The sequence below is a fragment of the Amphiura filiformis genome, chromosome 4, assembly GCF_039555335.1.
Source record: "Amphiura filiformis chromosome 4, Afil_fr2py, whole genome shotgun sequence".
In the NCBI taxonomy this organism is placed as follows: domain Eukaryota; kingdom Metazoa; phylum Echinodermata; class Ophiuroidea; order Amphilepidida; family Amphiuridae; genus Amphiura; species Amphiura filiformis.
In genome coordinates, this window is record NC_092631.1 from 61026244 (window position 1) to 61170422 (window position 144179).

Here is a 144179-nt window from a genome sequence, read left to right on the forward strand (position 1 = left end):
TGGACTAATTGGTCGTAAGCATGAGTAGGGTTTATTCTTTTCCTAGAGATGTCCTTTTCTGAGGGCTGAGCTTTTGCATGGAGTGCTATCTTCAGGGTAACTAAAGAAAGAGATGACACACCTAATATACAATTATTAAAAGGGGCATCATCATTTCTCTAGTTGCTCTGAAGATAGCACTTGATAGAGTTCCAAAAGCTCAGTCCTCTCAAAATTACTTCTCTAGGGAAAGATTAGACCCTACTCATAATAAAGGGTTCAAAAGAAATAACCCCCCCCCCTAAAATTACAAAACATTTCTTTGCATAACTTGACATGCATTTAGTTGATTTGAAAAATTTAAAAACCTGTAAATAGAGGAATCTTTTTGCTACCCTCCCAATTTACTTTTTTGGAAAATCATTTTTGTTGGTTAAAATTATCACATTTTCCAAAAATGAGGCTTTCAGAAAAAGTTGCACTTTTCAACATCCTATACATGTAATGTACAAAAATGTTCTCGATATCAACGTTTTGATTGATTTAATTGTTAGTTAATTTTCTTAAATTTTGTGTATCCGATTACCCAGTCACCCACGCAATCATCTTTCAGTATAAAACAATGATTCATTGACATGGATTTTGACATGAATGGGGTTTTCAGTCGGTGCTTCACAAATGGTAAAATCACTATAGGAGTATTTAATAAGGTTTGTAGTGTGATGCTTATTTTTTTCGATGGCTAGAAGAGATGAAAAATTTACTTGCAAATGGTAGACTGAAACGCTTGCAAAGACCTATAGCAACGGCTCTTTTGAAGGCGTACATGACAATGAAGAAATGGCCAACAAAGATTGGAAGTTGGAAGTCAGCATCCAGCCAATTAACTGCATGCAGCCAATCTCTTGTGGCATCATGAGTGATACACCTTATCCAAGAAAGCCGTCATTTTAAATCAAAATGCAAGATGCTTCAACTGACCCAATACAGGTAAATGTTCACCCTTTTGGTCAAATTTATGCGTGGAGAGCTCATTTCTCCTTCCTAGTGATTTTATCATTTTGAAACAACTGCTGATTAAAAACATCAAAGAAAATCTCATTTTACGCAAAATTAAGTTCACAAATCTTTGTTTTGCACTGAATGGTGGTTGCATGGGTGCATGAAGGATCAGAGACAGAAAAGTGAAGGACAAAAACAAGAATTAAATCAACCTTAACATTAATATCGAGAACATTTTGTACAAAATGTGGTAAAGTGCAACTTTTTCTGAAAGCATCATTTTTGGGAAATGTGATTATTTTTGACCAAAAATATTACTTTTGCAACTTTGTGACGGTTGAAAAACGATTCCTCTATTTACCCCTTTTAAAATTTTTCAAATCAACAAAATAAATGTCAAGTTATGCAAAGAAATGTTTTGTAATTTTAGGGGGTGGGGGAGTTATTTCTTTTGAACCCTGTATTTTGATTGTGTGAATCTAAAGGCATGATTTTTTACATTACGCAGTGCATCATGGGAAAATGTTGACATCCAAAGCCTGCGTAATATGAATAAAACACAGGAACATGTTATTATGTGTTTGAATGTCAATATGATTATGTTACACACAAATGTACACTAAACAACAGTTAACAATAATTGTAGTAGATCCATTTTCGATCTATTGATCACACAGAATCTTTCGTGGAGCTGTTTTCAGTATCATTATTATCACATTCGAGTAAAAATCCAATGGTGGCTAGGATGGCGATGTTGACCCTGGAGGTCCAAAATTGGGACTAGCAAGATCAACCATTGCCTGCGCATTGTATTGTCAATCACAAGAATTATGCATGATTTTCAACTGGTACTCGACATTTTTAATACATCAAATTTATCTTATTCATGCCACATTTTATCATTTTTTTGTATTATATAAAATAACAAAATTAAATATTGACTGTAATTGCACATTAAAAGTGGTCATAAAATCAATCCATGTGAACTTTTATAGTGATAATGGATGAGATCCAGAAACTGAATTTTGAATCCGATTGGTCATCCAGTAATGTCTTCAAAATCAAATTTTTGAAAAAAGGCGAATGTTCATGGTTGCCATTTTTATTGGGTCACATGTAGAACTTGACAATATTTTACTTACCATGCGTAAGCCATAATGTATGATTTCTTATATTCTTAAACCATTATACTCTTGAACCATACATGCATTTTACTGAACCATACAAAGCCATGAGACACTTGTCTGGAAGAAATACAGGGTGTCCCAAAAATAGAGGCCCCTCATTGTGCCCTCTTTTTCTCCTATTTCTGACAATTTGATCAAATGCATTTTGGTATGTAAAGAAACCTTTCTTTATCTTTAATAAACCAAAACAATTATTTCAATCGGCCCACAATTTTTGAAGTTATGTCCTTTATAAGAAATGTACCCGTTTGTCAGCGGATGAGGTTTGGCTACATCAAAGATTTAAACGAAACACACGGTTAATGACATGGATAGATTAGGCTTGGGAAAGCATTCAATATAAGCGGGGATTACCAGCTAGCTTCAAACATCTTCGCAATCCCGTATTACTGCTGCATTCGCAAGTATCCGGCGCACAAGGATGGTATGCAATGCAATTGATGCAATGAGGACTAGGGCTGAAACCTGTATTCGTCAAGGAGGCAACCAGGTTGAGGGCAGAGCAGTACAGTAAACTCACTTCAAAAGAACCAAAGACAAACTAAACAGTCCTTTTCAGGGCCACCTTGTATTCCAAAAAGAGAAATGACTTGTCAATAAAAAGAAAGCAAGGAACAATAAAAAAAGGCATAAAATAACCAAGAAAAACATAAGTAATTGCAAGTATAGCAAAAGCAGTCCCATCCCACATCAATTTCGCCCAAATTAATGACATTTACCAAAATCCATAACCCATTAGACTTCTCCGTAGTCCACTTGCCCATTGTCATGACTGTGCATACTCTGGATATTGCATTTAAGCTTAAAACTCCGATTTAATTAATTTGTGCACAATTGATAGATTTTCACAACTGATCATCTTTTCAGTCACCGTACTCCCTCTGTATGTTAGCTTCCCAAGTGGACTACTGACTTTGGATTGCAGTTAACATTTTTAACATGGGACTCTATGGAGAGTTAGGCCAATTTCTGGCCTAACTAAAATTGGTCATGATGTAATGCATCTTTAAATGAATCTGGCTTGTGATTGGTCGCCCAGATCTCGTTATTGTTTAAATCCTCCCGACACGTACCATTACCATTAACTATAACTACCATTACCATTAACTATACAAACAAAATAAATATGCCGGTTTAATCGCTGATTTGCAAGAACAGGGTTATGACGCAAAGTTATTTTGTATTGAAATAGGCAGTAGAGGCCTCATCACAAGCTCCAACAAATGTAACCTGAGTTCCATTTCCCCTTAGTTTCAAAAAGCCAAAAACCAATGAAACTGGTCTTTGATAAATGTTCAAAATCACTCAGTCAACGTGCAATTCTATGTTCTTACTCAATTTTTTACTCAAAATATGACCATGACTGGTCGATTTAAATCAAAATGCCGTCTTTTAGACCATATTTTATCGTTTTGTGCAATTGTTTCGGGGCGGGTCCCTGTCAACTTTTTTATGCAATACTATTTCTAATTTCTAATATATTATTATTGTTGTATTCCTTTATAAACTGCATTTATATGTTGTATTGTCCTGTTGTTTAATATGCCTGCGTATGTTTGAGCCTCGTCATGTACCTTCTCAACCCTCCTGTCTGGCCTTAAATGTATTCTTTTCAATATATCTGTTTTATGTGTATTATGAATAAAATTGAAATGATGAAACTAAACTACACATCTATCTTTGGAATGCGGCGCTTTTGTGCTGGCGCGAAAGTTGGTGGATTAACGTACGCATCTAGCGCGTATTGTACCACCATGTTTAGTCTTGTGGTTAGATTTGATTGATAAACAAGTATGATTGACAGTGTGTTTTAGAGAACGAAGTCCCTGGGTAAAGTTCTGCTTAAAAGTGAAAGTCCATAGTCGATTTTTAACTCGTAATAAACTGGCAGATTCTAAAATTAGAATTGTTCAGTATTGAAGTGCCATTATAGTTATGCCATTTATGATATGTTGCATTCAATAATATAAGCCTACATATACTTTACTTTTACTGTCACAAATATAATTATATAAACTTTTTCATAACCATTTTATGCTAGTATTTTGATGTAATAAATATCAGTATAATTTCGAGTTCAACTGAATGCGTTCATCATGATTAATAACGTATTTTTATTTATCAAAAATCGACTATGGCATAGTCTAATAACCCATAAGCCCACCGGTAAAGCCCATTCCATAAAATAAAGTTGTTACTTTATAAAGTTATCATTGAGGAATGTTTTATATTCTTGCATGATATATGCACTCTTTGAAGTACCGTAGCCAAACCTCCTCCGTGGACAGAGTGAAAAATGGATACATTTCTTTAAAAGGACATATCTTCAAAAGTTATGAGCAAATTGAAATAATTGTTTTGGTTTATTAAAGCTTACGGGTAAAGGCTTCTTTACATACTAACATATACTTGATCAACTTTTCTTCAATAGGATAAAAAGAGGGCACAATGAGGGGCCTCTTCTTTTTGGGACACCCTGTAGTTAGAACTACATATATGCCCATATCACACTACACATGTCTGCTATCTATAGGCTCACTATAGGCTTAGTGATGCAGTTGTGTATTTCACTGGTCCAAGAATCCAATTGCAGAGCATATTAATTGCAGAGCATATTAAATAAACGGTTGTTTGATTTCAATGAGAGAAGACGTGTTTTCACGACTCTGCTAAAACATGTAGCGGATAATAGCAAATCGATGAGCTGATGGGGCTTGCCACTGCGGCTGTTTATCATTAATATTGCATACTACTACTGTACTACTGTCGTTGACTATTTATATTATCAATTATTGTACACTGTTCTTACTAATTTGAAGGAATTGACATTGGAATTTACTAAGTAACTTGACAGTAAGTAAAATGGAAACTAACGAACTTGCCAAGAGTGTTGTTGATGCACTTGTTGTAAGCGATCAATTTCGAACAATGTTGAAGTCACTGTTATCAGAATCCTTAGACGAGAAACTCAAAATCTTAAGTGACAAAATGGATGTAATAAAGGCTGAAACCAATGAAAAGATGGAAGCGATGAAAGCAGACTACAATGAGAAGATTGAGGAGTTGAAAGGAGAATTGCACGATGCGCGTGTAGAACACGAGAAGCTTGAAAAATCACATGAAAAGCTGCGAGAGAACTCTAATAAGAACTGTAGCACATCTATAAACAATACTCTACTCAACCACCAAGGTATGAACTATTTAGAACAACAGTCCTTTCTTAATTCCATTCGGATAACGGGCGTGCCCGAGTCACCTGTCAAGAAAGACCCAGAGACAGACAAGATCATACCAGAGGACGTGGTGGAAGTAGTCAAAAACATAGTCCAAAAAACGGGAGTAGAAGTACGTGAAGAAGATATAGACTATGCCAGGAGATTGCAAAAACCTAAACAACAGCAAAACACAGCAGCCCCGAGACCAATTGAGGTCAAGTTCACAAGAAATGTCATTAGGCAAAAGGTTATCTCATCACGAAAATCACTGAAGGGCACAGGAATTGGAATACATGAAATCCTCACAAAAACAAACCAAACAATATACAATGAGGCCAGAGACATGGCAAAACACGTTGAAAAAAGCTAAATCAGTGTGGACATGGAATGGGGTATGCACAATTCTGGTGGAAGACGGGGGCAAGAAAATCAAATACAAAGTTTCAACTGTCGAGGAGATCAGGAAGATAGCTGACAGGCACTTATAATTATGTCTGAATTAGAAATGAAACTTTAACAGAAAAATATCTTATGTATATAGATACTCTTGTTGATGTATATATTAAATTGTTCAGTAAAAAATCCATTCGTGATTTATGAGGTCTAATTGACTCATAGTATACGTACATACAGAGGTTTCATGTAAAAACTTAAACAAACTATGCTTATGTTAATGTATTTATAATGAGAGAGTGACTTAAAGTTGTACATAGTTCTTTTTTTTCAAATGAACTCTGTACATCATATTATTTTCAGATTGGAAAACTGGCAAGCACGCCATTTTGTTTTCATATTTGAAAAGCAATACAATCATCATGCATGTAGAACTGTATAATAAAATATGTCTCACAAATGTAATTGTTAACTTGATTATATATCGATACATGTTCGATTCGTTAATAATTTGTTGACAAGCTTTGCGCTTATTTCAATAAAAGTGATTTACAACTTCGTGAAGCAAAATCAATAGTAGAAGAAGCTCAAGTAACCCGTTAAAAACTTCATACAATTTACTACTTGAATATGTTTAATATAATGGCTGCGGTGGCAACGCCTCAAAATCGGCTTAACCTTATCCGCACACTAGCAATCCTCATTATTTCATTTTATATAAACCTTTGATTTTTTAATCTATTTATATTTGTGTATATTTATATATTTTTCTATGTCTGTTTCTAATTTAAATACTCGTGATGTCTGTGTTGTGTGCTCGAAAATAGTAAAAAATGCCACAAAGATATATCATGCCAAATGTGTACGGGATATGTGCACAAAAAATGTACAAAACTCAAGCCAAAACAACTAAAATGTCTAAATCCTAAGGAGTGGGTGTGCTCAAAGTGCTCAAACAACACTATTCCTGATTCTGATTTTGAAGAAGATGCAAATGACTTAAACGAGAATCCTCAATTTAATGTTACTGAGGTAGACCTAAAAAAATATGATAAAATGGTTTTAATCCTATACGATTTGATTGTAATTCAACGGAAAAAAGATATAACGATGTAGTAAATGATGATACGGAAAGGAGTCATGAATGCTCATATGTTACCCCTGAACATTTTTCCTCAGATTCTAATTCTAGTATTGGCAAATTTAGTTTCCTAAATGTTAATATTAGAAGCCTATCAAAAAATTTCGAAAAGCTCGAAGAATGCATTAATATATTGAAAAATGACTTTAGTGTAATTGGGATATCAGAAACTCACCTTAAAGACAAACCAAATGACTTTTATAACATATCTGGGTATAAAGTAGAATATACAAATAGAATTGCAAGAGAGAAAGGTGGCGTATGCATGTATGTATCTGACAAAATTAATTATAAACTACGAAAAGATCTTTGTATTGCAAACTGTAATTACGAATCCTGTTTTATTGAAATTGAATGTAATAATGCTAAGAACATTGTAGTCGGAGTTGTATATAGAGCACATACGTCTATTGATGACTTCATGACAGATATTGAGCCCGTCTTTAAGAAACTGAATACAGAGAAAAAATCAGTTTATATCATGGGAGATTTTAACATTGACCTTTTAAAGGTAGATACCCATAGACCTACTCATGATTATCTTGAACTCATTTATTCCTATTCCTTATTACCTACGATATACAAACCAACACGGATTACTGAAACTACTGCAACAATAATTGATAATATTTTAACCAATGATGAAAATATTATTAAATCCTCCATAATAGTTACCGATATAACTGATCATTTACCAACTGTGTTAACAACTCGTAATACCCAAACTAGTCCATCTAATAATTCTAAAAGAATTTCTTACAAAAGGAATCACACTGACGATAATATTGCAAAATTTAAAAAGAGGTTATCAGAAGTTAAGTTGCAGGAAGTTCTTGATAACAACAATGTAGATGATGATTACAATAAGTTCCTAGAAACTTTTGATAAGTTATATAACGAATGCGTACCACTTAAGAAATGCACTAATAATAGAAAGAAGGAACCAATGTCTCCCTGGATCACAAACGGCCTACTAAAAAGTATCAATAAGAAAAATAAATTATACAAACAATATCTTCACTCCCCAAGTCAAAATAGAATTCAAAATTTAAAACTTATAAAAATGTATTAAACATGCTTATACGTAAAGCTAAAAGAAAATATTATTTCTTGAAATTCGAACATAGCAAGAATAATATGAAGCAAACATGGAATACAATAAATAATATTCTTGGACGAGGAAAGCAGAAATCTTCCCAGAATAAATTTAAGGATGGTCATGGCAACATATATACAAACTCTGACGATATATCAAATCAATTTAATGATTTTTTTGTAAATGTAGGCCCGGAACTTGCATCCAGTATTGAAGATTCCGACAAAAAATATTATGATTACCTTCATGATCCAAGATTTAGTAGCATGTACATGAGCCCAATTGTGGAAATGGATATTATAAAAATTATTGATAAATTTAACCAAAATAAAAGTGCTGGTAATGATAACATAGGAAATTTCATTATAAAAAGAGTAGCTAAGGAAATCGTAAAACCTCTTACAAGCATATTTAATATGTCAATCTCAACAGGTATTGTTCCTGAAAAACTAAAATAGCTAAGGTTATACCAATATACAAAAAACAAGAAGCTGAAGTCTTCTCCAATTATAGACCAGTGTCACTTTTACCATGTTTTTCAAAGATTTTAGAAAGACTTGTATTTGATAAATGTGTTAACTACATAGATACTCACGAAATCCTTAATGACAAACAATTTGGATTTCGATCCAACCACTCTACCTATATGGCTATATTACAGCTGGTGGATAAAATTAATACAGCAGTGGACAAAAATAAAGCAACTATTGAATTTTCTTAGACTTATCAAAAGCGTTTGATACAATTGACCACAAAATACTTCTTCATAAATTAGAGCATTATGGATTTCGTGGTGTGGTATTGGAATGGTTTACAAATTATCTAAGTAATAGAAAGCAATATGTATCCTACAACACGTGTGACTCACAACTTAAAGATATTGTATGTGGTGTTCCGCAAGGATCAATATTAGGTCCACTATTTTTTATATTATATGTTAATGATATCACTAGTACCTCTAATATTCTGGATTTTATACTATTTGCTGATGATACCACTATCCTTTACTCGCATGAAAATATTGAGAATCAAACAAATGTCGTGAATGCTGAATTGAAAGAAGTAAGCAATTGGTTTAGAGCAAACAAGTTATCAGTAAATGCAAGCAAAACAAATTATATGTTATTAGGAACGCCTCATATGACATCAGTCAAAGTGCAGCAAGATTTAAACATCGTCCTAAACAACACACTATTGGACCGAGTGAAACATACCAAATTTTTAGGTGTCTTAATAGATGAAAACCTCACCTGGAAATGTCATATTGACTGCGTTTCCAAAACTTTGTCGAGAAATATTGGTATCATGAACAAATTAAAACACTTTATTCCTGATCGAATATTATATACCTTATATTGTACTTTTATTTTGCCGTACCTCAATTATGGAATTCTAATCTGGGGAATACATGTAAACTTTATTTAGATAAACTGACCAAACTCCAAAATGGGCAATAAGAACAATTTCTAATAGTCATTATAGAAGTCATACCAGACCTTTATTTGCCAAATACAACATTTTAAATATAGAAGATATGTATTCTCTTGAACTTGGTGTATTTATGTACAAGAATTCCATACATGAGTTACCCAATTCATTTAATGAGTATTTTACAAAACGTTCTGACATCCATGACTACCAGACAAGACGAAATAATGATCTCCAGTTAACAAAAAATAAAAGAGTTTTTTCCGACCATTCCATTCGAACGAGCGGGCCCATACTTTGGAACTCTCTAGATAAAAAATTAAAGACTCAAAGTCCATAAAACATTTCCGCAAACACCTTAAACAAAAACTTATCTCTAAGTACAATTAGGCCATTCTCGAGCACTGTAATTTGTCATGTCTGTTAGTCATTTTATTTATTTTTGTTGATTTCATAATCTTTGTTTTGTTTTTTCGTAAGGAAAGGCAATTCTCAGGCCTTATTGGCCTTCCTGCCTTTTCCGCCATATTGTGTTTCTTTATTTTTGATGTAGTTGTATATTTTTATATATGGAAATAAATGAATGAATGAATGAATGAATGAAAGCTAACCACTCAGAGCATACACTCATGTGTACACAGGTGGTTTGTCGGCATGCTTCACCAACACCCACGTAAAAGCATTGGTGGTATTACTTCTGAACATCAGGCGAACCAAAGTGTAGTTGATGAGAGATTATTTTCACCTTACTTCTGGCCACTTGATCATTGGCTGCTCTCTTCATTCTGGTCACTTCTAAAGATAAAAGAGTTAAATTAAGAGGTGTAAATTCAAAGCCAATGACACATACATGCATAGATTCCATTTTTGTTGACTTGTTTGGGAGAAGACAATTGACCACCAGCTGATAGCTGCATCTTTTAGCTGATTTAATTACATCACTCACTGAAATTGGTCCCAGGGGGGGGGGGGCACTCAAATATGACAGTGTACGCATGCATGACCAAATTTTTTTCAAACACCCCTAAACGAGTTTTACCCTACCAGCAAATTTAGCCAATAAGACAATTTAGTGTAGAATTTACCCCCTAATGAGTTTTTGGCTGGTGAAAATGCAACAAATGAACCTTTTTGGACTCATAATTTACCAAAAATTCAAAATGGTACCCTAAACAAGTTGTCCAGTTTCAGAAAACTACCCTTATTCTTGAAAATCACTGTTTTTAGACTCTAAACGCGTTACGCGCGTAACTTGCCTTGCCTAAAAAAACACCCCCTTTTACTTGTTTTTTTGGTCACGCATGCGTACAGACCATTTATGTGAGTGATCCCCCCGGGAATTGGTCAAGAAATAAATCAGTGATCCAAAATCCCAAGATTCAAAAGTTCACGATGGCTATTGAACTTGCAAAAAAAGGGTTCTTGAACAAGAGAATATATCATTTTCCCCCCTGATGTGGCAATGACGTCAGCGCACATTTCATTGGGCGCAGCTTCAAATCGTTCAAAGCATTCCCTCAAAGCGATGCCGTTCACATGCACATACCCTTAAAGACACACACAAAACAGCTAACTCACTTAAAGATGTACAACGCATTGACATCACTACCACATCAGGGCGACAAATGGTATAACAGCACCATGATTTACATTGATCAGAACATTAAAATGCAAATTCTGATTTCATTGCTTTGGGTATTTGATCACTGTAATAGCTGTATTGGTTTCTAACATATTTGTCTTTGTTTAAATACAAGCGTGAATATAAATAGCTGGTACTTTAATTCGTTTGCTAACTGTTTGCTCATTTATAAAAACAGTAATAAAAATTGTATTCATGCTAATTAATTTGCTTGTAAAAGCTCGCTGGATTTTTCTCATTTTAAAAGGTCCTTACTTGTTTTGTGCTGTTGAGCATTTTCAGTGTCCATGTCATCATCACTTTGCTCCTCATTTCCAGTGAGCAATGTCATCTCACTATCGGTCGCTTCATTGCTGGAGTTGGCTTCAGGGCTGGTTTGACGGTTGGAGGGTGCTCCAGTGCTGGAGGGGCTCTTCTGGAAGGTTTACTTGCATCCCTGTATATTATCAAATCAAAGACCATGATTAAGAATGAATATCATATAGAACTTCAACACATTAACATAAAAATTGTGCAATATTTTTTATTACAAATATGGCTTGTGCAAGTTGCTGAAAAATTAAGACCCATTTTCAAAAATATTTGTTTAAATCAAGCATACAAGGGTATCAAATAGTTCTAGCCTCACCTAGAAGGCATAGCAGTATCTCCAAATTTACATTGTAATTAAAAAGCATGTTGCCTTATAAGGTTATGCACCGATATTCATATATCTGCCATGTATTATTTTCAAGTGAGGTCCTTTGAAAGTCTTCAGATTCAGCAAAGATCCAAATGTGAATTAACAAGAAGCTTGTGCAGTGATTAAATACATTCATAAAAAGGGCATGACACCCAAGGCCATCCATGAAGACATGGTCAGCACACTTGGTGATACCTCTCCTAGCTATTCCACCATAAAGAAATGGGCTGCTGAATTCAAGCGAGGGAGAGAGAGTTTGGAGATGATCCAAGGTCCGGAAGCCCGAGATCTTCAACAACATCAGATCAAGTGGACGCCATTCACCTGACGGTGCTAAGGACAGACGCTTGACTATCCAACAAATAGCTGACAAGATGGGTATTAGTTATGATTCAGTGCAAAGTGTTTTGACTGACACCTTAGGCATAAGCAAGATGGGTGCCGAGAATGCCGACTCCAGATCAGAAACTAGCCAGGCATAATGTTTCGAAGGAAATTCTGGCGCCAGGTTTTTTTTAACGCACAAACCACAGTCCGAAAGTCCAACGCGTATAAAATCTTGAAAACATACGCGTTCCAATATTGCAAGATTTGAATAGAAAAACACCCGATATTATGCATTTATTCTCGGCTTTTTAGACCTAATCTCGATATGAAGGGCCCAGTACATTTTGTCAGCATCGATTGCGAGTCTCAAGACTTGTGATAGTGTCAGTTTGAAATTTTGCAAATTGAGTTCGGGTCTTTTTTTTTCGGTTTAAATGATGCACCAAATGGCTTCAATTGGACTTTAATTTTGCGCAAATTTTCCCTCTTGGGGGAAACATCCACCTCAGACACCCCCATGCGTAAACAAGTGGCCATTTTTGCTTCTGCTTTCGACATTTGTCAATTTAAGCCCTACAATTTATAGGCCTACAATAATAGGGAAAACGAAACCATGACAACGACTGGCTTTATGGACCATCATTTCACAAATTTTGGCTTTTTCAACTATTCAAACTTAAATTTTACACAGTAATAAATAGTGCCAAAATGGTCAACCAAATCGATTCTATTGGATCTTCATTTTGCAAAATTTCTGGGGGGGGGCCACTTTCACTTTTGCCAATTTATGTTTAACACAATTTATAAGCCTACCATAACAGGGAAAACTTGCTGTCCACGAACTGCTCATTTCACAAATTTTCGGCATTTTTAAACTAGGATTTTACACATTAATAGCGCCAAAATGGTCCACCAAATCACTTTAATTAGGTCTTCATTTTGCAAAAGTTTTTAACTTCTCAGGGGCATTTTTACAATTTATTATTTTCTTCTAAAATTGCCCCCCCCCCCACCTTCTGACTGCTCTAGATCCGCCACTGCTCCAAAAACACACACAGTGTAAAAATTGTCTTCAAAAATTAAATTATATAAATACCCTTGGACAATGGACCCCTTTAGAGGAAAAATTCACAATTGAAAGGGTCCAAAAAATTTGAAAATACCCCTTCATCTAAATGCTTTTAAGAAAACCCTGTCTGACGCGTTTTCAGACTGATCCGGATACTTTTTACTCCAGAATTGTCACCCAGGATGAAACATGGGTTTATCACATTGAACCAAAATAAAAAAATCAAAGCAAGCAGTGGAAGCATCATGGATCTCCACCTCCAAGGAAGTTCACCAAGTGGCTTCTGCTAGAAAGGTCATGGCCTCTGTTTTGGGGGATAGCAAGGGTGTCATTATGATTGACTACATTCTAAGAGGTTGTGATGTACCCTGTATAATTGTATTTCATGAAATAGGGAAGTTACCTGTATAATCATGCAATTATGACTTTTCTGAAATCCCTATAATGGAAATGACAACATCATTTATCAAGACTATTTATGTCAAGGGGAAAATCCCTGAGACTAAAGAAAGAATGACATCACGGGAAAATCCCACAGGAAGTGATGTAAGGTGAAATGTTAATGTCTAGTATTAGAACAGTGGGAAAATCCAAGATTAGCTACCAAACATCATGTTGGTAGTAATTCTTAACAGATCTGTATCAATATGAATGCGAATCACTGAATGGATGTAGCTATAGCTCTCAAAAAGAGAGTATTTAATGTTAACCAGTTATTCTGGATACTCAGAGAGTATTACAAAGTGTGGCAATGGAGGATTCCTATAAGTTCAGCCTGTGAGCGATGAAGATTATGTAGATGGATCTCGTCAAGTGTGGATACCGTTGTTTGCCCACACTGCAATTGTTTTGTCCTCAACGACATGCTGAAATTATGGTTATTATTATTTTGGAGCCAACAAATCAGGCTTCTTACCCTGATCGGAACTAACTGTACCAACTTCTTTTATCATGGGTAATTTTCCCTGCCTTTACCAGATGAGCCACAGGGTATGCAGCTTCTCATGCATATATGCATTTCTTCTTCGGCAAGTGCAGTCGATTCCACAGTTCCTCTTTCTCTGCAACATCTCCACCTGATGACAGAAAAAAATATATCAGTTCATAAGATTCCCTTCAGTACTATCAAATAATTAAAAGGTATCAGATTTGTGTGTGTGTGTGTGTTGACTATAATTTTATATTATACGCTTATCACATTCGAACTTCACATTGTAATCAATGACATGAAAATTGACAAATGATTGGACAGCCTCAGATAAGCCGTAACATTATTGCAAGGACACATGATATCAAATATTGTAAATCATGCTGAAACTACAACCCTGACGAAAAAGGTTGCCACACCAAAGCATTAATTGGACAACATCCTTCCCCGCTCCCCTATTGCAATGGTAATTTGGACAACATCGTCATCATTTCTACATTACAGTCTCGGAACGATGTTTAGCTACATTGAACAAGAGCACCAATGGTGCTGTAGCTCAATTGTTTCTGGATATATAGGCATGTCATTAGAACTAATATATAATTATGTTACTGGCATCATGGTATTGTACTAGGTGCATAATATCACAACTTATTGTTGGTTACCATATTCAGCATTATTATTATGGACTGAGCATTTACCTAAATAGAAACAATGAATAACAAGAATTTGTACTATAAACTTATTTTGTCACCAAAAGGTGCTGGATTCACTGGACTTCAAGAAATGTTCTCCAACCCCAATGTCAAAAAGAAATCTATGCCACTGTCAATGATGTATATTTTTGGTCTCTATATTAGGACATGAAGGGGGGATCAAAAAAATTTTAGACCATAAAAAGGGGGGATCAAAAAAAAATCCACCCTTTTTTAGGGGATCACAAATTTTTTGATGTCCGAGGTTCCAACTTTTCCAACCCCTCCCACCAAAGTATTTATGAACACTCCCTAAGCATGTGTGAATGTGTGTGTGTGTGAAGTTGGGTAAATTATGGTGTAAATTTACGCCAACTTACCCACATTTAAGCGTCTGAACATGCCTTTTAACATGTTTAATACCTTTATAGAATATAATTATGTTCATCAACTGTGACCATTTCCAATTAAAGGTGGTACAGGTGTTTAATAGAGACCCAGAAATCATCATTATATCAAAATGTGTTTTTTTATTATTAGTACATACATGTACTTTAGATAATACATTTAAGAAATTACAAATTATGTTTATGCAACTTTTAAAAAAGCTCTGAAAACAATGTGTTTTTATTATTTTCTTTGTTTTTCATTATTTTCAAACACATTTTGTAGACTATTTCCTAGAGCTTGGACCTACAATCAAATTGAACTGGGACATTGATCATGTTTATAGAAATATTTAGTCAAATTAATTTACACAATTTGGTACATAATACAGACGTGCAAAAATAGGAAATTTTGACCTTTGACCTCTGTTAACTTGGTGCGCCAACGAAATCCCAAAAATTTTTTGCTGAAAAATGAAACTTGCCATGGAGGTCTTTAATTTCAAACTTGTTCGGACTTGGGATCTTGATGGCGCAGCCCGTTATGATGCTTTGAAGTTTGCACGAGGGCGCTTTTCATCAAATCATTGGATTTGCTGATTTTGTGCGCCATCAAGATCCCAATTTTTTTTCTTGGTTTTTGTAATGTAACCATTTGGTACTTTAAAAAAATGCAAAATTCAGGTTGGGATGATGATGGCGCACGATGTTATGCACCTCCAAAGTTTACCATTTGCAAGTATGGCACAGAGAGGCTGAAATTTCAAGAATTTTTTTAAGCTGAACGAGGGCGCTGTGCACGCTCATATTTTACATGTGAGTTGTTGGTGCTAATATGTACCAAAATTATTTTTTAGAGACAATTCTATTTTTTTGTATCACAACCCCCCTTATTCATGTACATAAAGGGAGACTGCCTCTTAATGAAAGAAGCTCTGAAAGATTTCTTTTAATTTATAAATGAAGTATGTCTACTCCCCTTAAAATCACACATAAAAGAAATCACACAAATGCCTAAGTTTTTTCATTATATGGAGAAAAATTCATTTTTTTTGACATTTTGATGTTTCATCTTCAAAAAGCACATTTTGAAAGCTGTAATTTATATAGTAAAGGACTTCTAAATTTACTACTGGGTGACATTTCTAAATGTAGTTATATGCACCTAAATTTTTGAAATTAAAATCATTTGCATATATTTGAATTACAGAAAAATGCAACCCAAAGAAAGATTTGTCAAAAATCTCCAAAATAATGTCCCCTCCTTTACATTTGATTTTATAAAGCACAATAAATCAATTTAAAACCCTTCCAAATTGTGCAGAATGGGTGAAAAGTTTCATGTATCCTGTAATTCAAAGTACCGGTACCAAAAATCATGATTGTACATCAAGTTGCGGAGTGGGGACGAGTGTTACCAAGTGATGCCAAAAAAACCATGTCCCCTCCTTTACAGCATTATTCTCTCTGCAATATATTTTTGCAGTTAGATACCATGTTTTTAAATTACATTTTTAATAGCTCAAGGTGCAACCATTGTAGGGATAAGAACCAATTTTTGAAATTCACTATAGATTTTTTTCTTTTGCCACATCCAAAAAATTACGCTTGATAATACAAAATCATGACTTTGTCTAATTTTATATATTCCCACATTGATAGAGTGGTGAAAAGTAGTTAAATTTCATAATAGGAACTGCTGATGATAATTAAGTGTGATTTTTGGAGAAATAATTTGCAATTCCAATTTTAAGATTTCAGCCTGTCCAAAAAATGTGTACCCTCCTTTACGATCAATGGTTTTTGCATTTTATTCAAATAATAGGATTGTCTTTGTTTGAACTAAAGAAAAGTGAACCTAGGAAGATGGGTTGGATACAAGCAGACATAAAAATAGCAAAATCCACTTGGTCAATGTTATTATTTTGATTTTATGCTTCAAATAGTCAACAAAACTATGTAAAGGAGGGGACATTTTTTGGCACATTTTCCTTCATATCTCAAAAACGCTAAGTAGAATGACCGCCAAACTTGACATGAGACAAGATACTAACCCACTGCTTCATGCAAATGCATATTTGTGTAGATTTTACTTGTTTTGGTTAACTTGCATGTAACTTCTCTTAGTCAAATTTAATATTTGAACCATTTCCATCAGTTTTAACATGATTCTGCGAAAATTTGATGTTTACATAATATACAATCTGTATATCATTTGAAAGCTATGTTTGTCAGCAATGACATACCCGAGAAATGTTGGAGTTGCCTATTGCCAAACCCGCGATTTGGTAGCCCAATTGGGCGACTTTTGAAGATTTTCCCCGCGACTTTTGACAATTTCCTGTCCCATAAAAACCAATGGTTAAGAAAAATTTGAGCGACATTTCAACATTGGCTCCCGCGACTTCCGATAGTTTCCTGCCCCATAGAAACCAATGGTTTTGGTAAAGAGAAAAATTGGGCGAATTTTTGATTATTTGACCCGCGATTCGGGCTGAAATCTTTTGGCAACCCTGCCTATAACCTATATAATATGTTTAAAATTCAATATGGCTACCAACAACTCATGTGGTCCAATGAATTTAGCGTGCTGGACTTTTCAGGATGATCTTATTTCATGTTGATATAAGCAAATATAATGTTCCAGATAACGCTAGTTAATAAATACATTACGAAAAAGTACCTTAAAATTGCATTTTCTGTTAGTATCCCTTTTTGGACTTTTTAACACGTCCAGAACACGAAAAGTGTTCAGCTCTCACGTTTGCTCTCTCGGCTACGACAATGGGTAATCCATGTATTCCAGCTGTTCAAGGTATCTATCAATAATTAAGCAGATGACGTGTTTACAAACTTTGATGATGCGGATATGACCTGACATGAGCAGGGCCGGATTTACCATAGGGCCAGATTTTATGGGGCCCCAAAAATGGCCCTGTGCAGTGTGCATTTTCCATTTTAGCCGAAAACACTACGTTTTCGGCCAAAATAGGGTACAAAAATTACAAAATTATGCCCGCTTCGTGCGCACTGGCCTGTTATATAGCAAAATTCAGCTTAAATTTGGGCTAAAATAGTCTACATTTGAAATTTCTTCACGTGCGAAAGCACGCAAATGTCCAAAAAAAATATAAAAACATGGCCACTTGAGGGCACATGCCTTCCTCACAGTGCGTTGGGGAAAATCTTTGGATACCGGGGCAGAAAATGATGAATATTTGAATATCTTCCGTAAATGATTTCGTATAAAGAAACCAGATGTGGTTCCTTGCACTTGAATATATATATTTTGAACAGATATGATAGTCGTTAGCTTGCGTCTTGAGAAAGTAGCATGCGTCTTGAGTCAATTAGGGATTCAATCATGTTTCACCGTTGTTCATCACCGTTTAACAACGATGCGGCCGTGTCGTCTGCGTGGTTTGCTTCGCGAGGGCAGCTTTAGCTGCCCGAGCGAAGTAAACCACGCAGACGCGCCGGACGCGAGTTGTTAAACGGTGATGAACAACGGTGAAACATGATTGAATCCCTTTCAACAACGAAAAGAAGCTTAATATCGTATAATTCACGATTATTTTACGAGGAATGTCAGTTCATCATTGCCACTCAGCCTTACAAAAACTTCGATGATTTCTCTTTTGATATCAGCAATAAAACTACAGAATAAAACGGCAATGTTTAGCCGCTACCTGAAAAATACTGAATTCAACTTGTAAGCTGGCATACGCACAAAGGTTCCAGGCATTTGATCTCGTTTGTCTGGGCCAGGCATGACGAATTTTACGCGCTCTCGCGTAACGCGTAGTCTCGCTCGCATTCGCGTATACGCTACAGTAAAAGTGTGGGTTCATCACGGTTTAACAACGGTTGGCTCCTGTACAAAGGTATAGGAAGAGTTGTTGAAAAACTGACAATAATTCTGATTTATATGTGCCGAATTATATAGCGCAGTGTATAGGCCAATTGTGGAGGTATGTCTAAAACCATATGACCTATGGCGTACCATGCACGACTCACACACAGCGAGGTCAGTAACCAAGCTAATCAGGGCTATTGTCAGTAGCATTAGTCAGATGTCCTTCGGCCCATTATGCGACTCAAAACTATTAAACAGGTCGATACAAAATGGCCATGCATGGCGGTGGATTCAACCTACATGTACCATGGCGATTTCTACCATGAAGATATCAGGCAAAACAGACGTGTCATTTTAACGGTATGACATTTTCGTTATTGATGCTGCCCTATCCCAGAGCTAAGTAGGCCTACGGTATGGGTTCCTCGTACTATCTACGACTATGAAATGATCCCCGACCTGGTCACACCCGGACTGAAGCCGGTCCGGTCTGGGGAAATATGGGGTGACGGCCCACTGGGCTCACTCGAGAACTGAATATACTGGCAGCAGTGTGATATGCACGTTGTGTACCTTAATTACCGACTTAACCAAAAGAAGTTACCATGGTTCAGCAAATCATGCCAATGAGTGACTGACTCACTGTGGCACTGTACTGGCCACTGCATCTACATCATCTAAAGAAATACTGGACAGGACCAATTGGTATCGACGTCCAGACTGATCAAAATTCAAATTATAAATATAACAGGGCACTCACCACGGACAAAATATGAGTGGGAAAAGGGAGAGCAAATAATAGATGGAAATACAAGAATATTTGCTTACCGAATACCGATTCTTGAACTTGAAGGTCTTTGCATGTTGTTTCTCTGTGCCGTTCGTTTCTCCATTCACGACCCTTAATTAATTGTACGACGGGCTCTAAAAAAAAAATTTCTGCGGCTGCGCAGCAGCCGCAGAAATTTTTTTTTTAGAAGAAGACTGTTGATTGGCTTAAACGGATTGACAGGCGACCGCCCTCCATGGTCTGACCACTGACTTCTACACAGTGGGTCTGTCCATATACTATATCGATGGTCTGTCACACGTAAAGACTACAGTGCGTAAAGACCAGCATGACGCAGCGGGAAGCGAGCAAATTCTTGGACAACTACTGAGTATGTGTCTCGGCCAAGATTCTGCTTTGTGAGAAAATAAAAGGGAAATTAAAAAAAAGGGAAATTAAAAAAAGGGAAATTAAAAAAACAGGGAAATTAAAAAAAAAGTGGAAATTAAAAAAAGGGAAATTAAAAAAAAGTGGAAATTAAAAAAAAGTGGAAATTTAAAAAAAGGGAAATTAAAAAAAGGGAAATTAAAAAAAGGGGAAATTAAAAAAAAAGGAGAAATTAAAAAAAAAGGGGAAATTAAAAAAAAAGGGAATTAAAAAGGAAATTGGCGGAGATGGTACACCGTAATTTGGAGCCTTTGGTTTTTGCTAATACAAAAATGCTCAAGCCAGGCTGTAAGACTTTGGTCCCCTGGAGTTTTTACGAAGTTTGTACGTAAATGCGTGCACTTTATTTTGTTGTCGCATTTTTTTGTAATAGGAGCATGACATTTTCACTCATGAAGTACATGGTGCAAAGTGTATTTGAAGATGTAGAGGCGTTCCGATCTTGTTAAATGATACACCAAATTGTTCGTCTGAACATAAGGATTTCACAAATGTATAGTTTGTACTATATACGACCTATCGTTACAGTGGTATCCTACAAAAAAACCTAATTTTCAACCAGAATTGCACATTTTAGGTTGTACAAGAGTAAACTTTTAACTTTCTCCGATCTGGGTAAACTTGATGTCAAAAAGTTTGTTTAGCTGTAAGCAGTCAGAAATAGAACATTTTTGCACATCTACTGTGTTAACCTACTGAGATAGAGGTCATAGGGAATTTGACTACGTATTGTTTTGCTTGAAAACGGGATACACTAACAATATTGGTTATATCACGAAAGAAGGGTCCAAATATTGAATATTCAATATCAATATTCAATAAAAAGGAAGGTTTTTACACACTCACACACCCCCCACACCCCCCACACACCCCACACCCACCCCCACACAAAATAAAACTCGAAAAGGGGTGGTAAAATTCCTTTCCAATAGCATGTATATATCCAATTTGTAGAGTGATGGGATCTGGCCTAGAATCAGTTTACTGCTACATTTTGTATAACGAGCAGGTGTTCATGTATCAAGACAAACATGGGTATGCTGAATCTAGACCACGTGTGTAGTTCAATGCAATCTTACAAAATACACCTGATGACCAAATCAAGAACGTTATCACGCATGATAAACGACGACTAAGAATAACACTTGGGAGAATTTACCTTTTCAATATGGAACGTAATGAAATAACGCACTCTATGTTTGTTGTTGCATAGTCTGACTCAAACCAGTCTTTTCCGTACGTAGAATCAATCAACATTGAACACAAAATTGAAAATTCTATCACACATTAAACCCAAACTTGAGGACTCAAGCCCGGGACTCAAGTACAGTAAGTTGAAGTGTATTAGTTGTCTTGTGTTTTTATGTTTTTTTGATCACCAACCAGCGTTAGAAGCCTATTCAGAAATTTCATCTGGAGAAGGTAAAAATCAGCAAAATTCAGATTTACGACGTAAGCATCTTTCCCGGGCACCTTTGTTAGTGTTGATGTGCAAACATGTGGTAAAGGTCTGCGCCAGGTTCGGCTGCAACTGGCCTAGATGATGCGATCTGATTGTGATGATTCACCATGGCAGCGACATTACAGCGCTTTGAATCCTTCAAGATCTAGCTGGGAAAAAGCTCTATACAAATCCGAAATTTATTTATTATTACTAAAAGCCGTGTATTAAAGACAAATGAGATTTTTTCATGAATCTGCAATTTCTCTACTTAGAGAAATAAGCTACATCAGTGCATTTGAATTAGGCTTCTACCTTCTTAATAGCTGTCAATACTGCTGCTTTCCTTGATTCTTGCCAAAACGCCGGTTTTAAATCAGATACCCAGCAAACACAAAAACGTTTTGAAAACGTATTAAATAAGTTATATTTTGGCTTTTGGTTTAGGTAAAAACGTTTCAATAACATTAAAATGTCGGGTTATATAAAGGTCATGAAAACCTTTTAAAACGTTTTGTGTGAAAACACACTGCAACAATATATTTAAAATGGGTTCAAAATGTTATTGTAAACTATTTTTGCAAACATTTTTTGCCAAATATTTTGTCAACACTTAAATAACATTATGTTAAAATATTTGCACCCAGCAAACACAGAAATGTTCTTAAAATGTTTTTTACAAAACGTTTTAATAACATTTAAATGCCGGGTTATATAAAGGTCATGAAAACGTTTTTAAAACGTTATTGCAAATATTTTGGGCAAAATTTTTTCGCAAAATATTTTTTCAACCCCAAAATAACATTCTGTATAAAATGTTTTGTATCAAGTTTTCAAGAATGTTTTTGGAATGCTATTAAAACGTTTTGATACCCTTTATATATATAACCCGACATTTAAACGTTTTCTGTAAAACATTTTGTGTGTGCTGGGCAGTAGATTATCAGAAAATGTTTTTTAATGTTATGAAAACGTTTTATACCCTTAATATACCCTTTATATAACCCGACATTTAAACGTTTTCTGACAACCTTTTTATAACCATTTGCGAATGATGTCGAAAACGTTTTGTGTTTGCTGGGTACCTAATGACTAATGACTTATCCTTCACTTTTAGGCAATTTATACACAATTTAATTTTTTTTTTACTTTTTACACTTTCGCTGAGATCACTGAATAAACCTATAATTAAGACCCCCTTTCAGCATCGCTATCACCCAGAACACCCCCCCCCCACACACACACACACATTCGATATATCATTATCCTGAGTTAGATGCTTTTATTTTTTTCATTTACCGAATAGTATTTTGAAATGAGTAGGCCTACACAGCCGTAGATCTCATTGAAGTGCTTCCCCGGGTAGTTCTGTTACTCTATTGATTAGTATCTTTCTTACTCATTCCCATCCATTTATCTAATGTATAACAATGATACGCTTATTATACGCAAGAGTCAAGACCGAGTTCACCTGTTGGAAAATTGCTCAACTCTAGTTAGTAAAAGCATATAGATATACCCGACTTTAGCATTAGTTTATTCCACACACAACCAAGCTTGCACCCTACTAGGTAAGATTCAAAACTTCCGAACACAGTACATTAGGAGCAAGGGCGTTGGTTCGAATCAATTGTTTGAAATCAATCAATAATGAGAAAGAATTTGGATTCCAATGCGCTCAAGATATAGTGGCTTGTATTCTGTCAGAGTTGGAAACGCACGCTATGACATGTGCTGATGTATTTTAAAGTGACATTAAGCTCCACAATAGGCATCTACATTCCAAGCGGAAACGCTTTTCAGAAACATACCACTCTTTTTTCAGCAATCGCTGAAACCTAAATATGCAATTCCAGGCGATTTGTAAAAAACAGCGTGAGAGTATTTGACTATGAACTTGGGACACCGAAACAAATACTTGCATTGGTGCCAGACCTATTATAATGATACCATAATTAGGCCCCAAATAATGGCTTCCATTTTAACCGTTATTTGTTAAAGTGAGATTTTTTACTTTTTGAGAAATTAATGAATTTATCGAAAAACGTTTCGGAGAGTGCCTACTTAATTGCTTCTAGCCTTAATGGAATCAGCTTACTTGCCAATGTTTTGCTGAACGCTCAACTGGTACCCATGGCATATATCAAGTGGTATTCTTGGGTCACATTTTCAACATTTTGGCTCCTTTTCAATCCACATATTATAAAATACAGCTTTTGCTTCTGATTCACATGGTCTGTATTGTGATGTTAATAAAATCAACATACAATTTTAATAAAATATAATACATCTTAGTGATATGATATTTCACTCTGTAATGCTTATATATGATTTTTACTGAGAAAGGTTACCACGATGTATGCTGAAAATGCATATCAACGTAATGGATGAAGCGACATTTGTGACCGTACACTACGAATCAGCCGTAAAGTCGGCCCTGCCAATTTTCTTTTATTTCGTGTTTAGAAAATACATATCATAAGCTTTAAAATGGTATATTATTTGATTTCAAACGATATCCAGAAGCGGGGTTGATTTGTTGAACTCTGGTCCTTCATCAAAAGGTACCCTTTTCGGTTCTACATGTGTCTCTTTTTCCACATTGCTGGTAATAAATATCAAACAGTCATAATTGGCGGTCATTTCAAATCATCCCAAGTCAACAAGGCTCAGGAATGTCCTGCCATTGTTAATTGTTGGTTATACATACCTAGGTAAAATACAATGCTTTGTAACCCACCACTTGAACAGGATTTAGCCAAAGCAAACAAAGACTAGAGCTATTTTTAAATAGCTCTAGTCTTTGTTTGCTTAAAAGGATTCTATAGAAATAGGTAGAAGACTATTATCCTCTACAGCAATAGGATTATTGATTTGTTTAAACGGTGTTTGAATCGCGCTTTCAAATGAGAAACATATCGCACCAAATTGAGGTACCTATGAATACGACTTTCACGCACATTTTACACTTTGCCGACATTACGGCTCATTCGTAGTATACGGCAACATATGTTATTTTCCTTAAACTGTGAGAATGATGAAAACTCGTTTATATTTGTATTTATTTATTTACAGTTTTCCCAATTATTAAGACTTTCACAAGTTTGGAATACGTTGATAAGGGCTATATAATTTACTTGCAAGGTAAAATTGATTTGAATCCTGTTTATTTCAGGTACAAAAAAGTAAAAAGTGAAAAAGATTATACTCAACGCATTACCAAAAAGGAGTTTCATATTACCAAAAAAGGGTTTTGTACGTCGAACAGCTATTAAACTTTCAACAAACATAAACATTACAAATAACTCAACATCAAAGGTTGCACAGTCGTGATTCGTTGGTAAATGTGCGTTAGTGTGCTCTAATGTACGTTTCCCATATTATGCGTCTTCTTTAAACAATGCTATGGGTACTAGGTACTTCTAAACAATCTAATTTATACCGCGGACATTTTCAGTTAAGTGCTCAAGATAATGGCACATCATCGCAGTAGACATTAAAAGGAACATGATGATATAATATAGAAATAACATACATAAATTAAACATGTGCATAATTATACAGGTGACTCGAACACTCAACTGTAGCGGGATGTGTAGGCGGGCTCACAACGGCTGTGATCTACACATGCTCCGATGGTATGAACAGAAATAAGTGGCACTACAAGTATAATGCAAACAATCATTCACAAGTCAGATTTTGGGCGGAGAAGAAATGACAATTTCAAACGTGTGGTTATAGATGTTGAAATATTACATGTAAAGTGTGACAATCGTTGAATATTTTTACAGGATTTGCGTCGGTCAGCATTTTTATCTGTAAAGTAAAAGATATATATGGAACAGTTTGTGTAACACGTTATACTCTGTTACGCACCGTGTCAAACGGCGATACCTGTGGATTCACAACTTATTATTTAGTGAGGTCTAAACGCACGTAATTGTAGCACATCACACACCACAATGAATTACCAACGGGTTTGTGACGGAGACGCTATGCTGGCCAATTCCACTGAAGATGAACTATTTCCCGATAATTACACATCAGAATTCACGCAATATTTGAACAACAGCTATGACGATTATTACTCCTCTTATCCTGGAGGATACCTTTCAATGACGACTGATATGAAATGGTTACCTCATACCCTGTTTTCGATGGTATTCGTCATAGGCATCCCTGCCAATGCTCTCGTGATCTTTGTGCTTCTCCGTAACGGGGCTCTTCGCATTACCACCAACATGTATCTTTTCAATTTGGCAGTTACTGACTTCTTATTTCTAGTACTTGAGGTTCCCGCCAAAATCGGAGTTTATATGATTACCCCTGGTGATATGTCATGGAAACTTGGACTAGGAATGTGCAAGTTTAGCATATATGTGGTCTATGTTAATATGGCTGTTAGTATCATTACACTAACGACATTGGCGGTGAACAGGTACTGTGCTGTGATGTATCCAATTAGCACCAGAACACACGGGTAGGTTTGATAATCACACTGTTTAAATGATGTGCATGTGGGAGAACAGAGAGTGAGAGAGAGTGTGTGTGTGTGGGGGGGGGAGAGAGAGAGAGAGAGGGAGAGGGAGAGAGAGAGAGAGAGAGAGAGAGGGGGGGGAGAAGAGATGTGGAGGGAGGGGGAGAAAGAGAGAGAGAAAGAGCGAGAGAGACGAAGAGGAAATAGAAATAAATTGCATATTAATTTGTTAAGTGACATCATGTCTTGTTTAGTCATTTGATTGGATAATTAATATTGATTATTGTTTTTCGCGTCAAGATACTGTTGCATTTAGCGCATTTTCTTTTATTTTGTGCGTAAAAATGCTTGCATTCAACCAAACCGTGCGTATACTTTTACCACTACGCCGAAAATGTAGACACACTGCATGTTAAAGAGAGCAGACAAAGTATAGGACTTCAATTAAAAATTTGTAATACTTCTGGTCAGATGTCACAAGACAAAATATATTGATATTAATCTGCGATGTTAAAAGGCCCGAGATTACGAGCTGCGTATGTGTGAATAACCCTGAAAGCGGCATGTAAACGCGCACTGTCAAGTGATGCTTCTGTAACCTATCAACACTCGTGAATGGCACAAAGCACGTGGTATGCACCGTGCATTCTCTAAATTCAGTACATTTCCATCGTCAACCGTGTAATTGAATGGGATTATTTTGACATTTTAAAACGCTTGAAATATCACAAACAAATAGGCCCATGTTAATAAATAATATAAATACAAGCTAAAATTGTTTGGGTTCGATAATGAACCCCACCAAAACTAACCGAGTATATGGAAAATGCCATATGGCCGGGCGGTTTCACAAGTTGCCGGCTCTATCATGCCACTCGCCGCCTGGCACAAAGTTGACATTATGTATTCACGTACCGAGTTCACGTTCGTTCAATTCATGTTCACATCATTTTATTATGCACATTCTTATAACCGCAATCTTAATAAGGAGGAACCAATGTAGTACAAGGTGTCCCTTAAAAAGGTTCCCTGGAGAAAATGAACGGCATTTTGTGATGGCACAACAAAATAATGTCATTTTTTCAGATAATATATATTCATCCGTTTTAAAACAGTCTGCTAAGTTTCAACTCCATATCTTAAAAGCATCTTAATTTATAAGCGCAAGATTATAGAGGTGTCAAGAGTGGATTACCATTTAAATATCGCACAACGAAACTTGCACCCAAGGACACCTTTGTTATAAGATGTTTATTTTTCTCTTATTTTTTCATGGTTGAACTTTAATTGCACAAGAATTAAAAAATAAAAATTGTAAAATGAAATTTTTTTTGAGAACCTCTTGGGTCTTAGAGGTAACAAATAAATGAAGATGGTGATGGCGTTTCTCCACGCTGTATCGCCTGTCATCAAAATAGCGAAATTAATAACAATCTTTTGCATTTAGGTTTTGTTTGGGGTTTGTCGAGTTGAAATTACTGCTGTATTAAATATATATTGTAAGAATATTGTACTTTTCTATCTGAACTGGCCTACACAAATTGCCCGCCAAATGCAAGTTTTATTCTCTATTCATTAGAATAAAATACTGCATCTGTCATGCTATGACTGGGCCTACTCAAATGCCCCGCCAAATGCAAGGTGGCTGTAACGGTGTTAATGAACCTCGTGTTGCATTATGTCACGCAAACGGCTGGCTCAGAAATGCGTGGAATGCGGGCTAAGCACGCAAGTTGTGAACTTGACATTCTCAGGGATTTCTAGTAGAGGGTATATATACTGCGCCAAAAAGCACCCGTACACTTGGAAGAAAAATCCTAATCCATTTATGCATTAGGCACATTATTACACCCAATTGAATCGGTGACATCCCGCTATCTCTAAGGTCCGCTATCTCTAAGGTTCGCTATCTCTAAGGTTCGCTATCACTAACGTGTAAAGTCTATGGAGATCAGAATCCCGCTATCTCTAATAGAGAAAAGGGTTCGCTATACCTAAAAAAAGGTCCGCTACTTCTAAGGTTCGATATCACTAATTTAGAATAAGTTTCGCTAGTTCTAAGGTTCGATATCACTAATTATAAATAAGGTTCGCTATCACTAATTTAAAATAAGGTTCGCTATCACTAATTTTGAATAAGATCCGCTATCACTAATTTATTGAAGGTTCGCTATATCTAAGGTTCGTTATCACTAATTCCAATAAAGGTCCGCTATACCGAAGGTTCGCTATCACTAATTTTGTTTCAGGTTCGCTATCCCTAATTAATTAAGGTTCGCTATCTCTAAGGTTTGTTATCACTAATTTCGATTAAGGTTCGCTATACCTAAGGTTCGTTATCACTAATCTTAAATAAGGTCCACTATCTCTAATTTTAAATAAGGTCCGCTATCTCTAATTTCAAATAAGGTCCGCTATCTCTAATTTTAAATAAGGACCGCTATAGCGAACCTTATTTGAAATTAGAGATAGCGAACCTTATTTAAAATTAGAGATAGCGAACCTTATTTAAAATTAGAGATAGCGAACCTTATTTAAAATTAGAGATAGCGAACCTTATTTGAAATTAGTGATAGCGAACCTTAGAGATAGCGAACCTTAGAGATAGCGGACCTTAGAGATAGCGGACCTTATTTAAAATTAGAGATAGCGAACCTTAGGGATACCGGGATTGTTAAAATTAGAGATAGCGGACCTTATCTTAAATTAGTGATAGCGAACCTTAGAGATAGCGAACCTTCAATAAATTAGTGATAGCGGACCTTATTTAATATTAGAGATAGCGAACCTTATTTAAAATTAGTGATATCGAACCTTAGAAATACCGAACCTTTTTCAAAATTAGTGATATCGAACCTTAGGTATAGCGAACCTTTTTCGTAATTAGTGATAACGAACCTTAGAGATAGCGAACCTTAGAGATAGCGAACCTTAGAGATAGCGAACCGTAACCATTGAATCTAATGAGACTTCAAGAAGCAAAGTTACAAGCATTTGACTAGACGAAGGTCCAGTTTTAAAAGTGACAAAATTGGCCTATTCAAAACTCCACGGACTAGACATCTGGTTTGAGAGTGGCGAATGGCTCATTTATGCGTGCCTTTAATTTAAAACAAAAGGAACTAAAGAAAACAGAAACAAAAGAACTGGCAAATAAAATGAACGTTATGAAAAGTATAGAGAAGTAAAACTGAAATAAAAACTGCTTTAAATAAAGCCTCATTGACGAAACTGTGTTGTCTCTTTGTTGCGCTTGTTGGAATATTTTTGTGCCTTGTATAGGCCAGTTTTGCCACTTTTAAAACGGGACCTTTTCTATCCAATTGCTTGTAACTTAACTTTTTGAGGTCACATTGGATTCAATGTGGTGTTATAATGTGCAGGATTAGATTTATTCCAACATGGTTTATTGTTGGAATTGTGATTATTTTTAGTGTAACGATACTACACAAGCGTATTGTGTTGTTTTTATTCAAATCATGAAATGTCAAAAATTCGACTTGTTCCTGGTTTTGTCAGAGCACATTGGTGTTTGAATGACATGTGTGTGCACATCATATTCATATCGACAAAACGATACAGCACTACAGTAGTCAAAAAGGAGTTGAATCGATGATTTATACAAGAAAAGAATTTACTATCAAGACATCTTCAAAGAGATATTTTACAGAACAATTTTTGAATAACACAATGTACTTGGTTACTTTTTTACAACAAAGTTGCACTATTGAAAAATGCAATCTGAGTACTACACACAGTGAACAAGTCACGTAGGATTGCTTATTTTCCCTTGGAGATAAATGCATTTATATCTCCTGTATTTCCAACATTTTTAGTCACAAAGTTGCTATAAACTATACTATAAAGTTGCAATAAACTTGCCTCTGCGGAGCTCGTGACAGAATGAACATCTCAGCTCTTGTGCATTGATTAGTCCAATATTTCTCTCCCAGCAAAATAATATGCAGTGTCTAATTTTCTCACAAATTCAAAAAAAACCTAAATTCTTACTTCCAGAAAAGAATGTATCCGTGAAGCAATCGTTTACCTATTTTATATCTTTTCATAATAGTGATGTCGATATATTTTATCGACACCAGATGAAAAACGGGTTAGAGAAAAAAAGAGAAAATTCAAACTTTAAGAAATAAGTTAAATTATCTTTCTTGAAACTCGCTTCTACAATCCATTTTCAGTGAATGCCCCGGTTGTTGGTGGCAAGGTTTCAACTTAGGTGTGGTTTTCATATCACTTTCCGTTTTGTAATTTTTGACAACCAAGTGCTGTAGTACTTGCATCGCATGCTGCATCAAAGGTGGTAGCCTCTGCAATTATGTCATCCACGGCTTGCTACATATCACCCAACTTCTAACTTATGGCCCTTTAGAAGCACTTTAATAACAGTTACCTTCCCAATTTCCCAACGATATACCACAATGTCACAGCCAGGGAGGATATGAGCAACCAGAAGTTGTGGTACAATATCTACATGCTTCTTTGCGGTCGATGGAATACTTTAATGTTTGCGCGCTTGGAACTAGTACCTTCCATAGAAAGGTTACAGATTATGTCTTCCATAGAAAGGTTACAGGTAGTAATATGTGGGCAACATGTGTCATTACACATGACTTTGATATCTCAATCCCCTGGTTGGCAATAAAGACAACCTGCTGGGTCATAGTAATATCAGCCTCGCAAGGTTCGTTTAGTCCGCTAGATCACAATACCCAAATTGACTGCTTGTGGAACAGTCACAGCACATCGATGAGCGCCAGTGTTTGTTTGCTGAAGATCTTTCACACCAGAGCTGCAAATGATGTCGATGATCTGAACATTGTTCTCAAATGCAAGTTATCACATGGAAGCGAGCATTTTCTTTCCCCGATCATCAACCTGATTTGGATCCATGTCAGTTGGGGTGGCTGAAAGATGAAAAGAATCCTCTGACACCTGTGATAATGTGCCTCCAGATAATGTACTTGTACCTGATGAATAAGTGACCACATAATCCCCTTCAATATAATCAAAGATCTTTATATCACACTGTTATAGCTCTTTTAAGAGCTCACTCAGCACTCAGATGTAATAATTCAAATATGAAATTCGCTGACCCTTAAAGCCTATTTAAAGGCACTAACATCATCACCATAGCTGTTTATATAAGCCATTTTATATGAGATGGTGGCCATATTGGATTTTAATGTGAATGAAGACTTCAGTGGTTTTGATAAGGCCAAATATGAATTGGTTGACCCCTAAAACCCATTTCAAGACACTAACATCATCACCATACCTGCTTAGATAGCTCATATATAGCTATTTATATGTGGCGGCGGTCATTTTGGCGGCCATATTGGATTTCAGCGTGAATAAAGATTTCTGTGGTTTAGATAAGGACTAATATGAGTTCGTTGACCTCCAAAACCCATTCAAAGACACTAATATTATCACCATACCTGTTTAAATAGCTGATATATGGCCTATATATGTGATGGCAGCCATTTTGACGTCCATCTTGGATATCTCGAAAGCCCAAGGGACGGTGCTGAGGTGGCATCAGTCAGTTTCTGAATCTGTAGGTCTTGGTGATATAGAAACAAGAAAAAACATTGTGCGGACGCTACTTTTGGGTTTTTGGTTTGGGCACCAGACTATATTCAATCCTGTGTAAGGCAGGAATGTAATTACTCTGAATCGCAATTTGGCAAAAATATCAAGGTATCATTTACAAAATTATCCATATCTTGAAAATTATTGAAGCTATTTATATAATTTTAAAGCGTATTGTGTAGTGCTTACATTTGCATTCAAATCATGAAATGTCAAAAATGCGACTTGTTCCTGGTTTTGTCAGATCGGTTCACATTTACAAAAATATATATCTCCAATATGAAAGGTCAACATTTTCAATTCGCGCTATTCACAATAAGGGCGCCGCCAGCGGTTTGCGATGTAATCGTGATGTATCATGGGGAAGGTCGACATCAAGTCCGCGCAATACGAATATTACCATGCTATTACATAGGAACACGTGACAATATTTTTTAGTTTGTCAAAATAAAGGTATTACACGCGAATCGATACTCAATAATACTTAATATGTGATTTGAAATGTGCACAATTAATTTTTCTCTATCGATTTGCGTGTAATACCGTTATATTGACAAACTAAAAATATTGTCACGTGTTCCTATGTAATAGCATGGTAATATTCGTATTGCGCGGACTTGATGTCGACCTTTTCCCATGATACATCACGATTACATCGCAAAATCCAAGCTGGCGGCGCCCTTATTGTGAATAGCGAGAATTGATCGTCGGCTTTTCATCCCAGCTATATACACTTTAAGTACATATCATTAGATTTCAAAGTTTACTTTAACAAACATTTAAAAAATTTCAAATTTAAATAATTTCCCATCAAATTTGTATTATATCGTGAATTTCAAAAAATTTAAATTATTTGATATCAGGAGGACATTCCACGTATTCAGAATGCAATTCGATAGGTCTGGTGTTATTTCAGCTCCCACAAAAATACTGTGCAAACGTTAATATCCGATTCCTTAACTTAGATGAACACTGATTATGATGATGTCGCCATGTCATTTAAAGATTTACACATCAGCAGTGCTTTAAAATGAACACAACGAACAATCATAAAGTGAGTTCCATCCTAATACTGGGAACATAACATCATCAGTTAAGTGAATTCACACTCAAAGTAATTCTAGCACATTGGTTTTTGAATGACATTAAGTTTGTGCACATGATATTCATATCGACAAAACGATACAGCACTGCAATAGTCAAAAAGTAGTTGATTTATAAGAAATGATTTTACTATCAAGAATTGTGCTAAGACATCTTCATAGAGATATTTTACAGAACAATTTTTAAATAACAAAATGTTCTTGGTTACTTTTTTACAGCAAAGTTTCACTATTGAAAAATGCAATCTGAGTACTACACACAGTGAACGAGTCGCGTAGGAGCGCTTAATTTCCTTTGGAGATAAATGCATTTATATCTCTCGTATTTCCAACATTTTTAGTCACAAAGTTGCTATAAAAGCAGTCATTACAGGATCTCGTGACAGGATGAACATCTCAGCGCTCGTGCATTGATTAGTCCAATATTTCTCTCCCAGCAAATAATATGCAGTGTTTAATTTTCCCCACAAACACTAAAAACCCCTCAATTCTTACTTCCAGAAAAGAATGTATCCGTGAAGCAATCGTTTACCTATTTTATATTTTTTCATAATAGTGGTGTCGATATATTTTATTGACACCAGATGAAAAACAGGTTAGAGAGGAAAAAAGAGAAAATTTAAAACTTAAGGAAATAATACACAACGTTAAATTATCTTTCTTGAAACTCGCTTCCTACTAGCTAACTACTCGAGCTTGATGAAGACAATCATCCACATTAGTCTTTAATATATTTACAGTGTAGAAACACTTTTAGTAAGATTTTGGTAAGATACCAGTGCTAAGGTCAAGTCGGTCATTTGGATATTTTAAGCTGTTCAGTTGAATTTGTCATGTCAGAAAACATATAACTAGACACCAAAATTATTTCAAAATTTTCTCAATTTTTTTCAGAAAATAGCCAATTTTGTCTCAATCTAGCCAAAACTTTAGGTGAGACACGGACTTTTTGAAAAGAAAAAGAAAAATAATCGGCTTATTTTAGCTTCTTACCATTATTTGCTGCTAGAAAATGACCACAATTCTTACTTTTTTTCTGAGCTGCTATTTTTTATGCTTGTCTCTAATTTATTGCTATACAATAATGATCATTAATGAATCTCTCAATATTTTATGATTTAGGATATATTTATTCATATCCAAACTATGTATATATAACGCACGAGCATTGCACAACAGCTACTTACTTATTCATGAGCCTCATTTAAATGCATGGATTTAACAAAGGCGCTGCTCACTGACGATCTGGCTGACAAGGAATGTAATAAATACTTCAAAAACAGTTCTATTATACGTGCAACTGCAATGACTAGATAGGACCTCTGTCACCGGGTTCTGTCAGCATTGGGCATTTTGAGATATGGAGGGTCAAAGTTTACCGTTTACGGTGTATCAAATCTTATTTTGGTTCTCAGGTCACCTTCAAAAATCTGAAAAGGGTATCAATATTATCATGCCAATGTATAATCGTAATGAGTTTCGTTGTTTACAATGACCGGGACCACAACTACCGAATTTACAGCTATATATCACCTTCCCGCGTAGCTACACAACAGTATTTCAGGTTAAAAACAGTTAAATTAAGCAAGTAGCGGCGTGGATATTTGTTCAAAGGAGACCCGTCTCTAAGGATTTGTTTCTTCAGAACACAGACTCAAGTAAAAGATTTCTCGCGAATACTTGACCCACATGTTCGTACACCACATTTGTGTAGTTGTGTAATCAATGTCAACAGTGACTAAATCATTTATTAACCGAACAATAAGGGATTGGAACAATCTCCCAGACACCATTACATCATGATGCAGTTACGTCTACAGTAGAATTCACCACGACCTTTGCAGGATTTAAACCCCATTAACAGTTATTAAACCAAGATAACACTAATTGAAAACAGCTCAACTATGTTAAATCAGATCTTCTCTGCTTAAATCCACACTACATATGTTTCTGTTTTACCTGTGCGATATTGCAATGAGCTGGTATTATAGTTTCAGTTGGGTGAACGATTATAAAGCAAATGCAAGGTAACAATACTGTGTGAGCTTTTGTTTCCCAAATGAGACAATAGTCTGCATATTGTTAACCAGCATTCTTGAAAATGAGAAACATAATGGTTGTAGACTTAACACGGTTTGGAATTTCTTAATTTTTTTTGGTGTTATCTGTCATTCACATATCAGGGAGGTACGACTATTTGCAGATGCTCAACCTACTCAGTTTTTAGCCTACATGTAATGTATTCATTATTCTTGATTGACATCCAAGTTTTTAAAATATCCGTCAAGTGGTTTAACTTTAATGCCTTTCGCAAGAGAGCGGTACACAAATGAGTGATAGTAAGTAAAAGATGCATTCGATTTACACAGACAATTTTGCAGGCCGTGCCGTGCCCTTCCTTCCTAAAACACCAAAGTGCGAATATTTCTAAACACCTAAATTAGCTAAAAATTTAGGACATGTTACAAAACTATATTTGCTATTGTCTGTTCAATTAGCTTAGATTCTTGAATATTTGAGATATTTGAAAAAATAAAAAATTGTGGTCAAAGTCATCAAAGAAAAGTGTTTGCACAGCCTTAGACCTAACGTGATTTATACTTTTCAAATGCTATTAAAAGTTCAATTTAAAACCCCATTTCTTTTGTCTTTTCCCGCGATATTTTTATAACAAGCCGTAGAACGTCGGGTACCATAAACTTTTTTGAATCAATCCATTTCAGTTCGGGGGCACTGCTAATTCAAAGACGTCTCTGATATCAAATACTCTTGAAGCGTCATGTCACGTAACAGTATCATATTTCAGAGACGTCTCATAAATCGCATATTCCCTAGTTTCAAAACCCAGTCGCAAACGATATTAGTAATTTTGGTGAACGTGCCAGCGCAGTGGGAATAATTTTGTGTATAGGCCTTTTGTGTATTGAGCATGTTGAGTGCCTGCTAATTTTACTATCCAATTCATGAATTGGATAGTAAAATTGGGATTTTTTACTTCAAAACATTTGATTTTGGCCATTGCAATCTAAGTGTGTTCTGGGACCATTTGTCAGAATTTGCACAGATAGATATAATTTTTGCACAGGTAGATATTTGCTAAACATAGGAAAGCTTATTCTAATACACTCAGCTTCGTTCCGATGTGCTGTACAACGTAATAAGTGCAATACAATGCCACACATGTCTCCTACTTATTCTGTGACTTTCATGGAAATAGCTTGATTCGTTTTGGCGTGACATTGCTTTTACCGAAAATGGACGAAAACTGCATATGTGTAATTTATAGTGCAAAGATCACAACACACGAATCCTTTATCACCATCGTCCAGCCGCACTGTGCAATATATTGGAGAAATCCTACATTCTTTGATAGGGAATACACCAAATTTGGCACAGATGTAGAGCTTACAATGCTAAATAATTCTTGATATGGGATTAAGTAAAACATTTCAATATGACATAAAATATTTAGGTTGAAAACATACTTTTTATGTGATTTTTACCACAATTTTTACCCAAAAATGTCATTATTACAGAGGATATAACTTCCTCAAGGATCCTCCGCAGTAAATTTTAATCTTCTTCGTTTAGCTGTGGTTTTGCCCATATACTGTGGACATAAATACATGCTGTGACACTAAGGATGAACCTTCTCCATACTTTTATGAAAAATCCATCTCTGCCGGCATTTCAAATGATGAAACTCACACACCTCAATAATTGTCTTCAAAACTGCCGCCAAAGAAAGAATAGTTTAAGCTCACTCAAGCGTAGCAAATCCTTTATTCCATACAACGATTGCTTGGTAACATCATAAATAAACGATACATATCGACTATTTATTAGAAGTAAGAACAGGACACAGCAATATACTGCATAACGTTACTTTGTGCTGAACGGTTAGTAATTTTACAGATTTTCAAAATAGGTTGCTTGTCAAAACTTGGAATTCAGCATTTTTACGCAATCCTCTCTAACTTCTACTAGAAACGTCCAATTTTTAAAATCTAAAAAATCTGAGAAAGCTAAATATATGTAGAACTTAAAATGCAAACCAATATGACCAATAGAAATGCCTTTCATACCTTAAAAAATTCCATCTTTCTCGGTATAAATCATTCTGGGACACCCTGTATTATACAACGTATTGTTGTATTTCTATTATATACCCGAGAAATGTTGGAGTTGCCTATAACCTGACTCTTGAAATGACCGCAAAGAATTGTCAAACAATAATCATAACATAGTGCACTTATGTCCACGGCAAATTCACCGTGGCCTTTCCAGCAATAAACCCGCTTAGTGAAGATTAAACCGAGGTATGCAGTACTAAAACATTATAGTAATCGATTGTCCAACGCAAATTTATTACCACGTGATAATATTAATCCAATGAGCGATCGAATTGTCCGCTACGGTCGACTAATCCAATCGATAATGACGTTATTGACATGTACGGGTGGAGCTCCACTGACTGAGTTTTGGGGGTATTTTCACTGGTTTGCTGTCATTTACTCATCAAGGCGGTCCCCCGTTATTAAAAGGACTATGCTAATGATTTAAAGATTGACATGTAGAGAATAAACCATACTTGATTGACAGAAAGTACTAATTTATACCTATTACGGTTTCGTGACACCCTCTTGCAAATGCGACCAAGCCAGGGCGGCCCGGTGAAGCAAAATGTGCATTGGATAAACACGGGAGTTTGGATATAGATGGTAAATTTCTTTCTCATACAAATGTATGGTCCCCCGTTAGCTTGTACCGGGTTGAATATTCAGATATTTTGAAAAGAATAAATAATTGAAACATAGAGAAAGTACTAAAATCATAGCTTTTATACTTTTTCATATATGACGCTAACTAGTACATCTCCTATATCTACAACACAGCGCTACCAGTAGGGTTCAATTGTCTATTGTGAATGCCCCTGTGTTGTGTGCATACGTGTAGTTAACAATAACTGCATGATGAAAGTACTCTATGACCGTTACTTTTAGCGTGTTACGTCACGGCAGCCCTCTGGTATATTTTCTTTCTAAAACTTTCAGTTTAAACGCGTGCATCCAACTCTGTTGTTCAATTGATATGTTTCAAAATAGCTTGATATTGCTTCACAACAAGCTTATTAGCACCTACGCAGATGATCAGAAACCGAGAATGTCCTTTGCCTTTTCAATTGTCATATTTGATATTTTTCTGTGGATTACAAGTCATACAGGAAACATATAGCAAAAACATCAAACCTACTCATCCAATTTTGGATTGATCAAATCAGTCAAAAAGGATTTATTCCATTTTCAAAGAATAACAGATGTTTGTTGCTTTGTAAAGATTAGATTTCCGTGCTTTAAATCCGCCTTTTACATGTATATACGACTTCAAGCTGCAGGCAGTACACCTATGATCTTACCGGAAGATAGTAAACATATCAAAAAAAGTCCAAGTCCACACTTATTTGGGTGGTCTTAACTCTGACTCTGATTACAATATAATTAATTCAAAGCCATCAATTCCAGATGAACGTGTAGACAATTTTGTAAGCTGTAACATGACATCACACTTGTACAGAGAGAAATCTGAACATTAAAAGACAAAGCAAATACATACTTTTAAAGAGGAATAAACGTTGACCAGGTCAACTTTAAGAAAGTCAGGAATGTCTGTGGTAAAGTTGTAGCAATATACCTACCACATAGCAAGAAATCTCAAACTCAGATAATATCCCATCATGCATGCACTAGGACTTTACACATATTCTGCATAAATATAAGTTTACACCACCTGCTCTTGAAGGTCACCTCAGAATCAGTAAAGAGATTCATTTGGTAGGATTGTTGAAATAATAAACTGGTATTTTTGTTAGCTAAATCCAAATAGAAAATCAGGAAATATAAAGTTTACCTACGAAGAGGAGAAGGAGGGCCAAATACCATTCCTGGACACTTTGCTCATTCGTAAACAAGATGGTACGGTCAAACTGCTGGTGTATCGCAAAAAAACCCACACCGACCAATATTTAAGCTTCAAATCTCAGCACCCACTTCACCAGAAACTGGGTGTAATCAGGACGTTGATGGATAGAAAAGACAAGATTGTGACAGAGGAAGAATACAAAAAAGAGGAGGAGCAAAGAATCATTAAGGCGCTGGTCGTCTGTGAATACCCCCTATGGGCAGTGGACAGGGTTAAACAACAGATGAAGGACAAAGCAACTGCAACAAAACCACAGAAAAGACAAACGAGAACCCAATTAAAGGCATGGTTGTAATACCCTATGTGGAGGGTACATCTGAGAAACTCCAAAGAGTCTTTCGTAAACATGGGTTTACAACGGCCATGAGACCAACCAACACGCAAAATTATTCTTGTCCACCCCAAGGACAAGAAGGACATTGACCAAACCAGCGAAGTCGTGTACGACATCCCATGCAATGGTTGCAACAAATCCTATATAGGAGAGACTGGAAGGCCGTTTGGGGTAAGAAAGAAAGAACATCAGAAAGACGCCGACAAGATTGCGACTAAGAACTTTACAAGAGCCAACAGAAAGCTATCCACCACAGAGCAGCACAAATCGGCAATAACAGACCACATAGCGCAAGATAACCATGTCATCGACTGGGAGGGGCCAAGTTACTCGACAGAGACTCTAATGCGTTCACGAGGAGAGTCAGGAGGCCATCCAAATCAGAAGGAGGGCAAAACTCACTCAATCGTGACGAAGGTGCACACTTTCTAGATCATGTATATGACCCACTGCTAAAATCAACATAACTTAGGGTAACGAGGATGCGCCCTTAGCCACCAAGTCTCGCGGGAAAAGCAGTGGACCAGTTCATCTGTGATCAAGCCATCAGCCAAGATGGCGAAAGCTCAGATTCGTGAGTAAATTCTATTTGGATTTGGCTAACAAAAATACCAGTTTATCACCTCAGAATCAATTTGCATTGTGGGATATGGTGCAATAAAATCTGTGTCTTGTGGGTGATTGCCACTAATCTCTCCTCATAGAAATAATGTTACTGGATTAAATGGACTTAAAACATGCTACATTTCCAGATGTGTTGGTTCCTCTTTAAATAAATAATGTATTCGCCGTCATTGTGAATACGCCGTGCCTTAGTTCTTAGTTCACGCTTGGTTTGCACATCTGTTAGCAAGCAATTGACTTCGTGTTGTGATTATTTTGATCGAACACAGATAGCCTGAACCAGTTGACCTGGCACAGCGTCATCATCCCTATATCTTCGTGTCAAAAATTGCCGTGATAGTACGGCGAATCCTCTCGTTTTTCAATAGCTACGCATGGCGATTTTGTTCGAGATAGGCCGAGCGACTCAGGCTAAGCATACCATTTACACCATACGACTATCATATGAGATACCATCAAGTTTCTATTCTACACATTATTACGATTTGCGCATGCTCTAGTACCCCTTATGGTGTTTCTATTACAAGAAAATTCGATTTGTTTTCAGGTAAAACCCAGGTTTTGTTTCCAATACACTAACTTGAAATGCAATACACTAATTAGCGGCCATGGCTGTTTGCTGTGGATACATTTTACAGCATTTTATGCGTAAAGATTTTGAATCGAAAGTCAAAATTGTGATATATTTAATTTTGAGAATTACAATTATATAAAAGCTCTTATAAAGGAACACGTTTAGCCCATTCACCTAAGATCCAGGTGCTTGTATACAACGATGTAAGGTACCCGGATGTACACAAATTCCACACGCAAAAGTATAGGCGAAAATGACAGGTTACAAGGAAAATTGTTTTGCAAAATAGTGGCATTGATTGCAAAGGGCAAAACATACACTCTTTATTTGGATTTTCCATTACGGACAAAAAAAATTAATGATGGAAAAGCTAGATATAGCTGATTTAAAAACTTGTATTTCATTATTTCCGTGCTAAATGGGCGTGTCAATTGGCCATATTGATGACGAAATGTGATTGTTACTGGCATTAAGGTCAGAACTGAATAGCTGCCGATGATGTCATTTGATAATTTTTGCACGTGATGATAGGGAACTTAGGGGGCTGTCATTTTCTTCGGGAGGAATGGGTCAAGGATTTATTTATTTGGGAGTCAAGATAAGTATTTACACTCCCCCCCGTAGTGCCGCCACTGAACATAACCCTGACCCTAACTCTACTTTTAACTCTAATTTTAACGTCAATTGACGAAACTATAACTTTAGCCGTTTTCGGAATAATTACCCTTTCGAACTTAATAGGCTAGATGTCCCCGCCCGACCCCCTCAACCCCAACTTACTCATTCGCTCGCTCACATTCAATAAGTCATTCATTCATTCATCTTTATTTCATTCAAATATAAAATATAACGAATGAGGAGGTTCTCGGAAGGCCGGATGGCCTGTATTAAGAACCCCCTGTCCTAACAACAACAAAAAGTTTCAAAATAACAACAACAACAATATATACAAACCGCAAAATGTCACATTTTGACACAAGTATCAAAATGGACAAAAAAACAAATTCAAAATGTGTTTTAAGCACCTTTTTGTGTCCCCCATGCTAAATCGGTAATCTGTACACCCTTTGACGTACAATTTAGAGTATAAATACGCAGATGACTGTACATGATCTAATCATCCCGGCTGGAAGATGTTGAGAAAGACTCGTATACTATACATCACGGTCATACGTTATATGACAATTTGACGTACAATCACGTATGTTATGCATGGTTTATTATTCTAGCATGGTCGTCATACACATTATTGTCATGGTATTAATACAAATAATAATTATAAAATTATAAGAAAAAAAACCCTGTTCTACGGGCGGACGGACCTTTCAAGTAGGGTCGGTCAATGTTTTTTTTGTTGTTGTTGAAATAACCAAAAAAATCACCAAAATCTGTAAATAATTTGCAATTTAAGAAAATTAAAAAAACATTTATTTGTACCAAAAAAAATTATTTCTCCATTTGTTAAAAATCTGGGTCGGTCGGGCCTGTAGAACAGGGTTTTCTTTTTTCGTCGCCTAAGTACAAAAGTAATGATAAATAAATAAATAAATAAATAAATAAATAAATAAATAAATAAATAAATAAATAAATAAATAAATATATAAATAAATAAATAAATAAATAAATAAATAAATAAATAAATAAATAAATAAATAAATAAATAACAACATTTTACTCAAGTTAGACTATCTTTTGAATAAAGTGCTCAATCCCAAAGGAGAGCGTATAAAAAATTCAAAGAACAGACCTTCCAGAATAGGTAGTCGTTACTCTGAGTTTCATGCCTAAAAGGCAATCGTCAGACGACACGATGAAATGCTTTGGGTGGACTACCATCACTTGGGAATGTGAAAGAATATACATTCCATGGTGTCAACACAGCCAAAGTCTATTCAGAGTCAGTCTGTCTATCGGAGATAGTCAACTCGAACAACATTTTACTCAAGTTAGACTATCTTTTTGAATACTGCCAGGAGCGTATTTCAAGAACAACCTTTTTTAGGCTCTCAAGAGTAACGACTATCTTTCTGAATAAATGCTCAATCTGAAAGAGGCGTATGAAACAAGAACAGACCTTTCACATGACTCTGAATAGACTCAAGTACCATGGAATGTATATTCTTTCACTCAAAGGTCTTTCATCGTGTCGTCTGACGATTGCCTTTTTAGGCATGAAACTCAGAGTAACGACTACCTATTCTGGAAGGTCTGTTCTTTGAATTTTTAAATAAATAAATAAATAAATAAATAAAATTATTTATGTTTGTACATGGGGGGGGGGTGCTGTGCAATAATCATGATCCTTCGATATCCATGATTTATACTTGCAAATTTATAGCATCGAACCTCCAGCCAATGTTCCTTGCCATGTGCTAGCCATGAAATGAAACAAGGTCACAACTGTAGCAACTCCCTCAATGGTCGTCATATCAGTGATTGACAGTGATGTAATGCAAATATGGCGCTGGCCATATGGTCACGTGCGCATTTATAAAAGCGCATAACCGAGTCTAATGTTAAGCATGAACAACCCATAAAAAATTTCCATATTTACGAAATTGCATGCCCGTTGCTCAATAGTGGAGTATTGAGGCAATCATGTGTGTCATTTTGGTTAATTTTGATGGACAGGATTTTAAGATACGACCTTGTGAAAAATTATAAGTTTCTTTTTTGGCTTAGTGTACATGTAAATAACACGAGGGCGGATCTAAAGCACGAAAATCCAATCTTTACGAATCAACAAACATATGTTATTCTTTGCCACCTACAAATGGTAATAATATATTGACAAGATAATTTGTAGAAAGAAACACGTACATTAAAATGAAAATTGAATAAATCCTTTTTGACTGATTTGATCAATCCACGATTGACTGAGTAGGTTTTAAGTTTTTTGCTTTATGACTTGTAATCCACAGAAAAATCAAATGCTAACGAAAGACAAATCACCACTGCTAGGGGCAGGTTTTGTTTAACGTAATATAGATGACACCATAGACTATAATTTTAGTGAATAATAATGTCCTGCTGTCTTGTAAGCTAAATATCAAATATGACAATTGAAAAGGCAAAGGACATTCTCGGTTTCTGATGATCAACGCAGGTGTTAATAATAATCTTGTTGTGAAGCAATATCAAGCTATTTTGAAACACATCAATTGAAAAACAGAGTTGGATGCACGCGTTTAAACTGAAAGTCTCGTCTTACCAGAGGATGCCCTGACGTAACACGCTAAAAGTAACGGTCATGGAGTACTTTTATGATTATTGTTTGACAATTTTTTGCGGTCATTTCAAGGGTCAGGCAGATATTTACGTCAAGTTCGTTGTCCTCACACCAAAAACTGCTAATCATGAGGTTTAATAAAAAGGTTAGCCTCGACATTTCAAATGAATATTGTGTCAACGGTGTCCATCTTTTGATTAAAAGTGTGTTTATTTTTATTTAACCACCGACATGATCAAGAGCTATTTTAATCGATGTATCAAAAAGCTGATAATTTCCAAAAAAGAAGGCTACCCTTTTCCAAAAATCATAACGTTAACAAATACAATACAATACAATACAATACAATACAATACAATACAATATTTATACATGAATACCTTAATGATTCACCTAATGCAGTGACGTAGCGAGGTGGGGGGGGGGGGTCAAGGAGGGACGTGCCCTGAGCGTCACCTTTAGGGGCGCCGAATTGACCAATTCATCATCGTTTCTGCGCCCCCTCCGAGCGACGAAAGTCAACATTTTCGCGAGCATCTCACGCATTTCAGCACAAAATCATTTTAAAGATCGATCAATTTAAGACCAATATTCAACTTCATTATAACCAAGTTAGTTAGTGTTAGGGGCTATTTGTCAAAATTTTCGCCCGCTGCGCGCAGTTGTTCCAAGAATTGGGGGGTAGCATTCTGTATTCTCAACCCTGGTCGCCACAACCCTTACCTACGCCACTGGCTTAATGGCGCATATGACAAATAAGGGCTCTCACATCTGAAAAAATCCCAACAAGAATTAAGGATCCGTGCCCTTATTTCATAGTCGATTTTTAACGGGGGGGGGGGGGCACATTTAGTCTGTTCCTTAAATTCTAGTCAAGTGAACCCATTAGGCGAATCTGTTCGGTAATTGTTTATGTACGCATAGGGATGCGAAAATCATTGCCGTGGAACAGACTACAGCCTATACTTCGTGTGAAGATATTCTGTCGTTGCCTGGACGCATTTTGTCGCTGTTTGTGTAATGTAATCAAGTGAAATAAGTTGCTTGTCGGCAACATCAATGTCAAGCCTAACGCGAAATCAAGTAAACATATACCATCATGCAGTTATTGTTGCCTACATGTATGCACACAACACAGGGGCACTCACAATAGGCAATTGACCCCTACTGGTAGCGCTGTGTTGAAGATATAGGAGATGAACTAGTTAGCGTCATATATCAAAAAGTATAAAAGCTATGATTTTAGTACTTGCTCTATGTTTCAATTACTTATTCTTTTCAATACATCTGAATTTTCAACTCAGTACAAGGTTTAATAATTATATTTGTATGAGAAAGAAACTCCCATGTTATTCCAATTCACATTTTGCTTCACCGGGCCGCCCTGGCTTGGTCGCATTTGGAAGAGGGGTGTCACGAAACCGTTATAGGTACATATTTAGTCAATCAAGTATGGTTTCTTCTCTACATGTCAATTTTTAAATTATTAGCATAGTCCTTATAATAACGGGGACCACCTTGATGAGTAAATGACAGCAAACCAGTGAAAAATACCCCAAAAGTCGGTAAGTGGAGCTCCGCCCGTACATGTCAATAGCGTCATTATCGATTGGATTAGTAGACCGTAGCGGACAATTCGATCGCTCATTGGATTAATATTATCACGTGGTATTAAACTTGCATTGGACAATCGATTACTATAATGGTTTAGTACTGCATATATCGGTTTAATCTTCACTAAGCGGGTTTATGGCTGGAAAGGTCACGGGGAATAATTCTACAATCGCACTTAATTTATTCGCTGACGGATTACGTCAAACAAACCCTCCATAAATAGTCATCAATATTGATAGAAAACCAAATTTTTCTCGCCTTTAAATCTTTACAGATAGATCAACATTCAAAAATAGTCAAATTACATTTTCCGGGTTTTGTTAGCACTGACGGTAAAGTACCCGTACTTGCACTCTCTTGAAACATTTCTTGAATATCAACACATCTAGGTGGCAGATTCGATAGATACTGAAAGTGTGAATCCATCTCAGTGTAAAACACGTTGGAACCACGGCATAATTTCTTATTTCTTAGAAGGTGTTTACTGTATAAATAAGATCTCCTTAAGCTTTTTCTGTCATCAGCAGATTCGACTCGATAGCGCCCGGTGTCTCGAAGTATTTTTTGTGCGATACAAAACAAATGAAGAAAACAATGTTTGCTGTCTGCAAAGAAGTACATGTAAAAGTAACTAGCGGGTAATCAGTATTTAAAAAAAGAGTGTAGCTTTGAATTGACACGATGGGATTAAATCTTTATTTAATATCTATGCTGACCATCAGGTTAAGGATCGAGATGAGTGAAGTGAATAGAACAGATTAACCTTTATCACGCTTGTCTCCATATGTACAGGTGCGTATATTAATGGCCTGTGCAATATTTCCTTATGTTCTGGAGTAGGTATGAGGTAATATTATTAATAGTACAAATACATTGTCTTCAAAATATTGTATCCATACTTGTGTTCTCTTTAAAGTAAACAAGTTTTCTCTAAAATAAAGTTGATCCTACGCATTTTGTATTGGAGAGGTGGTGTGAATAACATTGCTCTTCCATATCTGGCTCCAACTTGCTTGCGCTCGTCTGCAGACACTACCCGGTGCTGCGTGCAAAATCAAATACGCTTGCAAAATATGATATTTTGCATATGCAAAATTACACAATTTTCAAAAAGCATGTGGTTTTGCATATGCAGAAGTACATACTTCTGAAAAATATGTAGTTTTGCATATGCAAAAGTTCATATTTTACGGTCATTATGAAAAAGAACATATTTTGCTGGGAAACGCCGTGCAGTTCATGTTTGTGATTAAGGGCGCATATCACAATTTTAATGATTAGTAACTTATTTTGAAACTAGCGGATATATAGTAGCTGATAGGAGAAGAGCTTGGATAGGAACAAATGAATTAGCAATATATTTATCTGTATCTTCGTTGTCTCCACAATCCTATAGTTATTGCATATGCCTATTTATATTTGAACCTAAAGTAGAGAATTATTCAGTGACCGTCTGTAATGTGTATCCAATTCAAGCTGCAACTGGCAGAACGGCAAAATAAATGACCTTTGGGTTTCTTCTGACACGTAGAGGTTTACATGGTCAGTTATCTAAGAATATCCATGTTCACTCTATATAATATACTGAGGCTACATAGTGATCTTCAGAGCTCTTGGGTTAAACCCATGTTGCTGTTCAAATACGCCGTCGTTACACACAGTATGACTCGTATATGTATTAATCATTATCTTCATGTCCTAATAAATGATGAGGCACATTAATTGGTAGTATGCACCCTTACAACACAAATTGCGCGGTGTTACTTTGTGGAAAATGAAAACTATGCAAAAGATCATACTTTGTGAGTATGTAGAATAGAATGCTACACCGGTTAGTGGAACATACTATTCACTCCAGGACAATCCGCTGCTGACAGACTTTTTTCTTCACTGCTCGCTCGTAAATTATGGAACAAACTCCCAATAGCTTTCGTTCTGCAACATCTCCACATTTATATAGTTAAGAAGAATTTGAAAACATATCTGTTCCCTCATTGACTTGAGCTGGCTCTTATTCTTTGCTCTGTAGTGTATTATTTTTATTCTTATCCTCACACCCGCTGTGTTCTTCATGAAAGTATGGGTCGAGAGGTCAAAATTTTCAAACGGTGGACGGCTTTTCCTACCAGCTACATATATTATGGGTACATATCATTAGATTTAAAAAGACTGTTAATTATATAAAAAAAATTCTCATGTGCTCTCATGTCCCACAAAAATACAAACGATTCCTTAATATCGACAAAAACTTGTAGTAGTTGTATGGTTTTTTTCTTAGACCCGTGTATGACCAAATGTCACCAAATATCCATTTGGACCAGAAAATACTTGAAATCATGCCAACCGCCATGCCACCCTACCCCGCCATGCCACCCTATGTCAAACAAAAATATCTCTGTCAATAACATTGATAAACGGTATACGTAATCCGGGGGTTATTTGAATTATCTTTAATGGATGTGTACATTGGCAGCCCGAGCTTCAAAACACCGCTCAATTGACATTTCTATTGGTACTTTTTACTTTAATCATGCAGTTTATCCGTAAATTAGAAAAGTTAATAAATTTTCCTGCATAAACAGACAGTCTCTTTCATGTGGCAATATGGATAAACGGGCCCTGAACTGGCATCAGATCGCGTTTTTGTATGCATGCTCAGTTTACTACGCCTGGCGTCGCAGCAAAAATACATTTGGACCTATTTTGGTCAATTTACGCAAAAAAAGTTTCGATACCACCATTTTTGCGCGATTTTGCAGAGCTTATTTTTTTTCAACAACCCTTCGTACCCTTTCCTGTAAGAAAACAAATTTGGGATAATTGTGTAGCCTTTCTTGCCTAATTTTCACAGCAGCATCGGAATCTCGAAACCTAGACATATCCGGGTTTTGTTAGCACAGTAGAGTTCATGTTGTTGCTCCCATTTGTACTTTCTAGAAACATATCTTGAATTACAACAAATTTAGGTGGCATTTTTGATAGATACTGAAAGTGTGAATCCATTCCTTGGCAACACCCGATAGCACCGCGTCATGATTTCTTATTTCTTGGAAGCTGTTTACTGAAATGATATCTCCGTAACGATCACAATGCCCGTGGTCTTAAACTAAATGGTTTTTTTAAAGCTCTTCATGTAATTATATACGATGTAAAATTAAACCTATATTCACAAAAACATGTCAGGTTACTTGGAAAAGCTTTGTAAAACCAATTCTGTTAACCCCGTGTAGCCCTATTATAGGGCCTTTTGACTGTGGTGATCCAAAACCATGCTACATGTATATCATAAAACCTGGCTATATCCAGAGAACAGTACTGCTAAACCCTGTGACTGCTATTCCCCTGAAGGGTGGAGCGGTTAGTTGGTTTTAGCAGTTCTCAGATATAGTGTGTTTAAAAGGCCCTTTAGTAGGGCTAACCAGGTGACCCATTATTGAAATAATGTGATTTGATAACGGCAAACTGTGTCACGTGAAAGCACTATGTTTGAAATAATGTGCTCAGAATGCGTCTGCATCGAACGCAATAAACTGTGCACATTCTACGTAGAGTAATACCCGAAGTTACGCGTACACATTTCCAGCAATAACGCGCTGTCACTTGCACCGTAGATACGCGTACTTGCTCTACCTTGATGTAAACAACTGGGTAAAAAGTTATATTTTCTCTTTAAAGCGCACTATTTCGGGGAAACAGAATATAAATAAAGGTTGCTGCCTTATCCTTTACACCGAAATAATTTATTTTCGGTAATAAAATTTGATTGCTAATTGATTTACTGATTGTATAGAAAATATTGTCCATACGGTTGTTTGTAGAACTGTATTCATTTTAAAGCACAATTGAACACTGATGGCGCTATTTATCTTACAACTTGTTTGTATCTTTACATGGAGTAGACTTGTATAATGGTATTAAAGCATCATAAAATGAGTAGCATATAGCAAGGGCATTTTCAAACTACCTTTTTTTATCATGATATGAAAGGAATAACAAATAATATTGGATGAAATTAAATTTAAACTATAAACTGTAAATAGTGCCCTCAATTTGCACACAAATATGTATACAGTTCACAAAATACATACAAATTACCACAAAAAGGGAGAAAAATATGAAAAATAGCTGAAAAAATACATGTGTGTATTAATGTGATAGTTTTTGGTATCGTAAAGATCTAGAATTACAAACAGTGTATGTTAGAGGTATAGGGCATTGCCGAGTTAACGTCACTGTGTGAAAAATAACCGACAAATAATTTTTGTACTCTCTGATATTCTAGAAAAAACTTTTTAGCTAATTTAGATTTTTGGAAATATTGGTACTTTGGTGTTTTAGTAAGGAAGGGCACGGCATGGCCAGCGAAATTCCTGTGTAAATCGAATGCAACTTTTAGTGACAATCACTCACTTGTGGACTGCTCTCTTCCGAAGGGCATTAAAGTTAAACCACTTGACGGATATTTTTTTGTACTTGCTGTCAATCAAGAATAATGTATAAATTACATGTAGGCAAAAAAACTGAGTAGGTGGGACATCTGCAAATGTTCGCACCTCCCTGATATGTAAATGACAGATAACAGCAAAAACAACTCCCATATCTGTCCATAACTTTGGTCAGTGGAGCGAGTCAGGGGATTTCAAGTGGGTGATTATTGATTGGCGAGTGCCATATTTGGCCATAAGTGCAGTCCACCATTCAATGTGGAGGATGCGCTATACTTTATCGATTGATTTTGCTATTGAGTTATTTCCTGTTAACCAGGTTTAAGTACTGCAAAGGCCGAATCATGTTTGCTGTGCAGCATAACTGCACTGTTTCCAATTTTCGGATACATCGGTTCCTTTGTGATGGCACCAACATAAAGATTCATGCACGCTTTAGGAAATATACTTGCTATCATTGACCTGTTGTACATGGTTGTGTAATATTACGTCAAGCTCATTGTCCTCACAACAAACGCTGCTAGCCTATCAAGAGGTTTAATATTCTATCAGCGGGTTTCCCTTTTTGATCAATAACGCGTTTATTTACCGCACCACCACGAGCTATTTCCTCGATGTATCATAACAAACCTAATCATGTTTCAAAGGAGGTTACTTGTTGACTGATGATTGCCAAGAAACCTATTACAGGTTATAAAGACCTTCTCTCGCTGCCTAAACGCATTTGTCGCTGAATGTTTAATATAACCAAGCAAAATAAGTTGCTTGTCGTCAATTTGAATAGAAATCCAGGGAGTAGATACTCCATGTGTTTTGGTAACGTAATCCATAATAAGATAATAATAGCACTTATTGTAAGTCGCCTTTGCCATCCCCGCCCGCCGCTGGAAAATAACCATGTTTGGCAACTGAAAGGCTGTATGTTGTGCCCATATTTTTTCATTGGCATTTGAGCCAGACTACTCTTTAATACTTTCAATGTGGGTTATTCTTTATATGGGAGAGCGAGTTGGCGGAGCGGTTTTTCGGCGAGTTTAGTGCACGGACAGAACTTGATGCGACTGTCACACATAGCCGGATCGGCACTATGTACCAGAACCGGATGGAATTTTAGTAAATCCGTTATTGTTCGTCAATGTTCGTTTTATGTTCTTTTTATGTCCTGCAATCATCTGCCAAATACGTTTCGTGTTAGGTGATGTTTGTTAAGTCCGTCGGCAAGTGTGCGGAATGTTCGGTAGTTGTTCGATGTGTGTTCGTATTGTCCTGTATTATTTCCTGAGTTTGTTCGTTATTTTTTTTTATAAGCTGCAGGTCTTCGGGAGGTTTCGCTGGTGCTGACGCCGGATGGGCGTCGATCATGGGGGAGGGGTACTTTCTAAAGGGCGGGAGGCGCAATATAAAACCTCCCATTTTAGTGACAGACAAGAAAGAAAAAGAAGGAGAAAGGGGAAAAGGAAAGAAAAGAGAAGGGGAAGGGAAGGGACAACGATGGCTTCAATTGGGTCTTCATTTTCACACATTTTCCGGACAACTCTCTGAAATAATGATTTGCCATAAAGTGTGTATTATATTGCCTATTTCAAAAAATCAAAATTACTTGAAATAAGAAGGACATTCCTCGTATTCAGAATACAATTCGATGTCTGATGTGCTCTCATGACCCACAAAAAATACTGTGCAAACGCTGTTATCCGATCCTTTAATACTTGCCGAGAGGAGTAATTTGAGACAAATTTCGATTAAATCGGTTCATTTTGAAAATTTGGCTTCTGTGCATGATATTTGACATTTGATCTTATTTACTTTACAACTGAAAAACTAAGAACCCTAGTGCAATATGACAATTGACCTAACAATGAGGAACAATTTGTTGCATATTCATAACCTCCGCGTATCACGCCATATGTGCGTCCCAATCAAATTGCTCGTTAGATGATATACGCACACCGGCGCGGAGGTTATTGATATCCATCAATGACCTCCCCGTATGCTTACGCGGTACAATGGCTTCCGCGTGTGCGCATCAGTTGCGCCGGAACACTTCACGCGCACGCAAATACCATATTTGCACATGGCAGTGCTGTAATTGGTCCGTTTTAGCCTGTTCGACTTTTTGAAAGGCGAAATATAAGTTTTGATAAAAATTGTTTATTTCAACAAATTTCGGAGAATAAAATCTTGAGATTTGGTTGAGTGATGAGTTAAAAATGACGGTTATGAATTCGGTTAATAACTTTGCATCAGTTATATGTCGGGCATTGTGAAAAATCTAAACATTTTGCTTTGGACCTCGGATTATGCCTCGGGGCTGCGCCCCTCGGCATATTCTTCGGTTCCAAAGGCAAAATGTTTAGATTTTTCACAATGACCTCCAAATAACTAATGCGCAGTTATTAACCTATAATTAGAACATGCTCAAACAAATATTTAAGTTTGGATCTTTGACCATCGACCCCTCGTGGGAAGCATAGGAGGTACAGAAACAAATGGAACCAATTCTAGTTTTAAAGGTGTAAGGATGCCAAAAACCATTGATTCCACTAATGAAGGAAAACTAGAGGCTAACTCAAAAATCACCTCTTAGCGTCATGCACTAACGAACCCTCATTATACTGAACCATGTTTGTAGAAAAACAAATTTTGGGATAATTTAATACTTTTCTTGTATTATCTTCACAGACAAAAAAAAAAAAAAAAAAATGTTGTCATTTTCCGGGTTTTGTTAGCAAGATAGAATACCCGTGCATACTCTCACTTACAGTTTCTTGATATTAACATATCTAGGTGGCATATTCGATAGATACTGAAGTATAAATCCATGCACGGGCAACACACGATAGAATCACGTCATGATTTATTATTTCTTGGAAGGTATTTACTGAAATGAGATCTCCATAGCGATCACAATGCCAGTGGTCTTAAACTAAATGGGTTTTTTAAAGCGTAAAAAGAAATCTCTGTTTATTAAAGATTTAGCAATGTTTCAATTGGAAAAACATGATAATATTTTTAAATACCAAAAAATTACTGCTGCATTTGCAGGAATTAGGAGTAGGTTCGACACATAAAATAAATATTCTTTCAGCGGTTTCACTTTTTTGATCAATAACGTGCCTGGTTACTAAACCACCGTCAGCTATTTCCTCGCTGTATCAAAAAACCTAATCACCTAACCAAGTAGCATGCTTGTTTAAGTGAAACGCTACCAAATACAATGAAATTTGCAAAATATTTGAACAATAATATTCATCCACTTTCATGTATGCGTGATTTGCATGAGTTGTGAAAATTATCCAGTAACCGACTACAACTAAAATATCGTACAAAGACATTCTGTCCCTGAGTAGACACGTTTTGTCGCTGACTTGTGTAATGTAGTGAAGCGCAAAATATTGTTGTCGGCAACATCGATTTCGAGCCTATGGCAAAAGCAAGTGAGCAGATGCTTTGTTGTGCTTCTTTAAGTCGTGGTAACACTATCAGTATTCATAATGCTACAATCACACGTAAATTTTGCACTGATGGATTACCCATATAATGCACATATAATGAATAAATGAATGAATAACTGACTGAATGACTGAAAAAATAAATGAGTGAATGTATGAATAAATGAATAAACGAATGAATGAATGAATGAATATTGGCATATATACTTGCCATTTTAAATAAAGACCTGTAATAGATACTCGTACAGTACCATTAAAATGGTCAAGTTTTGGTAATTGTCTCTACTCTCATCGCGGCTTACATAAAAATGAATTACTGTATTTTCTAAGAATACAGAGTACTAAAAATCTAACAAACCCTTCAAGCATTGTACTACATCTTGGTAGAAAAACAAATTTAAGAACTTGGCTAATCTTCAAAGCAACATCAAAATCTCGCAATTTCAAAGTCTCCCTTCAAAATGTTGAGATTTTGATTTTGAAAATGATCAGGGTTGTTGTATAATACATAATACCTTGAATATCAGCAAATGTGACGTGTCATGTCAAAAGGAGACAGTTTTGGGCAGGTTATCAATTTCAAAGTTTTTACATATTAAATAAAGAGATATTTTGCTCCACAACGCCGTTTTCCCCAATGAAATCGGACATTCCTAAGCGAAGATATTGAGTTCGTAAGCTATGGTATTATAAATTTGGAAATTGAGATATCGGCCTTTGAAAATATTATTGACAATGTTGAGTTTAGGAATTACCTTTAAAAATGTCTCATGCAAGTTGCCAGTTATATTCCTGTCTGAAATTATCAGACAATATTTTTAACATTAATAACATCACAAATTCGCAACAAACCCAAATTATTAAAAAATCACCCCCGGGCAGATTTTTGGGTATTCCTCCATTTACGATCCTGCCCAAAAGTGTCTCCTTTTGACATGACACGTCACAAATATGCTGGCATATTCGATACTGAATAGATACTTGAAAGTGTGTATCCATCATTCCATCTGAGAGAAACACGCTAGAGCTACGTCATAATTTCTTCCTTCTTGGAAGGTGTTTACTGTACTGAGATATCATTAATTCTTAAACACTTGAGAACGTTCCTGCAATCTTATTAGTTCTTACCCGTTTGATATACGGGTCAGCGACTTAGCGGGTGTGCATCAACGCGATACGAGTACTCGCAATTTGAACCAATCGGAGGCGCATAGCAACAACGGGACTAGACTGATCGATTTTAAGGTAAAATATTAAATATTAAAAAGGTATTGTTGGCGACATCATTATTTTTGGTGTAAAATAATGATGTCGCCCGTGTTATATGAGACGATAGATGTACTCCAGTGGCTAAAACCAATACCTTTATTCTCTAAATATCACTTTGGTAATGAGCCTATCATGTAGGGCTTAAATCAAACCTACATTCACGGAAACATGTATGCTCACTTGTAAAAGCCTTGTAAACCAAAATAAAGGAATCTGTTTGGTGATCATATATAGATATTATTGAAAAAAATTTCTTCGTACAAATTGAATCCTGCCGAATCAGTCTGAACTTTTTCAAATCTGTTTTAAGGGCACGGTGTTTAAGCCGGAGATGAAAAATGTGAACGCACATGAGATGTCATCTTGAAATTGGTTGGAGATTTTAATCAAAGCGTATTTTTGATGAAAATGGATTTTGCTAATGGTTTTGCTAATTCCAATTATTGATTTACTGATTGTGTTGAACATTTTGTCCATACTCTGGCGCTACTAAAAAGTTTATCAGCTTTTTCCATTTTACGGATCATTTTTGCCATCTCTGTTCCATTGTGACGGCAACAACGTATACAAATTGATGTACGCTTCGGGAAATACACTTTCTATTGACTTCTTATGCATGTAATACAGGACAAATACGGGTTAGTGTAGTGGTTTCTTACTTGCTTCTCATATCACCACTGCGGCCCGAGTTCAATTCTCTGTGTTTCAACATGTGAGTTTGGTTGCCGATCCTGCTCTGCTCCTGCTCTGCTCCAGCTCCCACAAAAATACAATCATGCTTAAGATATAGGCTGAAGGATACTTCGACCCAATTTGACTCAAAATAAAACTTACGATGTCATTAAAGATTGGGTATTGATGCCAACCACCCAGGTCACTGAATAAACTATATAAAAACATGAAAACATATATGCACCGACATGAGTCTGCTGGTCCTCCACTTCTTCACCTCCGGGGGGCACTTCTATTTGAAATGGATATAGGTGTAGGGCTGGCACTTTCGCACCCAGGGGCATTCGGTGAGAGCAAAATGTAAAAAATATGGGGTCATTGGGTGAGAGCATGATTTTTGGCATTCGATGAGAGCAAAATGTAAAAAATATGGGGTCATTGGGTGAGAACATGATCTTTTTTTAAATGGAATCTTTGGGTGAGAACCGAAACAGCGCCACAAAAACCTCGAAGATCAAATTTCTAGCTTTAAATGGCTTCAGATTTCTTTGTTTTTTCAAAATAAGTAACAAAATCAGTGATAAATGAAAGTTGCTGTTAAAATTGAACTTGTAAGGGTCTTTGGGTGACAGATCAAATGGAAAAATAAGGGTCTTCGTGTGACAGAGCATGTGTTCGTAAAAAATATGAGGTGTTTGGGTGAAAGCGATGCTGAAAAAGGGGGTCTTAACAGCCCTACATACGCGTCACCTCCAAAGTTGGAGTGCCTCCCCCGGGCTTCACCTTTAAGTTGCTTTTGCAGTTGTCTTATCTTTAGCGAGACGTTTGAACAGACCTGCGGCTTAACAGGAAGGGCAATTTGTTTTAACCTGGTACACGTCCTGGAATGTACACTACTGTTAGCCCGTTTTGGAGGTTTTATTGTGCTAATATAGATTGATAAAACATTTCAGAACCGGTATTTTCATTGTACCTTTTACTTTGTGTAATTTTTTAACAAATCAGCTACTATTCATTCTGTTTTGAAAGTAATAGTATTTGAACTTTTATTCTCAAGGCTGAATTAACTTTTGATGTCTAAGTTCGTTTATTAAAACTCACAAATCAGTCCGCAGAACGAATTTGAATTTAGCAATTTCAAACATGCTATATCTGGCTGTGGTATATTTTGTGTGTCAAGCTCATTTGATTGACAGTAGCAGTAAGTGATTTCGCGCAAGTCACCTGTCTCCGACAGGTACCGCTGATCTGCGGCTCAGCAGCGATATCCTATTCCCATCTATCTTTGCATGGGTTTGCGAAAATTACTTTGGCCTCGTCCCACATCTGATGTACCCGGGACACAAGTTTGGTAAGTGATAAAATATTCTGCACATGTACTGCAAGAACATATTTAGTTCACAGTGTTTTCCATTTTTTGTTTGGTAAGGCACGTCTATGAAAAAAAATTATGTATAAAAGCATATTTTGACGTATACCTCATTGATCAGGCATTAAAGATAAATGACCATTGACACTTTTTTACTCCTTGTGACTAAAGGAAGAACTTGTGATATTTCATTACTTGATTAATCTGGTAGTCAAGAGGCAAGTCAAGTCGAATAATCTGGTCCGTGGCTAAAGAAGACCTGTAGATGCACGTCGCAAGCTACCACAGCTCTGCAAATAGTACGTCCTGTGACTGTTGTTTTAAATATACTACTGTACTATACAGTTATATAGTTTAAGAACCACTTCTTCCATATATCGTGACATAATGGTCAAAATAATCGGTTTTAATGGCGAATTTTAAAGTCCAAATGTGACATGGTTTATAAGTTTGTTATTCGATAACCAGGAAGCCCAACAAAATATAATTGACATCACATAAAAGCTTGACCTTTTGGCTAAATAAAGTTGTGTGTACGTGATGGCGTAAATAACTTAATAAATTCAAGACCACGCAAAATATAAAACGTCTAAATTTTTCATCAGTGAAAATGATAACACGCCATTTAAATACGTGTAGAATTTCGCGCCCGAGTTTGTTGTGTCGTGGGTAGTGATCTGTAACTATTTCGAGGCTAGATAATAAAACGATCTTCATAAAGCTTGACCAACCATGCCGATCGACTAGGAATGAGTTAACACCTAGTATTTTAAATGCCGTATTTTTTTTTTGCTGCTGTGAAATGAAACAGTTCTGCGACTTTCGTCAAGTTTCGTGGTCTTCATTTTCTTAAGAGATTTGCGCATTTACGTACACGAAACTTAATTTAGCCAAAAGATCACTATTTCATCCAGTGTTTTGCGATTCCAATTCACCTAACTTATTTCTTTTTTGCCAGTTTTTTTCTACTTTCTTCTTCTTCTTTTTTCTCACAATGTGCTACTTCTTCCACATCCTTGATCGGTTTTCGACCAAACGTAGTCACAAGCAGTATTGGGTAGCTGGCTACAAAGGTTAGAGGTCATCCAGGGGTTACAGAGGGTCAAAAAGGTCATTTTAACCAAAAATGCCACTCCTCCTACAGATTGCATAGCATGGTCCTGTTACTCATTTACACCCTCTAAAACGTTGTGGGTTTACAGGTCAATTTGAGGGTCATTAGAGGTCAAAATTTTCAAAATGCTCTAATCGAGCTGAAATTTGAATACAATAATCCTTATGACATTCTAAACATTCGCCTAACTTACCTCGTGCCCTTTCAAAGGGCACATATGTTCCTAGTGTTTTTTTTGTTAGACAGAACTCACCATTAAATGCTATATTCTGTTGAGAATAACATTTTGATATAAGTGTGACGTCATAAAATGTTCTTTTTTTGCATTTCAGCATTTTCATGACCATATTTCAGTTTGGAACTAGACCAATTTACACTGATTTCAATGGGGCTAATTAGGTATTCATGCGGCCATATCTCGGGCCCTCATGATCCTATTCCCACCAAATTTGGACTGTGGATGTTTTTCATCATGCTCCACCGATACATGTTATTCAAAACGCTGAAATGCAAAAAAAGTTTTTTGTGATATCATCACTTCGGTACTCTATATGAACGCAGTGGTCCTTAATCTACCGAAATATTAGGTATATTTCAACCTATTTGGCATTCCGGCAAAGAATATAGTGCAATAATGTGTAGCCCCCTTTCGATCTAATTCAAAACCCGAATGACTCCATGGAAAACAAATCTAGGTCAAATCACGCGCTGAGCGTGACCTAAGTACTACTGTGTATATTTTGTTAACACAAGTCCAGGATGAAGGTAGACAAAACAGCGGGAATGGAATTCACATCTGATTTGCCGTTGAAAGCGACATTCTTGACATATCGCAGAGCAAATGTCAGGAGAACTTTCCCATATGTTTCATATCCTATGAAATGCACACTTACACTTTGAACAGTATAAAACCATTACAAGAAGTGAACGTGTTATAACTCAAGTGTTGTAATTCTGCATTTTCTGCATGACATTTACTAGACAACCGAAGCTAGGTATTGTAATGCTATCCAATTCTGCTTCTTTCTTCTGGCAACAAATTCAAAATGTTTCTCCTCCTTCATGTTACACTCTACAATTATGTCACTTGCACGTATGTTTCGGCTAAATCCAGTACCCATAGAGTGTAAACAGAATTTTGGTCAAAGGTTATTAAGGGTGAATTTCCGGTATATAACCAAATACCTTCAAAATGGCTATACCCAAATCCCCATAGCTTGTACACATAATTGGGGTCAAAGGTCATTAAGGGGGAAAATCTTACAACTGCATTATCTGGACATCTGTAAGGGGTATGTGGCTCAAACTCAGTAACACCAAACCTCATGACCAGGGAAACATTTGGCAGGGGTCGGGTCAAAGGTCATGTAGAGGTCAAATCTTAGAAATGCATTTTCTGGAGATCTGTAAGGGGTACGGGCTAAAACTCGCTGACAGCAAACTTCATGATCAGGGAAATATTTCGGAAAATTTTGCCAGGGTCAGGTCAAAGGTCATCTGGGGTCAAATCTTGGAATTTCATTATCTAGACATCTGTAAGGGGTACGGGGCTCAAACTTGGTGACAACCGCATGACCAGGGAAACATCTTGCAGGGGTCTGGTCAAAGGTCATCTGCGGTCAAATCTTCGAATTGTATTATCCGGTTCCTCTTCACCAACAAGCCCCAGCTAGGTCTGTTGTCTATGATCGCCATTTGCCACTTGTTCTTTTTGACATTGGGTGGGATAGGGTTGGAGCAAATTTCTTGAAGTATATTAAATCCATGACCTTTTGGCGACAGTTAAAAAACTTGTCAAATATGATGTAAAAATGGAATAAATTCGCGCGAAACGCGAAAAATATGGCACTTTTTAGGCTAAAATAGCAAAATATGAGCTTAATTTGGTCAGAAACCGACATGTTAACATGGGGGGGGTTGTGATTGTATGGATCACACCCTATCAAAATATGGGGGGGTTGTAATCAACCGGTATCAACGCCAATGCACCATAAACATTAATTGAGACAAGTGATTGTATTCGCTGTCGAAGTAATATAATAATCGGATTAATTATATATATATATATCGCGCTGCACTATAAGTAGGTATGTCACAGTGGCTGCACAATAATTCTGTCATACTGTGCACGCATACATAACAGTGAATCAAAAAGCGCGCGGATCAAAGTTGGCTAATTTTTGAAAACATACATGTCAAAAAACGATTTCCTCGTTATGTTTCATTGATCACAATAATTTGTCTTTTTAATATATGGTAGGTGAAACATTTCCTAAATCACTATCAACTCCGCCGAAATTAAACACTGCCTAGTTTAAGAGTTAAGACCTGTTTTATGAATTTTTTAGATCGTCCATAAATCAATAAATATAGGTCTCTCGAAATAGAGGACCTAATACCACCGGTCTGAAATACCAGTGTTTGTTATCATGTATTTTTTTCCTTGGACAATGAGTGAAACACTTCCCTATACCAATTGAAAACTCGGTGCACTTAGGCAATTAACTGCAGTTTCTTTATTCAACATCACAGCAGGTTCATATTTGACAAAATCATGCTGTATGAATAAAACATAAATAAAACATTGAAAAAGTAAAAATTACATATGCCTAATTAACATAAGAATGGCATAAATATATAATTAGATGTAATTAGCTAATTTGCATAATTAATGACTTTTGTGTATTTTTTTTTGTTACCAAATGAAAGAACTTTGGGTACTTATGTGTGCAAAAAAAACCGCATCCTCATATCATGTACGGTTCTCTGTTGGCATTATTTTTGCATATTAATTAGCTGGACTTAGTCATTATTTAAGCTTTTATTTGTCTGCAGATTGGTCAAAATGGCTAAAATTGTATATTTGGTGGATTTATTACATTTATTCGAGGAGAGATTTTTTAATCTTGTTTTCTTTAACAAAGTCCGGAAAGATATGCAATTAATCTGTGATACTTAAATCAATGCTACCTTTTCAAATAAGTGTCCGAATAAGCATTACAGATCCCAAAAATTACCATTTTGCCATTTATAGCAATTTGTGGCAGGTTTTCACCCGATTTCCGGGTATCTTCAAGTTGACGTTACATCACTTTGCATTATCCGATTTCAATTCTGTTTGTTGTTTTTTAAAGCATTCATAACGATGATTCAATTAAAAGCGTCAAATAACATGTTTCTGCTGCGCTTATTTTTGGGGTGATATACCTACTATAAGCAACTTGCACTCATCACCTGTGCATGTCTGCAATCATAGATTGAATACCGCTCTTTTCAATGGTACTAATCTTACAGGTCAGCATGATATGAATATTCTATAAAATTACGATCCAGGTTTTTATTCCTGTTCTTTGACATCTATAGTTCAATGCAGAGGTACCGTGTGCAGTGTGATATAATCAATAAAAGATATACAATTGCATTTTAACTTCTCAGGAAAAAGCAAAAAGAGTTATGACACAAATATTATATGTCATACAATCAGTAATATCTTGGCTAAAAGAAGACGTTTAGTTTTAGTTTTTTTACAAGCTTGGGTTCAAAAGCTATGTCCAATTAACTAAATCTTCCAGAAAATACGTTGGGCCACTTTTGTCATGTTTGGGCATATCAAGTTTGTACCACGTAAATATGCTTATCGTGCATTTAAACATCAAAGAACTGACACAAAAGAATTATAAGTGGTTTATCCTCACATAAACATGAACTAAATAATAATGTGATATTTATTTAAAATTATCTTATAAATAAAGTAATGTCTCATATCCCTCAGATATCATCATTGGTAAAACTAGGAACAGAAAAAGTACAAAATAAACGGTAATAATATATAGTTTTGAAAATTAAGTTCAGCTGGACTTCTAGCTGTTCTGGGACGACCACTATTGCTAGCATTTTTGTTGGTACTCTACCAAATTCTACATTCTCATAGTTATACGTAATTGTATGCCTTGATGGAAGACTTGAATTTGCAAAAATGAGCTACAAACAAGCTTGGATTCTGCTTGACTCCATCAGTTTGTCACAGCCATAAAAATACGCTCTTCAAACTTGGGATTGAAGTTTTGGATCTGCAGCCATAATTCCTAGTTGTTTATGTCAATGCTTAGTTGCGACTTTCAAAAACTCTAGGAGAGTTATGTAATAATATCTACCACTTTGAATACCCCATTGCTTAAAACTAACTATCATAAGAGTATCCACCAACTGGTCCATGGTTCAACTCTATAATTTCAGTCACTTTTGTTACCCTGAGACAAAGGTGGCACAAGCGGTTTTAAGACTAGGTTACATAATTGGTCATATCTTCACTTGTATACCATCGATTTTATTGGAATAAAACTTATCTTGTGGCTAAAAACATTATCTTTATATACATATAAATATCAAACCGTAAAATAAGCGGTATACTTGAGTAATTCTATTTTCCAAATTGTACACATTTTATTGTTACACCCTGTAGTAGTTAGTCCGATTAATACGTCACTTCGACAGCGAATAATAATACTGCCAAGGATTTGGCATACAAAATCTTTACAACTAAACTTTGAGAGAACAATTTTTGAGAAGTGTAATAAAGTTGACGAAAGTAAAAGTAAAATAGGAAGTAACGACAGAACTGCAAAATATAATATAAATAAGTTTATCCTAAGGTCCAAGTACTTCACATTAAACCTTTACTCTTCTAAATTCGGGAAAACTTAATCAGTTTCGTGTTCATTGAGCGAAACACAATATGTGACGCGATCAAGCAAAATCAGTCGGAACTCGGAAATATTGATTTTGAGATATAGCCACACAAAGGAAATATTTCAGTTTGGTTCCTGTTGTGTTGGAAACTCTTTGATTGCCCATATCTTTGGAACTGGTTGGTCAATTTCAATGGGGTTTTATGCATAATTCAGATTTGTAAATACTTTATACTATTTTATAAGAAACTGAAAATTTAATATTTCCGAGTTCCGACTGATTTTGCTGGATCGCGTCACATATTGTTATTAACATGGATGATAAATGTCAATACCCAAATAAAGCAAATTGCAGGCAACATAAATATTGACAATTGGGTACAGGAGAAATATGATGCATCTCTTTCAACTAAACTAATGCCGTAACCTGACTGCTGTAAGATGATTGCACTTTCTGCACAAAAGTTGACTCTGTGTGTTTTTAAATATTTACATTTCTCTAAACGCAAGTGATTTATTTTATTGCATCTCGAACTTCATCTCAGTTGAAGTAAAAGTGCGAAGTTAAATCCAGTAGAAATATTCTTCCCAGAGTACCATATGCCAATATACGACATCCAACATAAAGCGGGTTCCAACGAAAAATGAATATTCAGCAATATTTAGTGTTACATGTTGTCTGTCTATGGCTCGATTTGCCTCAATGTTTCTCAAGTTTCAAACATTTTGGTAAAAAGTGAGACATATATCTTAAAGAAATATTCGTAGAATTTCAAAAATGACATTAACAATTATGTTTGAACGTTATTAGACTTGTTTCAAGTCCTTTGGCGTCCATAGTTAGTGAATGTAAAATTCATGGAAGCTTTGCCACATCTTCCAAACATTTCTATTTCTTTCCAATGTTTTGAAGTTATCTATCAATTCTTTCAAAATAATTATTTACCATCATAACTTTGTGAAAATCTATTTGACATTTGAATTGCTAGATAGTGGACTTTCTTATCATACTTTACCCCGGGCATACTGTTGTACTGCAGGGGTAGTGTTTTAGCAAAATGCACACCATGCCCACAAGGTATACTTCCTCCCTAGGTCATGTTGCCAGCGCCCTACACAAAAATTCTGACCTGACTAAAAATGTGAGCACTTCCCTGATCTGAAGGAGTCCAGTATATGATACTTCGACCATGGGTCCTATTAGAGCATGAATAGAGAAAAAGCAAGGAGAAAGACTTGATCAAGGCTAGAACGTTATTGGGTTAAATTGGGAAATGACTAGACATATTCAATTAAGTATTTGAAATTCTCTTGTGATTGTTGATAATAGAAAAAAATATTTACTGATAAACGCACGTAGCCTGCGTCCAGGCGAATTACAGTGGCGTAGCTAGGGGTGGGCAGGACTCGCCCACCCTGGAAAAATCTGGGGGAAAATTTTGGAGAGACAAGGGAAAGAAAGAGAAAGGAAAGGGGGAAATGAAAAAAGAAAAGAAGGGAAAAGGAAAGGAAAGAAGCAAAAGAAACAAAGGGGAAGGAAAGAAGAGAAAAGAAAGAAGAAATGGGGGAAAAGAAAGGGTCAAGAGGTAAGGAAAAGTAACAGAGAGGAAACGAGAATAAATAAAAAGAGAGAAATGAGAAAACAAAAGGGAAGCCTATGAGGGATGGGGGAAGGAATAGGGAAAGAGGAATATATAAGGAAAGAGGAATGAAAGGGGGGAAGGTAAGGAAAACATGTTTATTGTGAGGAAGCAATTCATGCATAAGGGGAAGGAATGTAACTTAAGGGGAAGAATATGAAGAAGGAAAGGAAATTTAAGGAAGGGAACAGGAAGTGATTTCAAGGGGAAGTAATTTAAGTGAGTGTAATGGAAGGGGGACGGAATGACAGAAAGGGGAAGAAATTGAAGAATATGAAGCTTCGAAGAAGACGGAAAGAGAAGGAAGGGGAAGTTAAGGACACGAAGGAAGAGAATGGAAGGTAATTTAAGGGAAAGTAATTTAATGGAAGGGGGAAGGAATGAGGGAAAGGGGGAGAAATTGAAGAAACCTTACATTTTTTACATGGTAAAATATTCACATAAAAACGTTACAAATGTATGCAAGGAGGCTTCTTCTCATGGTATAAAATGCCCAAAAGCCATGACCTTCCGGGGGCTTTGCCCCCTCGACCCCCACCAGGGCCCTAATACGGGCCCCTGGACCCCACGCCAGAAGCTCCGCTCGCTCGCTTTGATCTGATTTCTTATTCAACTTGGGGGGGGGGGCTTTTTGGAGACTTGTCCCCCCTGGCAGAATTCATTATTTCATTATTGGACCTGAAACTATTTTTACAATAATACCTGAGTGGAAGAAGGGCCCAACTCCATCAAAACTGTTTTTGAGATATTGAGAAAAAACTTAATATTTGGAAAGGTTTTATAGACAGAATGTTTTCATCTTCAGGGGACCTTTAATACATGAACATACAATATTACATACATTCAAAATAATGTATATTACTTCCATGGCAACGGTACAGGTCTTAATACGAGATGGAGTTGGGCCCTTCTTCCACTAATATACTGCAAGTGCCAGTTCCGTAAGCAGATGTGTTATAAATAGCTACAGAAATTTGGTAATTATCCATTAATTGCGCAAGTAGAAGCATGTAATATGTTAGGAAAAAAGATTTATTGTAGTGAAAAGCAGATTTCATGGATGAACAAAATTCCTCTTTAACCCAATATTTGTGGAAGAAGGGCCCAATTCCGTGGAGTTGGGCCTTTCTTCCATGAAAACCATGACTAAGTGTACGTGGAAGACTATTTAGAGAGTGGATTTTGGCTCATCTTTCACACACAAGGAAGAACAGTCTGCTGGCAATAAACTCATTTTTGTTTAAAAAAAAGAAGTTGGGCCCTTCTTCCACTCAGGTATTCAATTGAGATCATACATGTACCTTTAAATCTGTTATATCAAACGAATGCTTTGAAACGATACGATCTAAAAAAATGATGTGCCATTTACATTTTGTAAACACTGAATAACTGTTTAAAACATAACATTTGTCGGGACTTACGTATCACACAAGAAATGCCTATAGAAATGCTTATAGTATAATTCCAAAAAACAAAAAAACAAAAAAATATATATATTCTTAAACCGGCTTATTAGATATGCCGTCATAATGAACACGGTTGTTTGGTGTCATGTAAAACGGAGTCATTTTAAAGAAAAGTTGAACATGTTTCTATTAACTCTGTTTTGTGGAATAATCTGTTGTTTTGATGTAGAAGTTGTAGGTTGCGCTTTGTTGTTTTATTGCTGCTGTGATTTAGAATAAAGTTGATTGTTTTAACAATGAATAATAGGAACGCTAAGCTTTATCAATTCTGTGTATCAATCAAATACCTTAACCCTAACCGCCTAAGGGCTTTTTGGCGACGGAAGGGAAAGAAGGAAGGAATAAAGAGAGAAAAGAAGGAAAGAAGTTGTTTGCTCTGGGTGGGATTCGAACCCGAGAACCCTCGCATGCCAGGCACTGGGTCGGCGACACTTTGCCACGGGTCTTGGGCTTCGCTGGCCAGCGAAACCGTGCCTATATATCACTTAGGGCGATTGCGTCATAACACCATGTGGGATGCACGCACGAACAGCGCATATATCAAGTAGTATTTTGTAGTTTACAGTCCTGTTAGGGTTAATATACAATAATTAATATCAAGACAAATGTAGACACAGTTTAGAATTCATGGGTGTGTTATATTGTGTTACTAGCGGTCACCCGTCTTTCGCGGTTCGTAAATGAATGCAATTTGCAAAATGCATAATCACCCTCCGAATTTTTTTTGCTAAAATTTTACCCATTCCCAAATTTAATCAAAATTGATCAGTCATTTCATTTATTTCATTTTAATTGACTTAATTGACTCCTTTCCTCTGTTTTTGTTTTAGCTCACATCTCCTTTCTCCCTATTTCATCTTATCTTCTACCCTCTTTTATCTGCACCTTTGACACTAGTATTTCTTCTAGACCTATATAGGTCATACAATCAAAAAAATAAAGATTCTAAAAAGGTTCTAAAGTTGTCCTTTAGGAGCACCATTAGAGGTTCTCTAAAGAACCAAGAATGGTTCCAAAAAGGTTCTCCAAAATTCAATAACCTTTTTTAGAGGTTCAATAGGGAGGGTTCTCCTGAGAGGACAAAAAGTTTCTATTTAGAACCTTTTTTCTTAGATTGCATGCCAAACATTTTTTAACGACTATAAATTATACTTTTTGCCATGGGCGCAAAGCTTGATGGTCATCGTCATGTTTCGCGTATATCGCCAACCCATGACACCCATGCACTCCCCATATTCATTTAGATATTCCCGTATTTATTCTACACGGTCTCGTGACTCAACATGCCCAATGTTTATTTTATTATGGCGCAATTAACGGCAGACCATCGTGTCAATACGCGCGAAAAACCAATGCAACCCGCGCTCGTCGTCATACTCACGCAACCATACACGCGCAAACAGGGATGCTTAAACTATACGCGCTAGCTTAGTAACCGTACAGTATTTTTGGGACCCTGGATAATCTATTTTAGGCTATTTTTTCTCATTAGGACTTCAATCGCTAAGATTGCCAAAAATGAGGTGAATATGCAGCGTAAATCGGTGTATGATTTGCTTTGCAAAAATGCATCACCACCGTTCGAGATTTTTTCACGAAAAGTTTTCCAACTCGGTAATTTATCATAGATACCTTCATTTGACCATTGATAGTTATTAATTTAAAGCGTTTGGTACGTGTTTTATTATTGCCGCCTTTCCTAGGTCATGATTGTTTAAGATTACAAAGAGGCTTTTTCAAAAGTGAGCATTTTGAATTGAAATACAATATTGTTATTGGGGAACATTTTAATAACGTATGCTTATACAGCGTGTCCCAAAAGTAACTTAACATTGTGAATTTGCTATATCTCAAGTATTTCCTACTTCATACCAAAATGGATAACATATTCACATAGATTGATCTTTTGGAATTATTCTGATACCAAAAACAGCATTATTGATGACACCTTGACCTTACTGTGTGACTGTACATATGTGTGTATCAAACCCACAAAAGCAAGCTCATATGTTCTTTGTTCAAGCACATGAATGACGTGCTTTCCTGAACGATAGAGTTGGTTCACTCAATGCACACGCTACATTTAGGTATGAACATTCATGGATTACATGGCCTAGCGTAAGCGTGACTGCTGTTTTAGACAATATTGACAATATTAAACTTTACTTTAAAACAGTTGAAGTGAAGATGAATTTCCTATAGATCAACGGATTCAGATCGTATGGTTCTTTGCCGAGACAAAGTCGGACAAACTCACCCAAGCAAAGTTTAAGGAACATCTTAATGTAAATTATGCACCCAGCCGAAATACAATCCAGCAACTGGATCTGTTCATGATCTACCTCGGGCAGGACGTGGAAGAACAGGAAGATCGGCTACAAACATCAATGTCATACGAAGAGTGGTGGCGAATAGCCCAAGACGATCAGTACGTCGACTTTCAATGGAGAACAACGTACCACGTACAAATGTTCATCGAATCCTCAGAAAAGATCTTAAGCAGTTTCCATATAAAAACCAGATAAAACACAAAATGAAGATTACGCATTGAAAACAAACAATCAAACAAACATAGCAAGATTAAACAAAACAGATTTTAAAACGATAACACGTTAATATATCGTGTTATCACGTCTCAATGACGAGACTTATTTTGCGTTTATAAAAATGGGTTTTACGGTACGGTAGATATCCGTTAATTCCATGCCAGAAGGTCATGACCACATAGACATGTTTGGTATCATAACATTTTTAAAAGAATTATCTACATACTGTGCAATTTTTGTAACAACACTATTAACCCAACACAAGTTGTGGCAAGTTTACAATGTTAAGTTACTTTTGGGACACCGTGTAGTTTCTGTAAATGAAAAATCTCTCAATCCCAGCGAACAACTCTTTTACCGAAACCGTTTGAATATTGCGTAATTAATCGTTTTAAAATATTTTCGTAAATTTACTGTGAAACATTCGAACTGAAAGTCATTGAACCGACAAAATATTTGTCAAGAATATTTGCCAAAATATGTTTTACAAAACATTTGACAACATTTTAAAATGTTGTAATAGTGTTTTTTAAACCCAAATAACCCAACGTTCTTGAAACGTAACCAATCCCAAAACAAGTTTATCTTCCTATAAATAGGCTAATGTTGTATCTATGTATGTATCTATGTATGAAGATCCAAAGGCTCCGCCAGTTTGGATCCAAATGTCGCCAAAAACTATAGCTTCAGAACTAATAATTATTGTTTTCATAATGTTTTAACATAAAAAGAAGGATGATTTATTTACGCGCATTTTGATACCCAATTTATCAAATTTTGTTCAACATTAACAATACACCAGTTGCAGCTATTTGTATTGATTTGAAGTAAGCGCAAAGATAATACTTTGAGGAATTTGCACCAAAAAGTGTCAAAAATTGTCAATTTTCAAGTTGGGCGAAACACTTGAATAAGTTGGTGAATAAGTTGGTGAAGTTATTTCGCAAACTCTTGAATATGACATTTTTATGTTCACCTAGACAACGCGTGAGAGACGTGGCAATGTATTGTGGGTAAATGAGTAATAGTACAATTTATATCGACCATACTATTAAACAAACATAATGAAAACTTGTCTGTAATATCTGTGTATTATTTAACGGAGGCAAACAACAGGAGCAAATAGAATCTCCACAGTAAATGCCCTGTTATATATACTTCAAAAGAGGTAATAATTATTTGCAGTTAAACACTAACGTTAAGTGGACAAAGTCGTTTTTAGCTAATAAATCTTATCTCTTCAGTAAAAGGTTACCCATATGTATACAGTGTCGCTCGGTTTAATAACACGTTATTGTAAACAAATACACTATTGCACTGTTTCGTACTGTTTACACATTAACTACTACGAAGAAGACAATATCTCTGGGTCTTTGTACTTCAGACCATCTTTCTGTTTAACAACTACATTGCAAAAGCAGTTAACATTGTTAAGTAAACTTTACTTCAAAAGTTTATGCCTAATAGTACGTACACATATTATGTTCAACGTTGATTAAATTTTGCTTACCAAAGTTAACTGTTCAATTATTTGCATTATTATGTTTTGATGAATCTAAGTGTGTGAAAATATTGGATACAACACATAATAATGGATGCTTTCCGCCCAATATTTATTGGAATCGACTACGTCTCGTCCAATACTTTAAAACTCATAGCTCGACCAATAAATATGGGCTCAAGCGATCCAATTTTATATCATAGGCGGCGGAAGCGTAGGGGGGCGTTGGAGACATATATTGGAACTCCAATAGTAAAGAACTCAACTATGGAAGTCTCTGGCCTTGGGCATGCCGGATACTGAGTCCCGGGTACTGAGTCCAGTATCAACAAAAACATTAAGCTCGCAGGGCAGGCAGGCTCGAGGCCGGAAAGTACCATAGTTGAATTCTTTACTGATGGAGTATCAATATTAAAGGGGCAAGAAACTATGTGTAACTTAAACGTTATCGACAGCCCGTCACTTTTTAAAAAACTTTAACCTCTCATTCTTCAGGACCTGCCTTCTTTCAGGGGCTTATTTATAGTTTAAGCTACTGTTGGCTTCGGATATTATGAAGTTTCAAACATGTTAAATTTCCAGCTGGATAAATTCGTTTCAGAAATAAATCTTGATTGTATCAATGATTGCCAGACCAATCGACCAGGCTAAAAACACACAGATACTTGGTGTAGGTTACAGCCTTACTATACAGGTAAATAACCTACTGCAGAATGCTACTTTTAGTTATTGGATACATTTCCTGACAGTAACCGAAGTCAATGAGCTAAATATCTACATCTTTCTAGTATTGCAGGTAATCTTCTGATTTCTTTATCTATAGCTGTTGATCCCCTCAATACTGTCACATTCCGTGTTGTATCGTAATGTGGGCGTGGTCCAAGGCCACGTCAAACGACAGCACGCTTTCATGGCAAAGATATTGGTATTAAATTAAATTGGTATCACCAACCACAAGGCTATATAGCTCAAATCGTCTCGCAAACCAGAGGTCGCCGGTTCGAGTCCAACCGCTTCAACAATCTTTCTTTGTTTAAGAAGCACATGATCTTCAATGCTCCTTTATCTATACCACCAGTCTTTGAAGCTGCCCAGAATTGGGTTGGGCGGGAATTTGTCATTTTTAATCGGCAACTCTGGACTTTCTATCATCTCCCAGCTTTCGAGTATCCTTTTTTGTGTAGCTTGCTCTTTGTGTAGCTTGCCTTTTGTGTAGCTTGCTCGTAAGTTTTTGTAATATCATCCCTTTCGTATTTATTTGTTTGATATGATAGGCCCAATTACTTGAAACATGCTTTGAAGGCTCTTTGAGGATTTGGTTGGTAAAGGCTCTGAACCCAACTTCAACGTAAAAGTACACCCGCTTCATATCATACTGCGTCACATGTATGGATGAAGTCGGTGTATTTGCTCTTAACTTCCTCAGTTCTATGACCACAGCACATCGAGTTGCAATATAATTATGGTGACATCTGGGCGTTGATTTCACAGATCCTGCCACGTTTCTCCTCCTGACTTGTCCTTTTCCCGTTATCATAGGCAATGCCTCTGTCTGTCGTGATGACCTGATTTCATTTACATCTGTCATTATAACCTCTTCTGTGAATGTTTTTGCCCGTAGGATTGCGGGGGCAATGTGTTGAATGATTTGACGTATTAGCACCATATTATCATGCCTTCAGCTGTTTCTTCCTGCTCGTATTGAGTATTGACAGCAATTGAATATTTGGATCATGGTACAGTTGCTGTATCTACACAGCGGACACAGTCCAAATAAATGATTGGTCCAGATCTCTGCTTGCCCTAAGATATTTATGAAAGACCCTCAGTCCCTGGCCTCTTGGTCTTTTATGAATCTTTGCATGAAATGCGTCGATTTGAACTCCGAGCGCAGTATATTTAATTTCTGTATTTTATACTTCAAACGTATATGTTATTAGAAATATAATAGAAATCACTACAAATATACACATACTACTATAAAAATATACATAACATTCCTGTCACTGGTGTTCAGGTTTATTTATCAGTTTAATCGTCAAAGTTCGCAGAAAAATATTTTTTTTTACTGCAGGAAAATGGTATTAAAGATTAGGATGTTATGAAATATTTTTCGAGCCTTGATTTTCTTCTGCGACTCTTGAATTTCTTCTGGGAACGCCGGTACCAGAATATCGTGGATTTCGTAGCCCTGAATTGTGCTCGTTAATCTAATTAATGATATAAAATTACACAAAGTACATATAATTATTTAGTTACTGACATCAAATCAAATTAGTACTGAATAATCATGAATGTTAGTTTTCAACTCAACATAAAATTCTTGATTCAGTACTGTGGAATTGATATAATAAATATGAGTAAATAATAGTATAAGATCAAAGGATGGTGACATTTGTTAATTTTGAACAATTCCAACAAAAAACGAAAGTGATTTACTCACGTTTTAGTGACGTTTTACCACTACAATAATGGTTTCATTAGACTGGCAACTCATCACATCATATCATCACATCATCCCTGGGCCTACGGAAGAACAGGTGATTAAAGCCATTATTCTAACATCTCCATACTGAACAATTGAGGTAAAGCAAAGAAAATTGGAATTTACTACCAGCGCCGATGTCGCCGATGTGTATCACTCCGTCGGTTGTGTTCTATCATTTGATGTGTATATCCGTCCCATACGCCATGTACGTACCGGTTGTAAACATCGTGTACGCATTCGACTAATATTTCCATCTTATTAATAAAACGTCGGTTCCTGCGTTTTATTGAAAATCTCGGATTTTGACAAAATTACAGCACTATAGTCTAGATTTTTGCAGTGTATGTTAATTTAATAAAGTATAATATAATCATGTCAAAACAGAATTTTGAAAAATATTGAGGGCGTTCTCCTCAGCAAATGTTATAATATGGCTTTAATTGCGTTTTCAAGTGATTGAGTGTCCCAGATTAAAGAAGAAATAAAACAAACAAACAAAGATGACCAGACTGTTTTCTTTTATGGGCAACAGGAAGTACTGTATTGGGCGTGATGAGTTGGTCAAAGCGCAGATAAACAAGCACCTGGACAAATGATTTTGGTATGTGTAGGGAAACCAACACTGCATAGCAACAATTTTGGCAAGGACGCAAACAAGCAGACGTATTTGCGTCTACGCTGATTTCCCCAAGATAACGGCGCAACAATAAAAACCGAGCGCCTCTTTCTTTCCAGACATGTATACGATATGTCTCCGCGCCCTTTAACTCCGCACAGCGCCATCGTCCATATATCTTCGTATCAAAAATTGCCGTGATAGTACGGCGAATGCACTCGTTCTTCAAAAGCTACGCATGGCGATTTTGTTCGAGATAGGCCGAGCGACTCAGGCTAAGCATATCACTTACATGATACATGTATGAAATACCGCAGCGTTTCCATTCATACACGTTTATACGATCTGCGCATGCTCAGTACCCTATATGCCGGTGCCACTAAAAGAAAATTCGATTTGTTGTCAGGGAAAACGCAGGCTTTGTTTTCAATACACTAACTGGATATTCAGAGGATGATTTAAGCACTTCCCACCACGCCACTGTTGACTTGCGGTTAGCACAGCTGTCTGAGTGAACATGACACCACTGCTCGCACATTGCATTGACGGGCATGGTTAAATTTGAAATTGGACTGATATATTTACAATAAAAACGCATTCAAAATGCTAGTCGATTTCACATTTTATGTGTTACCTACAGAAGGTGTGAATTATCCTTTATGCATACATCACTTTTGTTCTGAAATCGACAAAGTAATAATGACACACGCACAATTCTTAAATAACATCTTTTGCACATAATTCAATGGGATTTGAAAAGTAAAGTGGCAGTTGAAACTCTAGTGATAACACGTTTGCAGTGCATGATGGGGCTTCCTTAAATCATCCTCTGCTGGAAATTCAAGACACTTAGCCATGTTAGCTGCGATTGCTGTTTTCTTTAAGCACATATATATTTTACTGCATGTTTTTAAATCGTACGATAATAATGTAACATATTCAACTGTTTGAGAATATTATTATTATGAAAAGACCACGCTGCTGTACAGCACTGGCTATAGAATATTAAATCACAAGTCTATAAAACAATCCAGCACCGAGAACAACTCTACAACTTTCTTTATCTGCGTCAATAATATAATATTGATTTAAATGGAATTGAATACATCTCAACATCTGAGTTTGTACTATATCAATGACCGATCTAGCGATCGGTTTCTAGCCAATCAGATAGGACTACTTTACTTGCGTTCGGAAAGGCGAGCTATCGTATTGGTGAAATACCAATCGCTCGTCGCTCACCAACGGAGTATTAGGACGTGATTCATTTTTGGGAAAAGTATTTATTTAGAGGCTGTCGACACTGTGCTCCGTTAATCCGTCAAAATCAACATGGATCTGTGGATACATGGCTTCGATGTGGTAAGGAGTAGGTACTCATACGTCTGGGTGGTTAGGTCTGTGGGTCAAAGGTGTTTTGGGCAAACATTTGTGCAAAATATTTTGTCAACAGTTAAATAACATTCTGCTAGATTGTTTTACATCACGTTTTCAAAAATGTTTCATGAATGTTATTTAAATGTTTTATACCCTTTATACATGTATAAACCTTTTCAAGAATGTTTCATGAATGTTATTTAAATATTTTTATACCCTATATATAAACCCATATTCAAACATTTTCTGTAAAACGTTGTGTCTTTGATGGGGTCTATTAGGTCATTGTTAACGTAAAAGCGCGATTTATAGCGACAGTATATAATATTTAGTATTATGATCTAGAGGACTTTACAAATGCTAACTACAATAAACGTGTACACGAAAGCTGACAACCCTTGTTATGGCTAGTTTAGAACGAGCGAAATAAACACCACAAATAAATAAAGTCCGCAGTTATGTAACCCGACTTGCACCAAAACCTGACCATGTTATGACAATTTGATTGATAAGGTCGTACGCAGAATCTTGTTAGCTCCAAATATTTGATACCATATTTGCTACCGAACACTCCAAATTGACAAAGAAGAATACCAATATATTAAAGTTGGTGCATTTTTGAAAGTTGCAAATCAAAATGATCTCCTCGGTCGAAATTGCTAAGCGTGGTCAAGCTTGCTTGCCTACGATGGGCCCCTTTCAACTGTCCCAAGTGCCGTTACAATGCGCGTTTTATTCAATTGTTTTGGTGTAGGATGGGTAACACAACCTTCTTTATTTGAGGTGTTTACTTGAACAATATCGGCCACTAACATGAAATATAGATTCTTAAGCGTGCCTGTCAAGATGAAGCCATTATAAAATGTATTATGAGTTACTTCAATACATTACCTATTCTCAATTATTTAAAAGTGTACGTGAATCAAAAAACACATAGTATTGTATTATTCCTTAGAGGATCATTTTGTTACCTTTTATAGGTTAGTTATACATTTACATATTGCATTGATTTCCATGCAATTTCCATTTACTTAAAATGCCCACAAAAGGAATCACTACACTATTCGCGGATACAACAGAAGAATATATTCGGCAAATAAAGACAGTAAATTTAGTAAAACTAGGATACAGCACTGGGATGGCGTGTATAAAGGAAAAGACAATCATGTTATTTTTATATTCAAACTGATACATTCAAAAAATTAATCATGCCAAATGGTAAACAAAATCACCATTAAATCAATGTTTTTGTGCATCACGTGTATTGGATGTTGAAAAGTGCAATTTTTTTCTGAAAGCATCATTTTAGAAAAATGTAATTTTTTTGGCCAAAATAAAATCATTTTGCAAAGAACGAGCTTTGGGAGGGTAGGAAAACGATTCCTTTATTCCCAGGTTTTTTAATTTTTCAAATCAACGAAATGTTGTGGAAAGAAATGTTTTGTAATTTTAGGAGGGGAGTTATTTTTTAACCCTTTATATCTTTAGTTATTAGCTTACTTTTGAGGTGATTATAAACAAAAATGACATAATTAAGTCCACATTGGCTTAAACGTCACGGAAACGATTCAGCATCACACTCCTATACTATATGAAAAGTGTGATTTAGATATCATATGGCGTTGTTGATTTATCCCAGGCACGGAATTCTTTTATTCCATGGTGTAGTATAAACATTACGAGTATGGCATGTTAAGTATACCTTCATGTCATCACACATTGAAAATATGCAGGCCTTCAACCTTTGTTGAATTTTCATGAGCAATTGAAAGCAGCAAGGCTTGTGATGAATCAACAAGTTGTTGTTTCTTGTACGTTAAACCTTTAATAGGGCAATTGATAGAAAAATCAGCGACCTTGCATTGGGATTCCACAAGGCCTCTTCTTTTACGTCTGACGTTTATTTACTTCTTCATAAAATTCCATATTTACGAGGAATATGAGGAATGTCCCTTCAAATAATTTAGATTTTTTGTAATTCGCGATATAATTTTTCTATAATTTTATGGCACATTATTATTTGATATTTTTGATATTTAACAGTCCTAGAAGTAAACTTTTTTAATCTAATGGTATGCACCAAAGGTGTATATAGCTGGGATGAAAAGCCGACCATCAATTGAAAATTTTGACCTTTCATATTGAAGCTATACAATTTTCTCCCCAAAACCTTAACTTTTTTTGGTGTTTTAGGAAAAAATCCATATCTTTTTTTTTTTTTGCTCATGGATGAAATTTGTGCGGCAATCCTGATCTTTATTGAATTTGTTCCTTGCAATGTGGAAAAAGAGATGAATGTAGCAACTGGCAAGAAATAGATTTCGTTTCTATAGACAAAGAACAGAAACAAACATTTGATGAAGACATTGGTTAGACAAAGAACCTTATATAGAAACAAACCATATGATGAAGAAATGCTTAAAGTGTCATATTTGTGTTTTTGACCCTCAAACCATAAACAAAAGACACATTGCAAACATATATCTATTAAAATTTACCGTTACGATAAGCAACTATTTTAAATTCTTGCGATTTAGTAGTTCACAATTCATCATTTCAAAGCGAGTGTGTAGAAGAATTCAAATATCACAAATATACTTTTGTAGGTCCTGTGGTTCTTGAGTTATGTTGTAAAGAGGGCAAAAACAACAACACTTTTGTAAAACAAACATATCTCATTAACAACAATAAATCAAGCATTTTTTTAAGTATATGATTTGTAGAATGAACTTTTGCTAAACATCAAAGTGTTACTTTTCAATAATATATTGATTTAGATTATGGAATATGCAAGGGCTACTCTATGCAGAGGCTGAGATATGAGGGGGAGGTATAATTTTTGACTGACCATTGTACTACAATACATCATCATGTTCAAATATTTGCGCAATCAATTCATATTTATTCGGGGGGGGTCTTCCTGGTTGAAAGCATACAAAGATGTGCCATGGCTTTGGTGTACCATTTCAGCGATTTCGGTATATTGATAGGTTGGTTTTCATTGGAGACCAATCAAAAGTGCCCATTAAAAGCCCCCAATTAGGGCAAATGTTGGTGCTTTTTGTGATAAATTGGTACACTGAGGGGTGCTCAAACTGCAAAAAGTAGATAAAGAGGAAGTCAGCATCCGAAAATCTACGTTGTACATGCCCGTACAAAATTGCGAAGACCTCCTCCCGGGATTTATTCACATTACTATCCAAGTCTAGATTTCAAAGCAACTGATTCAGCAACAGCGGCAATATTCTGTGACTGCAATAAAATATTAAATAGCAAATCTTGAATGTATTGGGAACTTATTCAACTTATTTATACTACCAGCAGAGCTTACGTCCCGAATGCATTTGGAAAGTATTGATGTGTCAGATTTCACGAGTCAGTTTCACTAATCATGTTAATGCTCGGCTTTGCAACGGACGGTGGATGTAATGTGAGATTGTACCGAGATTATATACTGAGAAAAGTCAATGAACGTTTGTCTACCAAGCTGTATTATGGTCAAATAATGTGAGATTGGAAAGCGCGGCGTCTCAACATTTATGTAGCCCAGGGCAATATGGGGACCCTAGCCAATCTGGCAAAGCATTTTGATACACTTTTCTGGCACATAATTGTAATCGGTGGTAATAATTACATAACATTCCGTACGATGATACGAAAACTAGAAAACTTTGTCGCCAGATTGAGGGCCATGAACCAAACCAATGTTAGGTTTCTAAAAATGGTTACAGTACACATTCAAGATGTTTTTTTCAATATTGATATCAATAAGTAACCATGAGCGGTCATTGTGGCTCAATTAGAATGAATGCATTCTTGAAAGTATTGCGTAGTAAACTTGCTTTCATTGAATACAGACAAAGCTTATTTTGCTCGGAGCTTGTTGTCTTGTTCGCTACTGAGTTCTATTTAAACTTGACTTCAAGTTTTGATTTGAATTTGTTTTTAAACTACAACAAGTAGTTTTCGCTGTTTATATTTTGTTGTCTGTCTCTGAAGAAGTGCTTGAAACATCGGTTGCTTGTTTTGTCTGTTTCGTTTCGTTTGTCTGCTTATCTGCACAGTGATTTCCATCACTTCCAGTGTACTTTTGACTTTGTATTCGGGTTTGTATTATTTTCTTGACGATTCTGTGGGCTCGGCAATTGACAATTTTACTTTGTTTGTTTTTGTGCCTACATTGGTTGTTTAGTTTACCTTATCTGCTTATGTACACAGTGATTTCTGTCACTTATTCTAGACTTCTAGTGCACTTTTGTATTTCCATTGATCCCTGTTGGTTTTTCAGGTTTAACATTTCTGTGGAATTTGGTATTGATATTTTACGGCCATCGAACTTTACTTGCGTCTATGCCTACATCTGCTGTTTTTTGTACTGTCTAGTCTGTATTTTACTTGTTTCCATACATCAAGTTGGTGCACCTTTCTCTTTTTCTTTCTAGTTGTTCGTATATTCAAGGTATTGTATCATTTATTAATCCTTGATGTGTTTTGTGTCCTCGTCCGTTTACTGCATTTGAGTACTTTTGTTCATATTATTTGTTGAATCAATCATATTCAATTTAATTATGATTTCTTTAACACTTGTTGAAATCAAATGTGTCTGAAGTTTATTTTGAATCATATTTTGTGCAAGGTATTGTTTATGTTTACCAGAACGGGATTCCTAATTATAGTGTAAATGGCCTTGTTTCATTTGGTCTATGCAAATTGTTTTTTTGCATTTTTCCTCCTGTGCACTAAATTTGGCACTCCGTTATGGTACATGAATTCATGCTTATGATTTATTTTTTCCATTCAATATGATATGCATCATTCCATTTTGTGCATGAAATGAGTTCGTGTAAAACCACGTTACTGCGTTTGAGTACTTTTGTTCATTTTATTTGTTTGATCAATCACATTCAATCTAATTGTGATTTCTTTAACACATGTTCAAATCAAATGTGTTTGAAGTTTATTTTGAATCATATTTTGTGCAAGGTATTGTTTATGTTTACCAGAACGGGATTCCTAATTACAGTGTGAATGCCCTTGTTTCAATGGTCTACGAAATTTTTTGCATTTTTCCTCCTTTGCACTAAATTTGGACGTTATGGCTTGCATGCATTTTCCATGATTTCAACTTATTTTCTATTCCATATAATTTACCTCATTATGCTTTGTGCAATGAATTTGAGTAAATCAGTTCACCATGTTCTGTACAAGTGGTTGAGTTTTACAGTGTATTATATTGATCATCAGTTTATACCACTTAACACTTCAAATTTGTCTTCTTTTGAGAGTGCCATAATTTATGAGATTTTGATAAACTTGTTTGTTGCGTACTTTGCCTAGTAGTAGCATATATTCATTATTCGATGTGATAACGCATTATTTTGTTGATCGTGGTTTTTGTAAACATAGCTCTATTATTGGCACTCGATACTATACCCGTATCTGCATCAGCCATCTATATACATCGATAATTTCAAGATATATTTGTCAATTCGTTTTATATATTGCTATTTAGTTGTTTTCAACGATGGTTATGGTCAACCAGTTAAACGATTTTACTTCATTTATATATAAAATGTTGGTATATTTAGTTTAAAATCGTCTGAATTGCTGTCTCAGGTGCAAGACAAATCTTACTGTGTTGATTTGCTCAGTTCCTTTAATTGATTGCTTAGACATGTTTTTAAAATTTTCATTTTGGTCGAGAGACCAGGTGCTGCAAAAAAATAATTTTGCAGGTATATTGTTTGTTTGTGTAAATTTGTCTTATTATTTATCTTACTAGTTAGCTTAAATTACTTTCAAATGCTGAATGCACACATCTGTATTATTTGTTCCAAATATGTTAATGAAACTGATAACAACTATAATTACTGCATTGTATGTCGTGGTTATGCTCACAATGATTGCATCCTTGTAAACAGGAATGAAATATCTTCAAATCTTTGGAGTTGTTCTGAATGTACCACAAGAATAGTTAATTTTCCTTTTAATCATTATACTGATGATGACGATTTCACTGATGCTATTGGAGGATCAGATGCAGACTTTCATGTTAATGCTGATAATATTCATTGTTATGATCACTTGTGTTTTAATCCTCTAAGAGATGATGATGATCTCAATTCAAATGAAAGCGAGCAAAACACAAACTGTAACAGCACTTATTTCACCTATGATAGCTTTAACAGTCATGTTAACAACTCGAGCTCAATCAGTGAAGGTACATCTGGTCTTTCAATTTTCCATCTTAATATAGACAGTTTGAACAAGCATTTTGATGAACTGAAGTTATTGTTGCAATCCATCAACCAACAGTTCTCGATCATTGCCGTCACCGAAACTTACTTTAAATGTACCCCACCTGATTATTTTCAGCTACCAGGTTACCAATTTGTGTATAAAAACAGAGTAGATAGACCGAAAGGTGGTGTTGGCATTTTGTTCACAATGACATAAATTTCAAAATTAGATCTGACTTAACTGAAATAACATCTCAAACATTTGAATCAGTGTTTGTCGAAATTGAAAGAGAAAATTGCAAGAATATTATTGTAGGAGCAATCTACAGACCTCCGGGAAATGATAACCCCATTGCCCATTTCAACCCTGAGTTTGATTATACTTTGAATAAAATTTCGAATGAGAATAAAATCAGCTACTTACTCGGTGATTATAACATAGATCTGCTGAAGGAAGAGATTCATAGACCAATAGGCGATTTTCTGAACATGGTATATTCTTATACATTTCATCCAATAATTAATAAGCCTCCAGAATCACCAAAACTTCTGCTACTATTATTGACAACTTAATTACGAATAACAACACTCAGTATCATTCTGGTATATTTGTAGCAGATATCAGTGATCATCTTCCAATCTTTGCCAGGACTAATATTGATTTAAATAGTAAAAAAAACAATCTATGCAAAGAAAATAAAAGTAACTATAAAAGGCAATTTACAGATGATAACATAAACTTACTAAACAACAGACTTTCTTCAGTCAACTAGGATGAATTCTTAAATTGTCAATCACCAAATGATGCTAACGCAATGTATAATAAATTCATGGATAAATTTAGTGTTTTATATGATGAGTGTATTCCCACCAAGAAATTAAAAAATAGGAGGAAAAATGAGCCGATTTTGCCATGGATAACTAAAGGTATTCTGAATTCAATTAATCATAAAAATAAATTATACAAATCGTTTCTGAAATACCGAACGGCCGATAAACAAGATTGATATAAACTTTATAGAAACAAATTAAATTCAGTGCTAAGGAAAGCTAAGAAAAATTATTTCACTCATAAATTAGAAAATTACAAGCATGATATGAGAAATACTTGGAAAACTTTAAAAAAATATTTTGAATAAGAATAAAGTTTTAAAACAGTCTAATAAATTTCGGGACAAAAATAAAGTTTACACTAATTCAAAGGATATTGCTAATGGCTTTAACGAGTTCTTTGTAAACATTGGTCCAAATCTAGGTCAATCAATTGACAGTATTCCTGGCATTGACTATTCACATTTTCTTTCAAAGAGTAAGATTGCGAACAACAACAGCGTTCTATTTACACCCATCACTAAACATGAAATTCTCAAAATAATCAATAATAAATCAAAAGTCCAGGCCAGGATGGTCTTGGTTCATTCATCATCAAAAAGGTAGCTCCTGGAATAGTGCATCCACTTGTAACCATTTTCAATGTTTCCATTTCCACTGGCAGAGTACCAGACAGTCTTAAAATAGCAAAGGTCATTCCCCTGTATAAGAAGGATGAATGTGATTTGTTTTCAAACTATCGTCCTGTTTCTGTTTTACCCATTCTATCAAAGATTCTTGAACGTCTTGTATTCAACAGATCTGTATCATACTTAGATACACATAGCATTTTGTATAAGCGCCAATATGGTTTTAGAAAGAACCACAGTACATATATGGCAGTGATAGATTTGGTGAATAAAATTACGGACGCAGTAAATGAAAACAAATTTACTGCTGGTATCTTCCTGGATTTATCGAAAGCGTTCGATACAATTGATCACTCAATACTTCTTAGTAAACTATACCATTATGGCTTTAGAGGTGTATGTTATGACTGGTTCAAAGACTATCTGTGTAACAGAAAACAGTTTGTAATTTACAATGGTGTTTCATCAGAGAGCAAAAATATCACTTGTGGCGTGCCTCAGGGGTCAATATTGGGGCCACTGCTCTTTATTCTGTATGTTAATGATATCCATCTCGTTACAAATTCTCTCGATGTTATATCCTTTGCAGATGATACTAACTTGTTTTTCTCACACAGCCAACTTGAGGAGGTAGAAACAGTAATGAATAAAGAGCTTACTCATAGACAGATGGTTTAAAGTAAACAAACTATCTGTAAACGCCAAAAAAACCAACTACATGTTACTTGGCAGTGGTAAAAATACATGCTCTGACTATACTCTACATCTTTGTCTTGACTCAAATGAAAGTGAAGTCACTCCTCTTGAAAGAGTCACCAGCACAAATTTTCTAGGCCTTCAAATTGATCAAAATCTTACTTGGAAGGAGCATATTGTAAATGTCATTAAAACTTGTTCTCGAAATGTCGGCGTTATTAACAGAGTTAAACATTTTCTACCCAGTGAAGCTTTGTATACATTATATTGTTCGTTAGTCTTGCCGTACATGAATTATAGTATTCTAGCATGGGGATGTGCCTGCTCTTCATATATTCACAATCTGTTTAAAATTCAAAAAAGAGCATTGCGTATTATTAGTAACAGTAATTTCAGATCTAGAACTAATCCTCTGTTACTTAAATATAATACTTTAAACATCAAAGATATGTACGCTCTAGAGCTTGGGACATTCATGTATAAACATACAAATTGCTTATTACCAAATGTTTTTGACGACCTTTTTACAAAGCACTCTGAAATTCACGCTATAAACACTAGATATAGAAACAATCTCATCTTACCTCGAGTCAAGAAAGTCTTTTGTGAGAAATCTATTAAATATGCAGGTATAAAGCTTTGGAATGCTATTGATACTGATATCAAGTGCTCGTCATCAGTGAAACAATTCCGGAAAAAGTATAAACAACATCTTATGCAAAGCTATTCTTAGTCTTTCAATCATGTGTACCTCACCAATATTCTGTTCACTAATTTCATTAATTTACTTTCAATAATTAGTTTTTGATATGTGCATTTTTGTTTTTCTTTGTTTTTCCTTAAATGTTAACATAGGATATGTCATTGATGGACATGACAGCTGGTTGGTTGGACTCAGCATTTTTGTTGTCTACCAACCTGCTGCCATGTCAAATAAATGCCATATACCTGTATCAAGGGGTTACAGAGCTACAGGCCTTTGGGCCTTTACTGTAATTCCTTCACTCATCGTTGTATTATGCATTTCCATAGCTTATTATATATGTATTATTCCTGATATCTTTTATAATGTATTATTCTTATGTATTATTCTTGTAATGAGTGAAAAGATAATAATACATCTATCTAAATCTATCTATCTATTGTTAAATGTCATCCACAATTTTATAGACAACCTTAACCGATTCCTCGTCGTTTTTGCCAGAATTCTTCCTTCAAGTTTTTGAAAGTAAAGACACTCGCATCTTTCAGAATCGCATTAAATTGGTTGCTTTTTTGTTGTTGTTAAATTTGCACCACAAAATTTCATCACACATGTTAGGTTATTTGAATTTCGTTAACGGCTTGTTATTGTGAATTGTTGAGATTGGGTCTGAATTTCGTTTCTTTTTCTCAACGATTTGAAATGCAATACTTCGAAACGTTCGTCGGCTCATATTGCGGCCCTGATTTGGTAAAACGATCTAACTTGAAATTTGGACATTTTTAGATAAATCCATATCTTCGGTAATGTGAGGGCACTCTCTCCATTGGTGAAATCTTCAAATCACCACCGTGCTTCATTTCGAAGATCTTGTCACTTTTTTTGTCACTTTTCGTGTATTTAATGTGTTAAAATGAGCTATCTCAAAGTTAGATCATTTTACCACATTAGCCAAGACCCTCTAGAGAGCGTCAGATAAACCTTAACGCATTGATAATAACACGGCAAAACAACCTCAAGATAGATCATTTGACCAAATTAATGAGTCTCGGTATGTTTATTTTTGTTACGAGGTAACAGGGCCGATTGATGATATTTGAAAGATAGTGTTTGATTAACTTTCAATACCCTTGGCCGAATATGAGTATCGTATGTGTTTTTTGATATTTTATATGTCATGTATTTTTTTTTTATTGATTGCGATTGTGTTTTTTAACAAACCATCTAATCACTCACATAGTAAATTTATAATTATTACAAATTCTGCCAGAAAGTTATTAAGGTCCACCCCAGGAAAAAATACCACTTTTTCCTAAGAAAACCATAATTGGCATGTAAATTAAGTAAAATAAGCCCACCTCAATTTTGTTGAGTCCTAGATGGCGCCCAAATTCGCGAACGGGTCATTCCATGCTAGTTTTAAACAGACTTGAATGTACACTCTTGGATGCTGTTTAACCATTGAGTGTCTCAGTATAAAAACGGCCCATGGCACATTTTTGCACAAATTTAGATTTTCAGGTGAAAGTGTCATACTGTCCTATATTTACCTGCCACTGAAGTAACTGTTACTAAGTTGTTGTAAACACTCCAAATTTAGTGCTAGAAGCAAAAGCAACCACATATTCCTATATATCCCTACGAATTCAAGATTGCAAAAGTCACATTTTTTTTCTTCAAAATTGAAAATGTACCATGGGCCGTTCTTATACTGAGAGGGGTCATGGGTACCTTTTGCGCTCCCTTAAAAGGCCATTTCGTGATCCACAGCATCATATCCCCACTTTTGAGATTTTTGTGTCACTGGAAACCTCTGGCTACATAATGTTAATGTACAAAAAATTTCTTGCAGATTAATTCGTTTAACATAGATATCGTCAAATTTGAATTTCGTTCTGGTATACCAGAACGAAATTACAATACATTGTCTATCCCAGCAAACACAAAACGTTTTCGACATCATTCGCAAAAGGTTATAAAAGGTTGTCAGAAAACGTTTAAATGTCGGTTTATATAAAGGGTATATTAAGGGTATAAAACGTTTTCATAACATTAAAAATCATTTTTTGATAATCTACTGCTCAGCAAACAAAAATGTTTTAGAGAAAACGTTTAAATGTTGGGTTATATAAAGGGTATAAAACGTTTTAATAACATTCCAACAACATTTTTGAAAACTTGATACAAAACATTATAAACAGAATGTTATTTTGGGGTTGAAAAAATATTATGCGAAAAATGCTTGCCCAAAATATTTGCAATAACGTTTTAAAAACGTTTTCATGACCTTTATATAACCCGACATTTAAATGTTATTAAAACGTTTTGAGTGCAAATATTTTAACATAATGTTATTTAAGTGTTAACAATATATTTGGCAAAAAACATTTTAAAAATATTGTTGTACTGTGTTTTCATGCAAAACGTTTTAAAACGTTTTCATGACCTTTATATAACCCGACATTTTAATGTTATTAAAACGTTTTTATGTAAACCACAAGCCAAAATATTACTTATTAAAAACGTTTTTAAAACGTTTTTGTGTTCGCTGGGTATGGAGCAGTGTAATACACATAATCATGCATAACTCGCAAACGCAAAATAGGAATCAACTGGAATTTTGAGGAATAAGCTTTTTTCGCGGATATCTACTGTAAAATGTCTTAAAAATACTCCTCTAAGTGAGGTCATACGAAAAATATCAAATTTCTTTTTTTCTTTGCCGACAATTTCGCCACCCAGAGCATGTTGAGCTAGATTTAGTCAATAGCAGGCCATTTTACAAAGTATCCTTTTTTATTTTTATAAAAGGACAATATCTCAGCAACTAAATAAAATACCTAATTACATAACGCTAATAAGCAGCTCGTCATAAAATAAATAATGAGCAGCAGCAAATAAAATTGGATATTTCGAGAATTTTGGCGCCATCTTGGACTCAAGTAAACTTTAGCAGTGGATTTTTAATTTTGTGATTTGGGCCACCATCTCAAGTGCCCCCTGGCCTTATCGTACTTCTATCATCCAAAATAAAAGTATCATACATGCCAAGTATATGGTTTTGGTAGGAAAAGGTGGTAGTTTTGTCTTGGGGTGGACCTGCCTATATGACAGATGATTTGTGGATTCAACGAATATTGGTCGCTTAAGGTTCCAACAAGAAACGTTTAAAAAACGCATAAAAACCAAGTTTTCTCAGCAATTAAATATTTCAGTGACAGAAATGTTGATGCGTTGGATAGAGTTTTACATTATTTTGTTTATGTTTATACATAATTGTTAGAATCTGTTTGAAAATCCTACGCGTTAAAAAATGTTATTTTTTTCAAATGTGTGCCCGTATAAAACCACGCCGTGTGATTACTTTCTCCTTTTTTGTATTGTACTACAAACTGATCAAAGAAACAATGTCGCCATTTATCAGAACTATATGTAGTACCAATTAAATTTACGAATCCCGTTTTGGGGATGATTTTGGCGAATCTTGCATGGTAAAAACTGCTTTGTTATATTATTGATACCTTGATTGTGCAATGTTAATTTGGACATCAAATGTTATATAACTTTACATTGGTTTTGCTACATTGGAATATATCACCGCAGTTTGATTGTAACATTAAAGTCATAATGTACGATCTTATAATATGAATTTGGTTAATTTTTTTCAAACCTGATTTTTTAGCATATTTGTAATGTTTACACATGTCACAACTTGCACCCAATTGGAATCAGCCATATTTGTTGTGTTTGTAGGTAAACAGAGCAAAGTTCGACATAAAGTCATAATTCAAGAAATTATGACTTTATGTCCTCCCATAGAACTGCGTGTTAAACGGTCAAAATAACAAGCAGTGTTTCTTTCACTTTACCTCGTTATTTCAGCTAAAAATGGACAGAAACCATTCCCGATAATTATTACTAGTATTATTTCAGCATTTTGAGTATATAATGACAAATTTAACATTTGAAGGAAATCGTACATTAAGCCTTTAAGCAATATTAAGAGCAGAATTTAATTTTACACTGTAATGATAACAGTTATCATATTCATGTTGCTTGATATTTTTGTGTTATTTATGATGTTAATTTGTTCCATTTACATATTAATCTATTTATTTATCAATTTATTTACAAATTTGGAAAAATTGAGGGCGCTAATCATTTTATTAAAACATTAATTATATTAATGCTATTCACTTGCTTTATGATTTTGTTTTAGAAGTTTGTTTCGTGTTTGCCCTCAATGTTGTAATTTAGTTAATGCAATGATACGCATTTCTATAGGACTAAACAGTTATGAATACAGCAATGTCTTATGTTGACATATTGGTAAAAGTGGGGTAATATTTTAAATAGGCACAATCAATTCACATTTTATTCATAACACTGTGCAAGTTTTGATTTCAAAGTAACTTTCAGCACAAACAGCGGCAACAGGTTGTTATAGGACGCTCTAAATGATTGAATAAGAAGTCACAGACGATATTAGTAATTTTGGTGAACGTGCCGGCGCAGTGGGAATAATTTTGTGAGAAGGCTTTATCGGGTTGTAGCTAGCCCAAGTTGAGTGCCTGCTAATGTTACTATCCAATTCATGAATTAGAGCGCAGGCTCGGTTACTCTTGGGAATTTTTTACTTCAAAACATTTGATCTTGGCCATTGCAATCTAAGTGTGTTCTGGGACCATTTGTCAGAATTTGCACAGATAGATATACTTTTTGCACATATGCTACACATAATAGAAAAGCTTATTCTAATACACTCAGCTTCGTTCCGATATGCTGCTATATGAGTGCCCTGACAGGGGCGGCGCCACAGGGGGGGCAAGGGGGCAATTGCCCCCTATGATTTTCAAAAAGAGGTAAAAGGAAGGAAAAGAGAAAGAGAAGAAGGAGAGAGAAAAGGGAGGGGAGAAAAAGAGAGGAGGGAGAAGAAGAAAAGGAGCAATTCCCCTCCCTGGCCATGGTTAGAAGGAGGAAACTCCCCCTTCGGACATCTTGCCCCTTGTGGAATGCTGACCTACGCGGTTTTAAAGTTGTTGGTTTTTATATTTTGGGCCCATTTTCGGCAAATTTTCCCCCATAAAAGTCACATGGCCTCTCTTGCCTTCTCCCAACTACTTTTGCTCGCTACACTCGCGAATGGGCGAATTTTGTCCCTTTTCTGACTGAAAAAGCATAAAAACTGGGTTTTTTTCCTCGCTACGCTCGCAAAGTGGACCTTTTCGGCTTTTAGTGATCATAGGGGGCGACTACCTCCCGCCTATGCTCTTGATTGCGGCTTTCAACTTGAAATATTTCCAACCTCAAGATCCCCCCATTCATATCATTATATCGTGCCAATTTATTAAAAAACCCGGCATATCATATACAATGTACCTGACTTAACATATACACCCCGCGTTGCGACCAGAGGCGGCGTAGTTCCGACCCGGGTTGTGGGATATAGGCCTAAATCCCCCAATATTTTGATAGGGTAGATGGTCCATACAATCATTCCACAATGTTGACGCCTGTGTTTCTGACCAAAGCAACCTCATATTTGGTCATTTTGGCCTAAAAAGTGCCAAATTTTTTTGCGCTTCGCGCGACTTTATTTACCGTTTCCACCATATTTCACTTCGTGCACATTTGTACCATGAACTTATTTTGTTGCCAAAAGGTGCTGGATTTACTAATTGAGTAGGTCCATGCCTAATACCAGCGGGCTGAAAGTCGGGCACGTGAATGAAATCCATAAAAATATGCGGTTGGAAAATAATTAAATAACCCTAAAAAGGGTGAAAATGGTGCATCAAATGGCTTCATTTGTGCTTTCATTTTGAAAATTTTCTAAATTCTGAGGGGGCACATCCCCTCAGACACTTCTGCGTCGCGCAGCAAGCGACGGGCAACGCTTTCGCGCTGCATACAAATTATTCACAATTGTTTTGCCCCCTATCAAAATACCCTGGCGCCGCCCCTGAGTGCCCAGCTGTAACAAACAAAGCTCGACGTATGTGATAACACAGACTCCCCGTATGTGAAATCACTGACCCGTCTTTGAAATCAGAGACGTCCGTGAATTACGAGTGCCCCCGAACTGATATAGGGACGTATTGATATTGCATTTTATCACAAGTTAGTTTCACTAATCATGTAATATAAATGCTCGTCTTTGAGATGGAGATGGAACTTTTTATGTCTCTTAGTGGCGTGTCCACAAAATGAGAACCTTTTGTGTTTACATAAATAATTGAAGTAGACTGGTTTACATAATGCAACGTATAGTCTTACGTTTGCCAGAGTATTATATAGCAACCTATAGATTTGATACTTTCATCTGGTTGTGCTGGATTTTACCATTTCCCATTTAAAATTAAACACAAGGGATTTGCATACTTTGATAAGTTAGAGTGTATCATTTGTCACTGTGCAGCCAAGAACTTAACAGAATTGACACCATGTAACAAAGGTATAACACCGCAACTCATCGTTGAAAATAAGAACCAATATGATTAATATCTAAATTATCCGAACGATTATTACACATTGTTGGTAAATATTCTCCCATCGAGATGCAAAATGTAAAAAATCACTTGATGGAACTTTTTTCATCACTTGTTTCCTACTTTGAATTTGAAATACCAAATATATGAAAAATAACCTAGTAAACGTCAATATTTTTTTTAAATTAAAATAATTACGCGTGTGACTCATATTCGCACCCATTCGCACCAAGTGCAATACATACACTTCCACATAAATTAATAAAATAAAAATTAATGGATATAATCAAACTCCTATGAGAACTACCTGCCTATTGGTCAAAAAGAAGTTTTCATTATCAATTGGACCAATCAGTAACATTGTTAGAATAATTTCACCACGGAAAAAAATGGGGTGAATTATTCGCAAAACTCAATTCTGATTGGTGATTAAAGTGAAGATATCACGTAATTGACCAATCAGAGGCAATGTTAGATCGGCAGGTAGTGTTCAGGGGGTTAACATAATACGAACGAGGAAATCCAGACGAGCAACTTTTCACAGCGCTGTTTCTGGTCAAATATTGAGAAAAAAACCCAAACACGCTCATAGGGAAATACGTCGGATTCCATGTTCATTGTAATGGGTTTTATTTTCATCCCATATGCATAGTTTTTCCTGGGATGGAAGAAATAGAAAAAAAAATCGTTTTGTCCTAAAATGAACTCGTAGTTTTATGTATTAGATAAAATTATGCACGAAAAAGAGTGATAAACTAGACTTTATACTGGTATTCATTCATTCATTCATTCATTCATTCATTCATTCATTCATTCATTCATTCATTCATTCATTCATCATTTATTTCCATATCAAATAAATACATAATTACATACATCATAATCATAATCAGACATTATTAAATTATCAAAATACATCAAAATCAGAAATATAACTTAATTACAACAATTAACAAGACATGTTATGGAGGAGAAGGCTGGAAGGCCAAATAGGCCTGTTAAATGCCTTCCCCTATAGTGGTAGAAACAAAAACAAATAAAAAATATTTAAAAAACAAAAACAAAGCCAAATAGTAGAGCTACGGAACAAGACAAGGACGGGGCTCAAAGAAATTTATAAACCATAGGTTAAATTAGTTTTAAGTGCTCAAAAGAGAAAAATATCAAACGTAAGATGAAATTAGCTGTTGCTTAAATTGATTACGGAAATGTTTAACTGATGTAGATTGCTTAAATTCATTTTCTAGTGTATTCCAAAGATAGGGACCGCTAGTACGAACAGAATGATCCGAAAATGTTTTCTTATTATTAGTTAGATTGTAGTTGTTACAGTGTCTTGTCGAATAGTTGTGGATATCAGACCGTTTCTTAAAGTAATATTGAAATGAGGAGGGTAGCTCATTCACGGAGTATCTATACATAAAAACACCCAATTCAAAGGTATACATATCAATGACGGTTAAAGCATTGTATTTGGCAAAAATGGGTGCAGTATGACTTCTGTAGTGACTATTAGAAATTGTCCTAATTGCCCACTTTTGGAGCTTAACAAGTTTATACGGTTAGGGACAAAGTGTTTAAGTTTATTTATTACACCAATATTTCAAGCAATTGTTTTGGACTGCCATACCTTTTGTAATAGGTGTCCTAGTTTTGTAATATGTGTCCTAGTTTCTGTCCTACCCGGCTGTCCTAGTTTCTATAATACTTGATTTAATGAGATATTTTGATTACATCCTGTTCCCACAGGTGATTTAATTGATTGCAGTGAAATCTGGAAACCAAATCGCTGCGTATTTGGATCCTATCTGGGAATCATAGACACGCCCCATCGCGCCTCTGACAACATGCCACTGATAGCCAGAATGGAGTCAGTTGACTCTACCTGTGGGGTCAATTGACTCTACATTCAGATTCGTCGACAGAGTCAAGAAATTTATGACTCTTTATCTTCAAGGGAATCAGACTCTGTAATTGCTTGGCTCTTGACACCATGGAATGTATATTCTGCCATTCCAAGGGGATGGTGGTCAAGCCAAATTTTCTCCATCGTGTCGTTTGACAATCGCCTATGACGTGAAACTCCGAGTAAAGTCTCCTATTCCGGTATACTTTGAATTTTTATCTTGATGTACATCTATGTGTATCATTATTTTGTCTCTTTTCGGACTGCCGGAATGACCCTGTAATGGAGTCAGGGTGACTCTATTAATGGAGTCTGGGTTACTCTAGGAGCAGAGTCCAGCCACTACGCGACTCTACATGTATGTCTAAAATGACTCTATATTGGGAGTCAAATGACTCCTGTGTAGAGTCATCAACAGTGATTCTTCAGCGGAGTCAAGAAAGTTATGACTCTTCAAGGGAGTCAAATGACTCTCAATATGAAATCTGCTTGACGTTTGCTTGTACCGGCGCTGTCTGATTAATATCGTTTATTGTTTATTGTTTATTTATTTACAATACTGTTATTTCCTGCAACGAGTGATTTATTTATGGAAAGTATTTGGCTTTATACAAAATGCTAGGCCGTTGTTTTAACATTTGGGTCTCTGTGGCCCTAGCCTTGAACATCTGGGGTCAAAATGGGCAAAAGGTACATCTACAAGTTAAGGCCCATACTCAGAGGATTAAATAATTGGACTCTATTTCAATTTGAAAGATGCCAATTTGACCAAGCACAAATATCTTTGATGTGACAGCAACTCTGACCAGAGAACTCTTTATACAGAAGACTCTTTTGAAGAAAAACTCAAAGGACGCAAAATATGTTGCTGCTGCATTATAATCTTATTATTAAATAGAAAGCAATAGATTATCAGAAACATTATAGCATTGTAATTTTTGCTATTGCTTTATCCCTCAATAAGTATTGGCAAGACTCTTGAAAGCGCGATTTATAGCGACAGCATATGCAATATTTAGTGTTATGCTCTAGGGGACTTTGCAAATGCTACAATAAACTTGTACTCGAAAGTTCAGAACCCTTATTATGACTGTTTCAAAACCTATTAAGCGAAATACTTGGAAAAATATAGGCCACCAACATGAAATATGGATTCCTATTAAATAAAATGCAGCCACATTACATCATGCATTTTGACCTGTCAAGATAAAGCCAATAAATGTATAATCTATTCTTAATTTAACACGAAAAGAGGACCCTTTTGTTATCTAAAGTTAGTTACACTATTTATTAGGTGAAGTGGAGGTATGATCGCACGATAATTTCCCGTACCATACCGACGCTGAATATAATAAAGAATTGATCAAACATTTTAATTATGTTTAATAGCAAAAGAGGAAAAACATTACAAAAAATTGATGACTGTTCCGCGTATTACGTATCGATTACCGCGTGCATTTTACGCGTCCGGTATACTAGCATCTCCTTTATACACAATATCTCGTCATTTACGCATACCATTCATACTCTATACGCTCTCATGGACTAACTATAAAACGTAATATGCACTCAATGATCAGAGATATATCCGCTTAGCGGTGTTCTTTGATATTTCCTTAGCTTTGAAATGCCGTTTCTTCTGTTCAATTTGCTTGTTTTAATCTTGAAATTTAGATGTTTAGTTAACAATGATAGCATCAAGTTTATCAAGAGTTCCTTCGTGAAATCAAAAAAGAATGTGTCACGTCGATTACACAACAATACAAAATTGTTTTTACTAATTAAAAGATAAATAAATATTTCACATTGTGCTGTAAAATTAAATACATGTACATGTCAACGATTTTATCATGGCACATGTTAAAAAGACAAATAAATATTGCCCACTCTGCTGCCAAATGAAAATCATGTAAGCGAAATATTGTATTTCGTATACGTTTGAAATTTTACAATTGTTTCATAATCATTTCTTATCCTACTGTACAGGTACTGGGATATAACATTCTATTCAATTTTCCAAACAGTGGTACAAAAGGGTTTTCATACATTTTGTGTTTAGTGAAGCAGATCTCTGGATCTCAAGTTGTTTATTCATGCGTTGAAAGCAGTAAGGACGGTAACTACATTCCCGGTTCCGGCACAATCAGCTCAGGGGAGTGATCCAAGTTTGCTCCTACAAACACTTTGGGTAGTTTTTTGGACCCTCACCATGATCACCAAATAGCAAGCTGGCTCCAATTGGTTACAATTATGTTCTTCTAAAGACATATATGTGTTCAAATGATATCTGAGTTGCTAAATTAAGGGGTAGGGGTAGCATTATGTAGTATTTCCACAGTTCTACTCAATAAAATTCCACAATTTTGGTCTTGTTATATATAATATGAACTGCAAAAGTACAAACAATACACGAGATATGACTTTAGCGGAGTCCCGACTTGACCAAGGGTTACAAGGTTATGTGACATCTGTTTTCCCATGCCATGTGACCTTTTTACCTCTGACCAGAACATGTTGTCTACCCAAAAATCATATATCATTTATTTTTGGTAATGCTGTAGCTCGTATCTAATATGTAACAAGACCAAAATTATGAAATTTGACTGCACACCAGTAAAATTCTCCCAGAGTTCCAAGTTGATCCGAGAAAAGATTTTTGCCACACCCTAATGTATATTCAGCTAAAATGTCCGATCAACGTAACATATTAAACCAACCGCATATGGATGTATGCATTTTAACGTTCTCAATTATTATTTCACTTGGTTTAAACAACCAATACAATATTTCTTAAGATATTAAGTCATTTCCCGCAGAAACTTGAGTGGGTATCTTAATTTCTAACCGATTAAGTTACATTGTGAATGATGTTTTTATGTATAAAGTATTTATCATTTGCACAGCTTGATACTCTCTAAAACAGCATAAGGGTTGTTGACCTCAAATGTTACACAACTTCACATTTGGTTTGGAATACTATAATGAAATATTGGTGAAAGTGAGAAAAATATGTTGGACTTTAGGCAAATCATGTATTCATTACACTGTACAAGTCTTCATTTCCAAAGCAATTTATTCATCTACGACTAAAAAGAACACTGTAAAAGAATAAATGGCCAATATTGAATTTATGACCACCACTGGACAGTATTCATCACCACCAGCGGCAACATTCTGCGACTGCAAAGGCCGCTCTTTAAAGATTACATAGCAAATCTTGAAAGTATCGGGAAGTACTGATGTATCATTCATCGCGAGTCAGATTCACTAATCATGTTAATGTTCGCCTTTAGAATGGACCTTGAATGTTATGTGAAATTGTACCGGTTATGTTATTGAAAAAGTCAATGAACGTTTGTCCACAGAGGTGTATGAAATAGGCTAGTAAAACGTAAGGAAGACCCCTCCCCTGCTCATTCAACAGAAGTTTTGTGACAAATTTACGATTTGCATCTTCCTATTGGTCTATCTAAGCCCCAAATTAACCCCATTTTGGCCCATTTAGTGTTAAAATGTCAAATTGCTCGCGCATTTATTTCGGTAAAGCAAATCTGTGAGTTCATCTCGAACTTGAAGACGAATCTCAAAAATTAGAGTTATAATTCCATCCTTTCTATTATGTAAATTAAAAGTATGAGTGCTAGGACAGCTCCTCTGATGCCTGGAAAAAGCATATAACTCGTGAGCTGCACAGAGCTAGATCAAAATACCAAAGGTTGTAAAAGGCATGATCAGGACACAATTGTTCTCAATTTAATTTTGTTCATTTAAACATTGAAATTGCAATATTTTTCTCGCGCTTCGAGGGCATTTGTCCCGGAAATATTATTTTCGTAGCAGATCAGGCAACTTTGCCCCTGGCTCGGTGACTCCTGTACACCCCTTTTGCAATTTTTTCGTGCGCTTTGCGGGTATTTGACCCGGTAATGTTCTTTTAGTAGCTGATTTGGTGGAATTTTTACTCCTGGCTCAGTGACTCTGGTACACCACCCTTTGAAATTAAGCATTGAAATATCAAATTTTCGTACGCTTTTCCCGGTAAAGGAATTCTGGGGACAGCTTGGAAAAAACTTGGGTTATAGTTGTGGGGGAGGGTTGTCTTTTATCCGAAGAGCCAGGGGTGACAATAATGTTGACGTTTCCATCAAAAGATAAATCAGGCCATATACCAGCAAAATTTATTTCTCGACACCCCCTGAGAAAATGGTCTAGCGACGGCCCTGATGAACGGGTACATGTATGTAGTGCGTTGATTATTTATTTATTCTTGAATCTATGAAAAATTAAAAACATACACACACCCACACCCACATACAACAAAAACTTGCATACAGAAACAGGATCATGATCACTGCCTACTCGCAAAGAGGCAACACTTTGTATGGTTAATTATGGAGCAACTATCATTACGTGGAATTGTCAAATATACTCCACGAACTGAATTGGTTACCCCTTTGGTACTATACTTGTCACGAAGCCGTGTATTGTATCGTGGGCAGCGGCATACATTGCAATTTATCAACAAATAGCTGTCTGATGTTAGTTCATCACTATCAACACCTATAGCAGGCTACGAATCACTGTCAAAGTAGGCCTGAATATTCCATCACCTTTAAAACTTTCAAATTTATTATCGCTTCCATGATCCGCCTAACTTGTTTTGAAACCTTACAAGCTGTCATTCGTTTTGCTAAGGGTCCTTTTATCTTTTCAGTTTCTGTTCCGTATCCGTATTCGTTTTCGTAAGTCATTGTTATTCGGAAGTGTTAGCCTGCTAGGTGTGACCAATCTTTTATTCTAGCCTTTTGTTACTTATTAATAATGTGAAGCAAGTGAATTTCTGTTTTCGTTTTGGAAAGTTATGTTAATTTCTGACATGAAAATCTGAGATGAGAGGATTGGTGCTAATTTAGACAAAAGAAGAGTCTAAATTTTACGGTCTTAAATTCGCGGTAAGTTGTGCGGCTTCAATTGACTTGCGTTTGGTGTACATGCACTTACGCCTAGACGTGAGTGGCTCGTAAAATAGTCAAGTTATAAGCAAAAGTCTTTCATATTGGCGACGAGGTTGTACGGTATATCAATCATAAGAGCAGAATTCAATTCTCCACTTTTTACCTGATATTTTTGTGCTATTATGATGTTAATTTTACTCCATATACATATTAATCTACTTATTTATCAATTTATTTATAAATTATTATTTAACCGTTCGGCAAAAAATTCTATAAAATGATTTTTTAAATTAAAACATTTATTCTATTAATGCTGTTCACTCGTCTCGTTTTATGATTTAGAAATGTGTTTCGTGTTTGCCCTTAATGTTGTAATTTAGTGACACGCATTTCTATAGGACTAAACAGCGATGAATACAACAAAGTATTATGTTGAAAATTGAAAATGTTTGAACTAGGCACAATCAATTCATATATTTATTCATAATACCGTGCAAGTATTGATTCCAAAGTAAAATATTCAGCACAACCAGCGGCAACATTATGAATAAAGGACGCTCTTTAAGTAATACATTTTAGAAGTATGATGTATAGGAGGACGTATTGATGTTGCATTTTATCACAAGTCAGTTTCACTAATCATGTAAATGCTCGCCTTTGAAATGGACCGTGAGTGGTATGTAATGTGAGATTGTTATGTCACTAACAAAAGTAGCCGATTTCGATTGTGGAAAGCGCGAAGTTTCAGCATTTGTGTAAGTAAAGACAAATGGCAGCGGCGTACAGTAGAGAAAGCATCGACACTGACCGAGGGGCACCTGTGTTTTCTTTGGAATTTGTCTGATTATGACTCTTATTACTTAAAGCCATATTATAACATTTGCTGTGGAGAACGCCCTCAATTTGTTTTTTAAATTCTGGTTTTTACACGATTGTAATGTACTTTAGTCAATAAAGATACTCTGCAAAAATCAAGACTTTAGGTGCTGTAGGTTTGTCAAAATCCGAGATTTTGAATAAAACGATGGAACCGGCGTTTTATTATTACGATGGAAATATTAGTCGAACACGTATGCACAATACGTACACGGCGTGCGGGATACACATATACACACACCCCCACCCAGAGGATCGTACCGTATTACAACCGCGGGAGTAACATGCATGGGCGCTAGTAGTAAATTCAAATTGTCTATGCTTTACCTCACTTGTTCGGCTATTTATTAAAAAAATTAAAAGGGGACATATCTGATAGTAAAGCTAACATTTTATGGAAAATAAATACTAATCTATTTTTACAGAAATGTTATAATATGGCTTTAAAGTATCTCGAGATAAACAACTCGTGCGCCCCATTACGCGACACCACTAAAAAGGCGTACTATTTTAGGTACCGTACTCAATACGTATACATGTATGTAAAAGGTTTACATAATGCAAAGTAGTTTTGCTTAAGGGGTATTAAGAGGGCGGGAACGTGGTTTGGATTCAAGTGGGAGGGAATGAAATAGCAACTTTTTACCTCATTTGTTTAGCTCGAAATAAAAAGGGGACAATGTGATTCGTGAAAAATAACATTTAAATAAATATTTAAATAGACATTTATTCTTTATGCAAACATGGCTTTAATTAGTGATCAAAATATTGACATAATATTGGATGCTTTCAAGCTGTCCCATGCAAAGATGGAGATATGACTTTTACGGGTTAAAGCCATAATATACGGTTTTGGTCAAATATTAATCTTAAGGTTACTTGTCTATTTGAAGCCGAAATAATGAGATAAAAATAAGAAACTCCACATGTTATTTTGGCCGCTTAGATGTATGGGGTATTTAATATCTTAATACGACACTAATTCCATTTTCCAGCTAGAAGCTCCACAGCTCTTACGATGCTATGTACCCAGCAAACACAAAACGTTTTCGACATCATTCGCAAAAGGTTATAAAAGGTTGTCAGAAAACGTTTAAATGTCGGGTTATATAAAGGGTATATTAAGGGTATAAAACGTTTTCATAACATTAAAAACATTTTTGATAATCTACTGCCCAGCAAAAACAAAATGTTTTACATAAAACGTTTAAGTGTCGGGTTATATAAAGGGTATGAAAACGTTTTAATAACATTCCAAAAACATTTTTGAAAACCTGATACAAAACATTCTAAACAGAATGTTATTTTGGGGTTGACAAAATATTTTGCGAAAAATGTATGCCCAAAATATTTGTAATAACGTTTTAAAAACGTTGTCATGACCTTTATATAACCCGACATTTAAATGTTATATAAACATTTTGACAAAAACATCGTAAGAACATTTCTGTGGTTGCTGGGTGCAAATATTTTAACATAATGTTATTTAAGTGGTGACAAAATATTTGGCAAAAAATGTTTGCAAAAATAGTTTACAATAACAATTTGAAAACATTAAAAAATATTATTATAGTGTGTTTTCACACAAAACGTTATAAAACGTTTTCATGACCTTTGTATAACCCGACATTTTAATGTTATTAAATGTTTTTACCTAAACCAAAAGCCAAAATATAACTTATTTAAAATGTTTTTAAAACATTTTTGTGTTTGCTGGGTACTCAACCGTGTAATGTAATCAAAGACTGTGTGGAGACAATCACACTGCTTGCTTGGAAGCTCCTGGACAAAAATATGTGCTCAAGTACTGTGCGTAGATGGTTTATAAGAGAATCATTTTTGTATAGAAAATGCTTGTTACGATAAGATTGTCGGTTCAAAGGGATAATAGACCTGCTCAAAATGAACAGTAAATCTCATAAAAACGAATACTTACGGGATCAAAAATAAAGTAGGTATTCTATTAAAATGAATAGTACGAAATTAGAGTGTATAGGATACTGTTGTTGAACTAGGATACAGCCCCTTTGTGTGACCTTCGACCTCGTTAAATCAATTTGCTCAAGGGTGCTCGCGTAGCTCCCGGCGGAATCCAAAACTACAAAAAATTGCGTTAGAACGCAACTTCACGATTATACTGCGTTGTCAATAGTCTCTATCCTCGACTATAATAATTCATAATACTTCTGGTGAGATGTCATAAGACAATTCTCAAAATATAATATATTGATATTAATCCGCGATGTTATAGGCCTGCGGCTCACAAGCTGATCAATGGCGTAGATTTATTTTTGACATGGGGAATGGGTTTTGAATTGAAGTATAATGAATCAAACACTTTTTGGCAACAAAAAAGTGTCTGCTACAAATGCTCGCGAAGCGCGTTAAAACTTTTGCCATATTGAAGCTGTTGGTGAAATATGGTACAAAAGTGGAATAAATTCGCGCGAAGCGAGCACAATTTGGCACCTTTAGGCTACAATGGCCCATGGGATTAGTTTGGTCAGAAACCCACATGCATGCGGCAACATTGGGGGATTATTGTATGGCCCATCCCGCTATGAAAATACTGGAGGTGATTTATCCCCTCTAACCCACACCCACCCCCACACTTGGGATCTACGCCTATGGAGTTGATCAAGCATATCATGACACAAATGGATTTACGATTTCACTTCGAATTTGTGACATGATTTATGATTTACTATTTCAATCGAAATTTATTTACTTTACTTGGGGGAGGGGGCTCTTATTTGGCTTGGAATTGGATTCAATTTTTGTTTTTTGCTAGATTTACGATTTCCTTTGCATTTTATTTTGTTTAAAATTACGTAAATTAATGATTGAAATGCGAAACTCTATACAGAAGAAACTGATTACATTTCAGTACATCACATCAAAGCTCCCATTGGGCGCCCTATTATTTTCTTTTTTAAAGGAATTGTTATTAGAAGGTGACTACAGCTGCTAACATAAAGCATTGGGCACTTGCTTTGGTTTCGTTCAATGTTGCATTTAAGAAGTGGAGCCATTTTGGATCTAGTGGTCACCAGGGGTCAAATCTAAAATAGCTCTACATCTTAAAGCAACATTGGCACTTGTACTTCAACTAATAATAAAAATGATAATAATTCATTTATAATGCGCCATCAATCTAGACAACCTATTCCGAGGCGTAAACATTGAACAATTAAAAATTAACACACAGTTATTAAAACAGTCACATATATTTTTGTAGTCTAAGTCAATTGTCATAAGCAATCTTAAACAGATGAGTTTTTAAAGTCTTTTTGAAAACACAAATCACAAAAACGCAGATTCAAAGGAAGCAAGTTCCAAAGTGTAGGTGCACGATTTAATGTCCATGATATATAATTCAATTTGTGAGGAAATTTTATCAGATGTGCCATCCAAATCAAAAGATAAATAAAACCGTGTATCATCGGCGTACACGTGAACTTGTAATCATGCTTGAGGGCGATATTAGGTATTGGTAAATTGTGGAGAATTGAGACCTAATACAGATCCTTGGGGGACACCGAAGAGGAGTGGAATGAATGATGACAAACAACCATTGATGTTGACAGCTTGCAATCTGTCAGTCAAATAAGAACGGGTCCATTCGAATGCACTACCTCTAATACCAAAAGAGGAGAGACACGACAGAAGGACACCGTGGTCTATGGTGTCGAAGGCAGCAGATAGATCAAGTAATACCAAAAACACACCACGTTTTGAACACGAACACGAAGTAATAATAATAATAATAATAATAATAATAATAATAATAATAATAATAATAATAATAACACTAATAATAATAATAATAATTATAATAATAATAATAAAATGATAAGCATTTATAATGCGCCATTTATCTAGAAAATTAAATCTAATCCAAAGCGCAAAGAAACCAGATACAAGCAAGAATACATAAAAATATGAAAAAAGAGTTAACAAAAAGTATAGCTAAATAAAACAAAGATGTGGCAGTAATGTTGTTTCAGTTCCATGATGTTTTATAAGCTGATTGGAAGCGCCCATAGGTTGTTGAAGCAAGATGATCAGCTATACGAGATGAAACAACTTTGTCATTATTTGTACATCCTTACTAAAATTACATAATTGATCAGTAGAATAGGTTACATACTGCATTGTATAGTCTTTTTTGTTTAGGCAGATATCGAATATTATATTATAAATTCCATCTGCTTGTGTTGCTTTTTACCATTTCCCATATAATATTAAACATACGGGATTTGTATACTTAAATTATTATTGATGAGGAAGAATGTATCACTTGTCGCAGTGCAACAAAGAAGCTAACAAAATTGACACCATGTAGTAAAGGTGTAGTACCGCCATTCATCATTGAAATAAGAAGCAATATAATTCATATTTGATGTTAAGTATAAAACATCACTTGATGGAACTTCTTTCATCACTATAACATTATACAATGACAATACATAATAAGGTATTATAAATACAAAGAATAATATATAAAAACTGATAAAAATGCATTATCAATGATGAGTGAAGGAACTACAGTTAAGGCATAGAGGCCTGTAGACCTTCACCCTTTACAGTGTGGATGTCATAACAGGTATATGATATCTACACTGCAAAAAAAGGTGTTCAGCATTAGAACACCAGCTGTTCAAATTTGACAAGAGTATTCAACTGAAAGATTTATCAGTTATTGAGGAGGCTACTGGAGGTGAAGTTGGTATGGAAATCATCCCAAAGAACTGTTAAGCTTAATTTAAGCATTAAGTAAAAACTGTAGTAGACTTCAACTTTCAAGCAAATTAAAACTAGCTGTGTTATTAATGTCATGATATGACTTTGAAGTTTGAGTATTGCGCACAAAAACGCGAGCTGCATGCATAAATTATCTGCTTTTTACCACCAACTCTTCATGGAAACAATAGATAGTGATCAAGACATGACAACATGGACAATCTATTATTAATAATATTTTTATTATGCTATACATGATTGTGTATTAAAACTTGTGAAGCAGGCCAGTTTTAAAGCCCACCTGATGATGTAATTAAGCCCAAAATAAATGTAACTAGTGTTTATTAATTGAATTGAATTGAATTTATTAATTGAATTGAAATTAATTTTCAATTGAAAGCGTTCTCCAAATGCGAAAATACCCAGAAAACAAGAGTATTTTCGACGGAGACCTGACTGGTTAGTACTAGTTATATGATCTTATTCGGATCCATGGAGGGAAATGGAAAAGAAAACCACAAAACATGAACAATCGTTATCTGTCTTGATGTTGGAATTATGCAGGATAAACAGATACACACACCACATAAAGTAATAACCTCTTCCACGAGATAATAACTCAAAATCTAGACATCAAATGCAAAAAATAGCAAAAGGAAGCCCAGAATTAAATGTGTTTGTATTTATCGGAAAGGTCTCCATATCAGGATGCAGATATAAAAATATTGTGGCCCTAATTTGGTTAATGAAAATCGCTGTTTCAAAATGCCACCAACGGATGCCCTCACATCACCTACGATATGGATTTATCTGAAAATGTTTTACTGTTTTTACCAAATCAGATATTTTTACGCCATTCTCATTATTCAAAACGGGCTATTGTTATTACAAATCTGTAAAATGTGTGGAAGCAGAATTTATTTCTGCGCATTTTGACATCTCATTTGATACAATAGCTCAGAAAACAATAAAACACCGGTCACTTAAATGTAGTGAGGTCCAGATTTGAAAGTTGCACTTAAAACATTACAAAAACACTCAGATAACAATACAAAGATTTCCTTCCATTATACTGAATACAAATCAATAGAATTTACGGCAACTTTCAAATCTTGGGTTACATTGATTTAAATGTACGCTGCGGCGTCAATATTTAGACAATTGCTACAAATTAGGTGTCAGAATGCGCAGAAATGAATTCTGCTTCCAACGCATTTTACAGATTTTTAATGCAATCGCCCGTTTTTTAATAATGGCCATTAATTAAGGGGGTTACGGGGGGAGGGGATAGTTACTGTTTATCTGCTCATACCGTAGCTGTAGTTTTTGTAGTTAATCCCTAAAACAGAAAAAACATGGCTTCTGCCCTCCGACACGCCTTGCGTTCTTGCAATCCTGCCTATAAATATTCTGAGCGAGTACCAAACCCATATCTTGGGTGTAGAGTGACCTATTAAAGTATTGACTTTATATTAAAAGTGGTTAAGTGCGGCGTTTATAGTAAATAACTTGCTGCATGGAGAAAATAAAACGATTCTAGCCCGATGTCGATGTGAAACCTGCAGGATACTTTAGTGCACAAAAATATCGATTTCATTCTTGATATAAATATGATGAGTTCTAAGGACTGTTGGTATTTTTTGTTTAAGGATATTTTTAAAATTCAAACTTTTGACCGTATACAGACATATCAACAACCGGAAAGGAATTAGGCGTTGTTTCAACATAATCGATATGAATCGTGTCATTTACCTTCCAACGTATATTACCTTCCAACATCCAACGGTCTAGTAAACATATGGTATCACTACAAAAGATACCCAGCAAACACACAAATATTCTTAAAACGTTTATTCAAATTTAATAATATTTCGGGTTATATTAAGATCATAAATACGTTTTTAAAATGTTATTATAAAATATTTTGGGAATATTTAAATGATATTCTGTTAGAATGTTTTGCATCACGTTTTCAAAAATGTTTTATGAATGTTATTAACACGTTTTTATACCCTTTATATAACCCGAAATTTAAACCTTTTCTGTAAAACGTCTCGTGTGTGCTGGGAATATTATGACTGGCCAAGAGCCAAAAAATGCAAAAAAATATCAAAAATGTTCATTTTATATTTCTAAATAATATTCATGGTACCGATGCATTACATCATTCCTCATTTTTGTCATATTTGAAGATGGTGTAAACATCGTTTAGCATGTACAGGGTGTCCCCAAAGTATCTTTATGTCTTTGTATCTTCCGTCATGTCTTTCACAAAAATTGTCCAAGAGGAAATCAAAATACGTATCCGGAATTATTTGAATACAAATCATGATACATTATCCTTCCTAAGACATATACACGAGCAATGAAAGGTACACTGCAGAGGCAACATATCAATACTGGTAAGAAATAATTTGTGTTTCTCGTTAAGAATGGTAAAATTCGCTCTTCGCCTTCTTTACTAGTGAAATTGCGACGAAAAACATATCTTATTCTGTTATAATATGGTTATTATTGATGATAGATTGAGACAATACAATTTCCAATACTGATCGATGAAGCACAATCTGAAGATCAAATTTGGCACGTAATTTTAAGAATATGCCTAGACTTTGGAACAGTTTTAATAGAAAACAGCTGATTGTTTTCCTTGAGCTTTACAGTAACAACAAGACGAATGACACTTATGTTAAATGTTGACCTCCGCGTCTTTCCTCATCCACTGCGAATTATTGAGAGTTGCGTCTTGTCAGAGGATTCTTGTGAGAACGTCAGATCAGAAGACAGTATTTACTGACTTGATAAGTACCCATTTATTGGTGTTCTTTATCATCATGATAGTCTATTATTATAATATGTGACCGTACACGATGAATGCGCCGTAAATTTCCTAAATTGAATTCGGAGTTACAGTGTAAGATATGCATGAAGGTCGTACCTCAAGTTGGTGCAACATGTATTACATTTTTATAGCGCTAGTCAAAAACCTTTTAAACCAATCATTAATCCTATTGTTGAAGAGAATAATACGCTTCCACCTATTTCTATAGAATGCTTAAATAGCTCTGGTCTTTGTTTGCTTTGGCTAAATCCTGTTCAAGTGGTGGGTTACAAAACATTGTATTTTGTCTAGGTATGTATAACCAGCAATTAACAATGAGAGGACATTCCTGAACCTCGTTTACTTGGAGATGATTTGAAATGACCGCCAATTATGACTGTGTGATATTAATTACCAGCAATGTGGAAAAAGAGACACATGTAGAACCGAAATAAGTACATTTTGTTGAAGGAGCAAAGTTCAACAAACCACAACCCCGCTTCTGGATATCGTTTAGAGTCAAATGATATACAATTTTAAAGCTTATGATATATATTTTGTAAACACGAAATAAAACGGGTCAAATTTACGGATCATTCGCGGTGTACGGTCACATATAAGAACTATTTGATAGTGCAATTGAATAATTGGATGAGGAAATTGGTATAGATATTGAGAGGAGGTAGTGGATACTTGGGATCTGGAGATGTGGTGTGAACTCTTAAGTAAAATGTATGCTTTTTGTGTGCAATATGTCCAACTGTTTCACGGTGGTTCATTTATTGTATAATGTAAAGTATGTCACATTCGAACTCAAAATAGTTTTCTCTATGAAAAGATACCTTCCTTTTATGAACGTTCGAAATGGTAAAGGGACTATTGAGACACCCTGTATATTTTATTGCCTTTTATTTTCAATGATGAATTACAGTGTTACACTGCATGCATTTAATACATGGTGTCAATTTCATTACCCTCTGCACAGTGACAAATCCTACTTTTGTACTTATCATAAAAAGTGTGCAAATCCCTTCTGTTTTAATATGAAATGGGAAACATGTAATGAAGCATTGGCTCAACACGTATTTCAGAATAGATGAAAGTAGCAAATAATATAGGTTGCCATATTATAGTAAAGAAATCGGAAAGCTACTGATCAATGCAATATTGACACCGATAATTGTTGAGAGAACTGAGTACAGTTAAAGAAGATCTATAGACAAGAAAGGACCGAGTACCCAGTCTCTAAGTAAGTCAATTTTATTGAGACACATAGGAACTGTAACCGATAAGTGATAATTTTGCATCCGTTTGTGTCATGATTCTTCGCCAAAATTAATGCCAACATGATTTTTTTATTGATATTATGTCATATCTCTAAGACAAAAAATTAATTTCGTTCTATACATGAAAAAAGAAACACTAAAAATAGTTTTTCGCCTATTCAAACACAAGGAATACAAGCGTTTTAAATGCTATCTTTTGCTATATTTCTCGAGAGCAAATATACTTTGCATCTTTGTGCACGTTATAAATACTAATTAATCGAAAACGGAAAAAACCAAAATATGACGGAATGTTGCATATCTATTTCAAAATGTCAAAAATAAATTCATGAAATGTTTTGACTTTAATCATATAAAAAATGATCTTAGAAATAATTAGTATAAAAGTTAATTGATGTCTGTTTTAGAAAACAGAATAAACCAAAATAAGACACAATGTTGCTTATCTATTTTGAAGTTAAATATAAATATAATACAATTTTGTTTCGATTTTGATTCGTTTAAAAAATTATAAAAATTTGATTAGGAAGTGTGATACTATCCAAGACAAGAAGCAATAACAATCTTTAATATTGATGTCTATTTTTAGAAAACGGAATAGACTAAAGTAGGACAGAATGTTGCTAATCTTGTTTAAGTTTCAAATTAAATATTAAAAAAGGTTCTTTTGACTTTATTCAGTTGAAAAAAGATAGTATAAAGCTTGATACTATCCAAGACAAGAAAAAGTAACAATGTTTAATTGCTGTTTATTTTACAAAACAGAGTCAACCAAAATGTTGCTGATCTATTTTTAAGTTTCAAAATAAATATAATAAATGTAGTTTTGACTTTAAGCCGTTGTGGTACTTTTAAGGTTAGCAACTATTTAAACTGTTGCGATTTGGGAGTTCAAAGCATCTTGCGAATGGTAGTGAGCTTCGGCAAAAATTGCATTGATCATTTCATAGCGAGTGTGTAGAAGAATTCAAATATCACAGATATGGTTTTGTAGGTTCTTGGGTTCTTGGGTTATGTTGTAAAGAGGGCTAAAACAACAACACTTTTGTAAAACGTAGTTAATTTGTCAAGACCAAGTTTTTCTGCTGACAGTTTCGCCAGAAACCTTCTAGCTTTCTCAAAGCATCGATGATGTTATTGATCCATCTGCTTGGAGCGGTAACCTTGACCGGATGTTTTGATTTTCCCGGAAGTAGTAAATAGCTGTTTAATTAACAGAACTGAGACCTGATGAACCTCTTCAGTATTAATAAATCAAGCAAGTTATTAAAGTATATGATTGGTAGAATGAACTATTGCAAAACATCAAAGTGTTAATTTTCAATAATATACTGATTAAGATAATGATAATCGATTTTTTTGGCTGCTTCGACCAACAATACATCGTGTACCCTTAACTATGAAACACGATTAGAATCAAGCTTGATACTACCAAAGACACTACAGTAAGCCAAAAAATTGAAAAAAAATTTCCAAACTTTGAGGAGTTTACTAATCGTGTCTCACCACCCGAACTTTTGTACAGAGGTCTGATGGGGTTGTGAAACACGATTAGTATTATAGAGAGTATTGGAACATCTTTGTTGCCTCCTGTCCCTTTTTTAAACTGCTCTGAAATCATCAAGTCTGTAGCTTACTTATAGGATAAAATACAAAAACGATTTTTTTTGGAAAAGTTGATACCATATTTTGTGTGACTTCTTCGCTAAGTGAACGGCATTACGGGCTCATTAATTTGAAAAGTCTTCACGCTTTATTGATTGGCGATGTCACTGGCAGCGTTCTGCCTGCTAATCCGTTGGATTTTCACATCCATTAGATGTTTTATTACGCTAAATTATAACCATCTCAAAATAGAAAGGCTTGATATTTTACTATGATAAGGTTTACGATCACTTTTAATCTGTTACACATGTTAAAAAGTGACAGCTACAGGAAAATATATTATGGAAAAATTGCCAGACAATTAATATTTTAACGGGTTCCCATATGGCAATAATAATTATTTTGTATTTTAACGGATCTGTTCCGTTAAACATTATTCCAATTTGCTATGTATTCGCCCAGAGGATGATTTAAGAAAGTCCCATCATGCACTGTAAAAGTGTTATCACTAAAGTTTCAACTGCCACTTTACTTTTCAAATCCCATTGCATTCTGTGCAAAAGATGTTGTTTTAGAATGGGGTGTGTGTGTGTGTGTGTGTGTGTCATTATTACTTGGTCGATTTCAGATCTAAAGTGATGTATGCATAAAGGATAATTCACACCTTCTGTAGATAACATAAAATGTGAAATCGACCAGCTTTTTGAAGGTGTTTTTAGTGTAAATATATCTGTCCAAATTCAAATTTAACCATGCACGTCTATGTAGTGGGCGGGCAGTGGTGTCATGTTCACTCACACAGCTGTGCTAATCGCAAGACTTGCTGGGTAGTGCTTAAATCATCCTCTGGTATTCGCCGTAGACGTGATGATGTAACAGGATTAACTACCAAAGCAATAGGTACGTTAAAACAATTTCTGAATATATCGCACTGCACTAGTATGTTCACGCGGTACCTCTGCATTGAACCATAAAATGCTGTTTACTCGCACCTGTGAGACTAGTATCTTTGAAAAGAGCGGTATTGTATTCAATCTATGATTGCAGACATACACGGGTGATGAGTGCAACCTGCTTGTAGTGCAGGGCGATATATTCAAAAATTGTTTTAATCTATAGCTATGGAAGTTATTCCTGTTACATCATCACTTCTACGGCGAATAAATCACATAAATCTAACACTTGACCATCACAAGGACTCATTACAGGTGCGGGACAGGTGGAAGAAATATCCAATGAGATGAAACAGAATCATTAACATTGCAATCGACCTGTTTCCTTATAAAAAAGCAAAACCATTGTATATGCCTGACCATTGATATATAGATGTGTATATAGGTTAAATGTTATCTTAGTCTCATGATGACGATTAGGGCAGCACAAGAGGATTGCTTTGTTTACTTGTGACCCTAAAAATAAACTTCAATTATATATGTTCACTATCAACATGAAGCGGGATTTCAGAATCTTGAAATCTCTTTAACCTCTTCATGCTCAAGTGGCTGGAGCAGATCAAATGTTTGATGACGTCGTACAAACGAAAGTCCTTTCGTGGGGATAAGGGGTCAATAAGTTTGATTACGTTTGTAAAAAGCAGCCAGTTAAAACATCGGTCAAAGTTTCCCCTTCGGGTATAAATAAAAATACTAGGTCATTCACGACGTTATTCTAATTTATGTCAATCTTGGTGAACGAGCTCCGTATAGGATTAAAAGATTAAAGGACCTCCATGGTCTGTGTCTGGTCTTCATTTTTATAACACGGCATACAAACAAACCAAAAAAACAAGCAAACAAAACAACAACACAGAGATAAACGGAAAAAGCCAACTTTTGGAAATAAGGGCCAAAAACATGCGTTTTTAGCATGTTTTTTTGTATGCTGTGCCAATCAAGCCTTTGCACTAATTTTAAGTTATTTTATTTTTTGGAAACCATTTTCTAATATCTTTTATAACCAATTATCAAAATTTAAATAAACAACTTAATTTATACTCAAGATTTTAAATCCTATCAATTTGTAAGCGCTTTTTAGCAAAGTCATAGTTCATTGAATTTACAACCGACAAAACAGGCAAAAATAGTAACTTTTTGCACAAGATTTGCAATTTAAAGAGAATTGGTCATTGCTCATTCTAGTGACGCTAGTATATGAACAATAAAAGCCTTTTCATTTAATGACATAATATTTGAAAAATATTGTAAGGAACACTTGAAGTTTTGACTTTTAAAACCTACATTTTGGTCAAAAAATGTGCTTGGATAGGTAGTTTTCAAGAGATTTTCCACATTCGCCTTGCTATAACATTGAATTGCGTTATCTGTTGACCTAGTGACTAGAGGTAATTCAGGGGAAGTGTTAGATTTCGTTTGATATAAAAAAAATTCTGATTGGATGAAGGGAACACTTGAGGTTTCGACAAAAGCCAATCAAAGAGGCCCATTTTCAGCTAGAAGCTCCACAGCTCTTATGCACTCAACCATGTAGTGTAATCAAAGACTGTGCGGAGACAATTCACTGCTTGCTTGGAAGCTCTTGGACGAAAATGTGTGCTCAGGTGTATCGAGGTGGAAACTATGCGCATGATGGTTTGTAAGAGAATCGTTTTGTATAGAAACCTTTCCATATGGCTTAGACTTGTGCCAAGTCTGGGAAACTCTGTAACTGCAATTGTAAGAACTCATGCAAAACATATTTTTTTGGCAGGGCCGTTTGCCCTCAAATTGCAAAACAATTAAAATTTTAATTTTATTGTCAGTTAGAACTAAAATAAATAAAATAAATGTTGGTTGTTTTAATGTGCGCTTCGCCTAAGCATCAGCACACTTCAACAATTATTCCGCTGCCATTAGGATACATCAGAATCATTTCCGCTTCACCAAGTTCGCAATCGAGGCGCAAGTACTCTCAGCGACTTAGATTGTATTTACCCCAGCAGCTTCCCATTTTTACACCTGGGTGGAGTGAAGCAATTGGGAATTAAGCTATCTTGCTCAAGGACACAACACACTGACAGTGGTGGGGCTCACCCGCAACCTTTCGATTATGAAGCTCGCGCCCTAACCACTAACCAACTAAACGAAAGATTTAGATTCAGCTAAATTTGGTTCTATATTTTTCTAGAATACGGTTTTTTTTCGTGACATTTGTTCTAAACGACCCCGTATTCTCCGAAACTCATCAAATTATCAATGAATATTCCATAAAGACCTGACCACTTCTATCACAGTTTGGGGTGGGGTGTGAAGAGGGCACTCACATAATCGGCAAGCGTCATGTGCCTGTCAATAGTCCCCTTTTTCTGCAAATCTACCACCCAATGAACACCTCCCTTTTCATCAGGTTGCGCCGGATATTACCCTCTTCTTTGAATGAAATTTACACTAATTTTACACTAAAACGCAAGTTCACCGGTGATAAACCAAGTTGGATTTCCATATACTCCGGTAGGCACAGGTACGTCACTTTAATACTTGACTGCCCCGTCACATAATATATTTTGAAAACATTGTCCGTAATGCCTTTTACCGTTTTTTCTTATTTTGCTTTTCGTGTCACGCAAAATTGGCAAACAATGTCTGGGCTCGCGTACCTCCGGTCCGGTGATGATGTACCTGAGCAGCCAGTCAATTAGCAACACGGCGACGGCGAGAACTACACACCCCAGCAAACACAAAATGTTATCGACATCATTCACAAAAAGGTTAGAAAAGGGTTGCCAGAAAACATTTAAATTTCGGGGTATATAAAGGGTATAAAACATTCAAACATATCGTTATTTAAGTGTTGACAAAAAATTCGGCGAAAAAATGTTTGCAGAAAATATTTTTCAATAACACTTTGAAAACATTTTAAAATGTTTTTGTAGTGTGTTTTCATACAGAACGTTCTAAAACGTTTTCATGACCTTTATATAACCCGACATTTAATGTAAAACGTTTTTTTCACCAAAACCAAAAGCCTCAAATATAACCTGTTTAAAACGTTTAAGGGTAGACAAGGTATTGTTGGTCGAAGCAGCCAAAACATCTCGATTTTCATTATGTAAATCAATATATTATTGAAAAATAACATTTTGATGTTTTGCAAAAGTTCATTCTACAAACCATATATTTTCAAACCTTGCTTGATTTATCGTTGTTAATGAGTTATGTATGTTTATGTAAGTGTTGCAGGTGCTTCAGCCCTCCTACAACATAACTCAAGAACCACATGACCTACAACAGTATATCTGTGATATTTGAATTCTTCTACACACTCGCTATCAAATGATCAATGGGATTTTTGCCCAAGCTGACTACCATTCGCAAGATGCTGTGAACTACCAAATCGCAACACTTTAAAATAGTGTCAAACCTTAAAAACGTTTTGTGTTTGCTGGGACTGTCCGTTATGACGAGATAATAACTTGTTGTGGGGTTACTGGAGTACAACTATTAAAATCGTTATAATCCTGTCCATGCAATTTCACATGGACTAGTGAAAACAATGGATCTATTATATAGGTCATTTGAGAATGAATTTGGAGAAAACCTTCTGACAATTACAAACACTCGCTGAGCAGCAAGACCTTCCCTCTAAGCTTTTAATCCGATAAGCTGATTATCTATTTGTTTTCATGAATTGGAAGACATTCTTTGATGTATTACTGAGCTCAATCATCCCAAATTACTGGAGCGTGAACCATCCAGGCTGGTGGCTCAGCATAGTATTTTATTAACAGAAGGTTTTCTCCAAATTCGTTTCCTAATGTATTGATATGTTATATTTCTCATGATTTTAAGCTGAATCTCGGCTAACAGAAACAGCGGATGAAAGTGCTACATTTGTCATTGTCTTTCAAAAAATAACACACAACTGCATCAATGATTCATAATAATAATCACATAAATGTAACAGCATATCATGTAGTGTGAACATTTTAAGCATGATTTTGAAAAAGAAGACACGTGTTTGGCAGCCAACAGTGTTTTAACATGATTGCTTAAGGGGGTACTACACCCCTGCCCAATTTTGTGCCTATTTTGTATATTTCTCAAAAATTGGTGAAAAGTAAGATATGTATATTATAGGGGCAAGGACTACAACTACTGCACTTGAAATTGTATTTCAACACAGACAGCAGTTGTGGAGTTACAGTCAAAAATGAGGGAAAACCAATATTTGATCAATAACTACTTGCCTTGAGTTGCTGAATTTTCAGTGCAGTAGTTGTAGTCCTATCTTACTTGTCACCAATGCGCTATAGTTTTTGAGAAAAATGCAAAAATAGGCACACGATTGGCCAGGGGTGTAGTACCCCCTTAAAGGAAACCAACGGCATCGTATTACACCAGTACGTGACAACATTTCTTGACTTGAAAATATTACGAAAGTAGTTGCAATGTAGCCAAATTAAGGCGGTAGACAGGGAAGCATGCCTAGCGATGTATGCCCTCACATAGTGGACACAAATAGAGCTGATACAAAATAGGAATGGTATTGGTTCAATAAAGGAGATACCAAGCTTGTTATAGGGGTGTCATTTTTTTGCCTCATGTGCATGCTTTTTACATAAAACTATGGTAAGCCAATCGACTGAAAAAACTCTATATCCCGGATTATTACGGAGAGCGTTTAGCATTCAATAACTACACGTAGAACGTAATTTGTTATCTAGTTATATAGATATACGGTATCATTATTATACAAAATCGTGTTTCTCGTTGAATTTGAACCAAGATTAATAAAATTGTAACTTAATCCGTAAAACTAGAAAAACACCTGTCGTTGAGCTACAATTTCATAAATCAAATTTTGAGTAATCTTTACTCGCCATTTTGAAATAATTATTATCATTGAATTGGAGGGAAGGTTACGGGATCTTATGTTACGACCTTAAATCCACAAAATAGTATAGTATTTTGTCGCTTCTGAGGTTTTGAGAGAATCAGAGAAAGTTGAAACCCAAGAATCATTAGCGATGAGTGCCATGCCGTAACTCCATCTTTCATTCATATAATGCAATTTATTACGCAGTGCGGGCACTATTATTAACATTATCAGCCTATATTTCATTCTCACTTTTACGTGAGGCCTTACCCTCTGCAATGGCGGCACCAGGATTTTTTTCGGGGGGGGGATGGGGGGAAAGTAAATTGCGACAAATTTTGCGCAAAATTGCCACAAAAAGTGGAAATTAACGTAATTTTAGGGGTTTTGCCTCAAAAGTGGGGGAGGGGGCACAAATATAATTACAAAGTTGAACAAAATAGACAATTTTGCTGCACAGTATTAGTGTCTCGTGTTGTTAATTACATGGAACCCATACCCGTAGTAGCTCTGTACTAAAATAGGGCAGCATCAATAACGAAAATGCCATACCGATAAATGACACGTCTGTTTTGCCCGGTTTTTTAAAGTTTGCCTTGCGAACTACGTGTTGTTTACCGCCTTTGCCATGTTTGCATTCAAATTTACAAGAATAAGACCCGCCGCTGTATAGAAGGTCACTTCGAAACTTTCTGTCTACAGGCTGTTATGGCAGCGCGGAGGTGGTCAAGTGCGTATTTATAAATACGTACTAATATAATATATAATAGTGGAAGCATACTGACGTCGGGGTCAAAACGTGTACATATTTTCCATGTCAAATCACTTACGTAAGTTTATGATGTAAAAAATCATAAACTTAACCTCCGGAATTTAAATTCGCTTACATGCAAAACATGGATTTTCGGGCTATAATTTGAACGGTTTAATTCCAAAATGTTAGTTCATTAATTAATAAATCAAGTGGAAGGTTTTGTTAATTTTTTTGGGGCTGGAATGAAATAACAGTTATCTTTGCTTTGCCTCATTTGGTCTATTCATATTTATCTGATAACATGGAAATGTTACTATATTCTTTATCTTGGAAAGCTTTCAGTTCAAGTATGTCAAATACACCTCTAAATTCACATAAAGTCGATCAACTCAAGGGCATATGATGTTACTATAACAAAGCCATTCATATTGATATCTAACCCATATTTTTGATTTTTCCAGATTAAAATCAATTATACAAACATTTTTGTCAAATCTTACCAATAGTAACAAAATATAAAGCAGTCAATTTGCATTATTTCCTTTGGAAATTTGAGACCAAGACCAAGAATTAAAAGGGAAACGAGAAATGCACACAAATTATTCGTTCAAAGAAACATGTAGGATACCGAGTAAGCACAGGAAAGGTACTCTAATGAAGCACTGATACGAAAAACCCATTAATAGCAGGAAGCATCAGTTCCTTAGTATTCTTCAATGTTGCATTATTTTCTTGTACGTACATCGTAAAACTTTTTTTTAATAGTTGATCAAGTTACGGGGAGCTTACTACGGAGGCATACTAGTGCCAAATTAAAAACCAAGTTAATGCAAATATTTACGAATACGCATTAACGTATAATCCATAACACTCATCGTTGTTTTAGGGCTTTTGTGCAGCAATTACTAGTTGTAAAGGATTAAGCTGTTATCCGATGGAAATTGTACGTTTCTAAGATTTTAGCTTATGGTTTGTGTATAATTTCCCGGGAGTGCTCAATTCTGCGAGGGCGCAATCACATTATTACGTCATAGCGACATTGGACTGTTTGTACCTATTTTGTTATCACTGCATAGAGGAGACATTATACATTGATATCAAAATAGCAGAATAGGACATCCACGGTCATACTAGGGCGTCAATGATATTAATACTTGCTGTAAAATGCTTAATGTAAGTTAAGAGACTGCTTGGTTCATTTACTGGTTCATTGCTGGTCTGACCAGGGCTACAGGTTAAAGCCATAATGTGTGATTTGCATAAAGAATAGATAAATGTTAGTTTTCCTGATCACATTGTCCCCTTTTAATTTCGAGCCAATCAAATGAGATAAAACGAAGAAAACTGCAATATCATTCCAGATCCTACAATGCGTGTATTAACTCGCCGATCGTATTATTATCATGCTTTATTAGCGGAGCTTCACGCAGCTGGGATGTACAAACAAGACGTAAGACGGAGACCGACATACACACAGTTTATACGTCAAGACGTAATACGAATAGCAATACGCACTCAGTCTATACGTCACTGATTCAATGATGCACACGCGATGTGTTTAGCCACCACTCGATCAGAGATCTCCGGATTTAATATAAAAATTTGAATTTTACTGTAATTAAAGCACTTCAGGCTTAGTCTTTCACGTGGTGTTTTAGTATACTGGGCATTAGAATAATGCAAAAAGTAGAAATTCAAGACAAATTGAGGGCGCCATCAAATTATATAAGAACGACACGCTGGGAAAAATGGAGAACAGCAAACAAGCGCAGTTATCCTTTAATTGGGACGGAAAACCCCCAAGAGAAATAGCTAATGGTTGAATATTTCAAGTTCACAAAATTACCATATGTAGTTCCAACATAATAAAGTATGTTTCTCCTGCATGTTGCTTTAAGCATTATTTATTCTTTCTTTCTCTTTGTTATTTTGTACAGGTCGATGTCGCAAACCATGCTTATCATCGGATCGATCTGGATGATCGCCCTCGTCAGCCAGGTACCGAATATCATGGTGGGTAACCTCTACTATCCAGCCCCGTACACGGCCTGTATTGAAATTTGGCCATCAATGTCCAGCATGAGAGCCTTCAAAACATCACTTTTCGTATTCTTCTACGTGGTTCCCCTTTTCATCATTACTATTTGCTATATCCGGATGGCTACTATGCTCTGGCATAGTTCCGATTTTGGTCATGCGTCGTCTGCCACTCAAGCCAGTGCTGTTGGAGTTCGACGTCACGAAAGCCGCCGAAAGGTCGCCCGCCTCGTTTTGGTGTTGGTATTAGGTTTTGCGTTTTGCTGGTTGCCTTACCATACCAAAAATATACAGGAAATTTATTACCGTCACACATTAGCGTCAGGTACCCAAGGCCAGTATTACTACGGTTTAATTGCACGATTACTGGGTTATTTCAACAGTTGTCTCAATCCATTCCTGTACAGTTTTCTTGGCGAAAACTTCCGAGTTTATTTCAGGAAAGCTTTCAGTTGTTGCCAGGGTCCTTGTCGAATAAAGGGTCGAATTCTTGCACCTTTAGAGCACCGTCTCAACGATTTTGTACCCACTAATTTCGACGATGCTGCCAATAACACTGTGGCGTCAGCTACATCACGACTGTCTACGAGAAAATCAGCCAGTAGTTGTTAAACTTAGAAGATAAAATATTCCCTTGGTGTGGGGGATGAACACTGACACTAAACAGTGTCCATGATAAAATTTATCTCAGCAAGTTAAAACGGCTTAGGCACCTCATACCCTGGTGGTGTAATAGATTGTCATGGCCGGATTTACCTTTTTGGGTGCCCTGGGCCAGGCCAAAAAAACTTTACAAATAGGGAGCGATCGGGGCGAAAGGATTACATTAGAGGGACGAATATATTTTGTTCAGAAACAAATTCAATTTTCAGACAAAATGTTGCTACTTTACCATATTTTGGTCCAAAATATGGTGTTTTGTGGCTAAAAAGAAACATGCGGCACTTTGGGGCCCCCAAAAATTTGGGGCCCTGGTCCCGGGCCCATCTGGCCCAATGGTAAATCCGGCCCTGTAAATAAGATTGTATAAAGCATAATAGTTTTCATTTGTATAGTGTCATCGTTTTTCATCAAGATAAAAAATGAAAGCACTATGCAAATGTTTAGGGTACGATAGAAAGAGCTGATAGTGCTATAGGACCAAACAAGATGTTGTGCCTTGTTTTATATAGCCGACGTGTAATTCTTGTCGGGATGAATACATTTTAAATGTGAAGCTTGCACGCACGACCTGCACGTGAGGAAAAAGATACACTGCTTTCAAACACTTGTAAATACCTGTCATTGCTAAACCTACATGGTCTGTACCATATTACTTCGACAAATATATGCTACGAGTATGTTCTGTGCACAACATGCCGATGTTTCACGGATTAATACTGAACGATACAAGAACAGCACAACTAAACCTTAATTCGTTGTGAATATGACAGAGAGCCTGATAAGCCACATTGGTTTGTGAGTAAACGACGTTTGAAAATTCTTCTATAATTGCAGTGTTTATTCCATATTTGAGAAAGTTCATGATCTCTCATTTGAAATGTATAATTATTACAAACTATGTGCTATTTACTTTGAATATGTAGATGTTCTGAAAAAAACAACAATGATATACTGTATCCATCAAAATGAGCACTGATTATAATCATCGCCCATTTAGAGGGTACTATGATATTAATATCAATAATTATGTTAAATTCAGCCAAGGGAATGGGCAGGACCATCCCACCACTAGATTATCTTCCGATCCATTTAAACTTAAAATTCAACGTTGCAAAACCGAAGCGCACATGACTTTTTATTTTAATCGCATTGTGCAGCTTTGGAATCAGCTGCCTTTGTCTACAAGGATAGCCGGTTCCTTTTCTTCCTTCAAATCCGGCGTGGTTGAATCTTTGAATTCTCATTTTACTCAAAATTGTTGTTCTTTGAATACATGCTCTTGGAGCTATTACTGCAGATGCTCGAATTGCAGGCTTATATAATTTGGGATGGTCCTAGAAGTGATTTTGCACCTGTTTGTCCAATTTTTTTTCGCTGGCATTTTATTTTATTTACTTTGTCTTGATTAGTATGTGCAATATTTATATATAATATATTTGTCTTTGTAATTGTATATGAGCCAGTGATGAAGCATAATAAATAAATACAATTCAAGTGCGCCTACGTCACCGGTAGTTCATGGATACGCGAAGACAGGGTCAATGGCCGCTTACATGCAGTAACATACTTCTGAACTTGCTGCCAGGGTCCTGGATATAATAGGTTCCGTTTGTAATTTTCCGTTTGCTTTTCATATGTTTATAATAACATAGATAATATACTATATATGGTGCATACAAAATTTATATATACATATATATGTGTTAGTGCACATGGTGTACTGTACATACATTGTTACTGTCTAATATGTAACCACGTTTGTGCTGTGTTCTGTATCATTAGGACACATTATCAAAAATACAGACAATATGAAAATGCCGAAAGAAAAGTATAGACACTAATTGCAATACAGAAATGTCATTAAATACAAGCAATATGTATCAGAACTGAATGTATCAGAAATAATAAAATACAAATATTGAAAAAGATGATAGGAAATTACAAGTTTGTGCTATTGATGAAATGATGTTGCAATTAACAATTCTTGTTTATGTCACAACTTTTTGCAAGCATTTTCCTGAATTTATTAAGGGCTCAGATAGCGACGTTTTTACGTATTTTTTGTGAGACCTAAGATCACATCAGACACACCAAACTGCATTTTGAATACGAGGAATTTATTTCTGAAATCATTATAAATTGACATTTTTGACATTTGACAGTTCTCGAAGTAAATTGTATAAATATTTATCCCAGCTACATACTTAAAGTGAATGTAGCTGGGATAAAAAGCCGTCAATCATGTGAAACATACGAAAATGTTGACCTAAAGTGTAGGTCTTTTGGGAAAAATGTATATCTTCCAATACGAAATGTCACAATCTTCAGCTTTCATCCCGGATACATACACTTAACGTAAATATCATTAGCTTTTTACTTCGAGGACTGTTAAATGTTTAAAGTTAAAAAATTTAAATCATTAATAATTTGCCATACAATTAATATTATATCGCAAATTCCAAAATATCCAAATTATTTGTTATCAAAAAAACATTTCTCGTATTTAGAATGCAATTTGTTGTGTCTAGTGGGTTCTCGGGTCCCAAAGACCGACCCCTCAATACAAAAAGTGTTCAAATCAACGTTTAAGAATTTGCTTTTGAAGAATCCATGTCATTTCAATATTCAAGACTCATGCATATAGAAAATAAGCAGCATTTGTACGCGTTTCGAAGGAGAGGATATACAATCTTACTTAATAGACAACATAAATGATGTTGTCTGGATTTTTGTGAGTATTGCGGTTTTAAGGTTCTATTTTATCTGCATGCCAATACCCTTGTGTGTATACATGGCGTTTAACGTTACTCTGATGTCGTTGATCACAAGAAGTGAAAAAGAGATTGAAGATTGTAATGGATATGTTAGGAAATAGTTCTATGGATAAATTGGTCGATTTTTATAATTAACCTTCCGACGAAGAACCGCTACAATTATTATATGAGTGCATTCATACGGGCGTCCATATGTGACCCGTTACAGCAAAAGGTACCCTATGTCAGCTGCAGGCGGCGGATGACATGATCGAGCCGGCAAACTTGTGAAACCGCCCGGTCGTATGGGATTTTCCAATATAGTCGGTTAGTTTTGTGGGGTTCATTATCGAGCCCCAACGGTTTTAGCTTGTATTTATATTATTTATCAACATAGGCCTATTTGTTTGTGATATTTCAAGCGTTTTAAAATTTAAAAAATAATCCCATTCAATTACACGGTTGACGATGAAAATGTACTGAATTTGAGAATGCAATGCGGCCACCACCTGGTCAGCTGCTACATGTATCTCATTTTCCACAATGTTGGCAGTAAATATCAAACAATCTAAAGTGGAGGTCATTTCAAATCATCCCCAAATGAACGAGGTTCAGGAATGCCCTATCTCATTGTTAATGGGTGGCTAATACATATAAACACAGCCAAATTAAAAAAAATCACCACTAGTTCCATCCCCATTTAATCAGAGTTTATGGCAAATAATTTATATAATAATTTTCTATACACTTTCCTTCGAAGGTTGATACCAAATTTGATATCAAAAGTTTAATCATCGTGAGCATAGGAACCGTTGTTTGGAAATTCGTGGAAATTGACACCTCATTTGATACGATACCCCAGAAACCAATAAAACACCGGTCAATTTAATGTAGTGAGGTCCATTTGAAAGTTGCACTTACGACAATACAAAAACACTCAGATATCATTACATCGATTTCCTTCCATTATACTGAATACATATCAATAGAATTTACTGCAACTTTCAAATCTTGTGTTACATTGATTTAAATGTACGCTGTCTCGTCAATATTTAACCAATTGCTACAAATGAGGTGTCAAAATGTGCTTCCAACACATTTTACAGATTTGTAATACAATCGCCCGTTTTTTAATAATGGTCATTATTTAAGGGGGGTAGTTACTTTTTTGAGATGTTTACTACTTGTATTACATGTATCCTATACATGTCACGCATTTCCTTCGTATTATTGATAGTAAGTCCTAATCTTGACATTGCAATTATGTGGGTTTTAAAAAGTTGTTCATAAATCGTATATTATTGACTTTCATTGCCTTTTAACACGATGTTCTGTGGTAAATCTATTTAAGTGTATATTAAGTGTATCTTAATCTTGTAGTTGACCTTTAATGGTGTTTAATATGACGTTCTCATGTAAATCCTAGGTATAAAGGGTATATTTATATATTTTCGTTTAATCTTGTTCAGAGCTTTGAGTTTCACGCGCTTTATAAATTTTATTTATTATGATTATTATTATTTAACTTACGACACCTTTATGTGGTGACCTCAATACAAAGACCGGGCAGGAGTTAGGTGTGAATTTTTATGAACCGATCGATCCCTTGCCTCATATTGTAGATTCAAACCATCAGAATTTGCATAGGGTTGTGTTGCAATATAAAACCTGAATTTAGTGTCATCCCCAGGCAGAACCTTTCTTGAGGTGATAACTAGGTGAGATGTAATGAAATCGGAGGAAATTGCGTGTCTAATATATTATATTTCTTTGTATTTCGTGATTTTAGCACGTATTTATACATGTATTAGTCCTCATGAGCCACTGCGTTGTAATTTCCGATTGTCTTTAGCCAGAATATACACATTATTTTGTTGTCGATATATTTGTTAAACTGGAAAAAATTTATGTATACAAAAATAATGTAGTCCCGGGTTTCTCTTTTGTGTGTGGAGTATAAGTCACGAAGTGTAACAGTAATACTTGATAATTTGAAAAACCTTACTTTTGCTAAATAAAACACATATTTGACAACACATTATAATAGTTATATGATCTGGAAGTTTGTGGTCTTCTATTATTCCAAAAAGCAGCACTCTCCATACTTTAATTCCCGAGAAAATCTAAAATATACAACAATACCTCATTTCAGCCTCTTATTTCCCTTAAAACGACTCATTTTTAGCCAGTGACTGTAGACCATTGATTTTATGCTAATGATGTTACGTAATCAAGTGTGTGATATAATATTCATATGTATTTTTTGAAAGACAAAGGTAGAGAAATGCCATGAAAATAATCCATGGGGTTACAAGTCAACTCTCATTAATTACTGACCGCCCCTCGTATACAACAACACTGTGTAAAGTTTATATTAACACTAACTGTGCATTTATTTTCTTACACGATATTTTTACAATATGTCAATAGTTGTATCGACAATCAGTAATTGTTCTGTAAATAGGATCTTAGAGATATTGTAAATTTCGAATTACATTAGGCCAAAAACAATTGTATGTCTCATTTTTATTATGGAAAAATATTTGTAAAATGTGTTTTCAAAACATTTTGTTGTGTAATTGTGTGAATAACACCTTTCATTAGTGAAAATGTTTGATTATAATTATGACTGTATCACTCACGCTATTGACCATCCTATATTGTTTCTTCTTGTCGTGCTGGAAGTCGCTCGATAACTGTTGAAATCAACACAATTATGAGATAATGTACATCTTTTGGCTTTGAAAATTTTCTCGGTCAAATAAAAAACAAAACAAGAAACAAAACAATATTTGTAATTTTTTCATTCAGTAATGTCAGATGAAAATCCTGGTGTCTTTTAGTGTACTATTTGTGGTTTTTACAGACCTGAACTAGGCCCATGAGCTTTTTTGGGTTAACTTTTTAGCGTTTCAATATAGTTCGCGAAAGAAAGGTTAGTCCCAACTCTAGAAGGCACGTCCTACATATATTAAATTTTGACAGAATTAGATTTCGCCATTTTTCACATCCGACTGCGAAAATGTCCAACTCTGTATTTTATTTCGAATAAAACCAGCAATAACGATCGATATTTATATTGTGGCATGCAGAATTATCAATTCATGGGTATATTTGACTTTGACTTTTAAGTTGGGAAATATCTTTCACCAGCGATCTATACGACGTATAATACAAGCTAATAATTTGACACCCCAAAATGCTCACGAGACAAGTTCGGGCCTGTAAAAATCGATAATCTTACACTAGAAGATTAAATTGCACGCCTAAGTTTAACACCATGATTAAACATAAAGTATCAAGCATTATGGTTTTCTTCTGATATTTAATGAAAAAAAATATTGCTTTTCATTTGGCCGAAAAAATTAATTGATTTAAAGTGAAAAGGTGTAGCTCACAATGTTGGTCATTTTAATACCGAGTTCGATCGGTTCCAGTGCATAAATAAAATGAAAGTGCCTGATTAAATGAGACTTGTATGATAATAGCCAGCATTTTGAGTGGTAAATCATTAGGTAAGAATGTAAATTTGGAAAGTTCCGAGCATCCCAAGCTTATTTTGACTTTAGTTCGAATCTGTGAAAATAATGATAAAAAAAAAAAGCAAAACAAAACCCAAAATAAAACCGTGGGTTCCTCATTGGATTTAAACATCTTCGAAAGCTCTAAAACATATTTTCTTGCCTTATTAGCAACCACTGTCTTATGTAATACCAAAAGGGCCGTTAAATTTTGGTTTCAAAAATTAACCTAAAAGAAAGCATTTTTAAAGGGCTATGAGAATTGAAAATTTTCTCATCATTACGAAACTTTCTCATCCAAATGAAAGAGATCGAAATACTAATTAACGTGTCATCTCCACATTTAAAACAATATGACAGGTTGTTAACACGTTAGTATTTTTTATTTCTCATAGTTTTGTCCTATTCTCATTGGTTTGAAAGAATGCCCATTTTAAATTTCCACTAGTGGGATAGTCTTGAGTTATAGCAAATTGGTCAAAGGTCAAAGTTTGACCATTAACAGTATTTAAAAAATACTTCGATTTGAACCAAAAATGTTTCAAATTGTTCCTCTTGCAAAACAATTTTAGAATAAGGAAGTTAGTTTTCACCATATAAGGTTTAGTATAGGTTACGTAGCAAAATACGTCAAGGTCAATAGACTTCACAAGGGGATTGACCTCTCACCCCGTTATCTACATAACGCAACCTTTATGATGGCAACATTTTCTTTATTTTGAAATGTATTTTAAAGAGGAACAATTTGACACATCTTTGGTTCTAAATGGGAGCATTTTTTGTGATTTAGACCTCTGTGGAGGATAACATTTGACCTTTGCCCTTTTTTCTAATAACTCAAGAACCGTACGTCACAGGTATGTCAAACTATACTTTTTCTGAATCCTTATGCCAGCGGAATATTTTGGTACGGTTTAAAACAAGATGTGACCTTTGACCCCATGCTGGGACTTCCTGTAGATGATTTATTAGTTGGCCACCCAGAAGTTATTGTCCTTTACCCATAAAAACACTACTTTTTATAACTCAACATGTCACTTGCTTCCAAAATATGGGAGTGACATGGCCAGGTAATCCCATGGACCAGCATTTTAAGATTAGCGGCTGTTTGACATGTCATTCGTATTCGCTGACGTAGTTCACGTTAGTATCCAGTGGTTACTGGTTCAAGTAAATGTCAGGCATTAGGCATATATACATTTAGCCGCGTGTGATGAGTCGAAACATCTTCCTTCACGTTTTTTGTCCATGTCTCATGATTTGTTGCTATACGGTGTCCTCACGTCCATAGAGAGTTTGCCACTCAGTTTGGACAATGTTAGTCATGCAAACATTATCAGCATGTGATGAGTCAAAACATCTTTCTTTACATCTGCTCTAAAATGTTTGAAATCTGAGAATGAAAGGCGGAGAATGAACGTGACCCAAGTTTATTGAACGAGAACATGCCATTCGGTTATAGTGTCGACGTCGACAATAGGCGACAGTAGTTTTGGCACTTATCCGTTGTCAATTTAAGCTTAATCTTTAACTCGATCAAGTATAAATTTAACTTGAGAATATTACATGCTGGCGTGCAGATTGCAAAAGCAAACAAGTCCATAATAAGTATAGTGATTCTTATCCGAAATCACTAAATAGGTAGCTAGAAAGATACAAAAATTACATCTGTGCTATAGATGTGGATGGGGATGGGCTGTGAAACACATTGACTGGTCCAACCTGGGATAACTGGCAAAGAAAAAAACCACGTTAAGCATGGTAAGCCCTGGTCTGCTTAAATTTGATTTCTTATTTCAATTTCTCCATATCTCACTTGCATGTTTGAAAAAAACATTGCTTTACGCGTGCCTTCAAAATCCTGTGTTCAATTTTTCAAACGCTATTTATAATCGGTATTTGAGCTGTAATATATATACATGTATAATTATACGCATCTGTCCCTTTTATTTTGTAAATGCACATCTTTGTTTAAATTGAAATGCTGCAACAGGTTTTGTGCTGAATGTTGTAAAGCTTTTGAAATATAATAAAATAATGTTTTTACGGCATTATATGAAACGACTCTTATTGTATTGTTTTGGCTGTGTATGACCTCCTTATGGTTTGTAACATTTACATGGCCGCTAAACGTCGTCCTACAAACACAACAAATTTGGCTGATTTTAGTTCAAGTTAGAACATGTGAAAATCAGGTTTGAAAAAAAAAAACATTTAAAGAGGGATCCAGTTGACCAGGCAAACTTTCAAGGGTAACCCAATTAAGTAGGCTTAAAATATAATCAAGCTAATGTTTAGTTATTGTTCACCTCTATACCAACAAACTTTACACAGCTCCTAACTTAATGTGTTTTCCAGATATTTATAGCGGCCTTTAAAAAGATCGTACATTATGACTTTATAATGATTGAGCATAATTCATTATGGTTTTAAGTTTCAAACAAGCGAGAAAGAAGTAAGCGGTAGACAGTGCCGCCGACAAGGGGTTTAAGGGGATGCGTTAACCTCCGGGCCCGAGATTTTAGAGGGCCCGTAAAAGAGTAAATACAGCATATGGGCTCATAAAAGCAAAGAAAGGGGTCCTCAGGGGCCCGTTAAAAAGTCAAGAAATGATACGTTGTAATTGAGGCAGAGTTTTAATCACCGATTAACATCTCGCTTCCGGCGCGTCTGCGTGGTTTACTTCGCTTGGGCTGCCCTCGCGAAGTAAACTACGCAGACGAAGCGGACGCATCGTTGTTAATCGGTGATGAACAACGGTGAAACATGATTGAATACCTAAATGTTTCTCTGCTACACGCTTCGCTCGCATTGGCTCCTTTAATGTTCATATTTGATCATTAAATAGCTTTATATTTTTCCGCGCTTCTGTCCCGTACAATGTTCGTACTTGATTTTCTTATCTTGAAATTGGCAATTGACCGCGCTTCAGTCGCGGTCGATTTGTTCACCGAAATTTAATCATTCGACTGGCCCTACTTGAAAGGTTCGACTGACCCTACTTGAAAGGTGAGTCCGCCCGTAAAACATCATGTTTTTTTCGTCGCCTAATAGTAAGACACTAGTACTAATGTTTGGTGACCACAACTTTGGAACAAAGGTTTGATAGTGTTTTGGCATGCCTGATAGGCATACTATACATTTGTGGATTCCTTATGACCAGATGAGCAATTTTGTATATTTAAAAAAAAATACCCAACTCTGTGAAGAGGGCAGCCCAAGAAAACTTTGTTCAATATCCTTCAGGCATGCCAAAAAACCTTCAAACCTTTGTTCCATCAACATTAGCACTAGTCTCTTTCTATAATGTAGTGCAATGATTACGATTGTTCCATTTCATCATCAGATGCGTTACGGCGATGTTAATATTATTCGACCAACCATATCGGAACATAATAATTAATTTCGATGCAAATGTTGGCCCGACAAAATAAAAATTATATATCAAGAAGATAAATTTATCAAAGTTCTCACAACTTAACATTGTGGAGGTTGGTGGCCTGCGACCAGCATCCACTGGTCTTCAATGCCGACTGATGTTGGGTTTGATGGTAGCGGGAACTTCTGACCGGAAGTAGCAGCGGATATTGACCTCCGGCGGTCAGATGAATGGATGAGTGAGTCATAGGTGGGTGGAAGTTGCACATCAATTTGAGTTTCTAAGCGCTCTTTTAGACAAAACAGGCGAACATAATAACATTTTGCACAAGATTTACAATTTAAAGAGAATTGGCCATTGCTCATGGAAATGAATCTAGTATATGAACAATATAAGTATGCTCTTTCATTTAATCACATAAAATTTGAGGTTTTGACTTTTGAAACCTAAATTTTGGTCAAAAATTGTGCGTGAAAAGGTCATTTTCAACAGATTTACCACATTCGCCTGGCTATAAACATTGAATTACGTCATCTGTTGACCTTATGAAAAAAAGTGTTTTTAGCGGGAAGTTCGATATAAAACCTTTTCTGATCGGTTGAATGCCCAACCAGCGTTTTTAAAACATTTATAAAATATTGTTGTAGTGTGTTTTCATTGAACTCTGGAATTCGAAAAGTATCAATCATGTTGGATCTAGGGGTGTTCTAATACTTTTTTTGACCAAAATATCTTGTGCTTTTAAATATCTTAAAAAACATAACATCACGAAAATTATTTCGCGCCCCCCTCGGCTCGTTTTGTGTTTCGTCTTCCGTATGTTTTGCTCGTCCTTAATCATTGCTGCTGCTGGTTTTTTGTTTTTGCCTTACAAGGACCCCAACGGAATTAAGCTTTCTTCCGAAGGCTTTTTGGACTATCCTTGGTACTCATTGGTATATCTTCCATTATCACCTTGTGCAATAGTTTATTCTGGTACCCTGAATTACGTACATGTACAGTAGTTTTTTATGTATTTTATATCCATAAATGTGCAATCTATTGTTGTTTGCAATTTTTGATGAGTATTGAGTGTTAAATAAAATGAAATGAAATAGTCTAATTTGACTAAATACACTTTAGGAGTATGCACAGCTACAGTATATCGGGTCCGTAGTAAGCTACTCCGTCAGTGTGAAGCAGATTTTGAAATAATAACAAATCCTCGAGGTCACATGTATTGAATCTTGAGCACTTCAATTTATCCAACTAATATCTACATTTAAAAGTATGCATGAAACGTTTGTCAGCAATCGCTTTATATGAAATATGATACAATCTTACACTTTCGAGAACTTGAGTCACACACTACCATAACATATGATAGTCCTTGGCACATTTTCTTCACTTTGACCTGTATAATATCCTAAAGTATAGTGTTTACTTTCGGAAAATTCTGCAAGAGAAATCCCTCTCTGTACGCATGAGTGTTCTGAAATGGTTTCAGATACATCATTGAAATATATTTGGTGCAACTATAAAAATAAATAGACTAAGCGGTTATTCACCATTTACGCAATATCTTTTCTTTGTCAATATTTCAGGAATTCCTTATCTTAAAATTCGGTCTTCGTCGACTCACTAGTATGACCCATTAAGCTACATGGCACGATTTGGGTCAAAGTAATAGGTAAGGTTTTTAATTTCTTACCATCACTGCGCCACCTATCGTATATGAAATGACAGGTAAGAAAATTGGTACGGATTTGTTTCCTTACCTAAAAAAAAACCACCCGATCATTATGAGACAATTTTCGTTGAAATCGGAGCACTTTTATTTTCTGACCCCTTGTGTGGTGGGCCTTCTGAATGCATGAGGTGAGGGAAATAATTGAAATAATCCTTGGCACATTTTCTTCGCATTGACCTATATAATATCCTAAAGTATAGTGTTTATGTTCGGAAAATTCTGCAAGAGAAATCCCTCTCTGTACGCATGAGTGTTCTGAAATGGTTTCAGATACATCATTGAAATATATTTGGTGCAAATATAAAAATAAATAGACTAAGCGGTTATTCACCATCTCCGCAATATCGGTTCTTTGACAATATTTCAGGAATTCTTTATCTTAAAATTCGGTCTTCGTCGACTCACTAGTATGACCCATTAAGCTACATGGCACGATTTGGGTCAAAGTAATAGGTAAGGTTTTTAATTTCTTACCATCACTGCGCCACCTATCGTATATGAAATGACAGGTAAGAAAATTGGTACGGATTTGTTTTCTTACCTAAAAAACCCTTGTGTGGCCTTCTGAATCCATGAGGTGAGGGAAATAGTTGGGTGTGATTTTAGATTTCAAGAATTTCATTCCTCAGGCTATAAGTGTACACAATTAAATGACGCTAAGTTTTTTACATTTTGGAAGTATGGAAACTCATGTGCCATTTATTTGACCATTTGGATGTGAGCTTACTTTGCAGGATTTAGATATTCTGAAAATCCTATAAAAGAGATAATCATCTTCAAAAAGACGAATGTGCATTGACCTCTCTATGTGGGAGGCAATATCGTTTATATAAACCAAAAATATCAAGGGGCCTAACACCGTTCCATGCGGGACACCAGATATAATTCGGGACGGTGGGGCTGGTTCACAGCTATTCACCAACCATGACAACTTTCAAAAGCACAGGTCCGCGAATTTGTGTGATAAATTGAATTATTACACACCTGCATATACAGTCATGGACAAAAGTTTGGAATATTTTTTTTTTGCATAACCCTGTTTTTAAGTGCAGAATTCTTACCATCAATGACCCGTAAGTCATGCAAAATGGATCACGGGTGTCTGCCAAGGTCTTAGGTACCATTCCATATCACACAATACCTAATGTAGGACAATGGCTTCTTATGCCTGACCAATGAACCATCGGGCATCCTTCTTGCAGTTATTTTTGAGATATGATTCATAAGGTTACATTGGCTTTTGCATTACGGTGTGAAGAAACAAGCTTTATTTTGTTGCATCTGTCTGTTGTATACGATATTATTTCTGATCATGGGGTACGAGTTGAGCGCAGATTTATACGCCCGCGTCATCGACTTACGTAATCGCGGCTACAAGCAGGAGGATATAGGTGCCACTTTAGGAATTACATAAGGTGCAGTCTCTAAAAGTTTGAAGAGACGTCGGGAGACCGGAACTACTACACCTAGACCAAGGACAGGTCGGCCCCAAAAGACAACCGCCAGGGAAGACCGATCTCTCCTGAGACTTTGCCGCAATGGCCGCACGAAGTCTGCATCTCGGCTACGAACAGAATGGCCGAGGTCCATAAAAGCGCCTGTTACCAGAAAACTTGTGAACAATAGACTGGTTAGTGCAAGACGACCAATAAGAAAGCCGATACTTCTGCAAAGACATAGGCATGCGCGCTTGCTTTGGTCACAGAGACATAGGGATTTGACAGTAGGCCACTGACGTAATGTGATCTTCAGTGAAGAGGCCCGATTCCACCTCTACAGACAAGATGACCGATTCAAGGTCCGAAGACAGGTCGGTCAAGCCCTGCTTGAGGATTGTATCCTTCTTAAAGTCCAGGGAGATTGTGGTGGAATCACAGTATGGGGAGCATTTCACAGTAGGTCGAAATCACAACTCTATGCTATAAGGATACATGAACCAAGACCAATACTTGTATGCTCTCGATACAGTTATGCGTTCGTTTGCAGGAAGAGACTTGGTCAACAATTTCGTGATCCAAGATGACAACAACACGGCGCACAGAACCCTACGCGTGAGGGAATTCCTTGAAAATGAGAATGTAGAACACCTGGACTGATCGGCTTTAAGCCTGGATATGAACCCTATAGAGAACTTATGGGCAGAAGTATCCCGCAGGATAGGTAACATGGACAACCAACCAATCACCCTGCAGGAACTTAGACGCGCCCTCATTGCTTGCTGGCGAGATATTCCACAAGCGACCTTGGCAAACGTGGACGAGGGAATGTCACGTCGCCTAAATGACCTTGAGCTGACAAGGGGGTGGGGGGGGGGGGGGGTTTGACACACCAAATATTGAAATGTGTTTTCCCAAGCAAGAGACTTATCTGAACAAATCACAGTGAGAGTTTAAGTTTTTGTTTAAACAATAAAGTTTTCTAGTGTCTTTAATCTCATTTTTTGATACAAAGAGACCGTCAAAAAGTGTTGCGATTTTGTAATCCTTCCATTGTAATGCGCTTCCTCAGGTAATTCTTTGTTTAATTGACAAACTGTGTGATGTAAACATCAAAGGACATTCATATCTTTCAATTAAATTCAACTGAGCACTACTCCAGAACAATAAATCAATAAATAAACTTTTGTCCATAACTGTATTAGAATCAGTCGAAGTTCGGCAGGCCTATACTAATAAATTGGACACAAAAAATAAAACATTAAACTTTGCTACATAAAGTGACCTTTTTTCTCGCTCGTTTGAAACTAAATTGAGACATGGAAAAAAATAATAAACTTACCGTCCTTTTTAAATTTTTGGCCGTTAGTGATAATATTGGTCAGCTTCCAAATCTTTTAAGGGCCTATGTGATATTTTACCAAAATGCGCCTTAGTAAAACACTAGGAGACATTATTCCGTGCATAATTCGTGACCAGTTGACAAATCTGTGAAAAATCGGTGTTGGATCACACTTTTGTCACGGATTTTTCACGTGATCACATATCTTTGTCTCCTATTGGTCAAATTCCAGGTCGCAACATGTATACAAACATGTCCATTTAGCATCTGAAATAGAAGCTTTTAAAATCACGTTAGTTCGACGTTTTTCATGTAGTTTTCAATATTACAGATTTTGCTCTCTAAATTGTTGTTTGGTATGTCATGTATGTTCTTTGAGCATTCAATCTATCAAAATAAGGCATTTTCTTCTCATGTGATCTGTTTGCGAAATATCACAGAGCCCCTTTAAAACTGCGTTAGTTTTTGTTAATGGTTTGAAACAAACTAGACGGCCTTCATTATGATGACTCAGGCTACGTCACAGCACTCATACGCAGGTACGAACTCTCCAATGCCGTGCGAGCACCATTTATCTATCAGCCTGAGCCAGAAGAAAAGAATCACAGCAAAACCCGGGATCAAAACATCTCTTAATAACGGTGTATACTCGGACTGGGAATCTCGGAAATTGTGAAGAATCACTTTAAATCCTACACGATTCATTCCACGTAATTCAAGCCAATGAAAACACTACATGGTAAACTTGTTCATGATAAACATCAAAAGGAAAAGTGCTCTAACCTACTAGTGTTATGGTATTGTGTGGTACTCAGCTGACTGTATTGGCCAACATAGAAAACTCAGCTCCAACGAAGCATAAAACTCAGCCGTGTGCCTCCATTTAAAGGATACTGGACACTCAAATAAAAAACGAGAAAAACATTATTCCGGATGACGATGAACAATGGGATATACAAGAGGTTAAAAAAAATCTACATAGGAGCGTATTGAGCAAGCATCACTAAACAAGAGAAGGGGATACACCGTTATCACCCCGTTATGTTTGTGTTAGAAATTGCCATGATAGTAGGATGAATCCACTAGTTATTCAACAGGCTCAGGTTAAGTATAAAAAACTAGAAGGCCTTATATTTGTACACAAATACGGCTATACCCGCATGTTATCGGTGTACCCAAACTTATACAGTCCTTATTTGCTGAGGACTTAAAATAAAGAAATTGTAAAAAGTTCCCTCCCAGGGGAATTAGCGCCTCTCTTACTCTCCATAGGTTGCTGTTGTCAGTCTTTCTTATTCACAGTGAGGCTATGCAATATGATTAGGGGAAAACTATTCCAGAGGGAGCATATAAATTAAATGGAACAGCCATTTCAGAGGGAGTATGTAAATTAAACGGAACAGCCTATTTTGGGGCCATTTCAGAGAGAGTATGTAAATTAAATGGAACAGCCAATGGATATGTAATTTAACTGGAACAGCCTTAACGCTTCACGCTGGTATTTCCAATTATTATATTATAACTAGATTTCGCGGTTCTCTGGTTGGGCGGTTCTCGTGATAGGCCTATCTTAGCTCTCAAATGCCGTTTCATAGGGCCTGCACTTTGGCTCGACATTTGAAAGGGGCGTGAATTCATTTTTGGATACGCCCCTATTATAATTAGGTAATACTCGACTCACACACATTCCCTATATTAATATGTATATACATGTACCACATGTAGTCAATCTGTCTGCATTATCTGTATTGTGCCGTTCTTAAGCAAATACGGTAGTTAAACACGATTTCATCAAACATTATAACAATAGCTCTTTTACAGTGTGCAATCATCCCGGGCAATAATTGGGCAATAATAGAGGATGTGCGTGAAATTATTGATTGGCTCCATACAAAGGGATTGAACCGGTGTCCTTCACCGTAATCATGGCACAATGCAGTGCATTCAATCAAACGTTGTCGTCATCCTATTTGATCGTATTTGTGCATTTGTTATGTGTGTGAGACGAGCTGTCGCGGTAGATTGCAATAGCTTGTAATCATGCTTTTGTTGAATGAATTTGAGTACTCCGCCGTATTTACGGTATGATACGTCATAATCTAGGTGATTATTTGCATTGGATGTCTTGAATACGCTGGCGAGGTTGTGTAATAATCGGATTAATGCTATAACAGTAGGTGAATACAAGTTTTGAATATATCGCGTTGCAAAGCCCCATTCAGTGATCCCAGCGAAAGTGAAAAAAAAAATCAAATTGTTACTTTTATAAAAAATTTTAATGAAAAAAATTGGCACAAAACCCAAGAAAACGGCAGTATTGACGAAGTTGAAGCCCCATTCAAATACATGTAGCTAATTTATATGTACTGTCAGTATATAAATTACAGATTCACGTAAATGCATTATTTTTGTCTTAAATAGGCCTACACGGCTTAGGGCTGAACCACTAGCAGAAGACACCAAGTTGATGTTTTATGACCTTTGACATTCTTTTGTGGCGAGTGACATGGTCAGTTCAATTCACGCCGAGTGTCCTTGACAGGTTTAACTCTGCTTCGGTGGTCATGAAAGAATTCAAAAGATAACCTCTGCCCCAACAATCCCAAGCAATTGTCTGAAACTGTTCTTCGGATGATGTATCATAAGAACTCAGTCGTCAAATGATGATAGTCATATAATGACCAAAAGATTATTACTGACTATATCATTGAAGACTGAGTTCCGCAGTCTTGTACAACATCTGAATTTTGATGATTTTTACGATCGTCCGGATGAAAAAAAATCACTGACAATATGGATCAAAGAAAAATAAAGAAAAAAATAAAGAAAACAAGAAAAAAGACAAAGAAAAGAAACAATAAAAGAAAAACAAATATGAAAAGTTCGCACACTATTTGGTTTATAAAATTAATGTGACCGTGATGAGGCTCGAACTCACCACCTTCCGATTTAAAGTTCGAAGCGCTAGTGTACCAAATTCTGATGCCTTACCAAGTGAGCCAGTGCTCCTGAGATACGAAATAAAAATAAAATAATACACTGTATACCTGCTTGTGTCGGTAATTGATTTGCTCAAATTCCATAATGATACAGTGCAACAGAGCAAAAATGCCCAAAATTTAAAAGCTATATAATTTATGACCACTATAACACATAAAAATACTGATACAAGGGAATTTCAACGTAAGAATCCAAACAATTAAGTACCAACATGCACAGCTTTGTCCTTATATCACATTTGGGTTTTAACAAAATGTTATCAAACCTCTACTGTGATTGGCAGCTGCACAAGGCATCTCTTTGATAGCTGATCATGGCCATCCATTCAGCAAGTGGCTACTAACTGACCTTGACAGGCTTGAATGAGCACTGTCATCTGCTACAAAACCATCACACTCTAGGACCTGGTCACTCCATAATGCTACAGCTACAGGGAGCACAGTACTTTGAAAATGGAGTGAAAGACTATTATTGTTGATTAGGCGCGGATTTTAAAAGTACAGCTCCTATGCGTGTATAGCAAAAAATTGGAATAGAATGTTTGGAATCATGTAACTAACAAATGACTAAAGTACTAAATGCATTCTGCAAAATGCGCTCTGACCAATTTATAAAGCATTTCATTAGCTTTAATTTGACATATTGTTTGACATATTTGGAATTATGGTAAATCATTAAATAAAATATTTATTAATTAATCAATTATGTCAATTAATTAAAAATTTAATGCAAATATGCATATTTTCTCTGACAGAATTGTAGGATTTGACAAGAGCCATCTTTCTTGTAAGTTTGATTCACCTTTTCGGTAAATCCCATAACCCTTTGCGAGTACACCTGAGAACTCGTCATTTGACGTCATGCCGACTTGCAATGTGCAGTAACGATGTTCGATAAACGATGTGCGCATCGGCGCGGAGCGGCGTGACGCAGAATGACGAGTTCTTAGGTGTACTCGCAAAGCCTAATGGGATTTACCGAAAAGGTGAATTCTTATAACATACCGGTATCGTATTGCGTCCCGTTATAGTTGCAGAAAAAAATACGCGTGCAGGACACACATACGCACACACACACCAGAGGATCGTTCCGTTTTACAATCGTATAACATTCATTGGCGCTAGTAGTAGTAAATTTCAATTTTCTTTGCTTTACCTCACTTGTTCTGCTCAAAATTAAAGGGGACATATCTAGCTGACAGTAAAAGCTTACATTTTATGGAAATTATGTTTAACTATTTGCTTAAACAGCACAAAACAGATAAAGCAGACAAATTTACTATACATAGGCCTATACATGTATGGTATCATGTCAGGGACTGTTTAAGAATATAACATTAGATTTATGATATTTACTTCGAGGACTGTTATTTATCAAAATGTGAAAAATATCAAATTTTAATAATTTGTCATAAAATTTGTATTATATCGTGAATTTCAAACAATGAAATTTATTTGATATCAGAAAGACATTCTTCGTATTCAGAAAGCAATTCGATATGTCTGATGTGCTCTCATGTCCCACAAAAATACTATCGAAACGCTCAAAACGCTCATTCCAGATCCCTTAATTTGGTTAATTTTCTTTTCTTGTTTTCTTTATTTATTTTTCTTTGATTTATATTGCCAGGGTAAGGAGAGGGAACTAAAGGCCCATTCAGTGATTTTTTATTTTTTTCATCCCGACGATCGTAAAATCATCAAAATTTTGGACATTATTATGACTATCATTTGAGGACTGAGTTCTTATGATCCGAGGAGCAGTTTCAGACAATTGCTTAGGATTATTGGGGCAGAGGTTATCTTTTGAATTCTTTCATGACCACTGAAGCATAGTCAAACCTGTCAAGGACACTCGGCGTGAATTGAAAGACCATGTCACTCGCCACAAAAGAATGTCAAAGGTCATAAAACACCACTTTTGTGTCTTCTGCTATCTAAAGGCCTATGGCTGATTTTGTACCTTTCGTCATTGTCATAGATGTGCTAACATAGCTTGCTAGTGCAGTGGTTCAGCCGAAAACCGTGTGTCTAAGACAAAAAATAATGCATTTACGTGAGTCTGTAATTTATATACCGGTACTGACAGTATATAAATTAGCTACATGTATTTGATGGGGCTTCAACTTCGTCAATACTGTCGTTTTCCTGTTTTGTTTTTTTGCCATTTGTTTTTCCAGAGAAGATGTAATAAAGAGGAGGTTGATCAAGCTATCCTCAAACAAAATATGTGTGAGACCGCTCATTCAAAGTAAATGATGAATCACCCTATTTAGCTGCTTTACAATAGAATACCACAATGGGGTTTGAACCCGGATGGGTGTGATACACAAGTTGCAGCTAACTGCTTTTAGGGATAGGTCAGTGTGTGCATGTCATCATGCCATGCACACCATGCATGCAGACCCTGTCATCTGGTCAGATAAAATATGACTGAAGTTCCATGCCAAATTATAATTTTTGCTGCTTGTTGCCACTTTCAGCCTCTATTATTTATGATAAAGAATGTTTTCAATTATCAGAATATCTTTATTAGGTTTGCAGGAAATGACAGGAAAATACATAAGATAATAAAATAGATATGATCACAATCATCACCTCTCTAAAAATCCTAAAATTTCTTCTTTAGAAATTTATATATTTACAAAAACAGTGGATTTCGGGTGAAATTTTACAGCACTCGATTTCTTTCTTGTATTATCCACATGTGGTATCCCATCCAAGCAGCAGGTCCTTAACACACGCGTTTCATACTTTTAACAAATTCTCTATAGAAACATTGGGAATATTTCCAATTCTGAAGTGAAAATCGGTCAACCATGGGCGGTCACACACATAACATCATAGGATATTTCAAGTGGGTGTGTAACTACTTAAGAATAAAGGACTATGAATAGATGCGACAGGATTACCTACGGGATTATCTCAAGGATATAATTCTGTTGAACCTCCTCTTTATTACATCTTCTCTGGTTTTTCATCAAAAAATGTTATAAACGTAACAATTTGATTTTTTTTCACTTTCGCTGGGATCACTGAATGGGACTTTATAGCGCGGATTATTCAAAACTTGTTTTTACCTACTGCTATATAGTATTAATCCGATTATTACATAACTTTGCCAGCGTATTCAAGACAAAAGCCTTGTTCACACAGTCGGACTTAAACCACTTAATACCGGACTTAAATTACGTCGGTAATAGTATCGGGTATAAGTGGCAGTGTGAATGAGCGTCGGATATAACTATATCCAACGTAATGTGGTTTAAATCCGACAATTTAAATCCGAAGATGACCAGGGTTAAGAGCTGTTAAGACCGATCGAAACGTTACGATCGGTAATAGTAATTACGTGTGAACACTGAACAGCGCTTTTGGGCTGTCGGATATACTCGTAACTGTGACCTTTCACCTTTCTGCGCGATTCAGCGTGAAGAACACTTCCGGGTTAAATTAAATCACTCGCGCAACTGATTTGAAGCAGAGTATAAATAGTGTGACCAGTGAGAGATAAAACAAAATCATCATGGATGCAGGTGCGAATATCAAACGCAATAGAGGAATGAACTGGCAAGAGAAGGATACATTAGCTCTGCTGACCATTTCCGGTTAGTTATGACCGGTAATAGCTCGGATATAAACACGTCGGACATAGAGCTATTGCCGACTCGTCGTGTTCACACAGTCGGACTATTACCGGACTTAAATTACGTCGGTAATAGTATCGGATATAAGTGGCAGTGTGAATGAGCGTCGGATATAAACAAAAATTGCTATATCCGACGTAATGTGCTTTAAATCCGACAATTTAAGGCTGAAGATGACCAGAGTTAAGGGCTGTTAAGACCGATCGAAACGTTACGTCCGGTAATAGTAATTACGTGTGGACACGCAGCACTGTTGGGCTGTCGGATATAATTGTGAGTAGGCCTATATCAAAATTTTAAGCAGAGTAATTTATGGCTGCAGCTGCAAATATTAATATAAACTAGCGGGATGCAGGCCTTGCCGTTTAGATTTTAAAGGCGAGTGGTTAATCACTCGCTAGCATGATTGTAGGCGAGTGGTCGAATTTTCACAAATATCACTTATTTAGGAAATAATCAAGTAGAGTTTCTGTCTTGACACGGTATTTATGTACATTTATGTTGAAATGCGCGCGAAGCGCGCTAACATTTTTCACTTTCTACGCTTGGAGGGAGTACAGCATCGATTAAATACTGAAATGGCTGATTTAGTGGCTGATTTTGGGAGATTCGCAGCGAGTGATATTTAGTGTCTATGGCGAGTGGAAAATCGCTCACTAAAAATCGAGTTTGGGCGAGCGGCTGCGAGCGAGAGCGATCGCTCGCCTCAAACGGCAAGGCCTGGGGATGCGATTGTTTTTTTCGGACATCACCGTTAGATGAGTAAATGGGAGCGTTCACTATAACAGGAAGAATTACTGAACAGGTAGAATCATTGAAAATGAACATTAAAATCTGTTCTTTCTTACATTTCCCTTTTAGCTTCTTTTTTTATTTGCTGCTTGTGATTTCCCGTTTCCATAGAGGGGTCAATTGGAATGACAAGGAAACATTGGCTATTCTCAAAATTTGGAGAGACACGGAAAGTATTTCTGGGATAAAAAAAAGCTTTGGGAGGAGATAGCCACGCTATTACATGACAAGGGGGAGCAGATACCTGTAGTGATAAAGGCACTGAAAACTCTCCATCGCACCCTCCATGATCGGGTGAAAAATTCAGGCGCAGGAGCAATTGACCATCCTTATTGGGATAACCTACACGAGTTTCGGGGGGTGTAGCAAATGTTAACCCCAGAGGGTTCAGTGGGGGGGGGCAGTATGGCCCTGGATGTAGATGGAGATGAAATTTATTAAGCCATAAGCATGATAACAGAAAGGCATGCAATTGCATTTTATAAGATGATTAGGGGGTCCCAAATATATACGGAAAGAAAAATAGGGGTGTCATAAAATATTTTTGATGACCAAAATGTAGGAGTCACAACACAGCATGACTACAGATAGTGTGTTTATTTTATTCAAAAAGACTGATGCCTGTTTTTTCGGGGGTGTAAACGGTGGGGGGTCATAAAATATTTGCTGCCGAAATAGGGGAGGTCGCAATTTTATTGAAGCCGACGTTTTGTAAATTTGGGACCCCCCCCCCCAAGAAAAAATAGCATGATGATGGGAGTCAGTGTAATTTTTTATTTTTGTCATTTTTCAAAGATGTCCACCATAGTAGGGCCTACATGTATAAAATGCGATATAGAGCTAAGTCTACTGTAAAATGGGACTACTTTGTCAAACTAAAATAATAATAATAATAATAATAATAATAATAATAATAATAATAATAATAATAATAATAATAATAATAATAATAACAATAATAATAATAATAATAATAGAACCTACATAAATACTACCGCATTGTCTGTAATTTGTTCTAAAGAGGGGCGTTTATTGAAAGTGAATTTTCAGTGAAAACATTTAAAATCGGGTTAAATTTTCTGATGATGCTCATGTAGAAACGGAAGGGATTTATGACCGGTAATAGGCTTTAACGGACATAACACGTCGGGCATACGCTGGCGAAGTTACGTCATTTATCGGATTAATTACCATAGCAATAGGTGAAAACAATTTTGAACATTTCGCGCTGTACTACAAGCAGGTTGCACTCATCACCTGTATGTCTGCAATCATAGATTGAATACAATACCGGTCTTTTCAAAGATACTAATCTTACAGGTGCAACTAATCAGCATGATTCACCTATTGCTATGGTAGTTAATCCGATTATTACGTAACTTCGCCAGCGTATAGCGCTATTGCCGACAAATGTGGACGCACTAAGGGATTAGCGGAAATATTTAATTCGATCGGACATAAGCCTAGATAAAATATTACCGGTAATAAGTGCATGTGTGAACACAGCTATAGGTTATATAGGGATAAACTGTACATGTGTATAGAAGCCCTGCATGCTTTTATCGATTGGCTCCAAACAATTAAAGGATTTGAACCGGTGTCCTTCACCGTAATCACGGCGCAGTAGCCTACAGTCCATTCAATCAAATGTTGTCAGTGTGCGAGACGAACGATGTATAAATCTGGAGGTCACATCATCACTTATCATGCTTATTGTAAAAAGTTTGTCCAATGCATATACTGTGTGTATTGTTCCCGGGTATTGTCAATACAGTCAAGCAAACAGGTATTATATTTTGAAAAGGCCGCTATAGTATATTCACAGGGGTGTCTTGAATGGCCAATCATATGGGACATAATCAAATTGCAGTGACTGCTTCCTTTGTTACCACATGTCAGTCATCTTGTGGTTATTGGACCATGTAAACCTGCAAAAAACGAGCCAAAGTGCAGGCCCTATGTTGTTCTGTTCAATTTGCTTGTTTTAATCTCGAGATATGCTTACTTAACAGCGAAAGGGTAAAATGACAATTGTGCCACTTTTACTAGGGAAGAGGGCTGTACATGTAACAATGATAGCATCAAGTTTATCAAGAGTTCCTTCGTGAAATCAAAAGAATGCATCAATTACACAACAATACAAAATTGTTTTTACTGTTTTTACTGTTTTATCATGATACATGTATAATGATTCTCTTTTTCGACTTACGAAAAATTAAAAGATAAATAAGTATTTCACATTCTGCTGTAAAATTTATACATGTGCATGTCAATGATTTTATCATAATAAAAAATGTTCTCTTTGTCGCTCAAGACATGTTAAAAGACAAACAAATATTGCACACTTACAGGTTAATGAACTTCGATAAGTTCATGAAATTTGACAAATTAATGAAATTAGACAAAATAATGCACGCGCGCTGATGTTGATGCGTCTAATGCACGAGCCCCGAAGGGGGGAGTGCATTAGACGTATCAACATTCAGCTATCATTGATTTACATGCACAGCCCTATTCCGTAGTAAAAGTGGCACAATTGTGATTTTACCCTCTCGTTGTTAACTAAACATATCTCGAGATTGAAAAAAGCAAGTCGAACAGAACAAACGGTATTTGAGAGCTAAGGACGTGCCCTTGACGTTGATATAAGCATCATGTCACAACGGTATTTTCTAATTCCCAAAGAGGGCGCTTTTCACTTGCACAACTTTTTTTGAGACATGCTGTATATGTACACATTATACATTTGGCCACACTTTATTATACGATAAATACAAATTTATCAAACATGGTAACACATACTCTCTAGCAATCGGTTATACGATGGAACTGGTAGGCATATTATAAATTCGGGATATTAAATATCTTCCTGACCAGCCAGATCAGCGCATGGTCAAAGACGATTCCTTACTAGCCACAGACCGTCCGCTGGAATTAGTTGAACATGAACCATTCGTTATAATGGCTGTTGGTCGAACCTCATCTCTCCACATCGATTGAAAAATTGTGATCTATAATCCCCGACATTGCTCTTATGAACTCACATCCACCTGATTGAGTTTTAGTTTTGGTTTTGGTCACGTGGTTTCACATGTACATGTGGTAAATATAACACAATCTATATTTCCTTTATACAACCCAAACTGTTCCTCTTGTGTGTCAGCTTTATTATTTGAATACAAACACCACCTAGATCAGGCTCTCATCCTACCACCTCAACGGCTCTAGAGATCAACGATTCCAAATATTGATACGTCGCACGCCCGGGGGGGGCACTCAACTAAAATTTTGGTAGGGGTGTGCGGCGCGGGGCGCGGGGCGCCGAACTTTGGGAACTAAGAACTTATTTTGGGGCAAAACAGAGGCTTGATGAACTGAAATTTCAACATATTTGGTGGGGCTCTGTGAACTAAAATCGGCCAAATTATAGGCTTTGGAGCTAAAATTTTCCAAATTGTAGCTAAAGAGCTACAATTGTCAGAGTTTGAGGCTCAATGAACTGGAGCATATTGCAAATGTGGGGCTTAAGGAACTGCCGGGGAGCCTGAAAAAGGGACCCTTGACCGCCGCACATACCCGTACCACCTTTACATGTGAGTGCCCCCCCCCCCCGGGGGTCGCACGGCCCTGCCAATTCCCCTTTCTGCCCAAAAGACCTCAAAGAAAAACCCATTTACTCCATTCTGTTAAAATCGTCCCTACGTACCTTTGACATAATTTCCAGTTCACAATGACTGATATTCTAGTTCATACTTGACATTTGACCTCCTGACCTTTTGAGATATGAATATTCATGCGGATGACACCTTGACAATTCCGAGTGTCGGAATATAAACATATTCAAAATAATATGACTAATATGAAAGCAAGTGTATATTTTACCAAATTACCAAGTTTAATTAAAGCCCATTTTCTAGTTTCACAACATCATGGATTTTACTGTGGAAACCCAAGGTACTTCCAGCCATTATCCTTGATACTTTATTGTTGGCTTTAAGTTTGACCTCAGTTTAAGGCCCATTGAGTGATTTGCTCATCCGGACAATCGTAAAAATCATCAAACTTTAGATTTTGGTACCTTTGTCATTGTCATACATGTGCTAAAATTGTCTGCAAGTGATTCAGCCGAAAGCCGTGTATTTAAGACAAAATACGGCATTTACTATGTTTACATGAAATCTGTAAGTTATATACTGACAGTATATAAATGGGCTACATGTATCTGAATCCGGCCTTAACTTTGACAATACTGCTGTTTTCCTCATTTTTTGCCAAATCATTTCATTTCAAAAATACCTAATGACAACTAGTAACCAAAGTTCGTAGTATCTGATCCAAGAAAAATGCACTTACTGTGTACGTTTCAACAACCACTGTTGCCTTTGTCAACACTTGATGAGGAGTGACTGCAATCTACTGACAACCAACGCTAGAGGGATTTCCAGCGTGATTTTTTTGGGTTGCCAGTTGGTTTTCCTTCTGGGGATTTTTTGGATCCCTGTTGCAGGAACTCATAAAAAATGTGAGTAAGCTGGTACTGCCCCTCGTCTCTGTTCATTGTTGTACGCCCCCTCTTTCTCATTTCCACAGCTTCTTTGATCCAGCGCTTGTATCTATCTTGCTTTGTGCCAATGACCTCAGCTTTCCCCCACCCGATGACATAGTCTGTTATGGCCGACTTGTGCGTGGTAGTTAACGACTCTTTTCTCCCTGCTCTAGTGACCACGGTGCTGCTGACTTTCTCCACTTTACTTTTGTGTTCTTCTAACCGCGTACCGATTTTTTACATGTTTCTCCAATATACGATAAGACGTTCATGCAGCTGTTCATGTAGGGGATACACTGCCTGAGTGCGAGTCACGCTTATCTTTTGGACGGACAAGTTGTCCATCTAGTTTTTGATGTATATATAGAGTGCGGTGAGACTGGTAATTCAAATATTGGTCGGAGTGCGTTGGCTTGCGGTAGACCATAAGCTTGACAGTACCGTCTTCCTTCGTTTCTTGCTCAAAAGTGAACTTGATCGAACCAGACTTGTCACCCCGATTGAAGTGGTCAGTCAACAGCTGAACGCTGTCTTTGTTTATTACTTCCAACACATCATCCACGTAACGAAGCCACAACTTTGGTCTACAGGCGGGTCGCGCCGTGGCAATTGACTGTTATTCCAACGCTTCAATAAATACATGTATGTTAGCTGCTATCGCCGAAACAGGGCTGCCCATGGCTGTACCAAAAAGCTGGCGATAGATTTTCCCTCTGAGTGTAAAATACGTGGTCGTTAAGATGAAATCAAGCAGTTGGACAACATCATCGATGGTTAACTTCTCTTTGTTATAAACTCGAAGTACATTCTCTTTCTCAAGTCTATTTTTACGATGTCTAGCACTTGGTCAATAGGAGTGTTGGTGAAAACACTGACCACATCATGAGAGTTGAGAATATCCTCTTCCTCAATGATAACCTTGCCCTTGCTCCTCAGATAAATGCTGCGAATTCTTTACATGGTGTTGTGTGTTACCGACGAATCCACCCAAAATATCCGCCAGCTATCTTGAAGTATTGTATCCAATGGTCGCCGTGTAGTCATAAATAGGGCGCAACGGGGTCTTGGGCTTTTTAGGTAATCTATAAACAATTTTAATTTTTTTGCACTTTCGCTGGGATC

The 144179-nt window shown here is 35.9% G+C and overlaps 1 protein-coding gene and 1 long non-coding RNA gene across 2 annotated transcripts; one reads left to right on the plus strand and one right to left on the minus strand.

Annotated features, from left to right (window-relative positions):
- Window positions 1-10053: 10053 nt before the first annotated feature.
- LOC140151163 (uncharacterized) lies at window positions 10054-14223 on the minus strand. Its single transcript, XR_011858908.1, has 3 exons — window positions 14078-14223; window positions 11339-11519; window positions 10054-10236 (listed from the first exon to the last, which is right to left on the minus strand). It is a non-coding gene; the product is annotated as an uncharacterized lncRNA (long non-coding RNA).
- An 11271-nt stretch (window positions 14224-25494) lies between these two features.
- Window positions 25495-116862, plus strand: LOC140150306 (allatostatin-A receptor-like). Its single transcript, XM_072172314.1, has 2 exons — window positions 25495-26163; window positions 116151-116862. Exons 1-2 carry the CDS (start codon window positions 25646-25648, stop codon window positions 116860-116862), a joined length of 1230 nt encoding a protein of 409 aa, XP_072028415.1. The 5' UTR covers window positions 25495-25645.
- The last annotated feature ends 27317 nt before the right edge of the window (window positions 116863-144179 follow it).

Bases quoted from the DNA above. Each gene is read 5' to 3' on its own strand.
- LOC140150306 (XM_072172314.1), top strand. From the start codon at position 25,646: ATGAATTACCAACGGGTTTGTGACGGAGACGCTATGCTGGCCAATTCC. The intron at 26,164-116,150 runs GTAGGTTTGATA...TATTTTGTACAG, and splicing joins ATTAGCACCAGAACACACGG to GTCGATGTCGCAAACCATGC.